Source organism: Eptesicus fuscus, chromosome 7 (genome assembly GCF_027574615.1).
Source record: "Eptesicus fuscus isolate TK198812 chromosome 7, DD_ASM_mEF_20220401, whole genome shotgun sequence".
NCBI lineage: Eukaryota > Metazoa > Chordata > Mammalia > Chiroptera > Vespertilionidae > Eptesicus > Eptesicus fuscus.
Window position 1 is genome coordinate 55,609,247 of NC_072479.1, and position 141,147 is coordinate 55,750,393.

General features: G+C 46.2%; 5 protein-coding genes and 3 non-coding genes across 14 annotated transcripts; 4 read left to right on the forward strand and 4 right to left on the reverse strand.

The window, feature by feature from the left end:
• The first annotated feature begins 3,415 nt into the window (after positions 1-3,415).
• On the forward strand, positions 3,416-5,455 carry GPR84 (G protein-coupled receptor 84). Its single transcript, XM_008140800.3, has 2 exons — positions 3,416-3,550; positions 4,030-5,455. Exon 2 carries the CDS (start codon positions 4,038-4,040, stop codon positions 5,244-5,246), a length of 1,209 nt encoding a protein of 402 aa, XP_008139022.2. The 5' UTR covers positions 3,416-3,550; positions 4,030-4,037; the 3' UTR covers positions 5,247-5,455.
• A 9,532-nt stretch (positions 5,456-14,987) lies between these two features.
• COPZ1 (COPI coat complex subunit zeta 1) lies at positions 14,988-35,766 on the reverse strand. 4 transcript variants are annotated; one of them, XM_008140798.3, is made up of 9 exons: positions 35,696-35,766; positions 24,493-24,561; positions 22,943-23,024; positions 22,241-22,332; positions 20,357-20,412; positions 18,923-19,000; positions 18,657-18,708; positions 17,189-17,227; positions 16,273-16,405 (listed from the first exon to the last, which is right to left on the reverse strand). In XM_008140798.3, exons 1-9 carry the CDS (start codon positions 35,711-35,713, stop codon positions 16,358-16,360), a joined length of 534 nt encoding a protein of 177 aa, XP_008139020.3. In that variant the 5' UTR covers positions 35,714-35,766; the 3' UTR covers positions 16,273-16,357. The 4 variants fall into 4 exon arrangements, with proteins under 4 accessions (XP_054574968.1, XP_008139020.3, XP_054574970.1 ...); XM_054718995.1 differs by lacking the exon at positions 16,273-16,405 and adding an exon at positions 16,493-16,561; XM_054718994.1 differs by lacking the exon at positions 16,273-16,405 and adding an exon at positions 16,568-16,635.
• MIR148 (microRNA mir-148) lies at positions 27,318-27,400 on the reverse strand. Its single transcript, NR_129042.2, has one exon. It is a non-coding gene; the product is annotated as a microRNA mir-148 (primary transcript).
• On the reverse strand, positions 30,026-30,132 carry LOC114231303 (U6 spliceosomal RNA). Its single transcript, XR_003617257.1, has one exon. It is a non-coding gene; the product is annotated as a U6 spliceosomal RNA (small nuclear RNA).
• A 22,476-nt stretch (positions 35,767-58,242) lies between the features above and the next one.
• Positions 58,243-65,176, forward strand: NFE2 (nuclear factor, erythroid 2). The gene is made up of 3 exons (XM_008140796.3): positions 58,243-58,405; positions 62,517-62,686; positions 63,919-65,176. The coding sequence occupies exons 2-3, from the start codon at positions 62,573-62,575 to the stop codon at positions 64,924-64,926; spliced, it is 1,122 nt and encodes a 373-aa protein (XP_008139018.2). The 5' UTR covers positions 58,243-58,405; positions 62,517-62,572; the 3' UTR covers positions 64,927-65,176.
• Positions 65,177-67,709: 2,533 nt separating this feature from the next.
• Positions 67,710-74,161, reverse strand: HNRNPA1 (heterogeneous nuclear ribonucleoprotein A1). 3 transcript variants are annotated; one of them, XR_003617245.2, is made up of 12 exons: positions 74,076-74,161; positions 73,415-73,531; positions 72,977-73,123; positions 72,644-72,854; positions 72,454-72,546; positions 72,283-72,375; positions 71,915-71,989; positions 71,539-71,697; positions 70,814-70,969; positions 70,527-70,592; positions 68,051-68,124; positions 67,710-67,855 (listed from the first exon to the last, which is right to left on the reverse strand). XR_003617245.2 is itself a non-coding variant. In XM_008140794.3 (11 exons), exons 1-10 carry the CDS (start codon positions 74,088-74,090, stop codon positions 70,537-70,539), a joined length of 1,122 nt encoding a protein of 373 aa, XP_008139016.1. In that variant the 5' UTR covers positions 74,091-74,161; the 3' UTR covers positions 69,581-70,291; positions 70,527-70,536. The 3 variants fall into 3 exon arrangements, 2 of the variants coding, with proteins under 2 accessions (XP_008139016.1, XP_008139017.1); XM_008140794.3 differs by lacking the exons at positions 67,710-67,855; positions 68,051-68,124 and adding an exon at positions 69,581-70,291; XM_008140795.3 differs by lacking the exons at positions 67,710-67,855; positions 68,051-68,124; positions 71,539-71,697 and adding an exon at positions 69,581-70,291.
• A 533-nt stretch (positions 74,162-74,694) lies between these two features.
• On the forward strand, positions 74,695-104,688 carry CBX5 (chromobox 5). Of its 2 annotated transcripts, none has more exons than XM_008140790.3 (5): positions 74,695-74,891; positions 93,281-93,459; positions 98,003-98,189; positions 101,634-101,734; positions 104,482-104,688. In XM_008140790.3, the coding sequence occupies exons 2-5, from the start codon at positions 93,323-93,325 to the stop codon at positions 104,630-104,632; spliced, it is 576 nt and encodes a 191-aa protein (XP_008139012.1). In that variant the 5' UTR covers positions 74,695-74,891; positions 93,281-93,322; the 3' UTR covers positions 104,633-104,688. The 2 variants fall into 2 exon arrangements, with proteins under 2 accessions (XP_008139012.1, XP_008139015.1); XM_008140793.3 differs by lacking the exon at positions 74,695-74,891 and adding an exon at positions 91,148-91,156.
• LOC114231320 (small Cajal body-specific RNA 11) lies at positions 92,644-92,779 on the forward strand. The gene has a single exon (XR_003617273.2). It is a non-coding gene; the product is annotated as a small Cajal body-specific RNA 11 (non-coding RNA).
• Positions 104,689-141,147: the final 36,459 nt, after the last annotated feature.

The following is a 141,147-nucleotide window of genomic DNA, read 5'->3' on the forward strand; positions in this document are numbered from 1 at the left end:
AAATAAGCAGGTTTGGGTCTCTTAAAAATTTATTGAGACTTCATGTATCCAAGACCAAAAAACTGGGCTCATGCTATTTACAGATATGCTAGAATGAATACCTTCTCATCTGGTCTCCTAAATGGTCTGTGGGACAGGAAAGCACACTCCTCTCTCATATAACGGGGTTTGGGGGACATAGGTGTCCTATTTCCAGAACCTCCAGAATTCAGTTGAACCACACACTCCCAAGAATAGCTAGTGACTCTGTGACCCCTCCCTCTATCCCTGCTGGGTGAGAAAAAAAGATCAAACCAAAAAAAACCAGACCAGCCATGGCTCAGTTGGTTGGCGTGTCCTCCCATACACAGAAAGGTCATGGGTTTGATTCCTGGTCAGGGCACATACCCAGGCTCAGGTTCGATCCCTGGTCTAGGTCCTACAAAAGGAAGGCAGCAGGTCTTTGTCTCTGTCTCTCCCTCTCCCTTCCTCTCTCTCTGAAATCAGTAAGAACATCTCTTCAGGTGAGGACTAAAAAAAAGGCCATGGGAGAGGTGGGTACAGGGTGGAGGGAGTCAATAGGAAAAAAATGGGAGACATCTGTAATACTTTCAACAATAAAGTTAAGTCTTTTTTTAAAAAGGCCAGACTAGCCCTAGCTGGTTTGGCTCAGTGGGTAGAGCGTCGGCCTGTGGACTGAAGGGTCCTGGGTCGATTCCAGTCAAGGGCATATGCCTGGGTTGTGGGCTTGATCCTCAGTGTTGGGTGTGCAGGAGGCAGCCGATCAATGATTCTCTCTCATCAATCATTGATGTTTCCTTCTCTCTCTCTCCCCCTTCCTTTCTGAAATCAATAAAACAAATTTTAAAATTAAAAAACAACAACAAAAAGCCAGACCAGAACCCAGAATGGCCATGGGGTCCTCCTGAGTTTCATCTTTGCTCATTTCCCTCTTTACCCCCTTTCAGTCTTAGAGAAGAAAAGGAGGGCAGGTGATGGCTCTTAAAGAGAAAGGAAAGGGGAATAGGGGCTTCCTAGATTTGTCAACTGTGAAGTCAGGTTGGAGCTTACCGTGGGTTCAGAAATGGAACCAAAGAAGTACTTTTGGGTTTGCTTGTTTGTGTTAGGTCTTTCTAGCTAAAAATAATCCTACCTAATAAAACAGTAATATGCAAATTGACCGCACCTTCGCTACGCCCAAGCCACGCCCACCCGCCAATCAGACGAGTATGCAAATTACCCAACAAAGATGGCGGTTAATTTGCATACACTGAGGGAGGGAGGAGTGAAGACTGAAGACAACTTAGAAGGAAGAGGGAGGAAAAGCGGAAAGCAAGGTGGCTGCCAGAGGGAAAGCCCAGGCGGGGCGGAGCAGGGAGGGTGGCCGCAGTAGCTGCTTGCAGGATTCTTCCTGCAAATGGGCTACTAGTCTATATAATAAAAGCCTAAGCAACCATTATGGCGGAACGACCAGAACAACCGGTTGATGATGTGCACTGACCACCAGGGGGCAGACGCTCAATGCAGGAGCTGCCCCCTGGTGGTCAGTGTGCTCCCACAGGGGGAGCGCAGCTCAGCCAGAAGCCCAGCTCACCGCTGGAGAGCACAGCAGCGGCGGTGGCAGGAGTCTCTCCCACCTCCACCTCCTCGGCAGCGCTAAGGAGCAACAATCTGAGCGAGGTAAAGAGCCTGCCGCTAAGGAGCAGCGAGCGGAGCATAAGGAGCGAGGGATCCTGGATTGCAAGAGGAATGTCCGTCGAGGGGTCCTGGACTGGGAGAGGGCACAGGCTGGGTTGAGGGACACCCCCCCACCCAACCCGGCCCCAGTGCACGAGTTTCATGCACTGGGCCTCTTGTAATAATAATAATTATAGACAAAGACTGTATATCCAGAAGTCTTGCCCTGTATATCCAGAAAGGCAGGGTCCGGGTCACATGTGGGGAGAGATAGGGGTGCTGGAAGAAATTGGGGTTAGAGGAGTTGGGATACTAGCATCGTCCACAACCACCTCAAACCTAGTCTAAAACTGACTTCATGATTTAACCCTACCCTAAACCTGTCACGCTCCCCACATTCCCTATCTTATTAAGAGCACCACCACCCACCTGGAAAACTGGGACTCATCCTAGTCTTCCTTCTTTTCAACCCTTCATCACTAAGTCACTAAAGGAGTCACTAAATAAGTCCTGTTTGACTTCTCAACAACCTACAGGTCCTGATCACTTCTCTATCCCAACCACTGCCCTACCCAGGACCGGCCACATAATTCGTGGGGTCCAGTGCAAAATAAAAAAAAAAGCAGGACCCCATGTTCAAAAAAGATCTCAAGACAGTGACTGCAGAACATTAAACCAAGCACTGGACCTTGGCCCAGTGCAATGAACAGGTAGCATGCTCATGAAGTTGACTCGGGCCCTAGCTCAGGCCCTGCCTGTCTCTTGTCGGAACTGTAGTGCCTCTACTGCTCTCTCATTTCTGGCCTGCATGCTTCCACTTCTTACTCGCAGCTATCTTAGCGCCAGTCTCTGCATCACCTTTGGATGGTACCCCAGCTGCTGCCCTGACTGGTGTGGCTCAGTTGGTTGAGCATCATCCCATGCACTGAGAGGTTGCCGGTTGGATTCCCAGTCAGGGCACATGCTTAGTTTGCAGGCTCGATGAGGGGCGAGTGGAGGACAGTTGATTGATGTTTCTCTCCTTATCCCTTTCTCTCTAAATTCAAGAAAAATATTAAAAACAACACCACCACCAAAAAAAAGAAAGAAAGAAAGAAAGAAAGAAAGAAAGAAAGAAAGAAAGAAAGAAAGAAAGAAAGAAAGAAAGAAAGGAAGAAAGGAAGAAAGAAAAGAAAACAAAACAAAACACCCAGCTCCTCGGTATGATACATAAGGCCTTTCTTGATCTCAGCCTTGCTCACCTCTCCAGGATCTTCTCTGTTGCTTCTTACCTCACACTTTCGTTCACCTCAACTTAAACCTCTGTGACTCTCTGCACCTGTACCCTTTGTCTCAAATGTCCTACATGTGCTAGGATATCACATGGGACTCTGACTTGAACCATCGCCAAGTCCTGGAGAGAGGGAAGGTAGTACTCCCCAAAAACAAAGTCAAGGCCTCTGGGGTACCCAGAATTGCTCCTGGAACTTGGTCTTGTCTGTTGGCCCCTTGAGAAGTGGCCCCGATGTCCTGGTGCTCTGTCTCCATACCTCAACAATTCTTGGCAATGATCTTTTGGGTTTTCTGCTATGCAAAGAGAGGAAGGAAACAGAGCGTGGGCACCAGAAAGGAGAAAGGAAGGAATTGACATAGCTTTGGGGTAAGTAGCAGGGGAATTTCAACAGAGAAGCCCAGATTTCACTAGCCAAAACAGAACAAGTAGAACCAGCGACGAGGAAGGAAGTGGCTCAGGTTGGGTAAGTGAGGAGTTTCTTATTCTTTCAGTCTAGTATAAGAGGCATGAAAGCAGGGTTCCTCCTGTTTGAAGCCTGACTGCCCACTAGAAAGGACTGCCCTTTGAGGGAGTTTGATTTCTTCTCCCATTGCAGAGAGAATTGAAGGCTGTGAGACTCAGGTGAGTAATTTTGTGGTGGGTGTCCTTTTTTTTCTGTCTCTGCATCTCAGAGGCGGTAAAAACAGAAGAAGAAAAAAACTGAGGCCAGCATGTGTGTGTAGCAAAGCACAGCAGAGAGGACTATGGAAGCATCCTGGATACAGACAAGGGACTCCTGGGTGGTCTTAGAGGAAAGGGAAGGAATTAAAAATGTTGGAGGGCACTGGGGTTACTAAGAGTATGTGGATAGATATGGAATAAGGCCTGGAGTTTGAAGTGTACAGAGATTGAGATATTTAGATAAGAACTTGGGAGAATCGTTGAGAACGGGAAAGGACTAAGAGGGTTGGGAATCTTGAGATGAAGAGGCCTGGGAATGGCTCAGGAGGCTGGTGAGCTCCCAGAGCAGTTCAGGCGTCCAGGGGACCAGAGCAGTTCAAGAGATCTAAATTCAAAGTCAAGCTCTGACTCCCTCTTCCTCTTCCTCTCACTCCCTTCAGCCTCCATCATGTGGAACACCTCTGATGCCAACTTTTCCTGCTACCATGAGTCTGTGGTGGGCTATCGCTATGTGGCAGTTATCTGGGGGGTGGTGGTGGTGGTGACGGGCACCGTGGGCAACGTGCTCACCCTGCTGGCCTTGGCCATCCAGCCCAAGCTCCGTACCCACTTCAACCTGCTCATCGCCAACCTCACGGTGGCCGATCTGCTCTACTGCGCCCTTCTCCAGCCCTTCTCCGTGGACACCTACCTCCACCTGCACTGGAGAACTGGCGCCACCTTCTGCAGGGTGTTTGGGTTCCTCCTCTTTACATCCAACTCCGTCTCCATCCTCACCCTCTGCCTCATCGCCCTGGGACGCTACCTCCTCATTGCCCGCCCTAAGCTCTTTCCCCAAGTGTTCAGTGCCAAGGGGATAGTGCTGGCTCTGGTGGGCACCTGGGTGGTGGGTATGGCCAGCTTTGCCCCGCTCTGGAATGTCTATATCTTGGTGCCCGTAGTCTGCACCTGCAGCTTTGACCGCATCCGAGGCCGACCCTACACCACCATCCTCTTGGGCATCTACTTTGTGCTTGGGCTCAGCAGCGTCGGCATCTTCTATTGCCTCATCCACCGCCAGGTGAAGCGAGCAGCACAGACGCTGGCTCAGTACAAGCTGCACCAGACAAGTGTCCGCTCCCACCATGTGGCTGGGACAGATGAAGCCGTGCCGGGTCGTTTCCAGGAGCTGGACAGCGGGGTGGCATCAGGAAGGCCCAGTGAGGGGAGTTCATCTGAGCCAGCCAGTGCTGTCACCACCCGGACCTTCGAAGGAGACTCGTCAGAAGTGGGGGACCAGAGCAGCAGCAAGGTAGCTCAGCCGATGGCAGAGAAAAGCCCTCCGGAGGCACCTGCCAAGACCAGGCCAACTAAAGGAGCCCAAAAAGCTCAGGACTCTCCATCAGAGTTTGGGAAGGTGACTCGGATGTGTTTTGCTGTGTTCATCTGCTTTACCCTGAGCTACATCCCTTTCTTGTTGCTCAACATCCTGGATGCCAAGGTCCGGGCTCCCCGGGTTGTCCACATGCTTGCTGCCAACTTCACCTGGCTCAATGCTTGCATCAACCCTGTGCTCTATGCGGCCATGAACCGCCAGTTCCGCCAAGCGTATGCCTCTGTCCTACAAGGAGGACCCCAGAGTGTCCGTAGGCTCTGGAGTTTCCGTAAGCTCCGTTAGAACTGTGTTCGGCACCAGAATCTGAGACTGTTGCATCCAGAACTAGAGTGGCCAGCTGGTATGGAGCAGATGAAAGTAAAACCTGAGCGCATTTTCACGGACAACCTCCCCTTGACCCCCAAACCAGACATCTCCATCCCTTGCTCGGTGTTTCAGGCCCAGGCTGCCCAAGGTGCATTATTAATTATTAATAAATGAATTCCATCCTTTTAATGTTCAGATGTGCTCTTTGGGGAAGAAGGAAATAGGCCAATGCTGGTTTGCAGCTGAAACTGAATAGTAATGGAGGGTTTGGGGGGGCCCAGGTCAGAGCAGGAGCAGGAAGCAGCGGGCCTAAGACATGGCTATGTCTTCAGCTGAGGAGTTTCCAGATAAAAAAACATGTGAGTTTGGTTTCAGAGAATTAGCCTGCCTTTTTTTAACTTCTCAGAAATGGCTCCTACCCCTAACTACTGTTGCCAGGATCCCCCCATCCCTGCAAACAGATGTTTTTCAGTTCAAAATAAATTTTTTTAAAATTCAGCTTTGATAACCACTTCAAGTGAGGCTAGCCCCCTGACTCTTGATTTATCCACCGAGACTGGCCATGGGAGAGGACCCTCACTCTGTGGAAATGAGACTGAGCTTAGCAGACGCAATGACAGGCAGTTCTAGGTGCCCTAGCAGGGTCACACTGGTTGGAGCTAATTCACCTGACCCCTCACTGCCCCCAGACTTGCTCTTGTCTGCCTGGGTTATGAAAGCAGAACAGAGACTCTAGTTAAGAGGGCTCAGGGGCCAGGCTGAGGGGAAACCATACCATTCCCTTCCTCCAGACTGCCCAGCATCCTGTCAACCGTCTGCAGGCACACTCTCCACCTTAAAGCACCTGTGACCACCAGGTGACGCTGGTTCTCTGCGTTTTCTTTCTGGCTTCCCTGTGGAGGACAGACGGCGTCAGAGGGACTGGGAGTCCAGAGATACCCGCTCCCCTCTCCGCCAGCAGGGGTGGAGACCCAGGTATCTGCATCCCTCGCTCTTCCTCAAACTTAGGGAGAAAAGCAAAGAATTAATTATACATTTATTATTCGTGAGATGTTTACTGTGTACAGTACTTGGTTAGGGTGGTGGATCAGGGTGGGCATTGGGGATGGAAGGTGAGTCATGTTGACAGCAACACTGCTCTGGCTGCATGCTGTTCCCGCCCTGCCCCCAAGGCCATGGACTGAGAACAAAGTCAAGTCCAGAGAGACTCAGATAGGGGGGTGGACGGATCTGTACTCTCACATTTAACACACTCCAAGGGCCCAGGAATCCTGCCTCCTAATCTGGAACATGTGCTTCTGAAGTATCCTCTTCCACTGAATCAAGTTCAGGCGTTCAAGCTACTGAGGCAGGGGCCCAGGCAAGCCGAGTGAACAATAACAAGGACCAAAAACAACACGTGCCGGGGAGTGTAGAGACCAGGTTCCAGGCCAGGGCCCCTGATAATTAGCTCTGTGACTCTGGGCCCTTGACCATTCTGGACCTCAGGCTTTATTATCTGTACAAAAATGAAGGAGGAGTGCCCTCTTTTATGTGCCCCAGTAATGTCCTAAATCCTGTAAACATATTTTGTGTAATCCCCACAAAATTTACCATAAGGTATCTATTATAATACCTTGTTTACAAATGAAAAATAAAAAGAAACACAATTTGGGTTAAGCAATTTGTCCAAAGTCAAAAGGCTATTAAGTGGTATGACCATGATTTGAGGGCAGAGAGTCTGACCTCAGTCAGTACCAGCCCAGGTATCTAACAGCCTTTCTAAAACTAGACTCACCCTAGCCAGTTTGGCTCAGTGGATAGAACGTCAGACCTCAGACTGAAGGGTCCCAGGTTCCGTGCAGGTCAAGGGCATGCACTTCAGCTGCAGGCTCATGCTCAGCCCTGGTTGGGTGTGTGGGGGAGGCAACCAATCAATGTGTCTCTCTCACATCAATGTTTCTCTCTGTCTCTCCCCAACCCTTCCACTCTCTAAAAATCAATGGAAAAATATCCTCAGGCGAGGATTAAAAAACAACAATAAGCCCTAGCTGGTTTGGCTCAGTGGATAGAATGTCAGCCTGTGGACTGAAGGGTCCCTGGTTTGATTCCTAGTCAGGGCACATGCCTGGGTTTCGGGCTCAATCCCCAGTGTAGGGTGAGCAGGAGGCAGCCAATCAATGATTCTCTTTCATCATTGATGTTTCTATCTCTCTTTTCTTCGCCCTTCCTCTCTGAAATCAATTAAAATATATTTTAAAACAACAAAACAATAAAAGTAAAATCAAGTGACCAATTAACCTCTAAAAGTCCTTCGTGCTTATACCTTCTAAGATTCTGAAAGTTGACAATTCTCTGAAGGCTTGTAAAGTGTTCCGTTTTCATATTCCATGAAAGCAATTTAAAAGTGTTAGTAAGTAGAAATGAACAGCAATAGGGATTGAGGTTAGACCTCAGGAGGGACTTCCCAATTATCAGTCGCTGGGAAAAAATGACTCAAAGGGACACAGAAATGCACCCTGGAGCCTGAGACCTAGAGGACAGATCTTAGCAAGAAAGCAACCCCCTCCTCCCTCACCCTCCACAGTTCATACAACCCCCGCCCCCCAAACCTAATTTCGATTAGAGCTGAGGGAAAGAGACAGTCAAAAGGCTCTCTCTTTTGGGTGTACATTGTGCGCATGAGTCCAGCCTTAAGTCCCTCACGATGCGGAGCCCACGCGTGTCTGGGGGAGTATGTGCATGGAGGGGGGGGGGGGGGACTCCTGAGTGTGAGTCAGTGTCTGTCTCCTCATCTCTTTATCTGTCCGCCTCCCGCCCGAGCCCGAGCTCCATCCCTGACTTCCTGGCGCTGTCTCTCAAGGCTTCTCTTTGTCTCTCTCCATCTGTCCGTCTGTCCTGCAGGCTGTCTTCACCTCTTAGTACCTATGTTATCGCCTTTTTACGCATAAGCTCCTTCGCTCCCTCCTCCCGCTCCACACGCCTTCCCCAGCACTCAGCCCACTCGCGCCCCTCCCCGCCCCCGCCCCCGCCCCCGCCCCCGCCGCTCTCGCTCGCCCGCACACTCTCTCTCCGTCGCTGTCTCTTTCAGGCAGATTTATGGTCAACCCAGGGCCTTTCATTGGCTGAGCGCTGACAGGACTTGATTTAACGCCACCTCTCATTGGCTGAGCTTGACAGGCCGATTTACGAGTCACTCTACCATTGGCCAAACTGCCTCGGCCCTGATTTACGGCTCAGTGACTGCGGGGAAGGGGGGCGCCGCTGGGGAGCGAGGATGCCCCTCCCCTCGCCACCGCTTCCGCCCCCTCTCCCCTTTTTCTCCTTTCTCTCCCTCCCCTCAAGGAACCGCGCTCCCTCTACCTGTGCCTCAAGCCCCCTCCTCCCTTCTCTTTCACCCAGCGGGAGGGGGAAGTGGGGGGGACTGAAGCAGAGGAGGGGGTTGGAGGGGGTACATATGGGCGGAGGAATCTGAGGGGTGGGAGTGGGGGGAGAGAAGAGACGATTGAAGAGGGAGAGAGGATACTGAGCTGAAGAGCTAAGGGGAAACTGAGGAGGCCAAAGGGATGATTTTTTTTTTTTTAAAGGAAGGCTGAGGAGAAAAGACTGAGGGAGTGAAAGAGGAGGTGAGGTGAGGTGAGGAGGAGAAAGGAGGTTGAAAAGAAAGGGCGCGTGGAAGGAGGCAAATGGGCTGAAGCGGGGAGAGGCGGGAACTGAGAGAGACGTCTGAAGCAGCACTATCCAGATTGAATAAGACGGGAAATTTGCTCTTCAGACAATGGCTCTGCAAGGGCGAGCATTAGAGGAGCAAAGACTTAGGGGAAAGCTCAATAGAGAGGTGAGAGAGGAGCAGGGAAGGAGAACTAGAAGGAGGATGAGAACTGATGGAGAAGACAGCGCTAAGGTGGTTTTTATGTGTTTGCGGCGGGGGGGGGGGGTAGTGAGAAAAGTCTAACCCCCAGAGGGACTATTGAGAGAAACAACCATCCCTCCCCTCAGTGAAGACCCGGAGGCGCTGGCCAGAGGACAGTCAGGTGCCTCCTGCAGGAGACGTTCTACTTCCCAAGGTTGCAGTAGGCTCCCCATTCCCCATACACCTCACTCCTCCCCCTTGCCCATCTCCCCAGTCAAATTTATGAGCTCAGGGCTGGCCTTCAGGAATTAGGAATACGTAGTTATGCTTCTTTGAGAGTGAGGTTTGGAAGGTGATAAATAAGGGGCTGAGGGGTGCAGTTGGGAGCCCCTATTTTTAGCCTGGCCACTTTCCCAAGGCCCCCACCCACCATCTCCCTCTCATCCTGAGCCAGAGAAGGGAGCCCTGAGGGAGGTGGAGAATGAGTTTCACATATCAGGCAGGGGCTTGACTCCTGGAGAGCCCCTCGGAGGACCACAGATCTTTGCAGCAGAAAGGATTGGAGGCAGATGGGAGAGGAACTTTCCAAGCATCCGGCATTCACATAGCCCCTGGAGTGCAGTTACAGCATTTCTGCAGGAGATAGAGAGAAATCAGGAGAAACCAGTTTCCCCTCTGCTGCCCTAAGCTCAGTTGCTGAGGAATAGAAAAATTGCCAGGAAATTCAGAGGCAGGTTTCTTTGGCAAGTCACCTCCCTCACAGGGAGAAAGATTTTAAATCTTCCACCCCCACCCCCACACATCACAGCCTGGGTCCCTGGGAAAGGAGGCTAGGAATGTGGGGCTGGGGCATCTCCTAGGAGTCTCAACCCCCAACCAGCCCACCCCCACCGCTGGCGGAGATTTAAAAAACCCTGGCCCTGGGCCTCCAGGAAATGAGGGAGGAAAGAGGATCTGTCCAGGGATCCACATGCCTTCCCCAGCACTCAGCTCCAACAGCCACGTGCTGTGACCCCCAGCCGAGTCAGAGGGCTTGCTCTGGGCTTGGGTAGGTAGTAAACAAAAATGGGGTCCCTGATATAAGGGGAGGGGGGTCTAAAGAGGACAGAGAGAGCTAGGGAAGAGCTCTCCCCGCAAAGCACACACAAGCAAGCCTGTGCGTATGCGGGCACGCACATATACACACCAGACTGTGCTGCTTAGAGAGGGAGAAGGGAAGGAGAAAAGGGTCTAGACTGGCCCTTTAAGAGCCACTTAGGGTCAGAAAGCCTGGGCTACAGAAAGGGGAAGGAGCTGATGTCAGAAGACGGATGGGCAGCAAGATGGGGATTGATGCTAATGGGGGAGTTAAAGCTAAGTACCCAGACACTCAGAGGGCAGAACTGCAGATCTGTCTTCCTTATGCTCACCACCCCCTCCCCAAACCATGGCTGTAAATCTGCCTTCTCAATTGGGGGAAGGGGGAGTGAGGAAAAAATGAGAATCTTTTCTTTTTTCCTATTTTATCCTTTCCCTGCGCCACCCCTCCCCCCAATTCTTTTGTACTCTCTCCCCCCAATTTATAACCCCTTCCCTCTGAAATTTCCAGGTTTTGGCTTTCCGTCAGGACCCGAAGGAATGGTTCCAGCTTGTGAAGCATTTAAAAGGAAATCACAAGTCTCCCCTACCAGACCCGGAGGGGAATGGGTTGGTGGGATTGTGGTGAGACTGGTAGGCTGGAAGCTCTCGGTTACCTCAGTTTATCTTCCCTCCACCCTCTTCTCAGTTGGAGGTAACTCTAGCAACTTCCTCCCAGGACAGGAGGGTGAAGGCAAGAAGCAGGGTATTGGGTGCTAGGAGCTGAAAGGGGTGTGAGAGCTTCAGAGTTGGGTTTGTGGAGGCTTCTGATACACTGAGATGTTGGCGGGGCTGGTGGGCCTCCAAGGCCAGCTAGGAACGCGGCAGGAGCTGTCCACTAAAAGATATATGGTCGGGTTTCTCGGAAACTCCTGGATCATACCGTTCCCTCTCTGAGCACATGCCCTGCCTGCTGAGTAGAGAAAATTTCAGGCCAATCGTCTACTGTAAAGGCAGGGTCCAGCTACTCCTCAGACCTCGTAGGAGGCAGTTGGGGGATCTGGGAAGGAAGGCTGCCTCAGAGGGACTGGAGCTAGTAACCCATTTCTTCCAGGTGAGACCCTATCTCCCATCAATCTGGACCAAGAATCATCTTTTTCTCTCTCTACTGGTAATCAGGGCCTGTTCTTGAGAGAAGTTCCTCTATTTTAGAGTACGTCCCTCTCCATCTCATCTGCTGCAGTGCTAAACCTGAACTCTTTCCTGGTCCTGGAAATAATCGTTGCCTGATTGCTACCTGGTTTCCAAATCCTCCTCAGTATCCATAAGAGAATAACCCTATGACATCAATCTCCTCCAGGTTTTCCTTCAGAGGCCTAAAATCACCTGGAGGCCATCCTCTCTCTGTTTCCTAAGTTTCCAAGGACAAGGAAGAGAACAAGGTTGGAATGGGAAAAGGTGGGGGTTGTTAGCAAGAGCCACTGGAACCCAGGCTTCCAGCCTCCCAGCATCTGGTGAAGCACTCCCTCCCACCCCAGGGAGGTCAGCCATTGCCCTTGCCCTGGTCTCTGGCTGCTTCTCCATCCCGGTGATAAATCCTGTCTTTGTCTCCCCTCCAACCTGGGCCCCAGCCAGCTAGGGGTAAGAGGCTGGGGGGAGGGTCACTGAGGAGGAGGGAGAGATACAAGGAGAGTGGGAGGAGAAGATGGACAGGAGCAGCTGGTGAGCAGGCCTGGGGGTGGGCAGTGAGGGGATGGGGCCTCTTGATTCTATAGATTCTGACTGCACATTCCAGCAGGTCTGCATTCCAAGTGAGAAAGCCAGGATTCCTGAGATGTGGAAATACCTTGGGAATGGCCCCTGGAGCATCAGGAGTACTGGGAAATGAGGGGTTGGTGTGGGGTGCCTCAAGGAGGGAGGCTCCTGAAACAAATGGGAATGAGGACATTGTGGGAATCATCCCTATGCCCACCACCAACCCCTGCACACATGTGCAGTGCGTGCATGCACGTAGATGGACAGACAGACACAAGTGTGTGCACACACACGGATTTATGGCCCATCAGGAGGGAGCGAGCCCAGGAGAGCCAGCCTGACCCATGCCCAGCCCCTCCCCAGCTGCCTTCTCTAGCTGTGACTTTCCTGTCTTTCTCTCTCCATTCTTCTTCTCTGCTCCCACTCTTGCTGCTCTCTTTATGTTTCTCTCACTCTCCCAGCTTGTTATGCTGGCTTTCTGCTAGCTGTTAGCCTCGGCCCCTTTGTCTCCCAGTCACTTTTTCACTCTCACTGTGTTTCTCTGCTGATCTTCCTGTCCTTCTCATACTTCACTGGACTCTCCATCTGTCCTGTCTCTGCCCTCTTGGGCCCAGCCATTCCCCTACCTCACTGCCACCCTAGAGACCTCTGGCCCAGGGGGACAGTCAGATTTCAAGGAGGGATGGGAAAGAGAAAAGAGGCTCTGGATGAGCCCTGCCTTGGTGGGCAGTCTGGGATCATACTGTGTTATGATATGGGATGAAAGTGGTGGGGGGAGGGAGCAGGTGACCAAGATAGCTCAACTAAGCGAGAAGGGGTGAAATGGGAGGGAAGAGAGATTTATAGACATAAAAGAGAGAGGAAAAGGACTAAGAGTTTCCTTAAAGTGTGTGTTTTAGGTCTCGAGAAGAGGAGCTGAGGGGCATCTACTGAGTCATATTGAGACACAGATCCAGAGACAAGATCTGGAAACCAGCCAGAGAAACAAAGGTATTATGTCTACTGGGCAGCCACAATTCTGAGCTCCTTGCCTACCTGGGAAGATCTCTGAGACCTCTTTCTCCTCTGCAGTGTTGGAGTGCTGGTTCCCTCCCCACTCACCTCCTCCTCCCTGACCACCTCCCCTCCCCGCCAGTGAGAATGACATCAGCTCTGGCTGCCACTGTCCTCAGCCCTGCTGATGGACTCTCCCATGGATGAAACAGCGGCCAGTCACCTCCGCCCCACCCATTCATTCTCCAGTCCAGGAGCTGGGGCTTACACAGCCGGGTCCCCAGAGTGGGAGTGGGAGGAGGCAGTACCAGAAAAGCCTCTGCAGGACTTGGTGGAAAAGAGGGGAGGAGCATGGGCACCAGGGGGAGGAAGAGGAACTGGAGGGGGCACTTGAGGAAGAGGGGCTGTAGTACTAAATCACCCTGTGGGGGGGCTCTTTCTGCCTGAGCTCAGTGGGGTGGGGAAAGGATAGACATTTGGGGAGGGGGAAGAGAAGAATGAGGAATCGCCACATCTGGCAGGCAGGTGTCTGGCACTGTTCAGGCTGCAGTCACTTTCCCAGCCAAAGAGGAGGAAGGGGGCGAGGGGAGGAGGGGCTTCCCAGGATACCCTGGGGAAGAGGGAAAGGCTCATAAACACAGACAAGAGGCCCTGAATCAGACAGAAAGGGACCAAAGGAGGGAGATAATCAGACCCTGCTCTCCAGTCTCTGCTTAGTCAGTGCTGGGGATGACTTGCTCATAGTCTTGAAAGAAAATTGTTGGCCAGAGGACTGGGTAAGTCAGGGAACCAGAGTTCCATTCTTAGTGGGAAACAGAAAGCAGGAAAAGTTCAAACCAGGCCAGGCTGGGAAAACAAGCTCTGAAAAATTTCCAATTTGAGAACTGGAGCGAACTCCATTCTCCACACTGTCAATGATCAGCACCTACCAATTCTCACACTGACATGCCTCCTGACAGGGTCAATGCTGAGTGATGAGTAGGAAGATCAGGATGGTGATGTTTGACAGCGCTCTCTTCCCCATTGCAGACAGGCAGACACATACCTAGCCCTCATCCAGCCCCTGTATCCCAATTTTCAATGCAGGGCTGCAGGGATGGCATATCCAAGCACTTTCTATCTGCTGAGGGGGACCCTGAGCATAGGTGCCCCAGAGCTGCTCAGCTTAATCACCAGGTTCTCACGGAAGAGTAGGTAAGACTGGACAACGCTAGGTTTCATGTCTTGAAGCTGGAGAGGCTCATTACATTCTTTCCCTCATCCTTTCCTATCTGAGGTCCTAAATGCAGTTTCCCTTGCCGAATTCTGGAATTGCAGGCCCATTTTATGAGCAGCAGAGGTGACTGAGAAGGAGACCCTTCAAACAGCAGTGCAGAGGAGAGTTCCCCACACTTTCCCCTCCTTAAAATCCTGCAGAGGAAGGGGGAAAGAAAACCAAAGCATTCTCTTGTCGCCGCGGCAACCATAAAACCCCCAGCTAAATCCATCTTGTGAGCTCACTGCCCCATTAAGATGCAGGGCCAGGCTCTGCGCCAGCCCAGCCACATTCATTTGTGAGACTAAAGGTGGAGGAGGGGGAGGGGAGCAGGCTCTGGAGGGAAGGGGAAATGGCGAGAAGAGGTTATTTACACCACCGTCCTGACCTTCTGGAGCAGCACTGGCTCCGATAAATAACCCGCTCAGCGCCATTTCAGAGCAGGAGTGGGAGGTGCAGGAAGGGAGCAGGGTCTGGAGGAGAGCCCCCACGCAGGTGCGCGTCTCCGGGTTACTAATGGCTGAGGCGGGAGCAGGCAGCTGGCTTTGGGGGGGATGGAGGAGAACTCAGTTCCCTGGGACTCCCACTGAGAAAATACCATCCCACCCCACCCCTGGCGCCAATTTCCAGGCAAGGGGACTGAGAGATGCCAAGGAGGCAAACAGGCCAGTAAATTAGGGATGGCAGTGATGGTGGGGGAGAATGCTGGGGAGTCTCTGAGGTAAGAGGGAAGAAATATTATAAGATGGGGAGTGAGGGGGAATGCTAGAGGAATAGGAGCAGCTGCCAAAAAGAGAGGAAGAGGAACAGAAACATCACACAAAGGCAGTTTGGAAAAAGAAGTCTGTTTTATTCCACTTTGCACAGAGCAGTATATGAAGGTGGCTATCCCCTGACTCCAGACATCTCTTACACAAAAATGCCCCCTCAAATATGCCCAGTTGTGCACCCCACTTCAGTCTTGGAGAATTAGCAGTTAGTGGGTGAGGCAGAACCCTAAGTCTCAGGAAGAAGATTTTTTGAGACATTTTCCTGGGAAGTTTTGGGTCAAGAGAAAAGATTAGACTCAAGAGTGGGTATTCCATCCTCCATCTCCCTGGAGAAATCCACATCCTGAAGGTTTTCTGAAGAAAGGTATCTCTCGCAGTGACCTAGAGAGGGAAAGAGCCCAGACCTACTGCCTGGATATAAGGCTGAGGCGGAGAGAGGATAGGGTTAAGCGGCAGAGATTGCAGGCCCAAGGCAGGGGAGTGAAAAGCATGTGGGGGAGCAAACAGGACTGAGAGAGCCCAGAGGCCCAAGCCATAAATTCCACCCCCTCCCTAGTTGCGAGCAGAAACTCTTCCTCCCAAGACTAGAATAGAGTTTTGGTTCAGGGACTGGCTTTCCTCCAGGGTACAGAGAGGACAAGCCAGGCAAACATCCAGGGGAGTGAAGGTAGAGTTAAGGTATGGGACCAAGAAATGGACACTCCCACAGTGAACACACAGACCACAGCAGTTTTGAAGCTATAAGCCAGAATCAGGGTAGAGAATGCAGCTGTGACTGAAATACAGAATTTTATAAGCCCTAGCCAGTAAAATTTAAATAACTTCTTACCCTGCCTTTGAGCTGTTCCAATCTTTTTTCCAAGACTGGAGGATGGGGCAGGAAGAAGGAATGGTAGAAAATGCTGAGGCTAGTAAGGGGGACTGTGGCTGAGACATACCTATCCCAACCCCCCCATTCATTCTATAGAAAAGAATTCTCCCTCTCCCTCCCCTTGCTGGACATATGGACTTTTGGGATGAAGGCTGAATAAAAGTAAAGGGAGAAAAACACTCAGCACATTCCTTCTCCTGCTTTGATCTGACGTGTAGCTGCAGCAAAGGGCACAGAAGTGAAGAAGAAAATATGCGGGGTAGGAGGACATGGGAGCACAATCCAGTCTAGAAAGGAAGAGGTGCTTCCCCTGCCCTGCATCCACATCTCCTGGGAGCTTTATTCCCATAACTGTAAAAAAAAAAAAAAAAAGAGAGAGAAGGAATGGGAAGCGCCTAGGGGTTTGGGGGCAGCAACCACAGACAGGATGGTGATTTAAGGATCCCTTGTGATTCCCGAGATGATCCTGAGAGCATCAGTTGGGGGACTGGATGAGAAGTCACGGCAGACATGTGGATTTTTTGAGGGGGTGAGGAGCCAGGAACAGTGGGGTCTTCACCGAAGAAGTGACCACTTGATCTGTTCTTTGGCTGACTGCAGCACCTGCAGGGACAAGGGCAGCATTGAGGGGCTTGCTGGGAGTAGGGTGAGGATGGGGATGGGGGCTTTCTTTCCCCTCACTTGCCTTCCCTGTCCTTAGAAGAATGGCAAGTAGAAAATCCCCAAAGGTAGAAGAATGGGAAGAAGCTCTCTAAGGCCCTAGAAGATTGTCAATTTGGGAAATTGCAAAAAATTTCAAATCCATTAGGAGGATGAAGAGAGAAGAGGTATACCTGGGAGGAAAGAAAAAAACTGGGGGTTACTGGACATATGTTCAAAGGGTTGTGTGTGTGTTACCACACCCAGATGGACTTCTTAGTGAAAATTCCAAATGGGTAGAAAACAGAATCTCTCCCTTACTCCCCCCGATCAGGTAGACAAATCTATTTGCAAAGTAGCAGGATGGATCTGTAAAACCTGCATATTCTAGAATATGCATTTCCAACTTAGCCCTCATTTGAATAATAAGAGAGAGAGATTGTGTGTGTGTACACACACCGACCATCTGCTTAAGGCAAGCCTCTGCCGAGGAATAAATCACTGAATGAAGCATCAGGCAGTGAGGGTTTGAAGGGTACACGCCAAGGCTAATAGCCACTGCTCACAGGAAACTGGGGTGGAAGTTGGGGTAGGGTAGGAGAATTTGGCTGTATGAATTCCAATTCTCTAGATAAAAGGGAGTCCAGGAAGATGTGCCTTCAATCTTTACTTTCATTCAGACTTTGTGGAATGCTATTCTAGCCTCTTTAGTGATCCAGTCCATTGGAAGAAAGGAAAAAGTCATACCTGAGACACGGTCTGCTCTGTAAGGGGGACATCTTCACCCTACAACACAGAGGAAACAGCATTTAGTGTGAGAGAAAGCTGGAGCAAGACCTGATTGACATTTGGTAGTGGACAAGGAAGAGATGGTCCTTTAAACTGAAGCAAAGGGCAGATATCTTATATTTCTCAGTCCTTCCTAGGGACTAGTATAACCACGATTTTACTTGGCCAGGGGGAATGTGAGCAAAAAATGGTCATTTCATCCATCCTCTATTTTAAGGCAGGAGGACTTCTTAAAAGATTTATTCAATTCCAAGTAATCAGCAGGTTATGTGATCCACAACTTAGGAGGAACTGATTCCCTAATCAGAGAAGACCTTCCCTGAATATCAATATCACTAGGGAAAGGATGAGGGGGAGCCAGGGATAGTTTAATGGATCCTGCAAGGCCCGATGGGTAACGGCAGCATGTTAATTTGAAGAAATAAACTGCTGCAACAGCAGCCTGAGAAGGGGAAGGAGGGAGTTGGGGGGGGGGGGGGACCCTCTCTCTTGCCACATAGAGACATATGTTAGAGGAGAAGATTAAACTATGCAAATGGAGCCCACGGCAGTTAAGGGAAAAGATTTCCCATTACCCAGCACTGTCAGCCTTCACTCTGTGGAGGTCAGAGATGGGACATTCTGTGAATGGGGAGATTTGCTTTGCTCAGACATCTCTGCACCCCCACAATTTCCTGGTGGACTCTCTCTGCACCCATCATTATCTCCCCAGCAGACCTGGAGCCTTCTATGGTTAATTCAGAGACCCCTTTCTGCTATCACTAGCATCAAAGAGGACTGAGGTTCTAGCAAATAAGTACTTCCTGATGAAGAGGTGTTATCCTCATTTTATAAGACCTTAAAAGACAAGGAAGACTTGCCCTAACGGGTTTGGCTCGGTGGATAGAGCGTCGGCCTGCGGACTGAAGGGTCCAGGTTCGATTCCCCGTCAAGGGCATGTACCCTGGTTGTGGGCACATCCCCAGTAGGGGGTGTGCTGGAGGCAGCTGATCGATGTTTCTCTCTCATCGATGTTTCTCTCTATCCCTCTCCCTTCCTCTCTGTAAAAAATCAATAATAAATAAATAAATAAATAAAAAGACAAGGAAGACTCTCTTCAGATGACTGTGATCCACCCCCAAAGGAAGAATAAACCAACTTCAAGTCCTTTATAGTTTCAGGACCAGCAATATTAAAATCTCTTTATTTCATCATTGATTCAATGAATATGTATTAAATGTGCACTCTATGCAAAGACCATTTGAGGTGCTGGTACCAGGTTAGGGGCAGAAATAACATTTCTCTGCTTCCCTCCTTTGGGACAGTGAGAATTTGAAAAAGGAGACGACTATATATATTCTACAAGCCCAGACCCTTAGATACACTCAGCAAATCTGGCCCTGGAAAGTGAGTAGCTGGAGGAATATAGAGGAACACTCCTGCTTACCCTTAATGCCACCCGGTGTACCACTTGCTGGGGATCGCTCTCTAGGATCACCCTACAAAGACAAAAAGACCATCGTTCACTCTCTCCTGAAGGACCAACTCACTGTGGAGATACTTTGGCCACTCAGCCCACTTGCCTTAGGATAGGGCAGTTACCAACCCCCCCCCCCAAACACACACACACACACACACACACACACACACACACACACACACACACACACACACACTAGGTCCAGGGAGGTCCAGGCAAGTCAGAGAACTCACCCTCCATCTACGATTTCATCCACTGCCAAGAAGAGCCCCTCCATGTTCTCCAGCAGAGCTCGCTTCTCTACATTTTTCCTGAGTCCCCAAGAAAAAAGAAAAACGAGCCCATGTGTGAAAGGAATCCTAGGACATTGTCCAAGTTGGGATCCTGCACTAGACCAATAAATGTTTTCACCAACCACACAAAGAAATAAGGTAAATAAGAACTTTTTAGCTAATCCACTCTAAACCCCTTCCTACTTTTTTTTCTGAGAAAGGATCAGGAATGTCAGGAAAGAGATTAAAAAAAAAAAAGTTAATTTCTGACTATTCAAGGGTTGATTATCCAGAGCTATTGTTTCTTTCCTACCTGCCACAATGCTGCTCATGATATTGCTCATAAATGCTGACATCAGTGGGTGGAAAAAAGGAAATAAACAGAGCTAAAACTCAATCTAGTGGTGGCGGGAGGTGGGGAGGGGTTGAGTGCAAACTATTTGCACTCAAGCTCTGACAAACCTTCTAAGCCTCTCTCTACTGCTTTTCCTCTTCCTCCCCCTCCCCCCTCCCCCCGACAGCTCTGCTCAGGTCTTGAAAAGAAGCCCAACAAGGGGCTTGGGAACAGTCAGGGCCGCAGCATCCACCAGCCTCAGATCCGGTGGTTAGTGCTTGTGGCCAGTCACATCCGTCAGTTTGACTCTTTCACTAGATTACCCGAAATGAAGTCTTTCATTCACCTGGCTAAGAAATAAATCATCCCCTTCCTGAGGAAATCTGAGCCATTCACCCTGCTGATTTTGTGAGGCTGAGAATGCCTGCTGTTCTGATCCGGACGGCTGTCTGTGCTGGGTTCACTTGGGAGCCGCTGGGGGAAAGAAATTCAGAGCCCTATATATTTTCAGGAATAGTATCTTACATATACTGCCCATCTACATGGGGAACAGAGGACTGGTGGAGTGATGGAAGGGGAAGAGAGGGTAATTGGTAACATAAGAGAGAGAATGGTAACATTCTTCCTGTTCTACAGAAGGGAAAAAACTAAGGGCTAAAGTGGAAAATTGGGAGCGTTGACTCCATTCCCCAAGTATTGAGATGTTTTATCTGGGACATTTCCCTATGCTTGCCCCTTTCCGATCTCTAATGTAAAGAATGAAGTCCAGGAAAGCATTTTGAGGGTGCTTAGAACTTTGACAGAGCCACTGGGGAATAGAGTAGTCACAGGGGAAGATTCTGCTCCCTTACAATCCCCTTTTTCTTAGGAGAATTATTCCAGAGGGACATACTCTCCAGTCTTCCAGTCTTCCCCAATCAGTGTGAATTACTCTGAAATAATAAGCCCAACTTCTGAAGGTAAATCAGCTCTTTGGAGCCTTTGCTGATTCCCCACAAATCCCTGGGCCTGAAGAATAGTTACTTTCTCTCCCAAACACATGTCAAGAATGGACTGCTCACCTCAGCATCTGGCTCAATGAGTCAAAGAGGCAGTTCAGAACAGCCATGAGCATCAGCTGTTGGGAGACAGAAAAAGCAGAAGGATAAGGTTCGAGACTCTGAAAGCTGCTACTTGAAAATAAAACCCTGAAACTGGTTAAGCATCAACAGACAAAGGCTTTCACAAGGACCAAAAGAATAAGGTGGAAGTGAGAGCAAAACAGAAAGAGGACCTGTGGTTTCTCACAGAAATAAATTCTGCCACATGATCTTACAATTTGATGTCTCTCTTTGACCAGACTGTTCAAACAGAACTTTCCTGTCATAGTCCTCTACATCAAGCATGTCAAACTCGCAGCCCACCGGCTGTGAGTTTGACATGCTTGCTCTACATGTATTTACCAGCTGTATATATTATCTGATATCTTAGAGAAATCATTAACCAGGCAATAGCTGAGATCAGAGAGTTAGTCAAAAGAGCATGGGCTTTGAAGTCAGACAGGTCTGGGATTAAATTCCAGCTGAGCCATTTTCTAGATGTGTAACCCTGGGAAAATTAGGTTGAACCACATGAAACTGCCACTTTTGTAGTTCAACAGTGGTTAAATACTAGTAATTTCATATGGTTCTTCATGTGCAAAACAAGGGCACCAATGCCTACAACTCAAAGTGCTGGAAGGTTTCAATAACAATGTACTTTACAAAGTACTTATAGCAATAAGAGCTCAGTAAGAGTTGGTTCTCTCAAACTTTTAATTTTGCCTCAAATTATGTGGGAGCTTATTTTTACTTATCTATTCTCCTTCCTAGAACTTATTATCTGAGGTAAATCGTTTTACCTGTGCAGAGGAAGCAGGTTAGGACTACACCCAATCTTCTCAAGTGTACAAGTCTCAAGGACTATACCCATTCAGAACGTATAGCTTCAATATGACCCAAAATGTTGGCTAATTGATCCAAACTCAGTCAGGTGTGGAATCTTCATAGGAGGAGCAAGCATCCCCCAACCTTGACCATATCTCAAAAATACATCTTAAAACACATTATCCATTCAGCCCAGCTGGTTTGGTTCAGTGGTTGAGCATCAACCATGAAACAAGAGGTTACTGGTTTGATTCCCGGGTTGCAGGCTTCATCCCCAGTAGGGGGTGTGCGGGAGGCAGCCAATGGTTCTCTCTCATCATTGATGTTTCTATCTCTCTCTCCCTCTCCCTTCCTCTTTGAAATCAATTTTAAAAAAATTATTTTAGCCCTAGCCGGTTTGGCTAAGTGGATAGAGCATTGACTTGCGAACTGAAAGGTCCCAGGTTCGATTCTGGTCAAGGGCACATGCCTGGGTTGTGGGCTCGATCTCCAGTGGAGGACTTGCAGGAGGCAGCCAATCAATGATTCTCTCTCATCATTGATGTTTCTATCTCTCTCTCCCTCTTCCTTCCTCTCTGAAATCAATAAAAATATATTTAAAAAATTATTTAAGGCCCAGGCCTGGTAGCTCAGTTGGTTAGAGCATCGTAACATACGTCAAGATTGCAGGTTCGATCCCCAGTCAGGGCACATAGGAGAATCAACTAATGAATGCATAAATAAGTGGAACAACAAATCCATGTTCCTCCTTTCCTCTCTCTCTAAAAATCAATAAATAAAAAATTTACCAAAAAAATTATTTTAAAAAACCAACACATCTCCTACATGTGTTGGGAAAAAGATCTGGGAAAACTCCTATTCTAGGTTGATTCGTTTGCTAAGCCATTTTTGTGAAGCCAGCAGGAATCTCTAAAAACTTCATTAGCCCAGTCAGAGGCCAGAGGGATGTGGTACTCCTTAAGGCCCAGAAGCAGTAACTATGTCCTGCCTATGGTTTAGGAAGTGGGATCAGAGATAGCAAAGAGGGGTGGGGATTCTCACCTCATTTTCATAGGAGCTGCCAATCACATAGAAATAGAGATCAATACTGCTTTTGTATACTACTGTTAGGCCTTCCAAGAGGGCGATTTCACCTGGGGGGGAAAAGATGGAAACAGTAGGTGGCCTGAGAAAAGAAAGTGGGACAGAAGGAATTACCATGAACTCCTGGTATCCATTTGTTTTGGGCTGAGGTAATGCAGGTCGAATGACCCCCAAAGTTGATCTGCTTTTTATTTATAGGTGGTAGCGGAAGGGAAGTATAAATTTGGGGAAGTCTACCGGTAAATGTATCTTCTCCTCTAACCCCTCCCCCACTACTCTTATTTCCCTCCTTGTACAAGAGACAGGATACTAGTCGATCCTTCGGAGGTGAAAATGCAGAGCGGTCACCTTTACAGACTTCCATTTACCTGCCCTAATGGATGCGGTACAATAAGCAGAGCTGCAGTTAAATTTGTCAAGTGAGGCTCATAAATCCAGGGACTAGACAGGTAGCTAACAGCCAACCTTCCAGCACGGTATTCCCGCGTGAGGTACACTCACCTCCCCATTACATTTCTGAAGAGTTTATTATATGAGGGGAGGAGGAAAAAAGAGAAAAAGGAGGCAGAGTCGTTTTATCCTTTCTCCGCAGTCCCACTGCCACCCGCTTCCTACCATGGTTCCCCCAACACAGGGAGTAGTGAAAGGAAAATGACCTACTGTCAGTCCGATGAGTCTTGTTGAAAATGTTCTTCTCAAAGGCCTTTTGCTCCTTGACACTGGGGTAGGTGTCGTCATAGTACTGGTCAGAGGGAAGGAGAAGGGCTGGGTCATTAGAGCTCAGAGCCCAGAATGATTAGTGACTGTTTTGCCCTGGATCTTGGATTTCTCTCTTTCAAGGCATGGGGTAAGGCAGAAATACTGACATAAAGAAGGAAGAACTGCCCGAGCCGGTTTGGCTCAGTGGATAGAGCTTGTGGACTGAAGGGTCCCAGCTTGACCCCCGGTGGGGATGTGCAGGAGGCAGCTGATCAATGATTCTCTCTCATCATTGATGTTTCTATCTCTTTCTCCCTCTCCCTTCCTCTCTGAAAGCAATAAAAATATATATTAAAAGAAGAAGAAGGAAGAACTACAGAGGCAGCGAATGGGCAGCAAGTAATCAGATACAAAAATAATTTTTTAAGGACCCTGCTCTAAATAACCTCACCTCACATTGCTAAGACTGTAAGGGCAGAGGCCTACGAGTCCTATGATGAGGTTCTGCCCCTGTTTTCTAGGAGAGCAATCCTGAGGCCGCTCTCTTCAAGTGCTTCCCAGGAGCTACCCCAGGTCAGGGAGCAGTGCTAGAGAAGACAAAAGGCCCTAGAAGCACAGAACACTTCCTGCAGACCCTCATTCACTGTATGAAGTTGAGGAATGGGGAAAGGCTACAAAAATCTCCTCTAAAGAAAGGCAAACCCTACCCTATGTGCTCTCATATCTTAGCTTTCTTGTCTGCAAACTGAAAGAAGCAGGAGGCAACCTAGCACATTGCTGAGCCCACTCCCAAGCTCTCGCTGGCAAGGAGGCGGAGATGCAGGCTGCTAAATCGCTCTGCTCTTTAGGGGCTAATCCGTCGCAGTCAGCTGAAGACCTATGACAGGTCTGGCATTTAGTAACTGGATAACTGTTTCAAAAGGTGTCCTGCATAGTTACATCCAATTACAGGGAGGAACAGCTGGTGAATTCTAAACTAATCTCTACCTGCTGATTGATTTATGCTATGCTTGCCCGGAGTTAATACACCAGGGACAGAAAAAATTTCCACAGGAGGGGGAGAATATAGAGGAGAGCGGAGGGGTGTCCTTTCTCTTCTTTTTTAATAGATCCAAAGTTAGAAATATCACAATGGGAAAGCCAGGAGGTAACAAGCTTGGTGGTAACTTCGGGCCTAGGGCTGGAACCCTAGAACTACAAGAAATTTCCCTGATGGGCAGGCTACTTCTCACAGCTGGACAGTGCTTTGTTCAGAAACCAAGGTTCCAAAGTTCTTCACCGCTCTGATGCTGGTAACAAAGGAGGTCAAAGTCTGAGGCTAGCAAGCAGAGAAACAGGGCAACTAAGGGACAGAAGCAGTTTAGGTTTTATCTGGAGTAGACACGGGAAAGATGGAAGAATTTTAAAAATTACAGTATCAAGGAATATCAGTTAATAGGGCCAGTCCCAAGATTCAAATCTCAGAGTAAGTCTTTGTCTTGCTCCTAAACTAATTTGAAAGGGAATCTTACCTTGGCAAAAAGTCGATCTCCATCATTGTCCAGAATCAGGATGGCTTTGACAGTATACAGGGAGGGTTCCTGAAGAGAGAGGAACATACCTTCAGTCTTGAAGGCTCCTGACACCACTGGCAAACCAGATACCTTCTCCTAGTCCCACTGGGTACCGCTGTGTGTCTCCTATCCCAACCTGATTAGATATTGACATTTCCCACTGAGAATGACCAAGTGGTGAATGAAGTGAATTGAGAGAGGGGGCATTTTAACAAAGGACTCCCCAAGCAGCATCAGATAAACAGTTTCTCTGAGCCAGACCTACAGAGTGCTTAATCAAGGTAGGTCATGCTGTTATTTCCAAATATTATGCTAGTTGTTTCCAATTACCCTCCCTCACAGGTGAGTATGGAATGTGACCAGATTAATTAGTAGGCACTGCACAAGGCTATTTGAAAACAGGGCTGAATGCCCTGATGTACTTGGAAGTTTCCGCAGTCCCAATGCAGTAGCAATGCAGAGGCATAAAGCAAGCCTTCCCTAAACCACCCACACACTGAACAGAGGGAAATGTCAGCGCACGAACACACACACACACACACACACACACACACACGCACGCACACACACATCCCAACTCTGAATGCAGCCCGGTGAGACATCCATCTCCCAGTCCTTCCCTTTGATCCCAATTCTTCTACTATACTCGGACCACCACCACTTAACTTGCCAGGACAAAAACCATCTGAATTTGGGGGAAGTTAAGAAGCAATGAGAAGAGGATCTGGAGATAAAGAGCAGGAGGGGGTGTTTCTTCACTACCAATAATCAAACCTGGAGTACACTGGCTCTCATAAAGGAATCACAGCCTCAACCTTAATGGTTACACTAAAACTCAAATAACTGCAAAGCGTGTCACTTTGCAAAAAGCTCCTCTACTCTTGCAACTTCTAGAGAACCTGCTAACCAGGAGAGGAAGAAAGAGAATGGAGGGAAGGCAGTGATATGTGTATAGGTGTTTACAGGCTCACATTCCTTGACTTTCTAATCAATATTACTTAACCACTGAGATCTGTCCCCTGTGCTGTAAGACAAGGCTGTTGCTGTGCTATCTCCCTTTCCTGGCTTACTTAGGGAAACCACAGTCCTCCAGGAGCCAAATATACTCCCCAAGCATGTGTTTAACGAAGACCCAAGAGTGAGGAGGAAAGAATCACTGCCAAGGACCCAGAAACTGCATCTGTAAAGGTAAACTGTCCCATGAGGCTCTAGGAGGTTTATGGTTCCATGCAATGAACCACCACTAGCTCAGGGAGTTGAGAATGAGAGTAAAGGCAACCCAGTCTTTTGACAGCAAGGTGAAGAATGTAAGCTTTCCCCACTTCAATTTTTGAGGACAGGAATTTTTGTGTTTTGTTCGTTGACTTACCCCAAGTGTCTAAAACAATGCCTGACCCATACTAAACTCGCAATATTTTTTGAATGATTAAGACTAAAGTTTCAGAATATGTAAAAATTTTTTGATGTAGTATACATCTAGGGAACCCTCCTATAATTATACTTCCAGAAATTGGTAGCTTACCTAGTGTTGCCATTTTGGGATATATTACTATCAACTTATCTCTCCTCTGATAAATACTCCTTAAAGATGCCCACCCTATATAGATTACTCAGGAAAATGAGGCATGAAGAACTCCTCTGTCAACCAAAGGAACTCTATGTTTAGCAGAGGGAAGAGTCAAGATTCTCATTTAATAGGTCAGAAATAAAAGCAGTTTTCCTAATTCCCCACAGAAAGATCTTCCCAAAAAGCAGGCTCAGTTCTATAGCAACTTGGATCTTTAATTCACCAAAAGAAAGACACCATTGGGAATCAGTTTCCTTAAGAGAGGAAAAGAAGTCCACAGAGAGGGAAATTTAGAAGAAACATTTTTCCCTATAATCTTTCCCTGGAAAATCTTTGGCTCTGATCCTCTATCTGCATTCACAGCAACCCTAGAGTACTTCCTAATGGTCTAAACTGGGCATTGAGCTGGCATAGGTAACCAGTTTTTGCAGCCATAGAGTCTGGCATCCCTAGAAAGAATGGGATCCCAAAGAAAAGAAAAACCCTTATGGCCACCTGCCAACTAGGAGAGTCAGACCATGTCCTGTGTGGCCAACGAAGTGTGAGTGCCTAAAACAGCTTGCAGAAAAGAGAAACAGATTTCTGGCTCTTTTCATGCGTTTTTTAGAAGATGCTATCAAGGAAACCCCCCAAATAAAAATACTGGATCTTCCTGGGAAAGATAAAACACAGGCAAAGGAAGTCAAGGAGAAGATCAGATAGGACTTATTTTACTGCTCTGAAAGGGGTAAGAAGGCAGGAGAAGAGGCTGGTCATTTCAAACTTCCAAAGGAATAGCAACACTAAATCAGGCTAAGAATTTAGGCAAGAGCTTAAATGCTGCTTTAATTCTCTATTCTGCTCCAGCTGGAGCCAGCAGCCTCTCCTTTACTTCTCCTGCCACCTCCTGACTGCAGCTGGTTACACTTCAGCCGGGGGCCTTTACATCTCAGGAGTGGGGAGGGCCAGGAATTCCTCTCACACCATAAACCAGCCAGTTTAAAGGCCCCAGAAGCCATTACTGATAATGTAATTTCATTTTTAAGTTTTAGCAAAGGGCAAGTTTATAAATAACTCCCAGCTATTGAGAAATGGGCTTCCTCAACAATGGACTAGGCTTGACCTTGTAACACATTAAATGCTGATTATTGAGAAAGACCCTACAAGCTTAGGACCATGTTCAAGGGATTTAAAAGGTCTATTCTTCCCTCCCACGCCCAAATGGGTAGCTGCTAGAAAGCTTTCGAGACAAAGTTCTGTGATGCACTGACTTTCAGAGAGCCACAGCCTAAGTGTATAACAGAACTTCACCTCAAATGCTAATGGTGCCTGGAAATGATGTGTAGGCAGATTAATTTGTAGGAGGTTGGGTGGCTCAGATAGATTTTTATGTTGCTTTTTATTACCAAGAAAAACCGAGACTGGATTCCTCAGGAGAGCTAAAACAACACTGAGCAAGCAAACAGCCTGGTGCAAAGGAGTCTCGGATCTCAAGGAGGGGATTCTGAAGCCGGGTGGGGGGAAAAATCAACCTCTCCCAGTTTCCCCTCTCTAAGCACAAAGGACTAGAGGGGAAGAGTCATTCCTAGTGCTGCCCCCTGTGGGCATTCCGATGACCTGCAGCTTCCTAAGGATGATAATCATTAGCAAAAGTATTTTAAAAAGGCAGCTCTGGATAAAAGCTATTTGTGTGTCTTGTAAGCCAAACTAGGAGAGATGGGCTCTGGAAAAAGCACTAAATTGGCCTGGCCAGAGTTGCTCAGTGGTTGAGCTTCAACCCATGAACCAGGAGATCACGGTTCAATTCCCCGTCAGGGCATATGCCTGGATTTCGGGCTTGATCGCCAGTGTGGGGCGTGCAAGAGGCAGCCAATTAATGATTCTTTCTCATCATTGATGTTTGCGTCTCTCCCTCTCTCTCCCTCTCTCTTCCTCTCTCTGAAATCAATAAAACATATAAAAATACATTTATTGTGTTCTTTATTTTTAAAAACGCACTAAATTGTGTTCACAATGTATATAGTAAAAGAACACTTTGGGGTAAGATCAGAGCTATGCCATCAGAAGATGACTGGGGAGTGTTTGGAGCAGGCAGACAGGATATTTGGGGGCTCTAATTACTTTGACTCATTTGGAGGAGGGGGACCAAGAAGCCTTTGAGAAGTCAGAGGATGCTATTCACAGAGCTGAAAGGGCACAAGCAAGAATCTGGTTGAGATTCCTAGAAAGTTCTTCATGCCCCACTTATAAAGAAATCTTTATGGTCATGCCAAAAAGTAGTACTCTGGCGTGGTAACAGATCTTTATCAACTAGAAACAAAATGCTCTTCCTTCAATCCTATTTATAAAGTAAAGCCAAGACAGTAAAAACTAGAAGGAGAAATTCCTAGATACCAATCCCAGCTCTACATGGCCTAAGCAGGTATTTGTTCCCTGACTCTGTGCCGACTTCTTGAAAATGAAAAGCTCCCCTGGGATTGAGGGCTCCAATTTGCCAGCCACAAACCTAGGGACTTCAAATGAAAAGAATTAGGTAAATGCTTTGACAGGGAAGAGCAGTTTTCATATACTACCCAAGGGTTCCTTAGATTCAAGAAGCACAGCTCAGGAAAGAATGCTCAGGAGCCACAGGTACCACGGAACTGGATGACACAAGACCAAACATTGGTTATACAGAGGAAACTGAACATGTCATGGGAAGGCAGAACTGACAGCAGAAGAGATACCCAAAAAGAATCTTCCTGTCTGAAAATAGATACAAAGCGTGAATGCAGTTACCAAGAATTCTGACACTACAGGAGAAAATGTCTCTCAACTCCAAAGAAATCCTTGTATTATAGTCTGGATCAGCCATCCATTACGTCAAGTTCTACGTTTCTCTAGGACTCAGCTTCCTCACTGGAGAAATGAGAGGCCTGAGCTAGATCAGTTCATGTTAATACCTTTTTTGAAGTAGAGCAGACCCCTTTGATAAGCTTATGAAATTTTTGGACCTTGTTACCAGAAAAATACACATTCACAAATTGTTATGATTTGAAGGAGTTCATAGACCTAAGTTTAGAATTAAATGAGATTCTTTTTGAATAAGAAGGTGTGGGGAGGGAATGAAAAAAGAGGGAAATGAGTGATACTTTGATAAATCACCCCCTTTCCTCTGCCTGGCACCAATTAATGACTTCAATAAACACGTGTGTGGCTGCCTGGCTGATGTGGCTCAGTGGTTGAGCATCTACCTATGTGTCAGGTTCGATTCGAAGTCAGGGCACATGCCCGGGTTACTGGCTTGATCCACAGTAGGGGGTGTGCAGGAGGCAGACAACCAATGATTCTCTCTCATCATTGATGTTTCTATTTCTCTCACCCTCTCTGAAATCAATAAAAATATATATTTTTAAAAAACACGAAAAAATGTGTGTGGCCTTCATAAATTAATAAAAATGATTGATAAAACTAACACAGCCAGCAAGGGGAGCAAAGGTCAGCACCACACCCCTACAGCTTTTGAAGACTAAATGTGGTGGCTCTGAGACAGGCAGGACAAGGATAACCAAGCTGTTCCTGTATTAAAATTCAGAAAGCCAGTCTGCTAGAGAATTTTATGCCCAGAGGTCACACATTCCCTAATTCTTACACTATTATGGCAGTGAAACAATTACAGAAATGTGGGACAAAGCAAGCAGTACTTACTAGGAAGAGAAATGAATTGAACAAGCAGAAATCAGAGCACTCTCCACCTGAGGCTTGGGGGCAACATTAGAACATTCTGCTTTCCCAGTTTGGTAATTCAGGAGCCCTCATTTAAATATCACTCAGCAAAGGGAAAAATCAAATGGGGATAGATCCATTTCTGATGAGTCCTTGATCATGATCGGTATCCTAATTTATTCCCAACTCTCCCCTCCCTTCCATCTGCTCCTGAAAACAAAAAGCTAGTCTTTTTTTTTTTTTAATATGGAGTACTTCACAAATTTGCGTGTCATCCTTCTGCAGGGGCCATGCAAGTAATCTCTGTATCATTCCAATTTTAGTATATGGGCTGTTGAAGTGAGCACCAAAAAGCTAGTCTTAAAAAGACTGAATTGATAGCCTTTGTGTTCATCTTTCAATCTATTTGCTCCTTCAAATAACCCCTGAGGCAGAATTGCTAGCCTCTCTCCTAGTTTCAGTCTTCTAAAAACTATACAAGAGAAAAGGAGGGAGAAAATTGGTAGACAGAGCTTTCCAGGCCATAAATGGGAATTATCTGCCTTGACAATGGGAAAGTTAAAAAGTCAAATAAGGCCCAGCCTTGGTGGCTCAGTGGTTGAGCATCGACCTATGAACCAGGAGGTCACGATTCGATTCCTGGTCAGGGCACATGCCCGGGTTGTGGGCTCGATTCCCAGTGAGATGTGTGCAGGAGGCAGCTGATCAATGATTCTCCCTCATCATTGATGTTTTTTTCTACCTCTCCATCTCCCTTCCTCTCTGAAATCAAGAAAAAAAATATATTTTTTAAAAAACAGTCAAAGAAGAAGACCTAGGCTTCATCTGCAGCACACAAGATTCAGGTTACACAACAGGAAAGATTTCCTGAAGAGATGTGGTCAAACACCAGAAGAGGTGACCAGGCTAGGGAATCTAAGGACAGGGGAACTCTGATCTGGGAGAAAGCCTATTCTGTGCAGAATCGGGAGAGGCAGAATGTGGGTGGGCCCTTGCCAGTAGGGGCATCTTAAAATGTTCATGGACTTAACCTCCCAATCCATCTTCATGGGCTGCCCATGGGCACTCTGCCTTTGTCTTTCTAATTACTCTAACATAAATGGGTAGTTAGGCACTGGTTCTTTATTCCTGTTCTATCCTTTATTTGCTTCTTTAGTTCCCTTTTCCATAACTAGTTTACTTGTCAATATCCTGTCTAAGCAAGTCATGCTGATGGAGCAAAGTAAAAAACAGTAGCAAGTATCTATATGAGAAAGACTTTAAATCTGCCATTATGCTCCTTCAAATATTTGGATAATTGCATTCATCCTCTACCTCCCAGGGAAGATCGGGCTTCTCAAGGGTCTGGCTCTCTTCATGTGGAGACCCCTCCTCCTCTTTTGACCGTGACAGCTCCCCTAGACCTTTGATGTAATTTATACCTTGCCAGGGACCAACTCTTTCCCACCACTGTGAAGGAGAGGGAAAAAAATATATATAAATACGTCGGAAATCTATAACGAGGTCTTCTTGGAGGGCAAGACATGGGGAGAGTTAGAAGCAGCGTCAATTGCTCTTTAGGGGTTTTAGTTCAAGCCGAGGTCTGCTTCCAGCAATCAACCATTAAAACAAGCCGGCCAGAGTAACAGCACAGTTTATTCTGATCATTTAATTTGAAGTGTCAATAAATTAAACTTCAATCAATTAAACTAGGTGTGCAATAACCCAGATGGACACCCCGACACCAACATAATCACAATAAAAATTTTTATGGCTGCCAGGGACCTCACCGGGGGCAGTGCTGGCACTGTTCGCGCCCTCGCTGAGAAATATATCTCCACAGTGCAGGAACGAGGAGATTGTTCTCCTAACGAAATGGAGGGGCCAGGCACCAGCAAGGACACAGCTGGGAGAGGGGCACAGGGGACTGCCAGGAAGGAGATGGGAGTGCTTTGGGGGCTTAATGTAATTGATACCTTTGCCCAGAGCAGGAGGAGGGGACATTTAGGCCAAGTACCTCTACTGTTAGTGCCAAAGGAATTTAACAAAAGCCCCATTAAGATGATTCAGGGAGCGAAGGCCACAGAGCAATATCAACCTTTAAGACTCACTGATGTATTCTGCATAGTTTCCTCCTCCATATATGCATACTCTTGTGCACTTTGGATGCCCTGATGTTTGAATGAGGTTTACAATTCGGGATTTGGTAAATTTTTTTTTGGATAAAAATGTTATTAAGGGGAGAGAAAAAAATACAAACAAGAAGTCTGGTCCATAAAGCACTGGAAAAGCACTCTGAAAGTGAACCCAAAGAGGACTGAGAAATGAAATATATGAAGGAAGATTTAAGGATTTAGTCTGCTAGAATAATTCAGTTTTGAGAAAAAAGGTAAACCAAAGGAGGAAGGGGATAAGCCTTTACCTTTAAGATTCCATACGTTATTAAAGGAGAATGGTGACCTGAAGGGATCCCTTTCCATTCACAAGGAAGGGATAACCAGGAGAAAACAGCAGGAGAGAGAAAGCCAAGTCCACAGATGCAGGCTGGGAGCATCATTATAAGTACTGGGAACAGAAGATGAAATGTTGTTTCCTTAGAGACTACAAGAAGACCTGAGAAAGATTAGATTAATGTGCTTGAGAGCTAGGGCTGGATTATTTAATTAAAGAAAGGAATGTGCCCTGGCCAGTTTGGCTCAGTGGATAGAGCGTCGGCCTGCAGACCAAGGGATCCCAGGTTCGATTCCCGGCAAGGGCACGTGCTTTGGTTACAAGCTCCTCCACGGCCCGGGCCCTGGTCGGGGCTCATGCAGGAGGCAACCAATCGATGTGTTTCTCCCACATCAACGTCTCTCTCTGTCTCTCCCTCTCTCTTCCACTCTCTCTAAAAGATCAATGGAAAAATATCCTCTGGGGAGGATTAACAAACAAAAAAAATTAAAACAAAACAAAAAGAAATGTGACCCATTGTAAAATCCTTAAATGAAGAGAACCTAGTGATATTTAGATATACACATAATCAGATCAAATTTCAATTGATGGTTCTTCTTGATCTCTTGCTTACCCTTCCTTTCTTCTCAATATTCTACAGCTATGTGGTTGCAGAGGTGAGGATAGAATATGCTTTGATCAGATTTCTGAAGAGGTTCAGCCAAACCAGGTAATAAAAATGTGAATAACATGGCTCAGTGATTGAGCATTGACCTATGGACCAGGAGAGGAGTTCAGTGTTTGATTCCTGGTTGGGGCACATGCCTGGGTTGTGGGCTCGATCCCCAGTAAGGGGCATGCAGGAAACAGCCTAATGAAACTTCTCTCTCACATTGATGTCTCTCTCTCTAAAAATCAATAAAAAATAATAATTTTTTAAGTGAAAGGAGAAAGCGTAAAGGAACTTGAGAAGTTGTCTCCCTTTCTAAGGAGTGGCTGGTTAAATACTATGCAGTTACAGTAAACTCTTTAGTTCAGAAGAAAGCTAAGTTCAGATCCAAGGATTCTTCATATTTTTCACAATGAAGATGGTGAACTAAGAATCAGGAGATACTGCTGAGTAGACAGAAGAGGGGAGGAGAATAAAAGGAGCAATGAGGAAGGGTGATTCTGAATCAGATGGAGCTAAATTTTGTGGGCCAGTGTGTGAGGGTAGTGAGAAGAGAATGAAAAACTTAGGAAATATCACCTAAATCCCAACAAGGGCTCCTCATCTGAACCACTGAATGCTGAAAATTATTTCCATGACTATTTTCTCACTTCTCTGAAGCCTGTTACAGAACTAGTGCCATTGTGATAAAGAGAAGTTGATTCATTACATACAATGCCTCAGGTCATTAGGGCTTTTATTTTCTCCTGGAACTCCAATTGTGAAGAGCTAGAATGATGAGAAGGATATATAAATTCTTCATTGGGAGCCCAAAATATATTGAAATTATAAAGAGGCAAAAAAAAAAAAAAATTGTAAAGAGCTGACACAGATGAAGGAAAATACTAGTTTAATATTCTAAGAACTCTGGAGATCAGCACAAGAATTGATACCAGTTGGTACTTTATATAACTGATGGTCAAAGTACAATTTTGTATATTGAAGAGGTGGAAGCTGATGATGAGGTTATGTTAGAGAAGTAGTCTGGGATTGGGAATCAAAATCTAATCTAGTTTTGACAATGTACTTATTTGAGCAAGCCCTTTTCCCTACACCTTGGTTTCTCCTAACCCCACTATATAGGTTCATCATGACAAAGAATCAGCATGGGTTTTGTTTTATAGTTTTATTGATTTCAGAGAGGAAGGGAGAGGGAGAGATAGAAACATCAATGATGAGACTCACTGATTGGCTGCCTCCTGCATGCCCCCTACTGGGAATGCAGTGGCAACCCTGGCATGTGATGTGCCCTGACTGGGAATCGAACTGTGACTTCCTGGTTCATAGGTGGACACTCAACCACTAAGCCACACCAGCTGGGCAAAATCAGTGCCGTTTCTAAAGCAAAGTTCAGGGGTGGAGTACGTGACCAGGTTATCAGGGATCTGTGAATGTGGCATCTTAGGTACAGATTAAAATGAATATAAGAAAGAAGCACGTTGAAATATACTTCACTAAGGAAACAGAAACAGAGAACAGAGGTAAGTGAAAATGTAAGAGATTTTACATATAAGTCCTTCAAGTGACTATTACACACAGCTCCCCAAGTATCATCTCCCTCACTCATTTACCTGTAAACAGGCTCCCTTCTAAACGGATGTAGGAAAGTCTAAAAATTTCTAAGAACTTCCAAAGAAACCAATTCCCTAGAACCTACCCCACATCCGTTAACTGATTAATAGTGATTAACTGCTTGGGACAGAAAATATCTCATTAAAAACTACTCAAAATGAAGAGAACCTAGTGATATTTAGATATACGCATAATCTAAATTTTAAAAAACTACTCAAATTTTAAACTTTTTACCTAGACTTGACCAATTATCTCTATCTTTGCTACTTTGAAAAAGGTAACTGAAACTGTTATTCTCTTTTACCTGGTGAAGATCTGAGTGTGTACATGTATTAGAGCTGAAGGAAAGAAAAAGATAAGAAAAAGGCCTAGAGTTCAACTTCAATTAAGAAAGGAGCTGGGGGCTAAATTCCCACACACACCTCCAAACTGCGAAACAGATGGGGCACTTTTGAGAGAAATTCTCTGGTCCAATTTTAAAAGAGGTAATAGTGTTTCATTTGTTAGAACAAGCATAAAAGATCATATGGACATACACCCCTTTAACCACCAAAATTCTCCTATAGCCTAAGAGAGAGTTAGCATCCCAGGTCCTACAGGAATAATTCCTAAAGTTTAAATGGGTAGGAAAAAGGAGAGCAGAATAAGGGGTCAGGAAAAATGTTCCACAAGCCATGCTAACTCTACCAGGAATTCCAGGACTTTGATGGAAGACTGATTCTTTATCATGACAGATCTACATAAAGTGGATTAACAGGAAACCGAAGTAAAAAGAAAACAGTTTTCTGAAGGAATGTGAAAGGCAATTATCCAAGGAGTGTCAAGTTGTGACAACTCACAGAAGAAACCTACACTCGATTCTTACAATTTGGGGCGAGTTTGGAGATTTGGGGAAACTCAAACCAGGATATCATCCACAAGGCTCAGAATCGGGGAAACCTGAAAGATCCCAATTCAGTTCGCTCACGAACCTTTGCGTCCTAAGGACTCCCTGTGCTCCCTTCAACTTTCCACCAACTCTACCTTCTCCCCGGCAGAGCTTCCTACTTTAAACCGAGGCTTTAGCTCCTGCTCTAGGCCACACGCTATTCAGGGGCTGGCCGAACCTTCGGCCCCCGAGGGTTACCCGGAACTCCCCTTTCTAACCCTTCCCAATCAGGCTGAACCCCGACTCCCGGCCCCTCTGGACACCGCAGCATCTCAGCTGCCCCGGCTCCTACCAAGATCAGCGCCTCCATCTTGCCCCGCAGCTGGTGCCGACGTGGAGCCGCAAAAACAACGCCGCCGCTGATTGGCCCGACGCCCTCATTAGACCCCGCCTAGCATGGGGATTATTGGACGGCCGGGTGCCAGTTACTGCTTTATTGACCAATAAGTGTACTAGTTTGCTTAGCGAAAGCAAGGTGTCCAGCCGTAAGGCGCAGGTATTTGATTGTCAGCTTAAACACTCAATAAAATGCCAAAACCTCATAACTGAATGAGGCGGGAGGTCCATGGGGCGGGGTTGTTTCCATGGGGAACAGAGGAAGCGAATAGTAATTTTCAATTGGCAGGGCGAAGAGCACGTGATATCGTCCTCCGATTTAGCAGCTTTAATACGCACTTCCTTCAGGGGGCGCTATGTCTCCTTAGCCCTTAAAACTGGCAGCTCCCATCAGAATCCTACCCCAATCCCTATTCCAAGAACTCCCTTAAGTCGCTGATAGCCACGGTTGCTTTGGCGAACACTGCTGCTCTTCCCTCAGATTCGCTCAGATCACTTAAACATCCTCACAAAAAGGCTGCACAACCATAGAATAAAGCCAAGGGTTGCCCAAAGTGTTAACTACATAAACCGAAGTCTCCAGAAAGTTGATTGCTACAGTAATAATCTCCCCAAAGTGGAGTGCCAGGCTGTGCTAGACCCAGGGAAGGACCCAGAGAGTTTGTAAAAGCAAATTTTATTTTATTAGCGCTTTGGAGAAGCAGAGAGGAGAGTGTAGGAGGGACAGAGGGGTAAAGGGTCCAGGATAAAGAAGGCTATAGGGAGTAGGGTCTGCGGTTCTCCACTGGGGACGAGCCGTTGCAAAATGAGAAAAGAGAAGTTTACTGAATGCAGGGATTTCACAATAGGGAAGGATTTTGAGATCAACCAAAGAACTTACATGCATATATGCATAGCCCATGGACACAGACAATAGTGCGGTGAAGGATGGGGGCGGACAGGAGTGGGAAGGAGGGAGGTCAATGGGGAAAAAAGGGGGACATCTGTAATACTTTACCCAATAAAGATACATTTTTTAAAAAGTTTAACTTTTGCCCAGCCAGCATGTCTCAGTGGTTGAGCATCGACCCAGGAACCAAGAGGTCGTGTGTTCGATTCCCCATCAGGGCACTTGCCCAGGTTCGATCCCCTGTGTGGGGTGTGCAGGAGGCAGCCGATGAATGATGTTTCTCTTTCATCGGTGTTGCTATCTCTCTATCCCTCTCCCTTCCTCTCTCTCTAAAAATCAATTTTTAAAAAAGATAAAGTAAATAAAAATCAATAAAAACATATTTTTAAAAAACGTTTGACTTTCCCCTACCCCTCTGTTCCTTTGTCCCTGACACACACACACCTTCCCCCATCCTCCTATATCCCCAGAGCTATCTGCCCATCTCTGATATTACGTCTTTAAGAGTTCCCCTAAGAAGAGCATCCAAACCTACCCAGGAGTTTTTATAATAATTTCAGAATGGAGTCAGAGGGCCTAAGAGTGAAGTATAGAACAATACAAAACAAATTACAGAATTAGCATTTGCTATGAATGAGTGTATGTGATGTTCTGGTAAAATTCCAGGTGACGAGCCTTATATCTGGAAGAAGCAAGGACTTAGCCTTTATCTATTCCCATTGGGGAGTTATTCAAACTTTTAGCATTGTGCCTGGCATCACAAGGTTATCCTTGGCTTGGCAGCCTAATGATAATACTAACATTTATTGACCACTTATTATGGGTCCTGCACATGATAAATCTTAATATATTATTTAATGCTTTTTAAAACCCTTACTAAGTACATGAGAATGGTGGAGCTGGGAGCAGTTAAATAATTTAATTAAGGCCATACAAGTATTAATTGGCAGCCATACATACATTTGAGCAGAAGGAGTCTGGTTCTAAAACCATGTTCTTACCCACAATTCATTTCTCTGATTGTGGTATAGGCTGTTCTGGTCCTATCTTAAGTGCCCTACACCAGTTCCAGATGATCTATAGAGACCATGAAGAGGAAAAGTGTGTGATGTAGGTTGGTTGGGGAGGAGATTGGCTCCTCTTTCTTTGATTGTGAAATAACTTGACAAATTTTTTTTTCTTTTCTTTTAACTTGACAAATTTTAATAGACATTGTTTTAGTAGATGGCTGATTCTTAGCTCTACAGCCTATTGGGTAACTGTGTAGTAGGGGGAAGACCACTAACTGGATGGGAGACATTAATTCTTGCCATGACTTTGCCTTAATAAGTGGGAGAGCCCTAGCCAGCTTGGCTCAGTGGATAGAGCGTCAGCCTGCGGACTGAAGGGTCCCAGGTTCGATTCCAGCCAAGGGCACAAGCCTGGGTTGCGGGCACGATCCCCAGTAGGGGGTGTGCGGGAGGCAGCCGATCAATGATTCTCTCTCATCATTGATGCTTCTATCTCTCTCTCCTTCTCCCTTCCTCTCTGAAATCAATAAAGAAATATATATATAAAAAATAAGTGGGAGAATTCTGGCAAGTCCTTGTACCCTCTCTGGATTACAGCTGCCACTTCTGGAAAATGGGAACCTAGCATTAAAATTCTATGATCATTCTTGTTCCTTTTGCTTCCATCCCCCCTCCAAATGGAAAACCTTTAAGAAACAATCAAAGCCGAAACCGGTTTGGCTCAGTGGATAGAGCGTCGGCCTGCGGACTCAAGGGTCCCAGGTTCGATTTCGGTCAAGGGCATGTACCATGGTTGCGGGCACATCCCCAGTAGGGGGTGTGCAAGAGGCAGCTGATCGATGTTTCTCTCTCGTCGATGTTTCTAACTCTCTATCCCTCTCTCTTCCTCTCTGTAAAAAATCAATAGAAAATATTTAAAAAAAAGAAACAATCAAATGGAAAATGCATATGTCTCCCCACCATATATATATAATATACATATACTGTATACACACAGTTGACTCTGAAACAGACTGGGTTTGAAGTGCACAGTTCCATTTTTGTGTGTGTGTTTTACAATAAATACTGGAAATGTATTTTATTTTTCTTATGATTTTCTTAATAACATTTTCTTTTCTCTAGCTTATTTATTATAAGATTATATATATAATACATAGAAAAAATAGGTCAATCAACTGTTTTTGTTATTGGTAAGGCTTCTGGTCAACATTAAGTTTGGGGGAGTCAAGAATTTCACCTGGATTTCTGACTGCACAGGGTGTCAGCACCTCTAACCACTGCATTGTTCAAGGGTCAACTGTAAATGTATATATTAAAAGCATGTATATATGGTTACAAACAATTTACTGAAAATGTGTAGAGGAAAAGACAGACTGGAAAGAAATATACCAAAAAGGAACCAATGGCTGTTTTAAAGTGCTAGGACTTTTTTCAATGTTTCCATATTTTCTAGGTGTTCTAAAATGTCTGGGTGTGCCCTAGCCGGTTTGGCTCAGTGGACAGAGCGTCGGCCTGCGAACTGAAAGGTCCCAGGTTCGATTCCGGTCAAGGGCACAGACCCAGGTTGTGGGCTCGATCCCCAGTGGGGGGCTTGCAGGAGGCAGCCAATCAATGATTCTCTTTCATCATTGATGTTTCTATCTCTCTCCCCCCCTCTTCCTTCCCCTCTGAAATCAATAAAAATATAAAAATAAAATAAAATGTCTGGGTGCTATTTTAAAAGGAGAAAAATCAGCTTTTTAAAAAAAGACAAAAATTAGCATCTTCTCTGGTGGAACTGGACACTTCTCCTTGCTGCCATCATTGACTCAGATCATAGCCATGTTTTAACACATCACTCTAACTCACCAGACTTGCCATCTGAGACATGCTTTCTCCCATTCATTTTATTTCCTTAGCACCCAGCCCTCAAATGGTAAACACTCAGTGTTTACTGAATAGAATGAATGTTTATGAAAATGCAAGATACAAAGACAAATGAGCAGTGTTAAAGCGCAATTTAGGATTAAATGCCAAATAAGGAGCACAGATATTGAGAAGAGAGTGAGCCCTGGGGATTTGGGGGGGCAGGAGGGTCAAGGTCCAGGAGAAGAGATGATGTTAAATTAGGTTTTGATTCATTCATGCATTGATGAAATGGCTAGTAGTGTTTGGAGTATTTGGTATGAATACATGTATGGAGGCTGGGATGCATAAGCAAATTTTTTTTTTAATTTTTATACATAGCATAAAATTTACAATTTTTAAGTGTACAGTTCAGTAGCATTAAGCATATTCATATATATTATGTAACCATCACCACTATTGATCTCCAGAACTTTTTCATTATCCCCAACTGAAACTCTGTACCCATTAAACAATAACTTCCCATTCTCCCTAGAATTTGGGTAACCACTATTCTAATACCTCATATAAGAGGGATCATATAATATTTGTCCTTTTGTGTTTGGCTCATTTCACTTAATTTTATGCCTTCAGGGTTGTGTAAGAAATCTTTGAAAGATTGATTTCATGGAACAGAAGATTCAACTAGGGGAGAGAATGGAGATCAAACTGGAAAGATACTGCGTTAGTCAGTTTGGCTCAGTGGATAGAGCATTGGCCTGCAGACTGAAGGGTCCCACGTTCAATTCCAGTCAAGGGCATGCACCTCAGTTGCAGGCTCAGTCCCCAGCCCTGGTCGTGGCATGTGTGGGAGGTAACCAATCAATGTGTTTCTCTCACATCAATGTTTCTTTCTGTCTCTCCCTGTCCCTTCCACTCTCTCTAAAAATCAATGGAAAAAATATCCTTGGGTGAGGATTAACAACAACAACAAAGAAACTGGAAAGGTACTTTGTGGCCAGATGGTGAAATACCTTTAATACAAATCTAGGTAACTGCTATAATGAGACCAGATGATTGTTGAAACTGTTACATTCTTTTGAAGTATTATGGTAATATTCTGTAAAATTAAACATGGGACAGCCCTAGTCGGTTTGGCTCAGTGGATAGAACGTCAGTCTTCGGACTGAAGGGTCCTGGGTTTGATCTCAGTCAAGGGCATGTGGCCAGGTTTCCGGCTCAAACCCCAGTAGGGGGCATGCAGGAAGCAGCTGATCAGTGATCCTCTCTCATCATTGATGTTTCTATCTCTCTCCCCATCCCTTCCTCACTGAAATCAATAAAAATATATTAAAAAGGAAAAAAAAAACAACACATGGGTACATCCTCTCCTAATGAATTACAAATACAAAGTACATATATAAGAATGCTCATGCAACATTGTTTATAATGGCAAAAATAACATTATTGTGCCCAGCCTGAGTTGCTCAGTGATTGCATGTCAACCTATGAACCAGAAGGTCATGGTTCAATTCTGGGTCAGAGCACTTGCCCAGGTTGCAGGCTCAATCCCAAGTAGGGGGTATGCAGGAGGCAGCAAATCGATGATTCTCTCTCATCATTGATGTTTCTATCTCTCTCTCCCTCTCCCTTTCTCTGAAATAAATTTAAAAAAACACACATATTTTAAAAATGAGATTATTGCTTATCAATAGGAGAATAGTTGAATAAATTATAGTACATCCAGAGTGTGGATTCATATGCAATTAATAAAAATATATGTTATGTCCTGGTTGGTGTGGCTTGGTTGGCTGGCTGTTGTCCTGTGCACTGAGAGGTTGCTGGTTCGATTCTGGTCAAGGGCACATGCCAGGATTTTGGCTTGATCCCCAGTGAGGGACGTGCAGGAGGCAGTCAACTGATGTGCTCTTGAATCAATGTTTCTCTCTCTCTCTCTTCCTTCCTCTTTCTCTAGAAATCAATAACTATTTAAAAGAAAAAGAAAAATGTATGTTAGAGCTATATGCATCAACTTGGAGAAATGGTAATGAAATGTTAAATGACAAAAGTTAAAGAGGAATTTATGGGGTATAATTTTTTTTCATTAAAAAATGTAAGGCTAATTATGAATAACTATGTTTGAAATGTTTCTATTTTATTCTATTCACTCATGCATTCAATAAATATTTATTGAATGCCAGCCATGGGCCAGCCACTCACTCTAGGCACTCAGTATATAAAAACAGTGAACAGCCCAGCCAGCGTGGCTCATTGATTAATTGTCTACCTTTGAACCAGGAGGTCACGGTTCTATTCCTGATCAGGTCACATGCCCAGGTTGCAAGCTCTATCCCCAGTGTGGGGCATTCAGGAGGCAGCTGATCAATGGTTCTTTCTTATCATTGATGTTTCTCTCTCTCCCTCTCCCTTCCTCTCTGAAATCAATAAAAATATATTTTTTAAAAAAAACAGTGATCAATATAGACAAATGTCATTGTCCTCCTGGAATCTTTGCATTATGGTTGGGGAGCATGAGCAGACAATAACCAAACAAATAAGGAAATGTTTCGGAGGTTAGGTGGTGATAAGTGTCATGGAAAAAAGGAGGCTAGGAACAATCACACTATGTTGCACAATTTAGAGTGGTATCATATACTTTGTGGAGAAGTGAGGGACAGCGAGGAAGTTCAGTATGGTGGTCAAGACCTTACTAAGAAGGGGACATTTGATTAAAAACCTGAAAGGAGGTTTGAACTCATAGGGCAGGAGAAATAGGCAGGAACCCTGAGGTTTAAAATATATGGATGGAGAGGTTAAAAATGGCGGCAGAATAAGTAGATACTGCCCGGACATGCTCACAGGTACAGGTTGGAATTACAACTAAAATACAGAAAAACTTCCTGAATAATCAACGGGAGACTGGCAGGAGAGAACCCTGATACCTGAGGACCGAAAGTGGAGACCACATAGAGATTGGTAAGAGGGGTGGAGGAGTGCAAGAGCTGGCCAGGGGCCCACAGACAGCAACTGAAGTTCCAGAGAGATATCTCAGCTGTGGAAGGTTGCTACTGAAAACTCTGGGGTCTAAACCCCAAGCTGGGCCCCCCAGCAGAGAGCACCACAACTGAGAAGGGTACCCACATAACAACTGGCTGTGAAAAGCAGTCGGGTGGTGTGTGCCAGGGAGTGACGGCTGAAATTCAGGCATCCTCTTAAAGGGCCAATGCACAAAATTCCCTGTGGAACCACCCACCTTGTGCTCCAGCAGAGGGAGGGTGAAGTGAACTGGAGCTGTGAGAGCAGAAGCCAGGACTGGGTACTTGGGGGTTAGAGCTCAGGAGGCAGACACCCCCATTTTCCTGTGATGAGTCATTCCCTCACACAGGGGAGGACTTCTTTCCCACACAGACATTTATCTTGTCTGGGGCAGGGGTGGGAGGGGGGGGAGACAGTCAACACACCTTATTGGAAAACACCTTGCCCTGAGGCTATTTAAGAAACTAAAAATAACAATTAGCCTCCAGGCAGAAGCAACCACCCCATCCTGTTGAAAAAAAACTCTCACCACACCTGAGGACGATTGCCTGGGGACAATTCAAGTCGGAATCCTATCAGTCTGTAGACTGAGGCGGTCTCTGGAGGCTTTGAGTCTTTGCCTGATTTAATTAATCAGAAAGTCTTTGACACTGTCCTACACTAGATTTGAGAGGCATAGAGGATCTACCTAAAACATAGTCACAAACCCAAACAGACATCTCAAATGAGGAGACAAAGAAATAACCCCCAAATGAAAGAACAAGAGAATTCTCCAGAAGAGATAAATGAAGCAGAGATAAGAAATTTATCTAAAACAAAGTTCAGCCCTAGCTGGTTTGGCTCAGTGAATAGAGCGTCAGCCTTCGGACTGAAGGGTCCTGGGTTCGATTCCGGTCAAGGGCACATGCCAGGGTTGCTGGCTCGATCCCCAGTGGGAGGCATACAGGAGGCGACCCACAGGTTGAGAACCGATAGCAGGGTCGCCTAAGACCATAGGAAAACACAGATATTTACATTACGATTCATAACAGTAGCAAAATTATACTTATGAAGTAGCAACAAAAATAATTTTATGGTTGGGGGTCACCACAACATGAGGAACTGTATTAAAGGGTCGAGGCATTAGAAAGGTTGAGAACCACTGCCCTAGAGGATGAGATGGAAAGAGTAGGTTACTAAATAATTTTTCTTTATATATGTTGGTATTGTTTGATTTTGTTACAACAGCATTTGTTTATAATTTTCTTTTCTTTTTTTAATCCTCACCTGAGGACATGCTTAGAGAGAGGAAGGGAGAGAGAGAAACATCCATGTGAGGGAGAAATATCTATTAGCCTCCCATAAGCACCCTGACCAGGTATCAAACCTGCAACCCAGATATGTGCCCTGACTAAAATTGAATGGGCAACCTTTCAATGCATGGGACAATGCTCAACCAACAGAGCCACTCCAGCTGAGCTATAATTTTAAACTTAAAAAAAAAAAAGTGAATATCAAAATGGGGATAAAGTTGTGAGAAATAAATGATATAACCAGTGGAAAATATGTGTAAACTGCCCAGCCGAATGTGGCTCAGCTGTTGAGTCAACCCAGGAACCAAGAGGTCACTGGTTTGATTCCTGGTGGGGGCATGCCCGGGTTGTGGGCTCGATCCCCAGTGTGGGGCGTGCAGGGGGTAGCCAATCAATGATTTTCTCTCATCATTAATGTTTCTATCTCTCTATCCCTCTCCCTTCCTCTCTGAAATCAATAAAAAAATATTTTTTTAAAAAGAGCAACTGGACTTAAAAGAAAATTCTTTAAAAAGTAAAATATGTGTACACTGTTAAAAGCTCTACTTTTTAAAATATATATATATATATATTTAATTTATTTCGGAGAGGAAGGGAGAGGAAGTGAGAGATAGAAACATCAAGCCATTGCAATTCTTCAGGTTGCAGAGAAAATCATTGATTGGCTGCCTCCTGCTCACCCTACACTGGGGATTGAGCCCACAAACCAGGCATGTGCCCTGACTGGGAATCGAACCGTGAGCTCCTGGCTCATAGGTCAATGCTCAACCACTGAGCCATAACGGCCGGGAAAAAGCTCTACTATTGTTATTTATTATCTTACAAATAATTGAACACCAGTGAACACTTCTGAGCAGATGCTTAAGATTATGGAAGCCTTCTTTTGAATTGAAGCCAAATTAATATAACATAATTTAACCATGTTAAAGTGTACAACTCAGTGGCAGTAAGTACATTCACAATGATGTGCAACCAACATCTCTAGTTCCAAAACTTTTTCATCACCCCCAAAGAAATCCTGGTGCCCAGAAAGCAGCTGCTACTATTTTCCCTTCTTCCAAGACCCTGGCAACCAACAATTTGCTTTCTGTATCTATGAAAAGTTCAAATAAATAAAACCATACCATATTTTATCTTTTGCATCTGACTTCTTTCACTTAGCATAATGTTTTCAAGGTGCATGTATCATTATTTCATTTCCTTCATAGCCCTATAATGTTCTATTGCTCAATAAATCCTGTTTTGTTTATACATTTAATTGATGGACATTTGGGGTGTTTCCATCTTCTGGCTATTGTGACTAGTGCTACTATGAATATTGGTATAACAAATATTTGAGTACCAATTTTCAATTTTTTTGGTTCTATAACTTGGAGTTAAATTGGTAGATCATATGGTAGTTTTATGTTTAACTTTTTGAGGAATCACCAAACTATTTCCCACAGCAACTGTACCATTTAACAGTCCAAGGTATGAGAGTTCTAATTGCTCCACAGCCTCACTAACACTTATTTTCCTATTTTTAAAAAGGTTATCCTAGTTGGTGTGAAGTGGTGTTTCATTATGATTTTTACTTGCATTTATCTAATAACTAATGATTTCAGCATCATTTCATGTGCTTTTTGGCCACTTGTATATGTTCCTTGGAGAAATATCTTCTCAAGTCATTTATCCTTTTTTTTTTTTTTTTAAGTTGGTTTGCTTGTATTTTTGAGAGTTCTTTACATATACTGGATAGTAGAACCTTTCAGATACCTGAGTTGCAAGTATTTTCTCCTATTTTGTAGATTGTATGGAAGAAAATTTAAGATGATTAGTGTGACAACTGTGTGCAAGAAGGATTAGAGGAGCTCAGCCGGCGTGGCTCAGTGGTTGAGTGTCGACCTATGAACCAGGAGGCCACGGTTCGATTCCTGGTCAGGGCACATGCCCAGGTTTCGGGCTTGATCCCCAGTGGGGGTTGTTCAGGAGGCAGCTAATCAATGATTTGCTCTCATCATTGATGTTTCTATCTCTCTCTCCCTCACCCTTCCTCTCTGAAATCAATAATATATATATATATATATATATATATTTATATTTTTTATTTATTTATTTTTTTTTTTTTTTTAAGGAGGATTAGAGGGGAGATAAAGGCAGAAAGACCAATTGGGAAACCATTGCAATTCTTCAGGTTGCATCGAACACAAAATAGTAACAGTAGGAAAATACACCCAAAAGATTGTGTACAAGTGAAATTAGAAAAAGTCACAGTGTAATGGGTGAGATCAGCCATATGTGAAAGTAGTAAATGACCTGGTGTAGTTTCAGGAAAGCATAATTCTATCAATACAGTATATCTAAAGCTCTAGTAGCCTAATCATCGAAAGTAAAATGGCTGGAGCCCTAACACAATCAAACTCTAATCCAATCAATTAAAATAAAATGGCTGGAGTGAATATAAACAGAATCAATTATATTAACTTGGAGCTGAAACTGGAGCTGAAACCCAATCAGTTGAATTGTACCTTGCCTTCATAGAAGGGGGAGATTGTCTGCATAGAATTCCCCCTCCAATCAAAAAACTTTTTTCTAGTGACATTTATAGAAAGAAGATTCCTTGTTTGGCCAACCCAAGTGAATATCCTATATAATAAAAGGCTAATATGCAAATAGACCAATGACCAAACAACCGGTAGCTATGACGTGCACTGACCACTGTGGGGGAGGGAGGGCAGAACATGGCAGGCGTCAGCTGCAGCGGCATAGTGGAGCAGGTGAGTGGGGGCACCAGACCAAGGCAGGGCGCTGGTACTGTCATCGGGGCAAGCCTCTAGTGGTTACTACAAATTCTTTGCTCCCACCTGTTGTCAGTGCCAGTGCCTGGCGCTGTCAGCATGTGCAAGTGGTGGCTGCCAGCCCCAATCGCCCCTGAGGGCTTCTCCACCTCCCCCTGCTCCTGAGGGGCGATTGGGGCAGCAGCCACCACTCGCACCCGCTGCTGGCACTGGCCCCAATTGCTCTGCGCCCTCAGCGGGTGCGAATGGGACCAGAGCCATCAGCATGTGGGAGTGGTGGCGGCAGGAGCAGGGCTGCTGGCAGACAGAGGACCGGGGACTGTGGCGGGAGGGGCCAGGTGGGGGCATGGAGGATGGGTCAAGGCCCGCCCCTGTGCCCACCACAGCCTCAAGGCCCACAGTTCCTTTCAACATGCACGAATTTGTGCACTGGGCCCCTAGTCTTATCTACACTAATAAAAGAAAAACATGCAAATTTACCATACCTCCGCTACGCCCACCAGCCAGTCAGGGCAAGTATGCAAATTAACCCAACAAAGATGGCGGCGACCTTGGAGCTGGAGGCTTGGGTTGCCCCTGGTGATGGAGGAAGCCAAGCTTCCCGCCTGCCCTGGCCAGCCCTGGCCTCAGCTCAAGGCTACAAAGTTTCAATTATAAAAGATAAATAAATCCCAGATACCTGCTTCCAGCTGGCACTGGCCTCCGCTCAAGGAGGCGCTGGAAAAAAAAAAAAGGAGGGGCTGGAAGCCATCAGCCTCTTACCCAGGCTGGCCAGGCACCCCAGCAGGGACTCCCACCCTGAAGGGGGTGTGGCTAGCCTGAAAATGGCCCTCAGCCCCTCACCCAGGCTGGCCAGGCACCCCAGCAGGACCCCTCCACCCTGAAGGAGCTGTGACCAGCCTGCAAATAGCCCTCAGCCCCTCACCCAGGCTGGCCACACCCCCCCAGTGGGGACCCTCACCCCATAGGGGCGTGGCCGGCCTGCAAACCACCACAGGCCCCTTGCCCAGGCCGCCCCACACCCTAAAGGAACCCCCACCCTAATCAGGGACACCCTTCAGGGCAAACCAGCTGGCCCCCACCCGTGTACCAGGCCTCTATCTATACTAATAAAAGGGTAATATGCTAGTTAGACTGGGAGACCTTCCAGGAGACCTTCTGGACGTTCTTTTGGACAAAGCCATGGTGGCAGGGCCGAGGTAGAGGTGGTTAGAGGCCAAGAGGGGAGGGCAGTTGTGGGTGATCAGGCCAGGATGGGACGGCAGTTGTGAGTGATCAGGCTGGTGGGGGGCAGGGCCGTTGCAGGTAAGCAGACCAGCAGGGGGGCCAGTTGGGGGCGAGCAGGACGTCAGTGGGTGTTCGTTGGAGGTGATCAGGACGGGGGGGGGCACAGTTTGGAGTGAGCAGGCCAGCAGGGGGGCAGTTGGGGGTGAGCAGGCCGGCAGGCAGAGTGGTTAGGGGCAATCAGGCAGACAGGCAGGCAGGTGAATGGTTAGGAGCCAGCAGTCCCAGGTTGCAAGAGGGATGTCCGACTGCCAGTTTAGGCCCGATCCCTGTAAACTGGCAGTAGGACATCCTTCGAGGGGTCCCAGATTGGAGAGGGTGCAGGCCGGGCTGAGGGACACCCCCCCATGCATGAATTTTGTGCACCGGGCCACTAGTATATTTATAAAATATGTGGATGCAATTTTATTAGCCATTAAAAGTATCCAACTAGCCCTAGCTGATTTGGCTCAGTGGATAGAGCATCAACCTGCAGACCGAAGGGTCCCGGGTTCGACCCCAGTCAAGAGCACATGTCTGGGTTGTGGGCTCGATCCTCAGTATGGGGGCATGCAGGAGGCAGTCGATCAATGATTCTGGCTCATCATTGATGTCTCTCTCTTTCTCTCTGTCTCTCCCTCTCTGAAATAAAATATATATATATATTTAAAAAAAAAGCAAAGCTAAGCCCTAACCTGTTTGGCTCAGTGGATAGAGCGTTGGTCTGCAGACTGAAGGGTCCAAGGTTCGATTACAGTCAAGGGCATATACCTTGGTTGCGGACACATCCCCAGTGGGAGGTGTGCAGGAGGTAGCTGATCAATGTTTCTAACTCTCTATCCCTATCATTTTCTCTCTGTAAAAAATCAATAAAATATGTTTTAAAAAAAAAAAAAAAGCAAAGTTAAGTTTAAAATAAAATAAAATCAATGAAAAAATATCCTCGGTGAGGATTAAAAAAAAAATCCAACTAATTCCTATTGTTCACTGAGCAATCTTTTAATTATTATATTTGACTTTCAAAATGATCAAATATTTTTAAAATATTTTTCTTTATTGATTAAGGTATTACATATATGTCCTTATCCCCCTATTGCCCCCCCCACCCACCCCCCACTCATGCCCTCACCCACCTAGTGTCTGTGTCCATTGGTTATGCTTATATGCATGCATACAAGTCCTTTGGTTGATCTCTCCCCCTTCCCCCCACCCTCCCCTGCCTTCCCTCTGAGGTTTGATGGTCTGATAGACAATCCTATTGGCTGATCAAAATATTTGACCAAGCCGAAACCGGTTTGGCTCAGTGGATAGAGCTTCCGCCTGAGAACTGAGAGGTCCCAGGTTCGATTCCGGTCAAGGGCATGTACCTTGGTTGCAGGCACATCCCCAGGAGGGGGTGCACAGAAGGCAGCTGATCGATGTTTCTCTCTCATTGATGTTTCTAACTCTCTATCCCTCTCCCTTCCTCTCTGTAAAAAATCAATAAAATATATTTTTATCAGCCAATAGGATTGTCTAGGCCACTGTAAGTTTTATGTAAATCAACCATATGCTCTTTCAAGTTTGGTCAGCATAAATGAGTTCTCACAAGATAAATTATTTGACCAAATCAACTTCTGAGCATTCAAGCTGAGAGTCAGATCTTAAAGAAGAAAAATCAGAAATGGTGGCAGATTAAGTGGAAACTACAGAATCTAAAGAACAAAGTAAACCGATGAGCAAAATAGATCCAGAAACACAGAAACATGGAACAGACTGTAGAATCTCAGAGGGAAGGTGGGGGTATGTGAATGAGTTGGAGGGTGGGAAGAGATTAACCAAAGAATTTATATGCATATATACATAACCCATGGACACAGACAATAAATAGTGTGGTGAAGGCCTGGCCGGTGGGGGGGGAGGGGGTGGGGCGCAGTGCAAGCTAGAAGGGGTCAATGGAGAAAAAAGGGGGACATCTGTAATACTTTCAACAATTAAAGATTTTTTTAAAAAAGAAGAAAAATCAACGTTTCTATCTCTGGTCACCTTAACCCTAACATTAACCCATCAACCCATCAGCCCAGGTGTAGAAGGAGCCTTATTTCATATGTACCCAGAGAGATAGTGAGGGAGGTTTTCGTTGTTTTGTTTTTCCACTTTAGGGTGAAACCAGACACTCAGAAGTGATTCAAGTTGCCTAGGGCCCCATATAGTTCACCTAGATTAGGTGCTAACCACTCAACCTAACCCTGACCCCTCCCGCTGCTTGCTCTGCCTCTTGCTAAAGCAATCATAGATTACTGAATGGAAAACAGCACAAAAAGTGGTAATCACAGACAGCAGAATGTTGGCACCTGCAGCTGTTGGCCTGGAGATGTGGGCACATGTCCTCCACGAGACTATTGGGGAGGACATCTCCAGTCTTGGGTGTTCAGGAAGGCAGTCGCTAACAGTGAAATAGGACTTCAGGAGAAAACAGAAGAAGGTAGCATCTTTCTGACCTAGCAGCAATCTGCCTTTATCTCTGAGGTATTGAAGTGTCTCCCCAACATACGACTGCAATGAAACTTAAGACCACAAAGAGGAAGCTTCCTAAGGTTATACAGCTGCTGCTTCCCTCCGAGGGAATGGGTGGGAGTTCTACCTGGATGAACTCTTAAGACTGCACCTTGCGATTCAGTCCTACCTCTGAATAATTTTCTCACTCTTCCTCAGCACTGAACCCACATAGTCAGCTGTATAGAGAGCAGCCTTGCTGTGGTGTGGAGTTGAATGTTAGCTATGCACTCAGAGGAATCTAATTTTCTCACCTCTTTACAGAGCTAAAAGGATTTGGCCTTACTCAGGAATAGGGATACTTTTAAAATTTCATGTATATATTTTTATTGATTTCAGAGAGGAAGGGAAAAAGAGACAGGAACATCAATGATGAGAGAGAATCATAATCAGCTGCCTCCTGCACAGTTGATCTCACACTGGGGATTGAGCCCGCAACCTGGGCATGTGCCTTGACGAGGAATCGAACCTCTAACCTCCTAGTTCATAGGTCAATGCCCAACCACTGAGCCATGCCAGCTGGGCTTGGGGATACTTCTTTCATCTTGATTAGGTAGAAGGCCAAGCATATGGGAATAGATGCAAGTAAGCTGATGGATTTGGTATTCAATAAGGCAGTCTCATCTAATTGCATCTATTTTATCAATGAAATATGAGACAAGGTCATCTGCTGAGAGAGAAGTGGAGGAGGTGTTAAAATTTTTAGAAGAGAGAAGGTGTGAAATAGTTATTGAGCAGAATAGAAAAGAGAATTTGCCAGGAAAATGTAAAATTACTTGGCAATGTTGAGTTTTGGTGGCATAAATTGAAAAGTGATACTAGTCAGCAAGATTCTGAGATTTTTCTCCATCAATATTTAGCTGCCCAGGTATAGATGTGGAGAAACTAAATTTTTGGATTTAACATAAATTGTTTTGTGTGGGGTTTTTTCCTAAGAAAATTCAATGGAGGAGGAGGCAAGTAAGTTAACAATTTTTGCAAGTTTGTAGTTCTGGATATGAAGGGAAGTAGATGGGTTATTTAAAAAATAAAATTAAGCCCTAGCTGGTCTGGCTCAGTCGATAAAGCATCAACCTGAAGACTGAAGGGTCCTGGGTTCGATTCCGGTCAAGGGAACATGCCCGGGTTTCTGGCTGGGTCCCCAGTGCGGGGCGTGCAGGAGGCAGCCAATCAATGATTCTCTCTCATCATTGATATTTCTATCTCTCCCTCTCCCTTCCTCTCTGAAATCAATTTAAAAAATATATAAATGTCACAGTTCGATTCAGGTCAGGGAGCATATCCAAGTTGTGGGGTTTTAAAAAATATATATTTTTATTGATTTCAGAGAGGAAGGGAGAGGGAAGTGAGATAGAAACATCAATGATGAGAGAAGATCATTGATTGGCTGCCTCCTGCATGTTCCATACTGAGGATCAAGCCCATAACCCGGGCATGTGCTCTTAATTGGAATTGAAGTTGCGACCCTTCAGTCTGCAGGCTGACGCTCAATCCACTGAGACAAACCAGCTAGGGCCCAACTTGTGGGTTTGATCTCCGTTAGGGGCAAGTATGAGAGGCAGCCACTGATGTTTCTCTCTCACATCAATGTTTCTCTCTCTCTTTCTCTCCCTTCCTCTTTATCTAAAATAAATAAATTAAAAAATAATAATAGCCTGGCTGGCGTGGCTCAGTGGTTGAACATTGACCAATGAACCAATAGGTTACCGGTTTGATTCCAGTCAGGGCACATGCCTGGGTTGTGGGCTCCATCCCCAGCACGGTGTGTGCAGGAAGCAGCCAATCAATGATTCTCTCTCATCATTGATGTTTCCCTTCCTCTCTGCAATCAATAAAAAATATATATTTTTAAAGTTTATTAAACAATTTAATTTAACATATTTTCTATTTCTTTAATTATTTAATAGCAAGGTACCATATACAGGGAGGGGCAAAAGTAGGTTTACAGTTGAGAGGATGCAAAACACAGCTTATTCTTTTTAAATAAATATATATATATATATATATATATATAAAAAAATATTTTTATTGATTTCAGAAAGGGAGAGGGAGAGAGAGATAGAAACATTAATGATGAGAGAGAACCTTGATCAGCCGCCTCCTGCACATCCCACACTGGGGATTGAGCCCACAACCCAGGCATGTGCCCTTGACTGGAATTGAACCTGGGACCCTTCAGTCTGCAGGCTGATGCTCTATCCACTGAGCCAAACCAGCCAGGGCTAAAAAATATATTTTTATTCATTTCAGAGAAGAAGGGAGAGGGAGAGAGAGATAGAAACATCAATGATGAGAATCACTGATCAGCTGCCTCCTGCTTGCCCCCTACTGGAGATTGACCCTGCAACTCAGGAATTGAACCTGGGACTCTTCAGTCCACAGGCCAACGCTCTATCCACTGAGCCAAACTGGCTAGGGCCACAGAGTTTATTCTTGTATTATTATTTATTAATTATTATATTATTTTTTATACAAACAAATAACTGTAAACCTACTTTTGCCCCACCCTATCTGTGCCATTTAACAATGCTTACTATATCCAAGGCCCTGAATCACTGAATTAAACATACAAACCCAGTTTTTAACTTGTTTACTTCTCACAATAACATGAAAGATAAGTATTATTATTATTATTATTATCACCAAATTACAGATGGGTAAAAATAAGTTCTGAGATATTAAAGAACTTGACATCTCAAAGTGACCAAGATTTAAGTTCAGGCCTTTCTGACTGTAAAACTCATGCTCTTAACCATTATACTCTGGTATTTGAGACAAATTTTGTACAATACAGTTTATACTATCACTATTACAAGATGATAAAATAAGACACAATATGGTTCAATTAGAAAAGAAAATATTTAAATGAGGTCATTAATTATCTGATACCTATAATAATTACAAAAGAAATTAGATGAGAGAAATATGTGTATGGCCTGAGGTAGCCAGTAAAAGTGCTGCAAAGATAAACTTGAACTGAATTGGGCCTTGGAGAGTGGATCAGAGGAAGGGAATCAACATGAGTATACTTCTTGAATAAGCACAGTATGTACTTTGTCTCATCTGATCCCTCACAGGAACCTGTGATGGAAACGAAGGGGAAACTGAGGCTCAAAGAGGTTAAACAATTTGCCCAAGTCCACACTGCTAAGTGTAGAGCTGAGACTCAAACCCAGACCTCTCTTCCACTCCATATGACCTCAGGTTGGTAGATAGGGCCAAGGAGAGTATTCTGGTGGGGGGAGCAGCAGGAGCAAAGATAGGCTGGAATAAATAGGATGCCTTGAAAAGGAGGAAATAAATAGGCTCAAGCCTTCTATGCTCTATGGAGCAGAGGGCGGGACTTCCTAGGCAGCTCTGCCCACTGCAGAGGATTGCAACAGGATAGGGTGAGGGTAGGGGTTCTGGGCTTCCTGGAAGATGACTGAAGCCCATAAGGCTGGCACTGTGCCTGTTGTGTGGCTAAAACCGGCCCTGCCCAATATTGCTGGGGTGGGAGAACCATGGCCTGAGGGCTGGTTCCTGGAAGTCTTGCGACTGTCCTTACCCCATGGCCCCCCAACACTGTTGCATTCTGGTTCTCTCCCAGAATTGGCTGCCCACTGGCTTTAGTTCTGTCCCAAGCATGTTTCTATCAGAATCTGGCTTCCAGATAGACTGTTCTGAGTTCCTCAAGCCCCTGAGGCACTAAATCATAACAGAGTCACTTTCTTTTAAAAATATATATTTTTTTATTGATTTCAGAGAGGGAGAGGGAGAGAGAGATAGAAACATCAATGATGAGAGAGAATCACTGATCGGCTGCCTCCTGCATGTCCCATACTGGGGATCAAGCCCACAACCCAGGCATGTGCCCTGACCAGGAATCAAACTGGTAACCTCCTGGTTCATAGGTTGATGCTCAACCACTGAGCAACACCGGCCAGGTTAGAGTCACTTTCTTATTGATTTCATTTTATCTTTGCAACAACTCCACTAAATTGGTATTAACATCATGATCTCCATTTTTCAGGTGAGGAAACAACTCAGTAAGGTTGGGTTGCTCAAAGCCACATAGCTGATAAATGCAAAGATTATTCAAATTCAGGTCTTAAGATTCAAGATCTGGTCCTCTCTCATTCTGCTATATACCAGGCAACCTACTTCTCTCTCCAGATTTAGAATTAAGGGGTTATTTCTTCTGGGTTATTCTGGACTCATCTATCAGCCTTCATCTATTTTAGGTTCAGTGCTTGGCCCTGCTAGCAGGCCATAACTCTAAATACCAGGTGTGGGAACCTCAATCCTACAACTCCCTGGACTCTTGACAACAGCAAGCTGTTTTGGTCTGAGAGCGGGGCTCAGTGTCCCCTCAACTCCTGAGTCAATCCTCTAAGAATTCTTATCTGTGGAAAGGAACTTCCTCAATGACTTTTCTATCTTATCCTTACCCAACTAGAACAACAAGGGAAAAACAATGGATGGCTTAGGAGGTCTGACCTTACCATCTGGGCCTCAGTTCATATCCCCTCTTTCCCCCGCCACTTACTTCATTAAGAGGGGCCTCACTATTCCCTGGTCCCAGACCCCCTCCACTACCTACTCCCATCCGGGGTAACCGCCAGGCTCTGCTGCCTAGGATAACACCCACCCCTCCCCTTGCCCTCTGTGGCTGCCTCCCCTTTCCGTCTGTTGAGAGAGGAAGCCAGGGGGTGGCGGGTGCAACACTGCAGGGCACTGATAAAGGGACAGCCCTGCCCCCGCCTCCTGGGGCCACTGCGGTCAGACCAGCAGGCAAGCAGGCAAGACAGCCAGCTCCTTCTGGGACCCAAGGCCCTGCCCTGGTTCCACCTCTACCCGCCCTACCCTACCCTACCCGGGAAGCTGGTTGCATAACCCCTTGGGGTGTTTGGCAACATTGCTTGTGGCTTGACCTGATGCTGGTGGTGGTGTGCACACGCTTTTGGGTGAAGGGCGGGGGGGGGGGGGGGGGAGTGGATGGAGCAGGGGTATGACAAGAAGTCAGTCTTTTGAGGGTGGGTGAGCAGCAGGGATGGGGAATGGTATAATAGTAAAGATATGTGGCCACGTTTTTCTCCATGTTCTGTCTCTGCTACCTTTGCTGAAGAGGGGGAATCTTGGGGGATAAGAAAATCTTAGGTATCGTACCTTGCCAAGCCACAGGCACTATCCAACCCATTCAGGCTCCCCATCCCCTGTTAATCTTACATTAAGCAAAGGAGACTTAAGGTAGAAGGGGGTTGACTCTGGACATGAGAAATCTGAGAGGAGGGAGCTAAAGGAGCTATCCTCACCCCAAGGGCTGTAAAGGGTGTTTGGAGGCAGTGCACAGCCTGGGAACCGCAGTAACGGCCTCTTTTTACAGGAGGGGAGTGAGGGGAAGGTGGGAGAGACACCTCCGCCTGTCTGGTTGCCTGAGTGAAGGCTGCCTATTCACTTAGCTCAGCCTAAATGACCATGTCTGTCCCCCTAATAAGTAGTAAACTGCTTCAAATGCTTCTACACCTCCCTAGCTTGACTTTCCAGATACTTTACAATCTAGCCCCAGTCAAACTTCCCAGGCTTATCTTCTACTACATCTTACCCCTACACCCCTCCCAAAGTACCACGCTGTGTTTCATGCCTCTGTGCCCTCACACCTTTGCTTGGAATAACCTTCTCCCCTTCTCTGCCTGGTGAAGCCCTAGTCACTCTCCACAGCTCAGCTTAATTTTCACCCCTTCTGTGATGTCTTCTCTGAATTTCACAAAGCAGAAATTCAGCCCCATAGTACTTTATATAGAACTTTATTTATTTTTAAAAAAATATTTATTTTATTGATTTCAGAGAGGAAGGGAGAGGGAGAGAGAGCTAGAAACATCAATGATGAGAAAGAATTATTGATCAGTTGCCTCCTGCACTCCCCACACTGGGGTTCAAGCCTGCAACCCGGGCATGTTCCCTGACTGGAACGGAACCTGGGACCCTTCAGTCCGCAGGCCGACGCTCTATCCACTGAGCCAAACCAGCTAGAGCTATAGAACTTTATTAGTGTAATTCCCTGGCTAGACTATGAATGAGGACATGGACTGTCTTATTCATCTTTGTGTTCCTGGAGTGCGACCCATAGTAGACAGTCAATAAATATTTGTTGAATGAATGAATAAATGAATAGTTTTGTGTGTCCATAGTTGTATCTACAATGCCACAATATCCTGACTGGTAGTTTTCATTCAATAAATGTTTGTTGACTAGCTATAACCTGATATCATTATTTAATCAGCCACAAGTGTGACTATCACCACTCCTAATCCCCTGTGAGGTGCCCAAATAAGTATGCAAGTGAGAGAGCTATAGCTGAAAGTGCAAGTTTGTGACCCAGATTCATGTCCAAGTCATCAAGAGATTCTGAACCCACACGTAACATGCAATGAAGCCATGGGTCACCTCCTGTCCTACATAGATCATACATGTAGAATCATGATCTCCTGGGATAGGGATGGAATTCAAAACATTTAACCATAGGTTTGGCATGAGCATTGATAAATTCCACACACACAGGCTGCAGGGAGGCTGAAAGGAGGTGGTATTGCATTGCCTCTTGAATTGCTTAGTTGTATTGCTGGGTTGTGGGGGGTCCTGAGAGAGAACTGGGGTGGCTGATGTGGTGGTGGGGAATATTTGGAGGGTTCCCAGCAGCTATTCTTTATCAAATGGGACAGAACATTTTCATTGTTTTAACAGTGAACACAATCCTATCAGAGAATACTGGCTGAATGCCAGACCTGCTTTGGGATGGCATCTGTCTGCCTCCCCAGTCTTTACCTGTTTCCAATTTAACTTGAGAACCATTCGAAAAAAATTAGAGAAAAAGGGTAAGTTGCAGCTGTAAGGACTGAAGCTAGACATAGGAAGGACTTTCCTTAGAGCTGAAAGCCACTAAAAGCTAGGAGGATGCAAGATTTTTTTCTCCTAGTCTGGAGAGAGATGTTTGGCCTGGGATTGGGTTGCAAGTTGAAGGCAAAGGGATGAATGAGTGACTTCTAGGGGTACTTTCTGACCTGACACAGCTGATATCCTACATAAATGTCTTGGCCTGCCCAGGGTATGTAGCTGCCTTCTGGTTGGGGTGCCTTGCCTGGGAGGAAGGAGGACAGAGGGCACCTGGGGTCCCCTTTAAGGGAGGTGAATAATGTCACACACACACACACACACACACACACACACACCAATTCCCCTCACACTGACAACAAACCTGGCCAAGAAAGAGGCCTTTGTCCTAGGACATCTGAGGCTGTAGGGGGAGGGGAGAAGGCTACAGGTGAAAGGACACATCAAAGCGGCCGCTGCCTCTCCCCAAAACAGCTCCCCTACCCCTTTCCCAGAACCCAGGCGTTTCTTAAATAAAAGCAGAGCCCTAAATGCCCACCTGCCTAAACAGCTGGAACACGGGAGACCTGGCCCTTTTCTTCAGCACCCTTCCACCTTGCTATGACTCAGTTTCCCTGTCCCTAAGAGAGTCAAGCGAGCAGAGGGAAGGAGGTTACAACTTGTATAAAGTTTAGAGGTCACTTTGGAGTGGAACATCCGCTTGGGACTCATTATATGCATGGGAGAAACACAGACCTGGCTGGACTCCTGGGCTCAAAAGGAGGGCTGGGAGAGGCTTGAAGCCATGTGTGCCCCTGCTGGCCGGGATCAGAGTGGGGGTGGGGTGTGGGCAGAAACCACACCGGGCTCAAGTTTCCTCTCTTGGCCAGAAGGGGCAGGAGAAGAGGAGGGCCACAGGGAAAGGGGAGGGTTGGAGGAAGGACGGAGAACTCCAGCCGAGGGCTTCATAGAGGAGGCCGGTGCACCGCCCAGAAGCTTCCCCTGCTCAGTGCTCAGTGTGAGCCTACAGCCTCAGCGCTCAGCAATGGCCAGGGGGCGGGGCACAGACCTCGCAGGTTCTCAGAGGTAGCAGGGATCCTCGCGAAGGAGGTGTCAGCCCAGGCCCAGCCTCCCCACAGACAGCACCTGGAGCCTCATCTCTCTCTGCACCCAGCTTGGAGCCTGCCACAGGTGCCTGTGGGGTGGGGTGGGAGGGGGATTCTAGTGGGATCCAGGGACAGGCTGGGGGGCCGGAGGAGGGAGAGGGAGGAAATACCCAACTTTTGGCATGTTCTTAAGAGATCTCAGACCTTCCCAAGCTGCCGCTGGTTTGGGAATTTGACATCTTTGGGAACTCCTCTGGGAGAAGACCTAGATGGCTTCTGGAGTGTTCTGGGATTCTTGGGGTGAACAGCTGTGGATGGGGACCAGGCAGTGGTCCACTGAGGCACCCCTGAGGGGCTGGAGAATGACCCTGAGTAACCCTCCAGCGGGCTAGTTGCCCTGGAGAAGACAGTAGACTACCAGGAGAAAGTAAGTACCCTTCTTTCTCCTCTCCATTTCATCCTGCTGCCCTGTGCAGCCGGCTGGGAAGGTTTGGTGGAGGCTGAGGAATTGGAGACACTGGAAGTGTTGTTGCAGCGAGATGCGGTGGTGGGAGTGTGGGAGGCTAGTTCTTGCCTTCCGTTGCCCTCTCTTCTCTGGGCAATAGAGATCAGCTTGAACTGGAAGGGAGGGGAGACATCCCATCCCCAGTGTAGTTCCCTGCAACTGGAAGTCTTGGCAGCAGAAAGAGGGTGGGCAGGGAAGCAGTGGAAGGGAAGAGGGGCTGGGGCTGGGACTTTAGTCATTGGTCCCCAAAGGACTGCAGTTTGGGGTCTAGGGACCATGTGACAGAATGGCAGACACTTGTCCCTCTCCCCTTGTTCCCGTTCACCTGTTTGGGTTATGTAGGTCCCCAGGAGATTGCATCTCATTCTGGTCAACTCCATCTCCTTTTCCTCCATTCCCTTTGTTTCTCCCTCATCTATGTGTCCCTCTCCCTCTTCGGGGATTCTTCCTAATCTCTCTAAGTAGGTTGCTCACTGGCTACTCCACACCCCGAGTTTCACTGATCTCTCTTCATTCTTTCACTGCTTCTGTTGACACCTGGAAAGGTAGAGTGGCCTAATAAGCCTCAGAAGAGGGTCCCTGAGGCAAGTGCCCCCTCTGCCTTGTCAAGGCGGTTAGAGCTCTGGGCAGCAGTTGAGGCCAAATGTCTTCCTCTCCCCAGCATCCCTCCCTAAGTGGTCCTCCTCCTGTATCCCTAAGCCAACAGCCCCATGCCGTTCTGTGAGTACTCAGGGACTGTGATGAGATCTTTCTTGGTACGACCATCAGGACCATCAGGACCATCAGGATGAGAATAAAGAGGGTGGATTATAGTCCCTGGAGATGGCTCCAGTTCTACCTGATATACAATGTTGGGGAGTAAGATGGCTGTGTGACCGCTAAACTGGGAAGTGGAAACTGATTATTGTAAAAGAAAAGGGACACGGGGAGTCCCGCTCCACTTTCCCGTATCTCTCTAGTTTCTGCACCCTCTGTGATGTTCGTGTGTGTGTGTGTGTGTGTGTGTGTGTGTGTGTGTTGTTCTTTTGGATCCAATTCTCACTATACCCTCCTCCCCGATTTATATCACTGGCTGCCAACACCCTGGCTGATCCTCAGGAGGGTAGGCTCCCAAGACTGAAGGGGCCTAAGCTTGGTATATAGACCACCACCCATCACTGAGTGTCTGTCTAGGGAAAAACATACGCCTCCCCTTTGGCCTGGTGCAAACTTGGCACTGTATCAGAAAGCTGATTCCGAGGTTCTCTCAACTCCCCCTTCCCCAACTTCTTGCTTCTCCCCGCTCCCCTTCTGGATTCTCATTTCCCTGTCCTAGGGTGAGGTGGAGATTGAGCTCCTGGTCTTCCTGAGAAGAGGCTGATATCTAGTCTCAGCTCTCAGGGCAGCCAGAACCCAGTGTTGCCAGGGCCAAAGACTGGAAGCTAGGAGAAGCCTGGACCACTTGCCGGGCTCCTTTCTGGCTTTGTGTTTTTCCTCTAAGTCCGTATGGTTGGACTAGTTTAGTATGTCTCAGAAACACCAGGGCACTTGTCAAAATGCTGATCGCTGGGTACCCGCACCGATGAATTCAATTCAGTAGGTCTGGGGTGGCTTTCAGGATTGTTTTGACAAGTACCCCAGGTGAATGTGGTGCGCAATACAGTTTGTGACTGCCTGAGCCGGAAATAACCTACTGCCCCTCACAGCAAGGAGGCTCTTCATCCTGTTTCTGTTAAATGGAAGAGACTGAATGAGAAGCAATTTGCCCCAGGTCATGTATCTGGAACCTTTCTCCTGCCTCCTAGGGCAGGATCCTTGTATTGCACCTAAGCGTCAGATCTAGGAAGATATAAGGAGGGACAAAGGGTGGGGGTAGGTGGGCGTGTGAAGGACTGTGAGGCAAGAGCCAATGTCCCTGCCCCATAAACCCCTTCTCCATTCACTTTGCCTTTGGGCAATTTCCTTCAGAACCTGGGTGGGGGAGGGTGGATTTCCGGTGTTGAAATGGCATCCTGGACAGACATAAACACCCCACCCACTCTGCCCAAGGGCCAGGGGCCTGTGCCCATACCAACTCTCAGCCCTGGGGATGGCAATAGAACCAGGGGGTAGGGGCAGGGGCTGGAGGAGGTCCTCTTTCAAAAGAATAATTTGCAGCTCTCACTAATTGTGTTGTGAGATTCAAAGAGTGGACTCCATAACTAGCTATGATAGGCCATCCTTGTGGTGATCTAAGGTCATGCAATTTGAGGTCATTCTGTCTCATCCTCTGTTCTTCTATGTTTCCCCTACCCCTAGACTGACTGCTTCTACTTATATGACAGGAGTAGGGTGTGGTGTCCGGCCCCAAGAGGTCAGGAGGTCCCTGCCAAATTTACTTGGAATTTCTTGCCCAAGGCAGGGAGAACAGATGCAGGGAAAACGGGTGTCAGGGAATAGGGAGGTAGGGTGAGGAGAAGACTGGCAGAAGGTGAAGGCAGAGGTGAGGGTTTGCTGAGAAAGTTTGGCTGTCCAAGCAGAAAGGGTCCTCCAAGTTCACTTGTCCAACACCCTAGTTTTACAAATGAGGAAACAGGCTCAGAGAAGTGCGATGACTTACCCAACATCCCACGGCTACTTTGTGGCAGACCTGCAGCTAGAGCCCAGATCAAAAGAAAAGGGGCTGGAGGGGAATATGTATTCAAGGCTCTAAAGAGATATTCCCTAAAAGAGGAAAAAAGAGACTGAGTTCCCACAGAAAGAATCGATGATGTAGACCACTATTAAAGGCTTGGGGTATGGAGACAGAGGATGGGAAGGCACCTAGAAGGCGATATAGGCTATTAGACTAGCTGCGAGTAGACTCAGTCAGTAGCGATTCCAGACCTGACTCTGCTATTTACCAGCTTGGGTTTCAATTTCTGAATGGACCTTATAGGATCTTTGTGAAAATCAATCTCATAAACGAATGCTTGTAAAACACTGGTACAGTTCTTGACAAATGCTTAATACATCTTTGTTACCTTAGAAGAGGAAAGGTCCCTGGCTGTGGGTTGGGGTATGGACAAGATGACCCTGCAGGGACACAGGGCAGAGGTCCAGTGACTCCAGAGACCATTCCTCCTCTGCTGTTTGCAGCTGATAAACCTCTTATCTGGCCCAGGCAGGGGAGTCCAGGGCCAGCCTAGGAGGAGAGGGCAGGGCTGCTATCAGGCACCAGGCCTGGGCCATATCTCAGAGAAGGGGAGGGACTGTCTGCATGGTTCTTCCCACAACACACTCCTTGGGGATCCCCAAGCACTCGCTCTCATCTTGGGAAGAAAAGACTGAGATCCTAAAACTGAGAACAGAGGAGGAAAGGAGGAGTGATCCCTGATGTTGCCTCAAAAAATGGGGAGGAAAAATCCAGAAGACGTGACTTCTGCGCCAGCCAGTGATACAGTTTTGGGGAGAAAGAAATAGGGTAAAGAGAGGCATCTTGTCTGAAAAAAAAGGTAAAGACCTAATGTGCTCCCAAAGGAACTGACTACCGCCACAGCAGGTGAGGTGGAGATCACGCTGCAGAAAAAGACATCCTAGCTTTGAGGAGTTGGTTGATGAGTCTAGCGTGAGGGGGAGGCGGGGAGGCCTCTCCTCTCAGGTACATTGGAAGGAGCCTCTCTCTGGAGGCAGGCAGGATAAAATTGCTGACCCCTAGTAGGAGAGCCCTAACCCCATTTCTCCTTTGATACAGGTTGCTGGGGCCATTTGGGCTTTGGGGGACCCTGGACCAGGCCCTGGCCCAGTAGGATGCCCCCGTGTCCTCCCCAGCAGAGCAGGAACAGGGTGACACAGCTGCCCACTCCGGAGCTGGGCGAGATGGAACTGACTTGGCAAGAGATCATGTCCATCACTGAGCTTCAGGTGAGTGGAGTTGCGGGGGCAGGGGAAGGGAAGAGTAGAGAAGCAGAGAGTCTAGCTGGGCCTGAGGCAGGGGGCTGGAACAAGGAGGGCTCAGAGTCTCAAGCTGGAAATGTTCCAGGCCCTGGAAAAGGAAGGGCTGAAGTAGAAGGGAGATCTGGATGTTAGACCAGAACATTAAGGGGAAGGGGTGTGGAAGAGCAGGGGACCGGAGTGGTGGGGAAGGAAGGATTTGATTGGGGAATGTATGCTCTCTCAGCAGCCACTCTGCACACATCTCTCTACCCCATCTCTAGCCCCGCCTTCCCTTTCTCATCTTCTTTTATTCTGACCTCCCTTTCCTCCAATCCTGCTCATCTTCTCCCTTCATTTTCTCCCCCTGCCCTCAGCAGCTGGGCCTCTTTCTCCCAGGTAGCTGAGCAGTAGTTCAAGGGCCTCCGGAAGGGGGGTCAGTCTATGCCAGGGTCCTCTCCTCCTGCTAGTTGGACAAAGGGGTGTCTGTTGGCCTAACAATAATGTCTTTGTCCCCAGCTGGGCTAGAGCAAGGTGTCTCCCCAACGTGGTTTGGGGGCCCTGTTTCGAGCATGTTCTCTCCTCCTCTCTGCACCTGGGCAGGGACAGAGGGACTGAAAAGTGGAGGGTAGAGCTGGCGCGAGCTCCCCAAGGTGCCTCTTAGCCCCCAGGGTGACACAGCTGCCCACTCTGGAGCTGGGCGAGATGGAACTGGCTCTGCGCCTGACCCTTTCTCTCCCCTACCACTATGCATGGGCCCCCAGAATCTGCCCTCAGCCCTGCTCCCACACAGCAGCTCCCTCTGCTGGGCACCCAGGGCATGGCCAGGACCTGAACTTGACCCTTTGACCCTAGATAACCATAGCAGGAAAGGGTTCTGAGGGGTCATCTTGGATAACAACTCCTTGTCTTCCTGAAAGAAATAAAGAAACATGAGCCATTTCAACCCAGTAAGAGTTCCTGAGGAGGAGATTCCATAATAGTTGTAATGCTAGTCCTTTCTGAAGGCCGACCTCAGAGACATCCATTCCTGTTTAAACTGCTTTCTTCTTGGAAGACTTGCATTGCAACTTTACAAGACGCTTTCAATGGTTTTTAGCGCCTTTTTGTTCCGTTGTTGTTATCTCACCGGCTCTTTCAGGAGGACCAAGCTTGGTCCTGAGAGAGAGCTGGTTCTCTTCCTCAGCCTGTCTCCAAGTCTCTTTTTATGTCTTTTCTTGCAGGGCCTCAATGCTCCAAGTGAGCCGTCGTTTGAGCCTCCAGCCCCAGCCCCATACCCTGGGCCCCCACCACTCCCAGCTTACTGTCCTTGCTCAGTCCACCCAGATGCTGGCTTCGCCCTTCCTCCACCACCTTATGAGCTCCCAGTATCCTCAGCTCATGTCCCAGACCCCCCATATTCTTATGGCAACATGGCCATCCCAGTCTCCAAGCCACTGACCCTCTCAGGCCTGCTCAGTGAACCCCTCCCAGACCCCTTAGCCCTCCTGGATATGGGGCTGCCGGCGGGGCCACCCAAGCCTCAAGAAGACCCAGAATCTGACTCAGGATTATCCCTCAACTATAGTGACGCCGAATCTCTTGAGCTGGAGGGGACAGAGGCCGGTCGGCGGCGTAGCGAGTATGTAGAGATGTATCCGGTGGAGTACCCCTACTCACTTATGCCCAACTCCTTGGCCCACCCCAATTATGCCTTGCCACCTGCTGAGACCCCCTTAGCCTTAGAGCCCTCTTCAGGCCCTGTGCGAGCCAAGCCCACTGCACGGGGGGAGGCAGGGAGTCGGGATGAGCGTCGGGCCCTGGCCATGAAGATCCCCTTCCCTACGGACAAGATTGTCAACTTGCCGGTAGATGACTTTAATGAGCTGTTGGCACAGTACCCGCTGACAGAAAGCCAGCTGGCACTAGTCCGGGACATTCGACGGCGGGGCAAGAATAAGGTGGCTGCCCAGAACTGTCGCAAGAGAAAGCTGGAAACCATCGTGCAGCTGGAGCGGGAGCTGGAGCGGCTGGGCAGTGAGCGGGAGCGGCTGCTCAGGGCCCGTGGGGAGGCCGACAGGACCCTAGAGGTGATGCGCCAACAGCTGGCCGAGCTGTACCGTGACATTTTCCAGCACCTTCGGGATGAAGCTGGCAACAACTACTCCCCTGAAGAGTATGCGTTGCAACAGGCTGCTGATGGGGCCATATTCCTGGTGCCCCGGGGAAGCAAGATGGAAGCCTCAGACTGAGCTGGCCCAGCTGGGCGGACCGGTGATGGAGATCCCTTCATTCCCTTCTGATAAAGGAACTCCCCGACCCTGAGGCCCAGAAGAGGCCCACAGTGAAAAACCTGACATGTTAGGTCCAAGGTGTGTTCAATGAGGCTTGCTGTGAGACAAGTATGTGAGTGGAAGGCTGGAATCTTTCTGTGATTCAGCTCCCCAGGTCTCCAACCGCCACCTCTTGTTTGAGCTTTGGTTTATAAAGCACTCTACAGAAATAGTTTTCCATGGTGTCTTCCTTCTCCAGGGAGGTGATGAAGCTGAACTCTTCTCGGAGCTCATTTCTTGGTTTTGGTGGGGAGGCAATGCTGCCAAGCGCATTTCTTTCCCCTACAGCTCTGCATAAGAGTGGCACACACAATTTTGGCTCTAGCAGTATGCAATCTACCACCTTCATCCTCCTTTTTAGAGCCAGGGGCCATGAATGATCTGAGGAATTCCACCCTCCCTGGTGGCCCCCTATTTACAGAGCTGAGATTGCTGCCAAAGCTGGCTAGACCTTCTGTGCAAGGTCCCTGAGGTTTATTTAGGCTTTTCCTTTCTCAGTCTTTGGAACACAGAAGAGCCTAGAATACCCACAGGTCTTTTTTTCTATTTCCCTCCTCCTGCCTACTTCCATAGGACTCCCTCAGCCTGGTGGGGGAATATTCCTAGCTCCCTAAGAAAACCGAGAGAATTTGATTGGATGTTTTAAGTTTTAGGGGATTTCACACCCAAGTCTGAGTAAAACCTGCTCCACAGTGGAGCACCATATGCATTTTGGTGAACTTTTAACATTTTTATTGATTGATTTTAGAAAGGAAGGGAAACATTGATCCACCATTCCACCAACCCATGCATTTATTGGTTGATTCCTGCGTGTGCCCTGACTGGGAATTGAACCCCCAACCGAGCTACCCAGCCTGGGAGGGTCTGTGAAATTTTCTATCTCCCTAGTTATGTTAGACCAGTGATGGCGAACCTATGACACGCGTGTCAGCACTGACACGCGTAGCCATTTCTGATGACACGCGGCCGCTGAGGGGGCCGCATGCCGAGGATGAAACATTTGCAAAATAATGTTTTTTCCTCAAAGTGACACACTACCGAGTTATGCTCAGTTTTTTGAAGTTGGACACACCAAGCTCAAAAGGTTGCCCATCACTGTGTTAAGACACTTTCTTGTTCCCCACCCTTTTCTAGATCCTTGGAGACCAAGGGCCTTTCATTAGTGTATACACACTTTTTTTTTCAACATAATTTTCAGATGTTACGAAAGTCCTCCCTGACACACTTCCATCTCCTTGGTTGGGTGGTTCCCAATCTTCTCAGGCACTGAATTACACAAACTTATTTTGGTATTTTGCTTCTATTTATAATTCTATTCAACTTTACTAGCTCCATTCCAATGGGGAAACCTTACTTCTGGATGCTAGTAAGACACTACAGTTGAGACAAAAGCACAACAGTGGTCAAAGATGTGGAAAGTGCATACCTACATTCTGAAAAACATGCCCAGGTTTAGGGAATTGAAAGTAACGTAGCGCTTCCTATTCCTAATAGATCTGAAGACAGTCCACACTTCAACTATTTTCTCAAAAAAATGAACATGTGGGACCAAGTTGTTGAGGACAGGGCCTGGGTTAACTGTTCAAACTTAGTCCCCCTAAGGCAGCAGTTGCCAACCTTTCAGACCACTGGTTGGTGACTCCAGGCTGCTCTAAGGGACATCACACTGTTTACATTCTAATCCAGCTCATAAAGGGAATTCAGTCAACCATTTACTGAGCATCTAAGCTCTGGTTCAAAGAATGAGACATAGTGAAGAGGACAATGCCATGCTTATGTACACATTGCCACGAAGACCATCATATACATTGTTATGTGCCTAAAGCAGATGGAAGTGAGTCAGTTTCTAAGAACTAGCACAGGGCAATTATCTTCCTTGAGTCTATTTCCTCTAACTTCTATCTGTAAAGCATCCATCAAAGTAGATGGAATGTAATACAATTGTTTTTACTTTTAGAGAGGGAGAGAAATGTCAATGAGAGTATAACATTGATTGGGTGCCTCCACATGCCCCCAACCTGAGACTGGGAGTGCAACCCAGATGTGTACCCTGACTGGGAATGGAATCTAACCACGTTTTGGTGTATGAGACAATGGCCACCCAAGCCACACCACAGTTAAGTTTTTCAACAAGAATGCTTTTCACTATTAACCAGCCATTCCAGGAAATTAAAAAATAGGACCTCCTAAAGATGGGAGAAATGTTAAGCCTTTGCTAAAATTGCCTAAGATATCTGGCCAATACATACTTATTAAAACATGACACCCCTCCAGAATTTAACAGATAAACATAGCTCTCATAAGAGACTGAAGTGGGGCAGCTCTGGCTTTTACAACTTGCGGGAGAGCTAGGAAAAAAACGTATGTTCAAGTGGAGCAATAGTTAACAGCTTACTTCTAACAGGGCCAACATTTAGCCCTGCAGTGAGCCCAGCTTCTCAGATTTCAGTCCCCACAACCCAATCCTTCCTTGTTCATCTGAATGCCAACCTGTGATTTAAAACATGTACCTTAACTGCTAGGTTCAAAATGCAATGACTTTACACAAGGCCCTGCTCCTTTAGATTGATCCTGCTAGTAAGTTTTCTGGTTTAGCAGACATCTGGTATATCATTATCTCCTGTATCTCCCATTCTCAAACTTGAGGGGTACAGTATAAAGTTTACCCTAAGTATCATGAAAAAGAGAAAATGAAAGTAAGAAACAAGGTTAAAAGCATTTTATTTAAAAAGCCCATTCATAAAACTGAATGATTAATTCAAGCTGCAACACAGCCAACGAAAACTGCACGGCAGTGAAAATGAAGTACACATTGGCTCAGATAAAGGTCGTCCTCATAAGGATGTTCCTGCAAAAATAAAAAAAAGTTATGAAGCACTTCCACAAGCAGATGAAAGATGCCCATTGTCTTTACTAGGAACCCAGTTGCTTTATTAACGTATTTCTATTAGATCAGATTAGCAAGTCTTTTTGGTTCTGAGGCAGATTCTCTTTATTTGGGCAATACCAATCACTTGCTTACCATTACTTTATAAAAATTTACCTTTTAGCCATGAGCTTGGACAGATGAGTTTCTGTTTAAGACATGTTGATAAGCCTGTAGTACCAGACTCCTCCCTAGAAAAGCAAACAACCTTTAGAACTAGCTTTCCTGAGATCAAGTCCCATCTCAGGCTAATGCCCCCACCCCCCAATTAATGGTCCACCCACCCTCCCACCATTACTTTGGGGAAGAGTCTAATGCATTACTTTGAGCCATTGTTTTAAGGAAATGGGTCAAAGAAGTAGGCGATAAATATTAAGGGGCAAAAATTTATTATTCATAGTAGAGACAGTTAAAGCACTCATTTCCTTCAATTGTTATCCAGCAAGACTAGGGTGTCAATTTAAAACAATCCATCTCCAGAAAAACCAAGTTCAGCTTAACTGGACTAGTTTTGGCTCAATATATTAAGGAAAATATAATAGAAAACTGGATTTTACATAACTATATGGATGTAAGTAAAATCTGTTCTTACCTACCAGCATAGCAATAAAACCTTTCCTCCTGGTTCTGACTGCTAGTCCTAAGAGTCAGGTGTGCCTTACTTTTTTGTCTGCCTCCTTCCTTGCGATGGTCACTGAAAATTCACTCCCTCCTAGCTTTCATGGAGCGTGCCGTGGCCTGCCCCTGGCTTATCTGTACTCCACATACCACAAGTGTCTACTCTCAGCTGTAGAGTGTCTGAGCTCGGAGCCATTCGCGCTATACTTGCTAGCAGTTCCTAGTAGCTGAACATCTCTCCTGGATCTTTAAAGGCATTGTCAGGAATCCTGAGGTATCTGCAAACTCCCTCAATAGTTAAGGTTCCACCTGCCATTGCAAACTCAGCCAATATCAAACCCATGGAACTGTATCATCCATCCATGCTTTCCCACCCACCTCCACCTCCCACCCATCACCACCCCACCCCCAAACTTCCAAGTAACACACCATGGGATGAAATACAGTTCTAGTGATAAACAAATCTCTATGCTACTAGGTAAGTACAATGGCACTGAAATTGAAAGTATCAAAGGGGAGGGCTCAAAAGAACCTATATACAAATAACAAAGACTGGATAGTATGTAACTTAAAAGATTTAGAAATCATTTTCCATACAATTAACATTTTAGGATGGTTGTGTGATCTTGTGCCATGTTTAAAGGAAAACTGCAGTTAGCATGTTTGTAAGCAATGTGGTTCCTAAACATGTCCATAATTTTTGTTTCCAATAGGCAACTAGTGTGGTTAAAATCTAAAAATCTCTATAAAGGCCCACCCAACCAGAACAAAGGGAACTGCAGTTTTCCTTTAATGTAAGCCTATTTTGTGTAGGAATATGAATTTCTTACTGGTGCTGGCCAATTTTAAAAAATGTCTCCCAAATACTCTAAATCTGTGTGGACTTTTGGGGTGGCATTAGCCAGCAGCTGGTTTCTATTCTCTGGCAAAGCTTTGAACTTGAATTGTGATAGAAGTATTCAACATTATCAGGGGAGGTGGGTAGGGAAAGTCCAAAGCTCTGCCAGTCCCAAATCCATACAGTTGTCATTCAAGAGGATAGTAAATCGTTTATTGATTACACATGATAATGGATGATACACAAGCTTCATATCCATCTATAATTTTATCTGGTACCATAATTCAATTTAGATATATTGCATAGGATGTGCCAACAATCATTAATAACCAAATGAACTCCATGACTCTGCTTGGGTGACCCTTTTAATGGTGAACTCCAGGTCACAACACAGTAACTGTCAATTCAACTATACCAAAGTTTCTGAGGACAATGGCTTCTGTGCCCAAGCAGGTTGTAAGTAAATTTCAAATGGAACCTGGCATCACCCTGAAGGAATTCTAGCTTCACACTGTTGGGGTAATTCACCAAGATGGCTTCAGAGCAAACTAACTTTACACAGCACATTTAAAAAAAAGACACATTTATTCAGCGTCATGATCAGACTATTACATTTAGCAATCAACAGCATGGGTGCAAAAAAAAAAAATCTACATTAAAACCCTTGGTTGGAATGCTTTACACTTTCCACAGAACAGAAACTAAAATAACCTGTTATACAATTAGTCACAAATACAGTCCTCGAGTTTTTTTGCCCATTCACATGAGTATTGTCTAACACATGTCTTCTTTGTAGCAGCTAGGCCCTGCCACCACTGTGCTTGGCTGAGTTCACAAATCTGTTGTAACCTGTAGCTTCCCTGTCACTTCTCTGGCTCTCCTCTCCTGCTAAGCTTTGTTTCCTGTTGAACAATATGGAATAAAGTTGTTAATCTAAACATATTAAGACTTAAAGGCTACAATCCAATATCAAGTTTTGTTTCCCACAAATTTTGCTGATCTGAATATTAGCTTAATATCCACAATTTTACTGAAGTTATAATGTTAACTATGTTGCACTGCTTAGCTACATTAGGGTTACTGGGTTCATTATCAATTATGAAAATTAAGCCAAAATACAAAAAGGGGTTTACTTACCTGGCAGTAATTAAAACCTTCTGCCACTGCCATAGCTACTGCTGCTGCTGGAACCGCCATAGCCACCTAAGAAGAAGGTTTGTTCCTTTAAACTTCTGGAAATATCAATAGTAATGCCTTTATATTTGAAGCAAGTGAAAAATCTGAGTTTAAGCTCAGATATTTTTAATTTGATTGCAATTACAAAGCCCTTCAGTATTCCGAAGGCTTTTAATTGTCAGCTTTTTATAACCAGTGCCAGTTATAAATACACTTAGCCCTCTAATACTACATATACATGTACCTACCTTGGTTTCGTGGTTTGGCAAAGTATTGACCTCCACCACCATAAGGGCCAGAGCTTCTGCCTCCAAAGTTTCCTCCTTTCATAGGCCCAAAATTTGAAGACTGGTTGTTGTAATTGCCAAAATCATTGTAGCTTCCACCACCTCCAAAATTGCTTCCTGAGAATGGAAAGAGGGCCTTTATTTGTTACTTAGGAAAGGTGATCGTCCTGAATCTATTTAGTGTTCAGAGTGGGGAAAAAAGATTGCATGACCTGCCTGCCTTTCTTTCTCCCAAACTTGGATGGCTTCAACGTTTATCTTTGTTTGCATCTCATATTTTCTGGACAAGGCATTCAGTTGAATAATCCAGTACTTAAAAAAAAATGTACCCAACTCACCATGACAACAGAGCATATTCTCTAGCCTTGAAGGCTTATCCATCCAGGGGCACTGCAAACACATGCTGGATACATCAACTAAGTGCCTATGGTCCCAAAGAAGTTAAAACACTAAATCCTACGACAGCTAACCTGGTTCCAGTTGAACACGCCACTATCCACTTATTCAACTAGTTGGGAGTGAGGCGGCCCCAGCTTAAAGCTGGGAGGCAGCATAGTAAGCCCATTAAAAAGTACCATGCAGTGTACCACATAATGCTTTTAAGAGCATCTAATCCCCACATGGGCATAAACTCTACAAAACTAATCTAGCTACTGCACCAAGTACCTGGGTCACTGGATACCTACCACTACCACCGCCAAAGCCGCCTCCGCCTCCTCCGTTGTTATAGCTGTCATAGCTGCCACTCCCGCCATAGCCACTGCCCTGGTTTCCATAACCCTGTCCACCACTTCCATAGCCTCTGCTTCCTCCAGAGTAACCAGGGCCGCCTCCTCCATAACCACCTACAAGAATACAATTCTTCTCAATAAGACAAAAGTATTCAACAATCAAAATCTGTTTAAGGCTAATGGGAAACAGCCAGCTTTGAATCATGCTGTTATGGTCAGAGCTTAGCTTGTCATGCACTAGATGCACTCAAGTTTTAGTTTCTACCCATCTATTCTGTAGATAGCCAAAAAACCTTTTCACCTGTTTCTTCCTAAAACAAACAAAACTTACCATCATTACCAAATCCATTATAGCCATCCCCACTGCCACCATATCCACCGCCACCACGGCTGCCACCAAAGCCACCTGTAAGAGAGCAAAAATTTAAAGCAGGTTTGAAGTATATAAATTGCATTCAAATAACAGCATTGTAAGTATAAACTTTAGGAAGTAGTTCCTGCACTACAAAAATGATTTCCATACCAGAGACTTTAACTTCTGGCTAGTGAGAAGCCAGAACTACATTAGGATAAAATGTAACTTTGGAAGTGTTGACCAGTAGTTACAATACTGCCACAGATTACATAAGGGACAAGTTATCTGTGTTAAATTACAAGCTTACTATTATTAATTGGTAACAGTGGAATATAATCAAATACCTCGACCACTGAAGTTTCCTCCGCGACCAAAGTTGTCATTTCCACCAAAACCACCTCCACGACCACCTCCGAAGTTTCCAGAACCACTTCGACCTTAACAAGTGAAGTTTTAAGTGTTGAAGCATACGAATTAGAATGGGACTTTAAGGTTTAATAAAACAACCAACTCACCTCTTTGGCTGGACGAAGCACTAGCCATCTCTTGCTTAGATAGGGCTTTCCTTACTTCACAGTTGTGGCCATTCACAGTATGGTATTTCTGAACTAAATTTGAAAATAAAAAGAACACAGTATCTCAGGGTTTAGAACACAACCCAGACAGACTTCAGAACCCTTAGCAAATATGTCACCTGATACTTACTGACAATCTTGTCTACAGAGTCATGGTCATCAAAGGTTACAAAAGCAAAGCCCCTCTTTTTGCCACTGCCTCGGTCGGTCATGATTTCAATCACTTCTATTTTCCCATACTGTTCAAAATAATCTCGTAGGTGATGTTCTTCAGTGTCTTCTTTAATACCACCGACAAAAATCTTTTTCACAGTTAAGTGGGCACCAGGTCTTTGAGAATCCTAAGAGGGAAGAAACCCCAAGTTATAGCAGAATCTATCCCAAAATTAAGATCCATGTTTCTTATCACCCCTAATGTACTGAATGGCACCCTTCAAAGTGGAAAGAAAAAAGCATCACTTACTTCTCTTGAGACAGCCCTCTTTGGTTCCACAACTCTCCCGTCCACCTTGTGTGGCCTTGCATTCATGGCTGCATCCACCTCCTCCACAGTGGCATAGGTGACAAACCCAAAGCCTCTGGAGCGCTTGGTGTTTGGATCTCTCATCACCTGAGATGTAATTCATTTAATACACAGTAAGATCCCCAAAGCCCCTGACATTTCCACCTTGAATAAGGTAACAGGAAACTTGATACTTGCCCTTTATACAAAGCCCTCCAGCTCCCATTACCCATAAATCTAGGAATAAGCTTTTTAATCACTTAAACCCACACCTTCCCGCCCAAGTTATTTGCGAGCGTAATCCTGTTAATTTTCATAAGCATTCAGACAGAGCTAGAGCACGACAAGCCAAGGAAATCGACTAGTTCTACTGCCCTTTTGTCTCCTCCCAAGTCTTACCACACAGTCCGTGAGCGTTCCCCATTGCTCAAAATGGCTCCTCAGACTCTCATCGGTTGTTTCAAAGCTCAAACCTCCGATAAAGAGCTTCCGCAGCTGCTCCGGCTCTTTGGGAGACTAGGAGGGGGGGGAGGGGAGAGGGAGCGTTAACTGGGCGTATAACGCAAAACACCTTTCACTTAAGCAAAACTGGATAGCAACGTGGTAGCACTCATATTGTTCCTTCTGGTCGCAACAAGCCACGTGCTTCTCCCCATTGGGGAGACCTTATGTTGGGGCTGGGGAACCGGGGGCGCATGCGTCCCTCCTTTCCGACGCACGCGCAACAAAAGGACTAGGCAGGAGGGATCCATTGCCAGTAAGAGATTACAACTGCTTTTAAGAAATTCGCCCGAGACAAAGCCAAAAAATAATAATCGACTTAATGTGCCTAAGAGCCTTACTGGGAGGAACGAGCGGCGTGATAACTAAGGGTTGCAGGACGACGGCCTCATGGCCACGAAGAGGACAAAATGGCGACCTGAACTTCGGGAGGGGTAGGCCCTGGGCGCGACCCAAGAACTGCCGAATGGGCTGGAGAAGCAGTCAATCCAGACTGCATCCCATAGAACTCAGGAAGGGACGAGGGAGAAAGTTAAGCAGTAGAGAGGGTCTTACCCACCTCAGACTTAGACATGATGACTGCAACAGGGGAAATTCCAACGATGCTTACTCCGCGGCGTTCACCAGCAGAAAGGAGTGATCTAAGGAACGTATCTGCCAGCCTACCTTCGGCCTCGCTTTTTTATCCCGCCTCCTCCCTTGCGGCATTGGTAGACTCCGCCCCTTGGTAGCTCTGATAGGATAGTTGAAATAGCTTCCTGCTCCTATTGGTCTGTGGTGCCGCGTTGCTGAAACGTCATCCGTTTGGGCGTTCTACGCAGGGTCCACCCCTCGGAGACTATTGGTTCCCGAGTAATATTATTCTTAACTAGTCTGATTGGCTACCCAACCAATCATTCATATTTAAATATACCTAGGGCATTTAAATACAACTTTAATCCTCCACGCTGCAAATGTTACATTCTACTCAGTTGTCAGAGCATGATTAATACTATGTATCAAAAAGTAGAATGTGACAATTTCATTTTTTTTTTGCGACAACCGCCTGCAGAACGCATGTGTAGTAAAATGGCGAGTTCACGCAGGCGCATTAAGAAGTTCCGCCTGGCTCAAGAAACACGTGAAATGGCGGGCGGGAGATGGTGGCGAACCTACAGCGCCTGCGTAATGGCGGGAGTTGTGCCTCGTTTTGCGCAGGCGTAATGGGCGGAGAAAAGGTCTGGTCCCAGGATTGGTAGCGCAGGCGCAGGGAAGGATCCGTTTTGGCGGGCGGTTGGCGTTGCGCAGAAGACGGCGGCAGCGGTGGCTTGTGGTCCGGCTCTCATCACAGAGGAACAGAGAAGACATTAGCGTGAGAGATCGGTCTCGATCCCGGGTAAGTGGCGGACAGTCTTGCCTACCGATGGGAAGTCTCCATCCGATTCCAATTGAGCCCGTTATTGTGTGAAATGAATGGATCGTGGGGTGGGGGCTAGTGAAGGGGGAGCGGTGGATCCGGCCAACCAATGGAAGGACAGGGGCGGATGTTTTACCCCCGGCAGGTTCTGTGGAGCTTTGCCCACGAAGAATTTGACTGGCATGTGTATAGACCAATTGAGTCTGTCTGTCGCTGCAGACTGATCGGTCCTTAGGCCATCGGAATGTGGGAGGCGGGTTTTCTCCTCTTGAGCAGCATTTTACTGGGCCAATGAGCACTAAGCGCGCGGTAGGTTGGGCTCTTCCCAGAGGCAGCGGTTTGACTCCAATGGGGAATGAGGGAGTCGGGCGCTTAAATGGATGGACCACATCTGGAGCCAGTAAAATATCCTATGGAGAGCGCTCGGCGAGTCGTCCAATCAGCGCTCCAAAAGACAGAGGTCTTAGATTTGGGGTGGTGAGGAAGGGTACTCGATGCCTGTGATGGCGCGTCGGGGGTGGATATTTTGTCCACAATGACTTCTCTAACGAAGCCTTTAGGCCTCCATACTATAAACCTCCCTGGTAGGGAAACTACGTTTGCTCCTGGATACCTTGAGTTTGCCATTTTCTCCCACTGTACTTCCCACCATCCACCATAGGTTTTGGGGGGAGCAAGGGAGGTCTTTTGACTTTGAGAACTAGCTCCATTAGGAAGACTGCCTTGAAGTTTTAGAATGAATGGGATAAATCTCTATGTATTGTGGAAAGGCATCCGAAAAAAATCTACATGATGCATATTTCCACGGGCAACTCAATATTTGTAAAAACATAGAGAAAATTTTGGAAAGCTTCATAATACAGTGGGATCGAGGCAAGTTGGATCTCTAATGTTTAAATCTTTGCAGGGATTATAAGAATTTGTGATTAAAATTAAGCTAAAAAGTCAACTTTTTTGTGTTTCCATTGATAATCACGTACTTCTCACCACCTTTCTCCTTTACACCGCGAAAGAGTGCTGTTTTCCCCTTAGGAACTAAGGCGATTCTCGGTCTAAAATATATAAATAAAAAATTAACTTTCTGAGTACTTAGTATCTGCTAGGCATCATGCTAAGTGCTTTACAAGAAATACTCATCTTTCCCAGTGCCTTTTTAGAGCCTTTTCTTTGAGGAACTTTTCCCACCACATTTGTCTCTTTCTTTACACCATTAAAGAGTTTCTAATCCTCTCTTTTTGCTGCTTCTCCGAGATTGTCTGAATTTGGAAGATGCTTGAAGAGGGTGATATTTAGGTGTTGGAGGCAGAGGAGGACTCACTCATTACCTGGATTATTGTCTTTTGATTATATTTCCTTCAAAGTGTTTACTTGTAGACCATCTCCTGTTGGTAATGCCCATTTTGCTTATTCTAAGATTTTTAGCAAAGTATAGAAATTTTCATTACATTTTGGCTATATCAGAATATATACTTCTCTAGTCACTGATTTATTTAGGGTCAAGGGAAAAATGTTTAAATACTGTAACAAGTTCAGCTACCTATGAAGTACCCTTATGATTAGAGACCTTTCTAACATAAAAGATGATTTTAGTTGAGCTTATAGTGAACAGAGGAGGGATTTTCATGTTTTCTGGCACTTGCAAAAGGACAAACCTATTTCATACTTGGTTATGAACTATTTGTAGGTATGCTAATAATACAGCTGCTTAGTTTGTAAAAACTAAATATCTTGCCGTGATTTCTTTAGGTTTGAAAAGATAACAGTCTTGGTCTAGAGAGGGTTTCTCAACCTCAGTACTGTTGACATTTCTGGTAGGAGGAATGCATCTCACCTCACCCCCTTTTGTGTCCATCAAAATGTCTCCAGACGTTGCCAGATGTCTTGGGGGGTATGGAGCAAAGTCTCCACCAGTTGAAAACTATTGATCTAAAATGACAAATGCTAGCCCTGCCGGGCTCAGTTGGTTGAGCATCCTCCCTCCCTCGCACGATTCCAGGTCAGGGCACATACACAGGTTGCAGGTTTGATCCCTGGTCCAGTTGTGTATGGGAGGCAAAGGATCGATGTTTCTCTCTCACATCGATGTTTCCCTCTCTTTAAAATCAATAAAAACATATCCTCAGGCGATTAAAAAATAAAATGGCAGATGCTAGAGTTGATTTTCTTGTCAAAATCTTTTACCAATTAGAAATTGAGGGAGAAGATGGGTGAAGTATTTAGGAAGTGGTCTTTGGTAAATGGATCACTAAGTCCTAGTGATTATCTCTTCAGATCTAGAGTGATCATTGTTCCACTGGATAAAAGGAAAATTTCATGAAATTTTTTTTTTATCATTGATTGCATCTTATGTTTGCCTTCCAAAAATAATGGCAAATATGTTTTCTAAGAAGGTAGACTTGCTTTAGATGCTTCTTGCATTTCACGTGAGTTAAGCCTCTGACCTGGGATTCTTTTGGGTCAATCTCAAACTTTTTTTACCTTGATCCTCAATAAGAAACACATTTTATTCTGACCCTGTGCACACAATGAAACAAGTTTCACTGTACAAATACATGAGCAAACACTCTGATATTTTTTGCATCTACAGTACACTATTTCATTTTCTTAAAAACATAGGTCATTTTCTACTGAATTGATTTCACAGCTGTGGACTGACCTATAGTTAAAACAACTGATCTATAGAATAGGTAACCAAATTATGCCACCTTAAATTACTCTCTGAGTGAATTCCTTCCATCTCTAACCCGAGTTACTTAGATTTAGTAACAAAATAATCAGTGAGCCCTTATTTGATGTTTTTTATCTATTTTAATTTGAAAGATTTCAGGATTCAAATAGGAATTTTTGGTTTACTTCGGTGTGCAAGTAAAAATTGCTTGTTTTGTTGAGAATTCTCTTACAATGCCATTGTTACTATGTCTGATGAACATTTCTCTGGTGGGGAAATTTTAGTGGGTAATTTTTAAAAAAAATTATTTTTATTGATTTAAGAGAGGGAGAGGGAGAGAGAGATAGAAACATCAATTATGAGAGAAAAATCATTTGATCAGCTGCTTCCTGCATGCCGCCCACGGGGATCAAGCCGGCAACCTGGGCATGTGCCCTTGACCAGAATCAAACCCGGGACCCTTCAGTCCGCAGGCCGACGCTCTATCCACTGAGCCAAACCGTCTAGGGCAGTGGGTAATTTTTCATTGACGTTCTGAGAGCATCACATTGAAAATTCTAACTTTAGGCCTTTTTTTTTTTCCCCTTGCCTTCAAAATTTATTTATTTTAGAGAGAGAGGAAGGGGGAGAGAAGAAAATCTAGTTGTTTTTTTCACTTATTTATTATGCATTTATCAGTTGATGCTTGTATATGCCCTGACCGGAGATCAAACCCTAAAACATTGGCGTATGGGGAGGATGCTCTAACCCAGTGGTTCCCAGTGTGGGGCACATGCCCCACAGGGGGGCAATTTGATTTTTAAGGGGGGCAGTTCGAGAATGAGTTATTAACAGTGAAATTTGTGCATTTCTTATGGTTCTAGAAGCCTCATATACAGTATGTAAATATATATTGTGACCTATTTATGCATTTCTGTTATGTTTTGAAACTTTATTTGCTATTTTTTCATATCACTTCATAATATTATTTTTTAAAACAATTTCTTAGTGATTTCTTCCTCAGTACTTCACTGTCCTTTCGTTCTTTTATGTTTCTCTTTCATGGATGCCATGTTCTTTGGAAGCTTGTTTAGACCAAGTTAATGACCTTTTAGGCTTCCTCCACGTGAATAGGAGCTCACTTTTTGAATAGTAAGAATTATATGTCATGGAGTGGGGGGGCTCAGGATTTTAGAGATGCTTAGGTGGGGCATGGCCATAAAAAGGTGAACCACTGCTCTAACCAATTTAAGCTACCCGGCCAGAGCTTTTTTTCTTGCCTTTGGAGTACCTGGCTTAGTTGTTAACAAGACAAAAGTTGAGCCTATGTTACAAAAATTAAATTTCAAGCACTGTGCTCAGTCCTTAGAGGCATACTATTGCAGCCAAACCTAAAAGGGAAAATAACACATCTTTACTGGAAACCCATCAATAGGTGAGCAGAATGATGGTTGAGGGGAAAGAAATTACATAACCTCTGATTGGATTTTTATATGTGCAGCAAAGTTCTGGTGGTTTACAGAGCCCTGATAGTAGCTCTAGAAAAGAGAGAAAGGTGTCCAGGATACAAAGACTTCTGAGGAAGACAAGTACTCTTTGCCTTTATTGAGGTACAGTATTTTATTGAAACACATAGCATGATTTATTTATCTTATTGGAATAGCCCATTTCATAACTCCTGGTAAGGCATTGCTTTCCTTTTTTGTTCTTTTACTTGCTCTATTTTTATTTCCATTCACCTTATCTGAAATTAGACCTAAAGCTGTGATTTTAAAAAGTAATAAATTATAGTGTGAAATATCACTTGTAACTGACTCTGTCACTATGGCTGCTATTTACATATTGTTGTTCATGAACTTGGACTCTGGGCTATTTATTATCTTTTTCTCCTGATGTAAACTTTGATTTTCCTTTGCTCCTTATAGAGGATGGCTTTAGCTGATCCTTGTACTAATTGGAAGGAGTCCAGGTCATCCTGAGAAGAGTTGGCTTGTGCCGAGTCCAAGATGCAGATTTGTTGGATTTCTGCAAGCCACTTGAAGCCACATATTCATTTCTGATGACAACTTTACACTTCTGTTGGCAGAACACCCGCAGGGACAACTGTTGCCTATGTTTAGTCTGTCCAGGAGCTCTACCAGCTCGCATGTTGAGGGGAAACACACTGTTTCTCTTAGCAGCTATGTAAATATTAAACCTTTCTGGTTTTGTCTACTCAGATTCTGCCAATATTTTGGGGTAAATTGCACCCTGTGATTGCCTCAATTTACCCTTTGAAATGAGGGATTAGAGGTTTTAGGCAATCTTTGGGTCACTTGAAGCACACTTTTGTATCAGTAATTGGTTTTATATATATTCAGTTTATGATTTTAAATTTTTTTTAATTTTCCCTGTGTTCGTTTCATTTAGTTTCTCCTCCTTCTTCTTCTTCTTCTTCTTCTTCTTCTTCTTCTTCTTCTTCTTCTTCTTCTTCTTCTTCTTCTTCTTCTTCTTCTTCTTTTTTTTTTTTGTTTTTTGTCTCCCTGTGTGTTAGTTTCTGTAGTTGCTCTAACAAATTACCACACATTTGGTGGCTTCAAATAACAGGAACTTATTCTGGAGGCCAGAAATCTGTACTTAAGGTGTTGAGCCCCCTCTGGAGGCTCTAGGGGAGAGTCCCTTTCCTTTTTCAGCTTCTGGTGATTTTCAGCCTCATCCTCTGGTCTCATCTCTCTTTGCTCTGTCTTAACATTTTCTTCTGCCTCTTTTATACGGATACATGTGACTGCGTGTAAGGCCCACCTGTGTAATCCAAGAGAAATTCTCCTTTCCCATCTTTTAATCACATATAAGGTAATATTCACAGGTTCTAGGGATTAGGACATGGATATCTTTTTTTGGAGTCATTCAGATCAGTACACTCTGGGTCTCTAACTCCTATCCAAATAAGTTTTACCTAATTCAAGAAAAAAAAGGTTACTATAAAGCAAAAGAGAGAGGCAAATGGGGAAAAAAGGCTCCGAAACCTGGGTTCTTATTTCTGCCATTAAGTATTGATATAGTAACCTTGGGTGAGCTATTTGTCCTCTTTTGTCCTTAGTTTCTTTATCTTATATGGAAGAATTTGGGTAGGTGATAGCTACTAACCTTCTAGGTCTAACACTTCCATGAAGTGACTCCTAAAATGTCTAGGAGTTTGTTTTTGAAGTCAATAATTTTAAATAAAAAACTCATCCAGTATTTTGGGTCAATGTAGTTTTGTGGTGTGGTCTTGCCTAGGATTTGAGAGACAGAAGATTGAGTTGTTGGCTGGTTATCAACTCCCTGGGGTATTATTAACACAGGATAACAAACCTGTACTTATTAATTGTGTGTGATTTTCTAAAAAGAGAATAATGGACTAGCTGGGCTGTGGACTTCGTAGTCTGGATTTCCTTTCTAGTAAGAGTAGTTTGTCAAAATTAAACACTGACAGATTTTTCTACCTAAAACTAGGTCATGGGCCTAGTTTTAGAATTTTTCAAATGTAGTCTGATTCTTCAAACTCACTCAGTTCCTGTTGCATTGTGCTTCATTGCTAGGAAGGACACTGGAAATCATGGAATTATTTGCCGAAAGGACTATTTCAAGATCAAGTTTTATAACACATTCATCTATTTCTTCATGGAGAGGAGGAACCAAATTCAAGTATTTTTCTGATTATAATCTACATTTCTTAGAATAAAGCAAATTTGTATCTGAGCCAGCAGGCATAATTTAATTATGTTGGAATAAAATGCCCTGTGCTAAAGAGGTCAACCAACAGGTTGGGAACTCGATCTTAAGTTTGGTTTCTGAGGCAAATACTTGAACTTCATGTGCCTTGTTCCTCATCAGGGCGCATGGAGTAAATCAGTAAGACTCACCTCAGATGGAGTTGTGGAGTGTAATATACTGCTAATTTGTTCAGTACTTTACAGCAATAAATTATATCAAAGGATCTGATAAAACATAAGCAAACCTCATTTATATGAATTGTTGGAGACAAGCATAGATAAAACTTACAGATAGTTCAGAAAATTCATTAAAGTTATTTTTAACTTCCTCTATCATCAAACATTTTACCTTCTGTTTCCTGTATATTTTCCAAAGTGTTTTCTTGTTCTTTTTCCATAACAGCATGAGGTAAGTAAGGGAAATAGCTAACACTAGGTTAGATAATAAAAGGATCAATTCATCAAGAGGACACAACAATCCTAAATTTTGTACAACTAATAATAAAGCTTCAAAATATCCTATATAATAAAAGCCTAATAAATAAGCTAAGTGTCTGACTGTTCGACCAGTTGCTATGGCGCGCACTGACAACCAGGGGGCAGATGCTCTGACTGATAGGTTAGCTTGCTGCTGGGGTCCCGCCGATCGGGACTGGGTGAGATGGGCCGGACATGCCCTGGAGTTCTCCTGCGGTCCCTCCACAATCCTGATTGTGCACCAGTGGGGTCCCTCAGCCTGGCCTGCACCCTCTCGCAATCTGGGACCCCTCAGGGGATGTCAGAGAGAAGGTTTCTGCCCGATCCCCACAGGCCAGGCCGAGGGACCCCACCAGTGCATGAATCCGTGCACCGGACCTCTAGTATGAAAGAAAAAACTAAAACTGAAATATGTATATCTGCAATTACACACTTCTAAGTAACCCATGGGTCAAAGAAGAGATTACAGAGAAAATTAGAAAATATTTTGAACTGAATAAAAAATGATAACATCAAAATTTGTGAGATGTAACTAAGACAGTGCTTAGAAATTTATAGTATTAAGTGTTTCAATTAAAGCAAAAAGGTCACCCTAGCCAGTTTGGTCAGTGGATAGAGCCTCAGCCGGTGGACTGAAGGGTTTTGGGTTCGATTCCAGTCAAGGTCAAGTACCTCTGTTGTAGGCTCCTTCCTGACTCGGGCCCTTCTCAGGGTGCAGGGCAGGAGGCAACCAATCGATGTGTTTCTCTCACATTGATGTTTCTCTCTGTCTTTCCCTCTCTCTTCCACTCTCTAAAAATCAATGGGAAAATATCCTTAGGTGAGGATTAAAAAAAAAAGCAAAAAGGTCTAAAGTTAGTGACCTATTTTTCCGTCTTAAGAACCTAGAAAAAGAAGAGCAAATTGAAATAGTAAGGAGTTGAAGTATAAAACAAAAACAGTAGAGAAAGTGGGTATTTTGAGAAGGTCAATAAAGTTAATAGACCAAGTCTGATCAGGAAAAAAAAAGGTACAAATTACTAGTATTAGGAATAAGAGAAGACAATATCATTACTGATCCTTCAGACATTAAAACAGTAAGGGAATATTATGAACAACTATGTCAGTACATTCAGTGTCTGAGATGAAATGAATCACCTCCTTGAAAGACAAACTACTAAAGCTTACTGCAGAATACAGAATTTCACTAGCCCTATATCTGTAAAGGAAATAGAATTTGTAGTTAAACACATTCCCACAGAGAAAGTGCAGGTCCAGATGGCTTTACTGGTGAATTTTAAGAGACACGGAAGAAATATCAATTCTACACAACGTCTTCAGGAAAATGTAAGAGGAGGGAACACTTACCAAAGCATTTGTTATTTTTAACTTCATCTGTTATCAGACATTTAAATTCTTTTGCTTTACTTTTATTTTTTTCTTTACATTTTTAAAGTGTTTTCTAGTTTTATTTTTCTCACAAAGCAGATCTATGAGGTAAGTAGGGCAAATAACTAATACCCTTAAGGTTAAGTGAACTGTCCAGTTCAACCTTTCAATGATTTAATTGGAATAGGACCCACATCTTATTCCTAGTCCTGATATTTAAAAAAATATATGTTTTTTATTGATTTTAGAGAGAAAGGAAAGGAAAGGGAGAGAGAAAGATACATACAGACTGACCTGGAGTCAAGCAGGCGGCGACTTTTTGGTGCACAGGATGACTTTCAACCAAGTGAGCCACAACAGCCAGGGTTAATCTTACCATTGTTAACAAGTTACCCCTTTAGTAGTTTTTCAATAACAGCCTTTGAAGACAGGGCTAACCACTGACTTAACCAAGGGTAAACTATTAGAATCCTCAGCCATTGACTTGAAGACTGGGCTAGACCCTTAATAAGCCCTCAATAAATATCCCTTAACCAAGCAAACAATAATAGAGCAAGGATCAGAATTATTATATTAATCATCCCTTTAGGATTTGAATCAGGATTGTAGTTGGAAGCTGGACAAAAAGAGTTAGGAACATCTTATTTGTCTTAAGTAACACATCAGAATGCTCAGTGGACGAGCTGGGTGGTCTGAGATTGGCCATCCCTGTAGTCGTTTATCTGATGGTGGCCTGCCTTTGCATTTAACTATCAATATATCTGAAGTGTAGAGCACACTTTTATGATATTGTGGCATAGTAACTCATACTTAAATGTCAATATAGATACTTGCAAAGACCTACAAGGTTCAATAATTTCTGGTGTGGGTTTGTTTCTCCTGTCATCACCCATTATGTATTTTTTTACAGCTTTTAAATTGCCACAGAGAGAAATTGGTCAAGATCATAATAGATGGCCAAGGAGCTGCCAAGGATTCTATTGTATGGGATGGGGAAAAGTTCAATACTGATTTTATTTATCTAAATTGTAGGCTATGACTTCAATATATTTTATGTTGCAAATATACCAAGGTAATGGCAAAGCACAAAATTATGCCATATGTTGAGTGAGTGCTCTCTTTTACTCCCTGAAATTTTATAGTCTGACATATCTTTCTTATTCCAATTATATAAAATCTCCCTTTTTTGTTAGCATGTATTAATCAGATTTTAGCATATTGATTTAAATTCTCATACCATCTCAGCAGTTAAAATAGAGGTATTTTAGAAATTTTAGTTATGGTTATACAAATTAATTTTTATATCTCTTGAATGTCTTCACTAAACTTACATTATGAGAGAATGTAAATTGTCTGGCATAGTAGAAACTATTCCTTAAAATGAGGATTTGTTTAAAATGACCCAAAAGGGTCTTTTTACCCTTAAGCTGCTGAATTCTAATATCTATACAAACGAGCGAGGTAAGCACCAAGCCTTAGTTTTATGGCTGTTTGAAAAATGCTTTATGACCATAATTTTTATTTGGGGGTGGACTCTTTAGTTCTCTTTTAACCCTTCCATATTTTGTGAACATGTTCTGCTATAAGATTCATGGCAGTGTACTCAAACATGGCTATTACTCATTTTTCTTAAGATTTGTTTATAATGAAATCTCCAGGTTCTTTACGAAAGATAACAGGATCTAGTTCATGCATCATCACATTTAATTAAGAGAGGGTAGGTGTGAGATTTAACACCCACCTGAGGCCATAGTGCTGTGAGATGAGTTCAGTACATTCCAAGGATAGAGTTGTTGGAAAGTACCATCTGGAAGACATTTGCCCAGAGTGCTGCTGAATTCTACCTTCTCATAAATCTTGTATCTAACCTCTTGCTTTGTGATGGTTTAAGTGCACCCTAACTGAATTTAACAAAGACTGACACTCGAGAGAAGAAATTCAGTAGATTTTAATAAAGGAAAGAAACAAATCCCATATAAAATTTTTATTTTGTGGGAATGTGATCTGGTAATGAGATATCAAGAATTTGTGTGCTACTGCTAAATATACCAGTGAACCAGACTTACAACTCAAACAGTTTTGACATTGCTGTAGTACATATTCATTTATATATATATATATTTAAAGTATATTTTATTGATTTTTTACAGAGAGGAAGGGAGAGGGATAGAGAGTTAGAAACATCAATGAGAGGGAAACATTGATCAGCTGCCTCCTGCACACCCCCTACTGGGGATGTGCCCGCAACCAAGGTACATGCCCTTGACCGGAATAGAACCTGGGACCCTTCAGTCCGAAGGCCGACGCTCTATCCACTGAGCCAAACCGGTTAGGGAAATTTTATATTTATTTAATGATGCTCAGATTTTGGAGGACAGTGCAGCCAAATAGAATTTATAAGGCAGCCTTTATTTCCATTTTTGATGTATATGTTTTTGTTTTTTAAAAAAATATATTTTATTGATTTTTTACAGAGAGGAAGGGAAAGGGATAGAGAGCTAGAAACATCGATGAGAGAGAAACATCGATCAGCTGCCTCCTGCACACCCCCCACTGGGGATGTGCCCGCAACCAAGGTACATGCCCTTGACCGGAATCGAACCTGGGACCCTTGAGTCTGCAGGCCGACGCTCTATCCACTGAGCCAAACCGATTTCGGCTTGTATATGTTTTAATCTAAAAGAAAAAGGCCCTTTATTCCCTTGTTCAGTGGAACACGATGCTTGGATAATCAACAAGCAGAACGCTTGGCCTCAGAATCATTCTGTGACTTGTTGAAGCAGTGCCTTGGCCTGATTTTAAAGGATCGCAAACTGGACCTGTGCTAGCCAAAGGGAGAACATTTCCTCCTACACTCTCTATTAATAAAGTTTGTGTTGTCTATATGTGACTTGTTAATGATAGGGGTGTTAATGACGACAGTTAATCTTTTCTCAACTCTTTTCTAATCCAGTCTCTTAAAAAGCTTTTAACTCCTTTTGAATTGGGAACTCATGGGCTTTTGGTGGAGGTGGAATGGTAGTTATCAGCCCATTTAACAAAACCTGAGATCGCCGGGACAGCTGTAATGTGCATCTCTACGCTGTGTTTTTGTCAAAATGCCACATGGCTGATACTTTGGAAATCATAAATCTAGTGGAAGGAAACATCTTTATAGAGGGTATTTTAGTTTTATGCAGTATGCGTTACAAACCTAAAACCACTTGTACTTATAGATCCTAAATAGCAAAGAACATAACCTGATTAAAATACTTTTATAAATTTGGTTTCTTTTCATCTGTTTTGTCACAATAAGGCTGGATAGAGGACGCTTTGAAGACAGTGTTGTAGCTGACAATATAATCTTTTCCTAAGCCACTAGCCTTCCCCAAGGGCCTTAGCGGAGAAATGGCAATTTCTTAAGGCTGGGCCTAGTAGAGTCACCCATCAGTGGCATATTTAATTAATACATATGGTAGGGAGCTTTGCATATGCCCTCAACCTACCCTACTCTTTATAATGGCTTTTTTTTCCTGGAGGATTTTGCCTTCTTGTTAGACTTAGAGAATTTATATTGAACTCTAAAATGAAGAGAGAGCGCTCAATGATTATGCATTTTAACATTTGATCTGACTACCACCTTCAAATAGTTAAGTGAGTAGTTCAGTGAGGCAACTTATCAGTGCTTTTTCTTTTTTTCTTCTAATTTTTTTTAAAAAAAATATTTTTTCATTGATTTCAGAGAGGAAGGGAGAGGGGGAGAGAGAGAGAGAAATATCAATAAGAGAGAATCATTGATCAGCTGCCTCCTGCATACCTGCTACTGGGGATTGAGCCCACAAGCCAGGCATGTGCCCTTGACCGGAATCAAACCTGGGACACTTCAGTCCGCAGGCCGATGCTGTATCCACTGAGCCAAACTGGCTAGGGCACCAGTTATTTTTCATAACTTTTTAAATAATACACAAAAAGCCTAGAGAAAGCTTTAGGATTGTGATATATACATACATACATACTATATGTGTGTGTGTGTGTGTGTGTGTGTGTGTATACAGTTCCTTTGATTGTAAGTAGTGTTGAAAATAAAATTTGCTACACCAAGCTCTAAGAAAAGCCGCCAAAACAGGTAGTGTTGAAGAGGGACTAGAGGAGAGCCTGAACTATACAGAGCAGACCCATATCAGACCCAATGTGGGTGGTTCTGTGGTTTCAGGATTGATTGGTTAATGCAAATGTTAACCATCATCTGTTCCGGATTTCCCTAGCTTTCCTCTTTAATTTCTGGGGGTTGGCAGTTTTAACACATTTTTTCTTTTATCCTTGTAATGTGTGGGGTTTTTTTGTTCCTCTCTTTTTGCCTCACCTCCTCACTCCCCACCCCACGTGACCCCCTTTTTTCCCCTGGAAGATTTATCTGTTAAAGATGTCCTCTGTTATCAACGTGGAATGTGGATTCTGACTGTGCCTGACTTTAGTGCTCTTTGATGTTTTTCCAAGGCTGACTCTCACTAGATCCCTGGTTTAGGTGTCTTTTTCCCTGACACCGAGAGGCTTGTAAGGTGAATTTGCCTTGTATCATTGATATAAGGGGTTGGTGGGGCCTGCTCTTTTCTTGTATCCTTAAGTGCAGTTAAGTTGCCGGAGTCTATCTGTGGATGTTGATATCTTTAACAGAGAGTTCCTGCATATATTCAAGAAAGGGGTGAGAACTGTTATGCCTGGAAGACTAGAAATTTGAGAAGCTACTCACCCCTTCCCATGGAGATTTCCACAAGGATAAGGTTGCATTCAGAGGCTTATCCTCTTCCTCCTGCATAGTATTGGGGTTCTACCATAATCACTCCATCATCCTGCCAGCCATGTCTCATTTCTCATACTGGATCGCTCCCTCCTCCCAAGCTCAGCTTGCACCACCAGTCCTGATGCTTTATCTGGTCCAGGCTCTAGCCCTTAAATTGTCTGTCTGGCTTTGTGTTTCATTTGACCCTAATACACTGGGTCGCACTGTCTAAAAAGAGAATTATGTCCCCTCCGATGTCTGGGTGCATTTCTCATTTCTTACTGCTGCTCCTGAGCAGATCTGTAACTTCAAGGTTAAGATAAGACACATTCCATCAGAACTATGTCGTCATCCTTGCCAGCTTCTGATCTGTGACTGTCCAGGAGATTTACAAGACAATTGCATGCCATTCTTTACAGAATATTATGGTTGGACTCTGACTCCTGGCATCAGGCCCAATTTGATTTGTCAGCTGTTACAAAACCCATTTCCCAAAGAATAAGGGACTTCAGCCGTGTGCCCTTTAGGCAGGTCTTAAGAGTGGGAAGGAGGAAATTGATCTGGCTCTATTCCTTGCTATTTTAGGGAGAAGGGTGGACTACAGAATATTTTTGCCCCTTTCCTCCTTGAATTCACTCCCCCCCCCCCCGCCCAAAGGATAGTGTTGCTAAAGTGTTAATCTTCTTTCCTGTCCTTTATCCCTTCACAAAATTACTATTAGTCTTTTCATTCTGCCATCTCCTATGCTTTTCTGAGTTTTAAAGCATAAGAATAAGTATTTTATCCTTGAGAGAGAACATACCTGCCTATTCTCGGAAGGTTTATTAGTTTACCATTGCCTAATTAGCAGGGACACTGTTCCTCCTTTCTTGCTGTCTAACATGTTGAACTGCAGGAGTTACTGCATATGTGATATGGTTTAATGGCTTAGGAATTTGGAAGGTCATATTTCCTGCTGCTGTTGTATTCGGCCCTATAATATTTTTACAAAAGCTTCTCTTTAGGGGACTGAACAGCTCTTTGGTTTCAACATAAACTCACTCTTTCCCTAGGAGGTAGGCGGTGGGGATTTATTTGGCCCATTTTAGTGATTCTGGGATTAGATTGAAAATTTATTTACTCAAGATCACACTTGGCAAGTTAATCACAGAATCAGAACACTGATCTAATTCCTTGGCATTTATTTTCATATACCAGTTAAACAAAAAAATTTTAGTTTCCACTAAAGCAAGTCTTTTTTTTTAAGGGGTTTATCAGGCCATTGCTAGCAAAAAAAAAAAAAAAAAAGACCGGTCTTGGCATGGAGTCTAAACCACCAGCAGCATGGCTAGGTAGGAGAGACAACATGTCTGTTGTCCTGGAGTTTTGCAAGCGTTTTTATATATCAGGGAGGAGAAAGATGTAATTGTTCTGAAAGGGTTTACGTGAGCTATAGACAAAGGGGATGGGAGAAGGTGAAACAGGACTGGATCTGGGCTGGGCACAGTAGAGTCCTTAAGGAAGAAATGTCTCCTCTTGTGATTAGCTGTGGGCAGTAGATTGGAAACTTCGTGTGTAAGTAAGATGCGAAGGTTCCTGGGATTCTGTTGCACCTGGCTTTTCCCTTTTGGATAATCACAGAAATAGCCACCTGGAAATTAACACTAAATTCCAACGGATACATAGGAAATGTGAGAAGTTTTTTCTCAGACTTGGTCCACAGCTATAATGTTCTCTTTCTCTAACTCTGGTTGCCGTAATTTTAATTTAGAACATCTTGGAATATTTTTCTTGTCATCCCTTAGCTGCGAAGTTAAAAAAGTTAGGAAAAGTTAAAAAAGGCAACTTTTACTCAGATATCATGATGGGTTCATTCAAAGTTGAGAAAATCTGTAGTTGAAAACTTGTCTGCTTTGCTGTCATAGCCTATAGTTTCTTCTGTTTGATAACCAAAATAATCACCATTCTCTGCTTTTTCCTCAGGTTGACTTTTTTTTTTTTTATTGTCCCTTCTTTATTACTGTCCTTCGGCAGCCACTTCTGGCTCTAAAGACAAGTATCTATAAAGCAGAGCAGGGTTTTGGAGCTCTCTAAAATGTTCTTTAGGACCAGGAGAAATGCAAATTTATGGGACTGCAGGTTTCTAAGTATTTTTTACTTTGTCTCAGTCCTTTTCTCAAGTATAGGGATTATTGATATCTGTGTAATTTTTAGTTACATATATTTTGGATGGGCAGTAATTATTTTAAAATTTGCTATATAACATTACAAGAACAACGAATGAGAAGCGGTTTTAACAGTAATGACTGGAGTTGGACTGCTCTCCCCTACGCTTTTTTAAAAGTACTTAAGGATTAAGTATTTTTTCTATCTATAATTTCAGTTGAAAAGTTCTTCGGTAGTGCTTCAAGGCTCTGGGTTCTGTTTCTGTATCTAGTAATCTATCAAAGGACAGTTATATAGTATCCCAAATACTCTCCTTCCAATTTTTGTGTTATCTACCCCCCCCCCCCCCCCCTCCCCAAGCAATTTTAATTAACTGTTCAGTGACAGATGGTAGAAGAGGCCCTGTGTAAAGTGCTTCTGGTGGGCTGGATTCGGGGATGGGTGGTTTGCACTGATTCTGTTGTAGAGGAACCTAGCCTTTCCCTTCCCCCTTCCAGTTGAGCTATAATCCTGTTAGATGATCTTAAAATGCTATTGATTAATTCCCAGTGGTTTTAGGAATAAGCACAAGTTTTGGATTTAAAACCCAAGAACCAGTTCCCTTGAGCTCTTGAGGCCAAGGTAGGTACCTTCCAATTTCTTCGCCCAGTCTTCACTGAAAAGGAAAGTTAAGGCTTTTAACTTTTCAGTTTGCCTCTCCCCCTCTTAGTCTAGTACTGCTGCCAGTTGCCATGGCAACGGACTGGGACAGCTGCGCAGTGGCGCCCAGGCAGCTGGGTGGGGGCGGGGGAGCTGCCAGCCCGCCAAGCCCCAGATCTGGGAGGGGAGGCCCTCCTGTTAGCCCAGAGGGAAAGAAAGAAGTGGGGCGATCCGGTAGGTAAAGGAGAGAACCCCCTTTCATCTGCTCCCTTTGGGGAGCCCCTTCTGCATGAATTTATAAAGGGAGATTTTCCCCTTTTCTCCCTCAAACTGAAGAACACATATGTAAATCCTTGTTTTTCCTCGTGAGGCTGGGGAGGCCATGGCCACAATGCTTAACTGCATGCATCTAACCCAGGGCTGGTTTTAACCCCAGCGCTCTGAACTAAACTGCTCAGCTCCCGGAAATTCCAAGGTGAGTGGGGGTGGGGTGGGGTACTCTCCCTGGAATATGACATTTCCTGTCTCTGGTGAGGTCGGAGGCTATTTTAATTTTAAATAAATCAAATCAGATTTTTTTTTTTCTTGAAGCTGAAAAATTATTTTGAAGCCCCATACTTACATTCTCCCGTCCACCTCCTCTCCCAAATAAAGTATTTCAATGAAAACTTAGTTTTATTACAGGACAGTAATGGGTACAGACAGTTTTTTTTTTGGTGGGCAGACCTATTGCTAGCAAGTTCTGAAGATACTGTGTCCAACTGTTTACTCTTGGAATAATTCCTTAAGTTTTGCTATTTGAAGTAAATTAAATGCAACTTTTTATGCTACTTGGCCTGAACAAAATTCAGAGATTAGTAGTGACCTTCCCTAATTCTGGGAATGGTCTGATCAAGATGGAAATATTTTTATAGAGATTGCTGAAAAAAAATCTTTAAAGATAAATATGGAGTTCAGCTAAGAAAACAATTCCTGCTAATTTATAATCCAGACTGTAGGCACCATTTAACATGGTTAAAGAAGTATTCTTAAAAATGATTATGGTAACAACGTGGGAATTTAAAAAAAACTAGGTTCTCTGCTGAGTACCCCCTGGTTGTGCATATTTCTGAGCTTAACTCAATTTCCATTTGTGTTGCCTTCAGCTTTCCTTGGGCCAATGAATGGTTCCTCTGTGTTTTGAGGCTTCTTGTTGATGTGAGTCTGGGGCCAGACTTCTCTTTCCTCCTCCTCTTTCTTTGGCCTGAAGCCAACTCAAGAGGAGCGGTACCTCCTTAACTATTTGTATTAGTGGAGCGTTGAGAATTACTGAGCAATCCAAAGACTAATTTTGATTTTAAGGATTAAAACATTTTTTCTCCTCCCTGCCTCCCTCCCATCCCCAAATGAAAAAGGAGGCGTAGTGTGTTTGAGATGTCAGTCTTGCTATTGTGAGCTGATGGATGCCCTGAAGAGACAAGCTCAATTTGTTTAAGGGAAATGTACCGAGTCACTGAAAATGTGGTGAAAGATGCCTGCGCAGGCCCTTTTTTGTGCTGCTAAGAGACTGACCAGTCAAGATGCTCAGAGCAGAAAGTTACATTTTGGTGGCTTTTCTTTTTTCAGTTTTATAAAGAACCTTATTTACTATAGAGGGAAAGGTTCTAGCTATCATGATTCTTTTAACTGCAGGTTTTCCACATTTCTATTTTAGTTTCTGGCTTGTAAACAATTACAGAAGTAGCCAGGAGAGACATACCACACTACTTGTCTTTTGGAATCTGAAATTAGAGGAGTTAGACAGTTGTACCATCTACTTTTGGTCCTGTAGGTTGAAGAGAAAGTTGTGGTTGGGAAAATGGGGATAGGACCCATTTTTTATTGAATTCTTAGGATTGATATGTAGAATGCTTCAAGGCCCGAGAGAAGGGTAACTGGCAGTTGTGTTATAACCTTTGTATCTCATCAAGAAGAGACAGAAACTTGTCCCGGCCTAAGCTTTCTCTGCTCCCCTGTGCTCAGTTGTAATGGGAGTCTAGCATAACGCACAGCAGTTCTCTCTCTGTTTAGGAGGGCCTCCCTGAGGATAGGGCTGGCTTTTAAAGGATGAGAAACCTGGCTGGGTGGCTCAGTAGCTTGGAGCATTGTCCTATGCACCAAAAATATTTCAGGCTCGATTCCCTGTCAGGGCACATTATCTAGGTTGTGGTTTGATTCCCGGGGAGGGTATAGGACACAATTGAATGTTGATGTTTTGGTTTTTTAAAATGTTTTTATTGATTTCAGAGAGAGGAGGGGAGAAGAAGAGTGAGATAGAAACATCAATGATGAGAGAATCATTGATCAGCTCTTCCTGCAGGCCCCCTATTGGGGATCGAGCCTGCAACCCCGGGCATGTGTCCTAATGGAGAATTGAACCGTGACCTCCTGGTTCATGGGTCGATGCTCAACAACAGAGCCACACTGGCCTGGCAAGTAGCTGATGTTTCTTTCTCTCTCTCACCCCTTTCCCCTCTCTCTAAAATCAATAAACATATCCTCAGGTGAGGATTTTAAAAAAGAAGAGACAAGTTTTAACTCCTCACATGGATTCTGACCATTATGTCCTTCCCATTTGCAGGAACCTAGTGGCCTTAGTCCTTCAGGTGGAACAGCGTGCGACATGGGAAAGAAAACCAAGCGAACAGCTGACAGTTCTTCTTCAGAGGATGAGGAGGAATACGTCGTGGAGAAGGTGCTAGATAGGCGTGTGGTTAAGGGGCAAGTGGAATATCTACTGAAGTGGAAAGGCTTTTCTGAGTAAGTGCCTTCTCTTAGGCCTTAGGAGTCTGCAGAGATAGACACCTTTGGTTTATTTCCCCATGAACAGCCACCATTTTGTCTTTTTCTTTCCCCACCCCACCTGCACTCCTTTCCTAAGAGTCAGAAGACGCAGCAATAAACTAAATAAAGTCTTCCCCTTCTTTGGAGCTGGTATTCTAATGATAATGCTTTTGAGAGGCAGTATAGTGAATTGGTTAGGAACGTAGACTTGGGAGCCAGGATGCCTGGGTTCAAATTCTTATGCCACCACTTACGATGTTATGAGCTGGGTGACCTTGGTTAAATTCCTTAATTTTTTTTTTCCTTCTCAATAAAATAGGGATAAGAAATAATACTTGTAATAGAGATGTTGGGTAGATATACAGAGCCTGACACATAAGCTCAGTCTAAGTAGAAACTGTTGCTGACACTATTCTTTTGGATATAGCTAAGCTAAAATACATACGTTAAAGAAATAGTCATCGTCATGGATCCTATAGCCCATAGCTTTCCAAAATGATCCCTGGATCTCAGAACTGTCCTAGGATGAAGCACTTATCTTTCTTTTTTATTTTTTTAATGTTCCTTCCAGTTCTACTGTTACTTGATTTTTAAAAAATTGATTTTAGAGAGAGAAGGGGGGGCACCAATTTGTTATTCTACTTATTTATGCATTCATTGGTTGACTTTTGTATGTGCCCTAACTGGGGATTACACCTATAACCTTGGCATATTGGGATGATGCTCTAACCAACTGAGTTAAAGCACTTATCACAATGATACTTAAATATGAGGTCACAGGCCCATGTGTTGGCCCCTCACCACACCCCCGCCCCCAAGTATTTATTTTTGAAAATTTCAGACGTACAGTGAGTTCAAAGAAATTGAGTGAACACTCAGATACATAACATCTAATTTCTATAATTAACATTTTTTTATAAAGTTTAAAAAAATTTTTATTTCAGAGAGGAAGTGAGAGGGAGAGAGAGATAGAAACATCAATGATGAAATAGAATCATTGATCGGCTGCCTCCTGCACACCCCCCACTGGGGATCGAGCCGCAACCTGGGCATGTGCCCCTGACCAAAATAAAACCTGGGACTCTTCAGTCCACAGGCCGACGCTCTGAGCCAAACCAGTCAGGGCAAATACAATAAACATTTTAATGTAACCTATCCATCTATTCCTTTACCTATCATTCTAATTTTTAAAAATGCCCATATGCCCAGCTGGCGTGGCTCAGTGGTTGAGTGCCAACCTATGAACCAGAAGGTCATGGTTTGGGGCACATGCCCAGGTTGCAGGCTCAATCCCCAATGGGAGGCGTGCAGAGGCAGCCTGTTGATGGTTCTTCTCACATTGATGTTTCTATCTCTCCCTTTCCCTTCCTCTCTGAAATCAATAAAAATATATTTTAAAAAAGAAAAATACCCAGTTAGAAACCTTCTTTTTAAGTCAGCTTTAAGGATGATACTAAAGTGATGGCCAGAATGCCTGTTAGGCAGTAACTGGTTTTATGCTGAAGTACTAAAGTAGGTTTATTCTTTTCTTTGGAATAAATAGAACTAAATACATTGAAGCATAGAAGTAGTAGCTTGAAAGGTGAAATGTGTGAAGCTATGTAATCATTAGGCATTTTGCCTCAATTGCTGGTTAATTCTTTTCTCAGGATGCCTGATAACAAAGAATAGATTTCTCAGAACTCCAGTGAACTGATAGGAAATGGTTTAGGCTCCCTAGGGTGGTAATATCCAGTAGAAATATAATGCAAGCCACATGTGTAATTTTAAATATTTTGGTGGCCACATAAAAGAAAAGTGAAATTAATTTTAACAATATATTTTATTTAATACAATATAACAAAATGCTCTTTCAATAATAATTTTAAAATTGAGATGTTTTACATTATTTTTTCATATGAATTCTTCAAAAGCTGATGTATATTTTACATTTTATAGTACATAGTTCAGATTAGTCACGTTTCAAGTGGTCAGTAGTCACATGTGACTAGTAGCTACCATATTGAACATCACAGCTTTAAAGTGTAAGACTTAAATATACTAAAAGATTCAATGTTTTCACGCACCTTTGGACAAAGCTGTGAATCAGGAGCCTTTGGAACATAAGGTTATTACATGAATCAAAGTTTCCTATCCTGAGCACTGTTTTAAGTGGGATAGTTTGTGCATTATAGGATGCTTAGCATCTCTATCACATAGAGCGCTATAAAGGTAGGTAACACAACAATCAGAATATACCCTTCATATTTCTAAAGAAAGATAGAAAAGGAAAAGACAAGGCTTGGGTTAGACAGATTAAGCATTTGTCCTTTGTCAGAAATGCCCAGGATTTTATTAAAGACTGGAATTTTGCCCCTTTAGCATTGTCTACAACTAAATGCCTACTGCTTGCGAGGCAGTGGTCAGAGTCTTCCTTGGTTGATGTAGAAACAGCATTATCAATATGGTAGGAAGAGGGATAATCATTATAGGACTGGCCTTTCATGCCGTGAATAGACTCTCCTACCCCTACATCAAGTGTTGGCATGCCTCTTGATTTTGCTACCTTAGTTTTCTTCTGGGATAGTACACGATATGGTGTATGGATATGGGGAAGGCTATTGTGTACAGAATCTTTTTTGGATGGGAAGGGGCTATGAATGAGTGCCTTTTCTAGTTTTAGCTTAAATGATTTAAAAGTAAATTTTGTCTTGTTTTTTTAATTAGAAATACTCATGACTTTGTCATTAATAGCAGCCACAGATATTTCTGTGTTATGTTAAAGTTGTTGCAAATGTCTTTTTTAAAATATATTTTTAAAATTTATTTCAGAGAGAAGGGAGGAGAGAGCGATAGAAAGATCAATGATGAGAAAGAATCATTGATTGGCTACCTCCTACACACCCCACACTGGGGATCAAGCCCACAATCTAGGCATGTGCCCTGACCAAGAATTTAAACATGACCTCTTGGTTCATAGGTCGACACTCAACTACTGAGCCACATCACTGCAAAAAGTTGTTTTAAGTCTAGAGAAATATCTCAGATTTTTTCATCATTCTGCTTCTTACCTGAGTCAAGTTATGTCATGTGTTCAAACCATTCCTACCTAAAATTACCTTATTTTAAAAACAATAGAATATCTAAAATGGATAGTACATAAAATAAAAATGTTCCCAAGTCAATGAAGGTATTGTAGGAACTGCTTCTCTGATATATTTACAGATATATCTTAATATAAACTAGTCCTTTCTATATAACCCAATAGGACTCCCTTGCTCCAAGTTTAATTAGACCCAATTATTTAGTTTGGGTTTGTTTATTTTGCTTATTAATATAATAATATATATATTTTTTATTGATTTCAGAGAGTAAGGAAGAGGGAGAGAGAGATAGAAATATCCATGATGAGAGAAAATCATGGATCGGCTGCCTCCTGCAAGTCCCCCACTGGGGATCAAGCCCACAACCCAGGCATGTGCCCTTGACCGGAATCGAACCCGGGACCTTTCAGTTCGCAGGCTGACGCTCTGTCCACTGAGCCAAACCAGCTAGGGATATAATAATGTATTTTTGACTGACTAGTAACAGTAGACTTGAATCCAGACCATTGAATTAATGCACTCCAATTCCTACTTCTGAGTCTTCTTATGGTTTGTCTATATTCTAATGATTGAAACTGCCTTTTTTCTGAATAACGATTTCCAATCCTTCAATAATTTTGTTGACATTTCTTCAAGATATAAGTAACATTTAAACGGGGGGGGGGGGTTTGTGATTTATTAGATTGTCCTCTCACAATTTGCATAGATGATTGTATGTGTGAAATCACATTATTTTGCTACTTATAGAGCTCATATTTGAGTTTTTAACACCTTTATTGAGGTATCATTTACAGTCTATAAAAGTCATTCATTGAAAATGTATGATTCATGAATTTTTTATTTAGCAAATTTATAGAGTTGTGTAACCATCCCCACACTCCAATTTTAGAAAATTTTCATAACCTCTCCAAATTTCCTTGAGCCCATATCTAGTTAATCCCAAGACCCAGACGCCAGCATCAGGGAACCACTGATCTGCTTTCTTTCAAATGTCTCTCAAGTTGTCCTAGACATTTCATACAAATGGAATCAGACAATATATAGTCTTTTGCATCTGGTTTCTTTCACTTAGATGATGTTTTTGATGTTTTGTTCTTCCATGTTGTAGCGTGTATTAATTAGTATTGTGTTCCTTTTGCTGTTGGATAGAAGTCCATTGTATAGATATACCAGATTTTTTTTATCCATTCACCATTTCATAGACATTTGAATTGTCTTTAACTTTTGGCAATTAAAATGCTGTTATAAATAATTGTGTATAATTTTTTTTTGTGGATATATAATTTTTTCATTTTTCTTAGATAGATTCCTAGGATTAAATTTGTTCCTTTAATGGTCTCTCTCCCTTTTGTCTACTTGTCCTTTTTAAACTAAATAAAGCATTAGATTCTCCCCCTGGTCCCGCCCCCCTAATTCTTTTCTCTGTTCTTGCCCAGGGAGCACAATACTTGGGAACCTGAGAAAAATTTGGATTGCCCTGAGCTAATTTCTGAGTTTATGAAAAAGTATAAGAAGATGAAGGAGGGTGAAAATAACAAACCCAGGGAGAAGTCAGAAACTAACAAGAGGAAATCCAGTTTCTCGAACAGTACTGATGATATCAAATCCAAAAAAAAGAGAGAGGTAAGTTTTCTTTCCCCCTTTTCCCACAAACTATTCTTTTGCCACCCCCGTGATCCCCCACCCCCCAAATGAGCCTTATTTTGTTTATTTCTGTTCTAAGGATGGCCTTGAAAGTAAAATTGTTGAACAAAAGAGCTTCCAGGGAGGTATGTTGATTAACTACAGTGCCCCCTCCTGGCTGAATGAGAAATGTAATACATGTACACTGAATTATATTAAGGTGGCAAAATTAAATCCCTATAAAACATTCAGCCACACTGTCTTCTCCAAAGAAAGCTAATCTCTCTTAGAGAGGAAGGGTTTTTGGTGAATTTTAAGGCTAGAAAAGGGCTTTAAAACATTTAATGCTCTACTTCCTTTTTTCTTTTGTTCCAAAGATAGCCCCTTATTTTCAATCCTTTATATTCTTTCATTTTTTTCATTGAGATGAAATTCATATATATACAATTAACCATTTTAAAGTGTATAGTTCATTGACATGTATATTCTCTTTTAATCTTATTTTTATGTACTTTACATAAATTAATTTCATATTTTTTTAAATTCTTGCTCACTCAAGGACATGTTCTTTTTTTTTTTTTTTTTTTAGAGAGAGAGAGGAGAAGGGGGGAGGGGGGAGAGAGAGACATCAATATGAGAGAGAAACATTGATTGGCTGCACCTCGACTTGGGCCAGGGATCAAACCCGCAACGTAGGTATGTGCCCCAACCGGGAACTGAACCCACGACCTTTTGGTGCACAAGATGATGCTCCAGCCATTGAGCCACACTGTCCAGGGCTTCATCTCTTTTTGAAATATTTTTATTGTTCAGTTTGAGAAGTCTGTTTATAAAATTTTGGTTTTATTCAGCTGCTTTAGATCTCAAGTTACCAGCATGAGCAGTGTTATTGCCTCTTTTTTTCATCTATATCTTTTCCATCAGTGCACACACATACACATATATATACCCCCTTCAAGTTTCCACTCCTTTCCTTTATTTCAAGGTCGTGAAGCGTTTTGTGGTGAAGGATGTATCATACCCTTAAAGTTTAATAAAATAAAAGCATAAGTCTGCTTCTGAATCTTCTAGCATCACTGTCATAAGCATCCCTATTTATCTTCATTCTACTTGTATTCTTGTCTTTCTAGAGCATTAGTTCTCAGCTCTGGCTGTACATTAGGACCATGGGGGTGTGGGGAGTGTGCTTTTAAAAACCTCCAGAGCCAAAAATGTACCCCAGACCAGTTAAATTCAATTTCTATGGGTTGGGTCTGGTCTCCATAGGAGAGAAAATGGGAGACCAGCTTTTCCCAAAAGAATTGTTAGAAGAGTGAAAGATTGGAGGCTGCAAGTGAAAAAGGACTCTGGGTTTGTGTCTGTCTCCTTATTTGTTTCCCTCATTGATTTTATTTTTACCTTATTTTTAAAACTGCTCTATTCTGGTGAGGTGTGTATATCATTATGATAAACTATATCATTATAATAAACTGCTGATAAAGAATTTGAGAATGCCTTTCCTTCTCTAAGGAGCTAAGATTTGGTCCTTTCTTTTTTCTTTTCTTTTTTAAATTTATTGGGGTAACATTGATTAATATATACATTTCAGGTGTACACTTATAATACCTTTCTTTTTTTATTAATCCTTTGTATTCTGGCTTTTGTCATTTGACTAATTCTCCAGCTAAGTAAAGAGACCAAAAAATAACACAGCGTAAGACTTCTGACTAGCCATTTGTGACATATAGTGTTTATATCCTCAACCTAAGGTTTCTTTCTTTTTAAAAAGGAACAATCTGGCTTAGAGCTACTGGCCACAGCAGAGTTTTGTTCCTAGGCCAGGTTCTGATGCTGCTGACCTTGAAAACAATCCCCACTCATCCCTTATATTGTAATGTTCATCTGGGGCCCCGACAGCATTCTCAACAGTGCTGGTGGCTGTCATCTAGGCAGCTAGCAAAATAGGTGATTGTAAGTTTTAAAGGTACAGGAGGGGGTTGCCTTTCTTTCTTTAGACTACTGCAGAAAAAATTTGTTAGTCGGCATTATGCCTGATTTAAGATTACTGCCTGTGTGGTGATTTTTGCATTTTCCTCGCCTCGTCACCTATTCAGCAGCTTGAACATTTTTCTTCCCCGCCCCCTCCCTATATGGCAAACTGTTTTCAGTTGCCAGCTATGATTTACGACTCAGTTCATGTGCCAGCATTCCAGCTGTGAGCATCTGTGTGCACATCTGGGAACCTCCTCCCCTTAAGAGCTCCCCAAAAAGGCTTTGTTTTTGAGTCAATGTCTCCCTTGATCCATGCATGGAATTTCCTTCCCAGTGTGGGTTCTGGTATCTTTGGGGACCACCTGGCCCCTGGATGTTTGTATGTCTCAGAAGAGAGCAAGGGAGGTGAATGTCGGATCAAAGAGATTTTATGAAAATCAGACATCAGATGTGAGTTCATTTGTGCAGTCTTTATCTTCCATAGTAAGGTTTTTTAAATCACCTGCTTTGTGCCCTGTCGGTGTGGTTTAGTTGTTTGGAACATCATTTTGCACACCAAAAAGTGTCAGGTTCGATTCCCAGTCAGGGCACATACCCAGGTTTTGGGTTTGATCCCAGCCGGGATGCATGCAGGAGGCAACCAATTGATGTTTCTCCCTCTACCCCTTCTTCTTTATGAAACAACAAAATTAAAAATTACCTGCTTTGCATAAAATTTTGCCATTTTGTTCTCACCAGTGCCATCAAACCCTGTACTCCTTACCTAGATTGCATTCTGGCCAAATTTGAATACTCTCCTAGAGAATAATCAGTCTGCTCGTTTTTAATCACTGTCCAGTTCTGTTCTCTAATGCTGATGACTCATCCACATCAGGAGCGGATAGGCACAGACCAGGGCCTCTTCTCCAAGAGCATGGGTAATGCAGTGTGTGAACTCTGAAAGAAATTTGTTGTTTTATGGTGCTTCCTTGACTCATTTGTACCTCTGTTCTTTCATAAATACGGATGATTTTGTGAAAAGAAGTATTAAAAATATTGGTCAGTGTTAAAGTAAACAAAGTCTGAAAAAGTAAAGATTGAGAGATGAAGTATACTTGAAGTTTATAATACAAAAAAGGGTTTAGTTTGGGTAAACATGGACTTGTTTATCATCTCAGAAGCAATTGTATCATTAAGAAGATTGCATTAGAGGAGTTCGCAGATGATGACTCCAGGATGTTTTAAGGGATATTAAAGAGTTTTAGGGGCCACTCCTAACCTTGAAGGAATACTGGAGGGACAACAGCATCTTCTTGCAAAAATACCTTTTGGCATCACTGTCACTAGGTGACCCAGTATTGTATTTCTTAAATTTTAAGAATTTTATTACAAAAATGGTATCTGGTTATATTAAATTAGGTGGTGCTTTGCTAAGCTGAGAAATAGGTTTTAACTTTTTCCCAGCTGTAACTTTTCTTCATCTTCTATTTATAGCAAAGCAATGATATTGCTCGGGGCTTTGAGAGAGGACTGGAACCAGAAAAGATCATTGGGGCGACAGATTCCTGTGGCGATTTAATGTTCCTAATGAAATGGTGAGAGCAATTGGATATTACTCTACAATTGTGGGGTTTCTTTTGCCCATAAGTTGAGTTTGTATGGAAGATAGAGTGGGAAGACTGAGTATTTCCCAACCAAGAATTTTGATTGTCAAGGACCTTTAATTGACACCAACTATCTGTATTAAATGAGAATTATGGTTTGGAATGAATTAAAGAATTCAAGACATTCTCAAGTTTTGGTATTAAGCCAAATTATATTAGCCCACGTACCAGAAAAGCGTAGATTTGAGGTAGGAAACATATAAACATGACCTAACCACTGTTTTTTTACACAGTTCTGAATCATTTACCGTTAGACCATGAGCCTGTGGCCATGGGATAGGAGTGAATGGGCTTTCTGCCATCACTGAGGACCAAGACCACTGAATAATGTCTAAAAGAGAAAAATAATCTGAACAAAAAGCATTAAGGATAATACTGGCCAAAGCCCAAGTTATTTCATCCGGTGGAGGGAATGGCTCTTAGAGAAAAGTGTAGTTACTTCCCCTCAGTTTGGTTTCTAAAAGACAGGGTGTTTTATGGTCTGGCCCCCACTGCCTCCTGTATCCAAGTGCGCTGAGTTTATGATTTAGGCTTGCTCTCTAAACAGAGGGTTCATTCTCTGGTGCCACTTAGGAAGCTAATTACCTTAAAAATTGTATAATCAAAAGGTGTAACATTTTATTTGGTCCTGGGGTGGGGCCAGCCTGCCTGCCAGGGGTGATCCCCTACGAAGTTCCTGGGTTCTTCTTTTCTCTAAGCAGCAATTTGGCCTTTTTGTTGTGGTTGTTCTTAATCCTCACCCGAGGATATTTTCTTCATTGATTTTTAGAAGGGAGGGAGAGAGACAGAGAGAGAAAAACGTCCATGTGAGAGAGACCTATTGATTGGTTGCCTCCTGCTCTTGCCCCAAACAGTGCTGGGGATCAAGCCTGCCCTTGACCAGAATTGAACCCGTGACCTTTCAGTCTGAGGGCCAACGCTCTAACCACTGAGAAAAACCAGCTATTTGATCAAAATTTTGCTGGTTAATTACCCCAAAGCTTATTTTTTGAAGAGTCACTATACTCTTTCAGAAGTAAGGAGCTGTGTTGTCTGCTTTTCCACTGCATCATATGTGCTACTTATGATTTATAGTCACATATTAACTAGCTCTTTGCACCACAGTCCAAATTTGAGTATTTTCTCTAAGCCCTGTGTTTTCCCCTCCTCTTCTCACTCATTACCTCTGTGATATAAACATTTCTGTTTTCTAGACAAGGACATAGTTCTCTTTACTCACGTCTCAGTGGAATTTTGATTTAAAGATTTTTTTTCTTCATTTGGAATCCTGGTTAAGGAACTTGCTATATTTTTTGTTATATATTGTAGTAGAGCCTGTGTAACTTGGATAATTGAACTTTGCAGTTAATTCCTACATTTCATTTTAGTACTAGATTTTACATTTTTCCTACTCTCCCTTTTATAAATACTGTTGCTGACTTAAATTTCTGTTCTCTTATTGTTCCAATCCGCAGTTATGGCTGAAAGGATAAAGAATGTTTAAAAGGACACCAGATGAAGAGGGTTTAGGATGCTTTCACTTAGACGATCCAGAAACTGGATTGATCACTTTAAGCATAATCAGTAGGAGTGAATGTAGGTTTGATTGTGTGTTCGCGCACATGCTCACACATACAAATAAAAATTATGGGAACAGAATTTATATAATTTTAGGATTTTGATTAAACCTGCTATTTCCCAACTAAATTCTAGCTGTGAAGATTTCTGTTTTTGTCTGATGTAGTAGTTAAATGATACTAATGCAATAGTTAGTAATACAGTCAACCTCCCTTATCTGTGGTGGATACATTCCAACCTATCCCCCTTCTGGCCCACTGGATGCCTGAAAACTGCTGATAGTATGGAACCCTATATGTACTATATATTTTTTCTGTACATACATACCTATGATAGAGTTAAATTTATAAATTAGGCACAAGAAGAGGTTAACAACAATAACAATGATAAAATAGAACAGTATACTGTAATAAAATTTATGTGGTCTCTCTCTCTCTCAAGCTATTTTTATTGATTTCAGAGAGGAAGGGAGAAGGAGAGAGAGAGTTAGAAACGATGATGATGAGAGAGAATCATTGATTGGCTGCCTCCTGCACACATCCCCTCTCCACCCCCCCAACTGGGAACTGAGCCCGGAACCTGGGCATATGCCCTGACCGTGAATCGAACCATGACCTCCTGGTTCATAGGTCGATGCTCAATCACTTAACCACACTGGCCGGGCTCAAGATATCTTTATGTATAGCGTGGATACACTGGACAAAGGGATGATTTTAAATCCCAGGCAGGCCGGCACAAAATTTCATCATGCTACTTAGAATGGCACACAATTTAAAACTTGGGAATTATTTATTTCTTAAATTTTCCATTTAATATTTGTGGACCACTGTTGACCTTGGGTAACCAACTGCAGAAAGTGAAACCACAAATAAGAGGGGGACTACCATCATTTAATTAATTTATTTAAATTTCTTCTTGAAAATATTAAATTAGACCCCAATAAATTTAATAAACATTTTAAAAAGAAAATGTTGAACTGGTAGGGTTCTTCTCACTTTGAAATCAGGATGAAGAGGAAATCAAGTTAATTAAATCCAGCAAATGACAGGAACCTATATTTGGACAGACTCTCAATCTTACTTCCTCTTCTCTTAAGTCTCCTTCCTGTTCTTTCTCCCCAGGAAAGACACAGATGAAGCAGACCTGGTTCTTGCAAAAGAAGCTAATGTAAAATGTCCACAGATTGTGATAGCATTTTATGAAGAGAGACTGACGTGGCATGCATATCCTGAGGATGCGGAAAACAAAGAGAAAGAAACAGCAAAGAGCTAAAGAAGGGGGTGGTCTCTGTCATTTCTCTTTGTACATAATACATTCACTTCCCTGCCTCCTCTCCCTCCTACCTACCCCCTTCTATCCTAAACACATTCATGCAAAAATGTGCTTATCACTGTGCTCCACGGGAGAAATGTTGGTATTGGTTTTCTTGTAACATAACGGATGGTCTGACTCATGATTAGTGTCTCTCTGTGAAGACCAGGCATTTGCATACTGTGTGTAAAATTCCCACAATTTTTTCCTTTGCCCTGATCTCTTTCTTCTGCTCCCCTGTGACCTCAAGATGAATTTTAACTTTTTAATCACCTGAGAGTCTTGATCTTTTCAGGGTTGGTCACTTTTAGATTGGGGGATTTTGTTACAATGGTGGTGAAATTTGGTTCTTCAAACATGTTGATGACCAGCTAGCCTTTGCTTGAGATCTTGGGGTGGAAAAGATGTTGCCCGTCTTTTTTAAAAAGCCAATAGCAACTGCCTACCTGTTGGGGCTTTCCCAACCTCATTCAGCTCTACCCAGGAGAATACAGGGTTCCTGGTGTGGTCTTCTGGGCCACCCTCTGTTGTTCATCCGCACCCAGCCTCCCAGACTAGCTCCGTCCTCGGAGGACTTGAAATTTTACATTCAGATTTGGCAAGGCACTCCTTTTAGCTCCAGGACGTGTGGCTTTGTTTCTTAGCAATCCCGGATTCTGCTTCTGCAAGGTGGCGTAGTCTGCACAAAGTGACAAGATTAATAACTGGAGCTTTTTAGCTGTTAGGACATGAAGATGATGGGGTAGGATACAGTTGTCTTTATTATTACATATGGCATATATGTATTGTTTCCTTCCATCCCTCACATTTGGACTATGTATTTATGTAGGTGTGAGTGACTGCCTGGTGCTTGCTTGTGCCAAGGTGCTAGGCACCCTCCAACCCTGCCAACTTCTGTGGCCTCCCAAAGCATTCCTGTTAACCAAAGAGGCTTCACACCTGATCCTCACTTCTCAGTGGACACCAGTTTCCCCTCTATGCCATTATTTTCAGTGAGGAATTCTTGGAGGGGAGCCATCGGCAACACTATCAGTTTTAAATATTCATAGTGTTTCTAGTCATAAATGTCCTGCTTTGTTGACTCCTGGATTTGCCAAGAGTCCCCAGTGCTCTTCCCTTTTCCACCCTAAAACTCTGTATCTTCTTTTTAAAAATGTGTTTCCATGGCAGACTGTCACCTCAGAGGATGACAGGCCTGGCATTAGCATGTTGGCACACCGGTTTCCTTTTAGCTTCCTCCTGTTTTGCCATTATATTGAGAGTTTATTTTTCTGATAACCTGTCTGTCTGCTAAGAAATGCCCTACTTCTCTTTATTCTTTTTTTCTTTTGGGGGGAGGGGGTGGCTAAAAGTAAGGAAATAGCAGGGTTTTGAGCATCCTTGTCCTAGCCCAAAGCCGAGGGAATAAGAATAAATGCTTGAAATAGCCTTAACTCGAGTTCACCAGTCATCAAGGTTGTTTTGTTGTTGCTCTGATTTTTAAAACATAGCTGGCAGGAGTATTCAACCATTTCTAGATTATTTTGAATAATGAGGGGAATTAATAGATTGTTCTAGTCCACAAATGAACTGAGCTGAATAATATGCAAATCATATTCCCATTCATAGCATTTGTTAACATTGCTTCCCTGCTTAGCTGCTGATTGAATTCTGTGTGCTTCTATAAATTATGTCAAAAATTATACTGCACAGTTGAAAAGACAGCTGTTGATGCAGTGACATGACAGTCTGGAACAATGAAGATTTTAGTTTAAGTCATCCAGGAAAACCCTTCTGAATGGTAATGTGATTAGGTAAGAACCCAACCCATATCTCAAGTAGGTAGGAGTTTTATCTCCATTTTCCTTTACTCTTAAGGAATTAAAGGCCTAGATCAAGTGCTAGGTAATTGACAGTTACTACTAATCTGAAGGGCATTCACAAGAAAGGGTGGTCAGGAAATTGATTTGTCATACAGATAATTAAGGATATCAATTAAGGTAGATAAGCATAGGAGTAGAGTGGGCCAGAGCCCCTGAGGAAGTGATCTGGGTCTCAGTTTGCAGGTGGAGAAAATGACCGCTTAACCATGTAGCCATTTATCAAAATCTGATTTTCTTTTTCTTTTTTTTAAATATGCATTTTATTGTTGTTTTTTTACAGAGAGGGAGGGAGAAGGATAGAGAGTTAGAAACATCGATGAGAGAGAAACATCGATCAGCCGCCTCCTGCACACCCCCTACTGGGGATGTGCCCACAACCAAGGTACATACCTTGACCGGAATCGAACCTGGGACCCTTCAGTCTGCAGGCCGACGCTCTATCCACTTGCCAAACTGGTTAGGGCAAAATCTGATTTTCTTATAACAACCCCAGTATTATACATTCATTACCTTTTCGCTCATCTTTTTCTGTCCACAGTTTATTGAATCAAGGTCTTGTGCTGAGTACCACCAAAACTACTTTTGTTCTCTCCCTCTCCTGCCTGTCCACAGCTACTTCTATAGAATGTAGGGAGCCAGAAGCCAGTACTGCTTTCAGCCCTCAGCAGAAAGGAAACCAGATGCCTCCCTAGGCCTTAAGCTTTTCTTTTTTTTTAAATGGTAGACACTTCTTTTAATATATATATATATATTATTTATTTCAGAGAGGAAGGGAGAGGGAAAGAGGGATAGAAACAGCAATGATGAGAGAGAATCATTGGCTGCCTCCTGCATGCCCCCTACTGGGGATCAAGCCTGCAACCCAGGCATGTGCCCTTGGCTGGAATCGAACCTGGGACCCTTGAGTCCATAGGCCATGCTCTATCCACTGAGCCAAACCGGCTAGGGCCCTCAAGCTTTTCTTAATGTTGAGAAGCTATCCTGGCACTTGGAGAATTGCAACCTCAAACAGAAACTTGTTTTCGTGGGGTTTTCTCTTAGAAGAGTTAATAGCCATGGGCTAAGCACTCTTAACATCTAGGTCTTGGATGCTCAGTATGTTTTTGCTGTGTTGAGTTCTTTCAAAACATCTTTCTAATAATTTCTTTAGTAATCAGCATTCAAGGATCTCCCTTTCACAGAATGTAGTAAAGCTTTGCCCAGCAGAGTCTACCAAGGTCAGTGTAGCCACTTTTCTGAGCTCTGGGCGGGACTGATACCCTCACATTAAGAACAACTGTTAGAAACATCAGCCCTGATGGAAGCACCCATTTTTAACCTGGAGAGAGCCAGGCAGTTTTTGTCTGCTCAAGGGAGCATTTGGACCTATGGTGCTCTCTGACGCTCAAAAGTCTGGATGGTCCTTGGCTGTCCCCCAGCCAAATCTGTGTGTTACTTTTTGTTTCTTCATGAAAGGTTGGTCTGTTCCCATAGCCTGGGCAGTTATTCTTAACTTTTTCTTCCTGTTCTGTAGCCACCCTGCCATCCATTTACTATTACTTTAGATCACTTCATAGGGCCTTGGAGGAGGTGCTTGGGATTTTCTTCTGTGATTTTGTTGGATCTGTGTTTAGGCCAGCTCACCTAACATGCGGAGGGGATCTGTTTTGGGTTGGAGAGTGATTGTCTTTGCCCTTAGGGTTTGAAATCACAGGCCTAAAATACTACTTTGCAATGACATGAGAACCCCAGGATGTAGAAATTGTTTCTCACAAATCAGGTCAGAGGAAAAGCCTATTTTGCCCCCATGACTCCATTCTTTTGGTTTAGATTTTTAGACTAAAAATTCTAGTGTTGAGGTCTGTACCTGTGTAATCAGCCCACCAAGCAAGCATACCTGTAGCAAAGCAGAAGAAGGAAAGGTCTGGACCCAGTGTGTTCCAATTTCATGTTGGCTTTACCACTAGTTGTAAAAGTTATGTTTTCGAAAACAGACTTTATCAGCCATGAATCCAAGAGCATATGCTAGGAATTGGGTACCTCTACTCAATTAATAGTGGCAGATTTGTATTCAGCCACCCATATCCAGCTACACTAGTGGATATCAATATTCATTCAACATTTTTTGGCCCAGGGGATACAAAGTTAAAAAAGATGCACTTCCTGACTTCAAAGAACTGTCATGCTGGTATGGGGTAAACTGACTATTAATAGTTCAGTGTAATAAATGCTTTTAAGTGGATACACATTTCTGATTTGGGAGCAGAGACAACTGTTTATCAGTTTGTGGCCCTAAAGTAGGAGGCTAACAGTTGGTTGACATGTGGAAAAGACCTGTAACCTTGGATGAACTGAGTTAACTGGTCATAGATAGACCACAACAAGGGCTTGTTTTATTCCAGAAAATAAAAAGAACTGAAGGTTAGTTAGAAATGCTGCTATTACTGAGAGAGAACCACAGGTGAGTGGGGTTTGAGAACCCCAGATTTTGATCCCTAATTTAGGCTCTTTGCCAAAGTAATTAATGGTATAGTTAATCCTTATTGTGAAGAATATTAACTGTGTTGCAGATCCAGTTATGTGTTGCTATGTTACTGTGGGTTCTGTAACATTTATTCCTCATGGACATTTTATCGGTTTCTCACACCTTTTTCATTTTCTCCTTTCTTTTGGAGGAATTAACATGAGGCTGGCTTTAAGCCTAAAACAGGGACATATTTGACAATGACAGGAGATTTGCTAAAAAGAAGGCTTGGGGCACATCTGTTAACACCTGGGCATCTACTCTGGGTGGTGTAGTTTTACTCAACACTGCAAGATGGTGATTTCTAAGCAGAGACTTGTCTAAATTATGTGGAAACCCAGGAACATACATATTCTGGAATTTTCTATTTAACCAGTTTGGGTGAGGCCTAGCCTTACTGAGTAACAGTCTGACCTTGAGAAATTGTTTAGTTCTGACCACAAGAAAAAGATACTTTTTTCTGCCTGGACATTGAGAATTGGCTACTATTTAGAAGTCAGAATTCCCAAGAATTAGAATACCTCCTGGAAAATTAAAGTGTGAAGGTTTTTGGGATAGCTTCATAAAAACAATTCTAGTTTCTTTTTGCTTGTGCTGGATTTCTTAAATTTTAAACTACCTCATCTTGTCTTTTTAGAGTTACTTCAACTTGTCATTGCCTCTAACATACTTGACTTTGGCTGTTTTTAAGATGGGATTTTTTCCTATTCATTGGCATCATGTTCTCTCGCCTTTTTATCCCAATCCTCATTTCACTTAACATATTGCTTCTCAGAGAAATGTTTTAAAATCTTGGTTTATGGGAAGAAAGCAATTCTCCAAATGCTATTTGACTCAGATCAGTAGGAGAAGGAGTTAAAATAAGGAGGGGGCCTAGGGGAGGCGGGACAGAACTGCACTGGAGGCAGTCTACAAGGGAAGAGTCATTAATTAAGACAATTTCAAAGTCAACTGATAGTGATCATTAATGTCACAATAGATCAAAACCTAATTATCACAGCCTAGGTAAGAGCCATCAGTATTAATCAGAAAGTCTAATAGGAAACTATTATCAAGAAATTAGGTCAAATTGAATGCAATGAACTTTTTATCTTGCCATTCTGTGTTTTTTGTGTGTATGATGTCCCCTGGCATTGGCAGGTGTGACCCTCACAGTTGATCCAGGCCGCTTGGCCAGTTTGTTACACTCTGAGGAGTTCCAAACACAGACTGAATCTGAACTGTCATTGCCACTGTAATCGGTCTTGAACTTTATCATTTGGACTTGTTTGGTGTGATCAGCAATCAATGAAAAAAGGTTTATAATTAGGCCTTGGAATGGTTAATCCTTCCCGGAAGTAGAGTATCTCTGTTGAACATATACTGTGTGTGTTGATAAATCATTCTTTGAGCTTCTGATGTATGTAGAGTCTTGCCGCTCTGGCTGCTGCAAGGAGGTATGGGTTTAGTATTTGATTCTAAGCCAAGGCAGGCTGTGGATTTAGTCTAACGCTCCACTCCTCACTAGTTTTAGGAAGAGGGTCATAATGATTTCTACCAGAATCCACTGTAAATCCAACAGAGCAGGGGAAAGTGTTTTTTGCTTTTTTGTTAAAGTGTTACTGGCAGGAGGAAAGAATATTATAAGAGTCTTATGACTAGTTATAGAGAATACTTTATCCCCCCTCCCTGAAATGAAAATTATCCTTAATCTTGAGCTGTTCATGAAGATGCCGCAACTCCAGAAGTTGAGCCGAGTCTAGAAAGGTTGGTAAGATTCTGTCTTCTAGGATTGTCTTCTAGAAGCTGCAAGAGGGAGGTTGGTGCTGGGATTCCTATGCTCCTAGTTTAGCCTGTAGAGGATGGTGGATGCTGTCACCATTATTGTTACCCTTTCCCCACCAACCTTGCAGCTCAGAGCTCTACCAAGACCACTGCTGGGGGAATGGTTCTAATCTTCCTGGTTGAGTGTGGTCTTGTTTTATTCTGGATTTTAGGAATTTGGATTACTCAGTGCAGAACTTTGGGAAATCAGTGTGACTTAGACCTTCACCTTACTATTTTAAATGTAATTTTATTTTCAAAACATCTATTAACATATGGCTTTCAGAAGCAGTTTTTTTCTCCAAGGTTCCTCACATATGCTAGATACATAATAGCCCTCAGTTAATACATGTGGGTTGCTTGAGTTGACCTAGTTTGCAGAGCAATGTGTACTTAACCGGCTTCCTTTTGCTCCCCAGTGCACTCTAAGAAATCAGATGCTCAGGGGAGTGGAATAAGAATTGAGTGGATGCTGACTATGTGTGCCAACCTCCTCGACTGATTCATAATGGCTGACCTTGGGCAAGTCACTCCTTTCAATGCCTCAGTTCCCCATCTGTCAAATGGGGGTAATAATACTGACCTACCTCACAGGGGTGTTGTGAGGCATTGTAAATCAAAGTTGATAGAATACTTTAGGGTCCTCAATGGAGGATGCTTTGAGCCTAAGTCCAGGCCTGACATAGGCTTTAGTCCTCACCGAGTTGTCCCAAGGTTGGAGCTCAGAAAGTTTTCTGTCCCCCACCCCTCATCAAAGCTGCTAGTTCAGATGTTGACGGTGTTTTTGTGAATGTTGGAGTCTTAATAGTCCAAACTTAGGATGTTTGGGGGGAAGGCACTTAGTATTTTCTGTATCTCGCATCCACAGAGAGGCTGTTTCAGACCCAAGAGCATTGGATTCGGGGATCACCAGGCAGGGGAGCTATTGCTTGTTTCTCTCTGCAGGTTGGGAATTAAGGTCCCATGCCCCAGGGACTTGGAACAGACTCGAGCTGTCTCAGAAGCAAAGTAAAGACATTGGGTTTGATTTATATTGTTGCTTATCACTCCCCGAACTGACCCCCAGACACCTGTGCAGCCCTTCATGGTACGTGTACCCAAGCCTCCACCTCCCCACAGAAACCACCTGGTTTGAAAAACATAACCACTTCCTCCAGTCCTCACCAAAAAAGAGCCACATTGGGAAATTTTTTCTAGAGGCATGTTTAATACTCGGAATTGGGCATTGATATGCTTTAAAGCTTCATCCAGTCCACTGCGTTCAGCATCACAGTGTCCACAGTGAACCCGACTGACTTTTTCCTGTAGTTTGGGAGAATTTTGGATACTTTGTATTTGCCCAGGTGTGGGCTCAAGAGCCTTACTCTCCATCTCAGTTTAGGGGCTCACCCAGCTCCTCTTCCCAATAGGGCTCTTTCTCCTTTCCCCCTCCATGGCCCTAGATGTGTAACCCATGAAAAAGCACAAGGTCCTGGCCTCCTGCTGCAGTCACCTTCCGGTTCTCCGTGTTTTGTGGACTCTGCTCCTCTGTTCGCCCAGCACTGGTGGCAGATGTTCGGTGGCGTTCTGGAGGACGGAGAGCATGTCTGACATCCTGCCGAGTAGCCAGGAGTTGACTCGCCCATGGCCCACAGTCTTCCCACAGATGGGATCTAAGAGAAGAGGCTGGGTTTCTCAGCACTATACCATCCTGAGTAGCAAAACAAATCATACTTTGTAGCCAGATTTCTGAATGGAAAATGGGAAATTGAATTCTCTATGGACTTTTTGGTTTGTGGGGGAGTATTGGTTGTGTTTCTTGGTTTTATTTCAGCCAAACATGTCTGCTTTTGATTTTTAATTTTTTTTAGAATAAGTGAGATATATATATATATATATATATATGTTCACCTTTTAAATGTAAATGTTCCAAAGTAGGCAATTTATGTGTTTCCACAACTGACATCCAATGCAGACCTCATTCTCTCCCCCTCTTCTACCCTCCTGTTTTCCCTCTTTTCATACTCTTGTATTGATTCTAATAAAATGGTTGCTTTTCAAATATGGATCCCGAGTGGTGGTTTGAAGATCTGGGTCTTACACACTTTCCGTAATTTGGGTCCTGCAATGTCAGCCAGTAGTCACACTTGTATTTCTGAAAGAGCAATGAGTTTTGGAGAACAAGGGCTTTTTTCTAAGGATTGTTGGTCTCTGACTTTCTGCAAATAGCCACAGGGTGGCGCAAGTTGAGGGAATAAAAATGTATCCTGTACCTTACTCTATTCCCGGAACCAGTTCAGGTTGTATGCCTTCCAGGTGTCCTTGCTTGTCTCTGCTCCCAATGGCTCAAAGAATAAACATTACCCTTCAGGAATCCAGGGACTCCTAAAAGAGTCAGCTCCTGGTTAGAATTTGTGGGAAACCATATTGACAATCTAAATCAGGTTTGAAAATCCCAGAACGTGTATTTGTAAGTATAACTTTTATTATCTTTCTGATTTACTTCATAAATAACAAACTCTTCTCTGAGGACCAAGTGATTGTAGATCAGGAGTATGGTGGGGGGTGGGAGCAAGTGGAAGTTGGATTAGAGGGGGAAAGAATATGTAAATAATCAAGAATTTCCTGGGTAATATAAGCCTGGTGCAGGTGTGACTAATGGAGATGGGCAGGAACTTGCAGAAGACAAAAGTGAGGAAGACAGGGGTCTCAGAACCCAGACGTCCTCCCCCTGAGATGTGACTCCGAAGGGCTGAGCCCTCTTGTTTCCACCATCTCTTATCTAATTCTCCCTTCTTGCTGCTGAGTTATAGGGTCTCCTCGGTCTAATCTCGTAAAGTCTTATGAAGACATCTGTAGACTGGCTGGTTTAATGGTCCATGAACCCATAAACATGGGCTAGGAGAGCCATTTGGTCCACTTGAGAGCCAGACCTTCTGGACATTATTTATTCCCTAACTCTGAAGCCTGGGACTGCTTGCCCCCTTCCCTTTCAATCTCTTTCCCGTTCTCTCACGCCACTGTGTCTCTGTCTAGGGCCCATCCAAGACGCCAGGGTTTTGACACCCGCACTGCCGCTCCTAAACAGCGCTGGCTTGGTTTCTGTTTCCCTCCAGTATGTCAGGGGTCTGCCTGCATGGCACTCACTCAGATGAGCTCTTCATCACTCATAACTCTTCTCCCAGGAATCTTCCCACTCGGAGCTCCGGAGAAGCCCAGAGCTGCCTCCCCTTTTGTCTCCACCAAAGGGCTGCAGAGCCAGTGAAATCGACGCAGCACTGACAGCTGGGGAAAATGGACGCTCACTGTGCGGGAGCCTGTGCTTAGCTGGATCACTGAGCACACAGCTTGGAATCGCCCTGTTAGAGCAAGCAGCCCCCAGGCAGCCTCTGCCTTTGTGCGGAAGCGTGAGCTGGGGGGAGAACCTAGTGTTGGCTGCTGCGCGGGAGCGTGTGCAGAGGGCGCATTTCAGCCTGTGGACATGCCAAGCTGCTGTTCAAACCTTGAGTGTGACCTGGGGCAGAGGAGGGGGGCAGACAAGGCAAAAGCTGGAGCCAGCTGGTGTGTGAGCATGCCACGCAGACACGGGCTCTGTTACTCGAGCAGAGGGGAAGGGAAGAAGTCTGCAACCAGAGTGAGAAACCGTGAACTCACCTGCTTAAAGTCATGGACAGCTGGCACAGGAAGGGAAGGGTCTGCCCTCAGGTCCTTGGCTCCTTTGCCTTTGTTTCCTCCTCCCACTCTGCTCTTCTGCTTCCCCTCCCCCCTCTGCTGCTGGAACATCTTGCTTTCCAGGTGCTGGCTCCCTCCTCTCAGCTTCTGTATTTGTGCATCTGTATTTTTTTTTAATGGTTTCTCCCCTTCGTCTACTATATTATGTATGTTTTTCTCTTTCTTTGTCTTTTTCCTTCTCATTTCTGGTCTCTCCACCCCATGTTCTCTCTACCCCCTCACCGCCCCCCCCCCCCCCGTTAAATTCCACAAACAGCCTCAATTTGGATATTTAATTTCAAATTATTGTCTTTTTGCAACAATCTGGGACTCTTTATGAGCTCTTTCTACCCCATGCTACCTCTGGAAACAGGTGCATCTCTTTCTGTATATAATGTGATGCCCCCTCCCAGACGGAGAGAAGCAATGCTGGCCCAATAGCCTCATGCCTCTTCTCAGCAAAGCCTTGTGTGATCATTTGGTTATGAGCCAGGAAGAGAGGAAGAGATGCTGAGAATTGAGGGGCTGCTGAGATGAGAAGGTTTGGGGTTATTGCACCCTCTGCTCTTTCTCTCCCCCTTCCTGTTGCTGCTGTCCTCTGGGGAAGGAAGCTGGTGGGGAGCTGTGGTGTTGGCCATGGCCACTGCAGCTTATGAAAGTCCGCATCTACATCTGCAGCACGGGTGGGGGTGGGGCCAAGTGAGATCTGCAGCTGGGGGAGGAGGGCAGGTAAGCCAAAGCTGTGCCCTGTAAGAATGGGATGGACCATTCCTTCATGCTTTTTCCAATAGCAAGCAGCACCTCCCTGTGCAGCCGGGTTCGCTGCTTTATGTCTCAGTGATTCCTGACACGAGCCAGGGAGTCCAGCTCCCAGAGAACTGGGCCTGGCTGTGCTCCTTTGTCCTCTGTCACATACCCCCTTTCTCTCTGGTTCCTGCTTCACCATTCCTATTGTGTCTGCAAGGAGCCAGAGGTAGAAGGGACGGAGCTGCCGCGGTGCTACCTGGGGAGTGCAGGCGCATCTCTCCCAGGACACAGAGGATGCCCCCTCTTTCTATGTTTTCTCTACCCTTTTTTTTTTTTTTTTTGAATCCTCACCCGAGGATATTGTTTAGAGAGAGTGGAAGGGAGGGAGGAGGGAGAGAAAGAGAAACATAGATGGAAGAAAGATACATACTAATAGATCAGCTGCCTCCTGCCCAAACCCTGAATGGGGCGGTACTTGCCCTTGCCCGGGAATTGAACCCACCATTACTTTGGTCTGTGGACTGAAGCTCTAACCACTGAGAAAACCGGCCAGGGCTCTTTACCCTTCTATTTTTTTTTAAACTTGCAACTTTTTTAAAAAAAATTTTATTGATATAAATGAAGGGAGAGGGAGCGATAGAAACATCAATGATGAGAGAGAATCATTGGTGGGCTATCTCCTGCACAACCCCCTACTGGGGATTGAGCCCGCAACCCAGGCATGTGCCCCCACCCGGAATCAAACCTGGGACCCCTCAGTCCGCAGGCCGATGCTCCATCTACTAAGCCAAACCGGCCAGGACTTTACCCTTCTTTTTGCTTGCCTCCCTTTTTCTCTTGTTCATAGTCCTTTCTCAGTTACCATTTTCCCCTCTAAATGATTTTCTCAGTTTCTTTTACCTTCCCCCACCACCCAGCCTCTGTCTTTTATTTCCATGTTTTAGGAGTAGACAGCTAATAAGAGGGCTTGAGGGAAGGAGCTGAGAGGGAAAGAAAAGTTTCGATTATTTTTCCTCTTTCCCTCTGGGAACAGGAATATTGCTGTCTTTCTTTTCCTGGAGATTGGAGCATCTCTCCATTCTTAGATCTGATTCTCTCAGCAGGGAGGTCTAAAACAAGGACTTAATCTTGAAAACCAGCTTCTATTTTTATTGATTCTTTTGTATGTGAGAGATCCTTGGCATCCCCACAACAAACAAAGTCAGTTCTCTGTGTGGTGTTTTTCTGTTAAAAATTAAAAATTTTTTAATTTTAATATTTTTATTTATTTTTATTGGTTTCAGAGCGGAAGGGAGAGGAAGAAAGAGATAGAAACATCAATGATGAGAATCATTGATTGGCTGCCTTCTGCACGCCCCCTACTGGGGATCGAGCCAGAAACCCAGGACCCTTCAGTCCTCAGGCCAACACTCTATCCATTGAGCCAAACAAGCTAGGGCTCTTTTTAAATTTTTATTGATCTCAGAGAGGAAGGGAAAGGGAGAGAGAAAGAAACATCAATGATGAGAAAGAAACAGCTGCCTACTGCAAGCAACCTACTGGGGATCGAGCTCACAACCTGGGCACATGCCCTGGCCCAGATTGGAACTGTGGCCTCCTGGTTCATAGTGTTACAGAATTTACCAGGTGACCGAAAAATACACAGGAGTACTCGGAGATACAGGAAAAACCCATTTGTTTCCAGATGTACTAGTACCATTGTCAGGTCCAGCCTGACGATTGAACCGGGCTGAGGTAGGGAGGTGGGAATTGAGAAATAAAAGAATAAGAGAAGCCCTAGCCGGTTTGGCTCAGTGGATAGAGCGTCGGCCTACGGACTGAAGGGTCCCAGGTTCGATTCCGGTCAAAGGCATGTACCTTGGTTGCGGGCACATCCCCAGTAGGGGGTGTGCAGGAGGCAGCTGATCGATGTTTCTCTCTCGTCAATGTTTCTAACTCTCTATCCCTCTCCCTTCCTCTCTGTAAAAAATCAATAAAATACATTTAAAAAAAAAAAAAAAAAAAAAAAAGAATAAGAGAAATAAAAGAATAAGAGAAATAAAAGCAAGAGAAACAACAGCGGGGTCAGGAGGTCCAGAACTCTCGAGAAGCTCTGGCAACTTTTATTAGTAATACAGTGCTTTTTATACATAAGACACTAAGCAGGGAATCACAAGGAAAACATTCTTTGTTTCTCTAAAATCACTACTGGAGGGATAAGTTGAAGGACAGGTTTCTTGTTATAATAAATCTCACTAGTTGGATACATATTTCTTGGTAAGCCATGAAAGTAGCTCTTATCCTATTGATAGCAGTCATATAAACAAACCCTGGGAAAGCTCTGTAGGCAGGGGTTGCTCTCGTTATACTGATTAGTTGCCATCCAAACAGGCCTGGGAAATCTGTGTGGGTAGGGTGCCAGCCTTGCTAGCCCCTACAGGTGCAAGGACCGTGTCATCTTACAGCCCGTTCCCCACATACCATGACTCAGGGGAGCCTTCTTCCAAATCCTGAGCAAGCCAATATGGAGGAAGCTTTCTCTCTATACCCGTTGGTTTCTTTGTCCCCCAGATATGGATGGGACTTCCAGACCTTTCGCGGGCTTTGCAAAAAGCCCCATGTGTTAGGATGGGGGCTGTGAGACCACACCTAAAGGCCTGGCCTGGCGCCAGCACTGATAATTCCTTCTGGGGGTTGTGTATTGTCCATGGTTTATGGCCTCTGTAAAATGTGAGTATTTAGGTAAACAGGTCTTGCAAGACCAGATAATTAAGGAAGGGGCAGTGACTTGATTATAGGCTAACATGAATGTGCATTAGGGATACTGATTAACTAGGTACAGAGTCAGGCTGCTATCCCCCGCCCCCAAATGTCTTATTTTCCTCATCAATACGTTGATGCTCAACCACCGCGCCACACTGGCCAGGCTCTGTTAAAAATTTTTAAGATAACTTGAGAATTTTATAACCCTTCTTGAAATGACTGGAGTCATTTGGGGTGTTGTAAGAAGACTGTAAATCACTGTTCTTTAGTGTCCAGCTAAACCAATTAGATCCTTATTTCTGTCCAAATTTTTTGCTACCTTTCAGCATGGGAGTAACAACTTCCCTCTCTGAGGGTTTCCTGTGGCCCCACTCATTAGCATAAGGGATCATGGGCAGGTAGAAACCATTTCCCTGATTTCCTCACCATCCCTGCGTTTAACGGGAGGTGAGAAGTGGTGATTGGCTCTCATGTCCACCCTTTACTCCACTCAAAGCAGAGAGATTGGTTTCTGTTTTGGTTTAAGGAGCTGGGACAAGGGTGGTGGGGGTTGAAGTTGCAAACTTGGATACAGGAGGTGAAGGAGAGGAGGAGGCACAAGGTTGTCTCTGAAAAACTGGGAGACTGGAATAAAATGAGAGAGAATGGGAGATAAGAGCCTTGGAAAAAACAAATGTGCAGGGTGTGTGTGTGTGTGTGTGTGTGTGTGTGTGTGTAGGGTGTGTGCGTGTGCACGGGTGTGTGCGTGTGCACGGGTGTGCACTCACACACACGTGCCAAAACACAGATGCAGATGCGAGGAATGGAATGTGGAAGCTCACAGGGGCCCGTGAGGCCTGAGGCTGCATTCCCTGCCTCCAGGCAGAATGTCTTCTTCACCCAGGGCCTGATGGCTGGGACTTCACTTCTGAAGAGCTCTGGGCGATGAATCAACTTAGCGCTTGCCTTCATGTGTTTTGAGTTAGAATAGTCTTTGCCCTGGACTGGATGACTGCCCTGAAAATCTAAAAAATACTTTTGATTACTTCAGGAGGCCCTTCTGCATCCTGAATGACTTCAATTTCCACACTGGTGGGGGGTGGGGAGCCTGGAATCCTCATGTTTTCTTCTCTTGATCCCCAGGCCTGCTTCAGGTGGTCCCAGGAAGGGCATGAGAAGGGAATGTGTACAGGGGAACAGATTGAGGGGTGGGCAGTGCAGGTGTCACTGGTTGCAGATGGGGGTACCCGAATGCGCATTAGAGATTTCTCAGAACTGAATAGCTATTGCTACCTCCAATGAAGACACAGGGCAAACAGCTGCCCTCCTCCCCGCATCGAAGTGACCAGTTTGTCTGTGTATGAGAGTTGGAAGGATGTATTGATTTGAATATAACTCTCTGAATATATGTTTGTGCTCATTTGAATATATTAAATTCCATTGAGTCCAGGTTGAGTTACTCTAATAGAGGGGAAGCAATGGCCTAAGCCAGCGGTCGCCAACCGGTGGTCCACGGACCACTGGTGGTCCATGAGATCTGAGAGGTTGGCGACTGCTGGCCTAGGCAATTCAAGGCAGCAGATAATCCCCAAATCATTCTGAGTATGACTGAACGGTGCTTTGGGTTGCACTCAGGACGGGCTTCAGAAGGTGCCTGTGGGCTTCTCTGCGTCAGGAGGAAGGAGTCATTAATGGAGGCAAAGGAAACCTGCTCTTAGCTCTGCACCCAGACAGCCATACTGACCAGAAGCAGGAAACCGCAGGCAATGTGTCTCTTCAGGTGGAAAGGCAGGGAGGCCAGAGGGCCTCAGAGGCAGCCTGCTATCGGAAGGCCAAGGGCATAAAGTGGCAGGGTGACGTTTGGACAGAGAGGTTAGGCAGCAATATTCGTGCTCAACTGACCTCACTCCCAAATTAGCCACAGCACCAGCCGAGAACAACTGGGCCCTGGGAAAGTAACTGGCCCTCCAACTCAGCCTCGTACCTTCGAAACAGTGGTGGTTCCGTGTTTCACTCCCAGCTCTTGTTTTCATCCCAGTTTCCTTCTTCCGAGATAGCTCATCCACTCTCAAAACTTCACCCACTGCCTACAATAAGGCTCATGAACCCCAAACCTGTTCTCTGTATCCACTGGCCTTCTGCTGCCTCCTCCTGAGTATCCTGGAGACGTCTCCAGGCACAGAGCTTGACCAAAGGAGTTACATATCATCCCTGCCTTCTGGAGCTCACCGTCTGAGACATAGTTGGTGTTGGGGGATGGTCATTACAGACAGATGGGCAGTGAACAAGGATGTGAACATACTAGTAATTTAAAGATCGACATGACGTTGGGGGAGGCTGGATTTGCCTCCATCGTCACCAACAAGTGTGAAACTCACCAAGAACACCAACAACTGTTAGCGAGGTCTTCACCGCCCCCACTGTCCGGCCCCTGCTGGCCCCAGCCATACAGACCTCCCTCCTGCCCTCCTGCTTTCTGCATGGCACTGGCTTGGTCTCAATGCCCGTGTCAGCGAGGCTGTCCCAGCGGTGAGGTTGCACATTATGTCCCTTGAAGCCCCAGAGGTGATGGTTTCTGACTTTGAGATCTCCAAAAGGTGGGTCATACATCATTAGGGCCCTGGAGGTGTCTCAGGTCCGGGATGGGACAGAAAGGGGAGTTGAAGGGAGATGATGGGAAGCACCCTTAGGCGAGCAGGGGAAGCATTTGGGATGGAGAGAGGATAGGGTTTCTAGACTCTAGAGGATAGAAGGATGGCAGGAAACTAAGTCCCAGCAGAATGAGGAGAGAGGAGATGGAAGTGGAAAGGGTAGGTGTATACAAGGAGAGGGAAAGAAAAGAGAATACTCCCAGGCAGGCTGGCTCAGTTGGTTGAACGTCGTTCTGTGCACCAAAAGTTTAATGGTTTTATTCCCGTTTGGGGTGCAGGCAGAGGGCAGCCAATTGATGTTTCTTTCTCACATTGATGTTTCTCTCTCTCTCTCTCTCTCTCCCCCTTCCTCTCTCTAAACATGTCCTCAGGTGAGGGTTAAAAAAAAAGAGGGAAAGAGAGAATAAAAAGGAAGGTGAGAAGGAGGTATGGTAGGGAGTGAGGGAGGGGCACCTGAGTTGTGCCCCCGCACCTCCTGTGCGCCATCACCATGAAAGAAGGTGATGAGAGTCTGGGCAGGGACACCTTCAAGTCCTGTCTGTGGGCTGAGGGGAGAGGGACTTCCAATGGTGCCCAGCCTCTTAAACGCCATCACCCCTGACACACACAGCCCAGCCTCCCATAAGGTAATGACTTGCTAGTTGTCTCACCCAGAAAAGATGCCGGTGGGGCTCCATAAGTAAGAGTGCTGGAACCCTATGGTGTTCCCTCCGTGTTGGCTCCAAGCCCTGTGTGGTGTGAAGCTGGGTCCAGACTGCGTCTCTTGGTGGGACAGGACTCGGCGTGCATATCCAAGGGGATGTTAGGGTTAAGGATGATGGGTCTTGGCATCAGTGCAAAGAAGTTGAGTAGACAGAAAATAGGGCAGGTATGAGGAGGCTCTGGCCTAAGCAAGGGTAGGGTGACTCCTGGGCAGAGTCAGAGAAATCCCTGAATAAAACAAGCATAGAGCAAAGTGGAGCTTCCCAGGTAGTGAATGCATTTATTTGCTCAACGTGTCACAGCTGATTGGAACCCAGGTCTATCTTCCCCAGAATTCCCCGCTATATTCTGTTTCCAGAGATTTTTGGCTATGCCCCTCCCATTCCTGGGATGCCTATGTAAGGCAAGATTGGTCATAATCAAGGGCAGGCTGGGCAATTAGGGGGCCTGGGAGCCTGCTGTAAGTCGGCTAAGGGAGCACAAAGCCACCAGAAAAGACAGGAGACATGGGAAAGTGGCAGAGAGGAATGGGACACCAAGACCTGCCCGGGAGGGGATAGCAAAAACAGGGGAGGGGAAGCAGGGACCAGGACTCAGCTCTCAGGATGGCTCAGAAGGCTCTCCTGCCTCTAGCCCTCAGGCAGCCGGAGGCGATTTGGGAGTTTGTGCTGCCCCCTGGCAGCCATTGAGGGAACAGCAGTGAAAACCATTCTCTGCGAACAAGCAGTCCTGGGACCTGCACCCTAGGGAGGGGTGACTTGCTGTCCCACATGCTCTTGCAGAATGCATATCGGTGAAATTTGAGGCTCTAGAGACCTCAATCCCTCAAGCTGCTTGGCTTAGATTGTTAGTGGAGGTACTTTCCTCTCCAGGGGAAAGGGGCAAATGGATCCACACATCTGCCTGGAATCTCAAAGAATCCAACACTTTTTGACACATAGCAAGCATTTCGTGAACTATTTCATTCAATCGTTGTGAAGTCCCAGGTAAGAAGTCAATATTATTGCCATGTTACAGTTGAGGAAACAGCCTGAGAGAGAGGAAGTGAGTATTTTTCCAAGGTCATGCCGCAGTAGAGTTTGAACCCAAAAGGAAGGAGGAGGAGGAGCTCTCCTATGGGCTCACACCGAGGGTCTTCTGTGTGTGTGTCATCTTCCAGATGCCCGGGGAAATCGCAGCTTCATCTATTCCTTCATGCTTTCAGCATTTCTGAGCAACTCCTGGTGCCAGACTGTGTGTCTGGGGACTAGGACACAACAACAAACAGACATGGTCCCTGTCTTAACTGAGCAAGCTCCACAATCTGGTGGGTGCAACTTACCAATCCTTTATGCAGGAAGTGCTAATAGATATCACTGCCAATTGCCAGAGGTGAGAGAAAGTAGGGAGATCTCCACAGAGGGAGGGAATGTTTCAGCACTGATTTAAAAAATGTGTTTGCCATCCTAGCCGGTTTGGCTCAGTGGACAGATAGATGGAGCGGCCTGCGGACCGAAGGGCCCTGGGTGTGATTCCAGTTAAGGGGCAGACAAGTGGGAGGGACAGTCCAGGTGGAAACAAGGTGAAGGTAAAGGCCAGGCAGCGGGAGAGAGCTTATTGGGAATTTAATGAATGTCCTGCAATTGTGTGTAACTGAAGCACAGGCTGTGGTGTGCCCAGGTCTGGCTACGATGCTGGAGATAAGTCTAAAGATCAAGAAAAGGCCCTAGCTGGTTTGGCTCAGTGGATAGAGCCTTCGGACTGAAGGGTCCCAGGTTCGATTCCAGTCAAGGGCACATGCCCCAGTTGCAGGATCGATCCCCAGTAGGGGGTGTGCAGGAGGCAGCCGACCAATGATTCTCATCATTGATATTTCCATCTCCCTCTCCCTCTCCCTTCCTGTCTGAAATCAATATATATATATAAAGATCAAGAAAAGAAGGATGCCGGCAGGATGTGAGGGGCTTTCCTTGGCGGGAGTAAACAATATAAGCTTTATTCTCATGCCTAAGAAGACCACAGTGTTTTAAGCTGTTGACCATGATTAGACCTATTTGTTTTTTAAAAATCTTCACCCCGAATCGGATCGAACCTGCACGTGCCCTTGACCGGGAATCGAACCTGCGACTCTGGTTTATAAGCCGACGCTCTAACCACTGAGCAACCGGCCAAGGTGAGAACTGTTTTTTTTTAGCAAAATACCCTGGGAGGCAGGACTGCCACCTTAGGGGCTACGCACTAGTCTTGGCAGGAAACTCCGACCGGAAACCTGGTCCGAGGCGTCAGGGAAAGGTGAATACATTTATGGGACACTGACCAAGTGGAGCCCAAGAGTGACAGAGGAAAGAGGAAATGGGGTTTCAGGTAGGGCCTGCGGCTGAGCGAGGTAGACAGATGCCGGGAAGGTGGCGCGAACCGGGGGAGGCGGGGCAGGCAGGGCAGGCAGGCAGGCAGCGCCGGAGGCTGCTCAGGGAGGCGTGAGAACCCGCCGGCAGGGGGGGCGCGAACCAGCGCGGCGGCGCGGGAGGGGGCGTCCACCCAGCGTGTGGCCCCGGCGCCCGCAGCCGCCCGCCACGAATTTATGGCCCAAAGCCGGATGCAGCTGTGCGCAGCTGGGTATGCAAATATATGCAAATTTGCGTTGCCTCGGCCCTGGCTCAGTCGCTAGCTGTGTGAAAGGGTGGGGGGATGGGCGCAGCATTGTTAGTGCTCTTCCGTTCCCCCAAAGATGTTCAGACTGGAGAGTGTGGGGTGCCTCTTTCCTGCCCTGACGGTCTCGCCTTGGGACCATGACAGTCTATCATGAGGAACGTGGGGTCCCCTCCCTATTCCCAAGGACCTGTACACCCCACCCCCAGCCCACCTAAGGTGTGGGCAGAGGGACGGCTCCAGGCGCCGACTCTACCGGAGCTCCCGCTGCTGGTGAGAGCTTCTTTCCGGCACCTTGACCGGAAAAGAGCCCCAGGGCAGGGTCTGATCCTCCCACACGCGCCCCAGCCCCAGAGAATCCTCTCTCCCCACCGCCCCGGAAGGGGAGGGTCGGAAGGCCTGTCTTCTTTTACCCCTTCATGGCCACCCGTCCTCCTGCTTCCCATCCGCTTCTAAAGAAGTCCTTCCAGAAGTCTAACCATAGTCACACTTGCTGTTTGTTTTATTTTTCCTTGTGGTTTGGCGAGAAGACTCTATCCCCGAAGTTCTTGTTGTTGGGTTTTGAGGGTATGGGAATGGGGTGAAGGATTTCTGGGCACGGCTAGCCACCAAAGCCCCCTAGGGGGAAAGTCCCTACCCCCAGGCTAGACCTAGAAGGCAGTCTGCGCTGGGGACGGTGCTCTCCCTTTCTGGATCCCTCCCCTTGCCGGCTCTTCCCACAACAGCCACAAGGGGTCTGCCTTGCGCTAGGAATGGGAAGTCCTGCGTCAGGCTCCAGCGCTGGGAGGCGGGGGCGCCTGGCGCAGTGTCCTCTCTGCGGCCCGGGCGCACCCAGACCCGCCCTACCCCGGTGGCTTCACCCAGTGGCGGACGACCTTCAGCTCTCGGACCCAGAGCTCCGGACTGGAGATCGGCACTCCTCGATCGCCCGCTCCTTCCTCTAAAGCTAGGAAGCGGCCAGATGGCTGGGAGCGGAGAGGAACTAACTGGGAGCTGACACCTAGTAGGCGCTCAGAAACATGTTTTTGAGATGAATGAAAGAATGTGGCAGTGTCCTGTTCTGAAGCTGGGGGAAGGACGAGATGACCTAGACACGGTGGAGCGGGACCCCCACCCCCCAAAAGGAGGGCGCCACAGGGGCGGTGTGTGTGTGCAAGTCTCCACCGGGGAAACTGAGGCCATCTGTGGGCCCAGGCGCATGGGATTTGGGTATCGGTACAGCTGGAGAGGTCGGTAGTAACCAGGGAAATTGGACAATCTTGAATTACCTTTACCACAAAGCGGGAGAAAGGAAAGATGGGGACCCCTGAAGGCAGGTCTTGTCAGGATGGAGAAATGGGATATCCGCATGGAGGTTTAGATTATTTAGCTAAAAGAAGGAAAGGTAAAGCAACCACTTTCTCCCGTGAGAACAGAACTTGTTAGGGTTAGCTGAAGCTGCAGCAGGAAAAATGGTGGTCAGACACCAGAAAGGACTTACTCATTGGAGTCAGATCTGGGGTGGGGGCAGGGGGAATGATGATGTTGTTCCCGGGAGCTGGAGGCGGGTTACCTGAAACCCCCTTACCCTGAGCCCCCGTCAGGGGTGGTGGGCGCGGGAGAGACACTGCAGTGGAGGGTTAGACAGCTGCTGGGAGCGTAGGCAGAGGCGGCAGCCCTTCCTCCGCGGAAGCGCCTGCGGGGTCTGAGGAGTAGGCGGCCCCGGACCAGGTGCTCGCGCTCTGGCCGCCCAGCCGGCAGACACCTGGGTGGCCCCTAGACACCTCCCCCCCCCCCCCCCCGACAGGGCTTGCGGGGGGTGGGGGTAAGGGCTCTGCCCAGCCGGATGGGGCGAGCTGTGTCCGGATGCGTCCGAGTCCCTGACCGCACGCTGGTGGCACAGATCTCCTCGAAGATCCTACATGGGCTACCGCAGCACGTCGCCAGCTCGCCCCCCACTTTGGAGAATCCGGGGCACTTCCTGAAATGTCTTCCCTCTACCCTTGCGGAAGCTCGCTCGCTCGCTCGCTCGCTCGCGGCAGCCGGGTCGGAGTCCTCTCCCTCCTCTATTAGTTTCCCCGGTGACCCTTCATCTGAGAATAGGGACCACAGCGTGATCAGCACACAGTAGGGGCATCAATACAGCCTTATGGTGGAGGCCTGGGTTTAAGGTTTGCATTCACTAACCATAAGACCCAGGTTTGAAGCCTCCATTTCCCCATCTGTGAAATGGGGATGTACTCGTGTCTCGTTCGGCACGAAGTAATGGATGTAAAAGCGTTTTGTTTTATGCAAATTTGAGCTACGGGAGTTCGAGCCACGCAGACACCCGCGTGCGCAGGCAGAGGTACGCTCACAGATATGTTCAGGCTCTTGGAGGGGCCAAGTCCTGATCCCTGGAGGCCGATCAAGCAAAAGCTGGAGAGCTACTAGAGAGGGAGCCCAAGAATGCGATGGGTGACCCCAGAACTGGCTCTGCCAGACCTAGGATGCAGTTCTCCAGGCGGGACTTTCGTTTCCTGCGGGACTCCAGAAACCCGGAATGGGGACCCCACGGTGGGAGCCGCGAGTCCGGCCTTGCGGGGCGGACCTCCAGCAGAGGGCGCCCAGGCTAGCGTAGCCACCTCGCCGCAGCCCTAGCCAAGGCCCTCTCCAGGCCGGCCCGCCTTCCGCGCGCCCTCTGCTGGCCACCTGGGGCACCGCCGCCCGGCTCCCTCCCCAGTGGCCACCGCTGTGGGCCGGTTTCTGTTCTGACCACGCCCCGGTGCGGAAGCCGGGCTGATCCCAGACGTCCAGTCCTCCTGCCAGGACTGGCTCCAACTCTCCCTACCCCTCAGTTCTGTGGAGTAGGGTTCAGCTCCTCCCCACCCCTCAGAAGTGTGGTGGATCAAAGTCCCAGGTTTCCTAACCATCTCCGCACCCACGGTGGATGGTGGGGTGGTGGGCGGTGAGGAAAATCTCAGCCGCCGCCTGTGTAGAGTCTCTGTCCCCACTTATGGAGGATTGAAAGGCAACCTGCCTGTTCCCAGCCTTCTGGCCACCGTCAGGTGCCAACCTTAATCCTTCAGGATCCTCAGCTCAGGCTCCAGCCTCCTACCTGGACTCCCTACCTACTGTCTCTCCTCTGCTGAGTCTCTTTCTAAATCGCAGGTCGCTGGCCTACTTAAATCTCTAGTAGCTCCCCATTGCCCACGGGAAAAAGTCCAGATTCAGGCTCAGGCTACCTCCATCCTTTATGATCTGGCCTCCTGTCTCATCAAGTTGCCTCCCTGCCTCCCTACTCACAGTTCTCCAGACTCATCCTGCTCTTCATGGCTTTACTTGTCAAACTCCTATGCGTTCCTCAAGGTCCAGTTCAAATGGCCCCTCTCTGGGATTATTTCCTCCTGGCATCCCCCTGGGCAGGCTGCTTCTGTGCTCCGGGGACTGTATACACACACCTATTTTGTGGCACGTAGGCCGGGGCATTAACTATTTACAAGTCTGTTCTCGCCCCACAAGGACGTGAGTTCCCTTAGGGCATTTGTCCTTGCACATCCTGGCAGTCTCATGGCTGACCAACTGGTACCTTAGCCCCAGACAGGGAGAACCAGTTTCTTGTGTCTGCCTCTGGGCCTGGAACACGGCAGAGATGCCCTGCCTGTTTAAAGACTGACTGGACATGCCAGTCACCTCCTTTGCTCTCCGCTGGGGCAGGCCTCTGCCGCCCCTGCCCCTAGGGCCTAGGGGATCAGCTGTCCCCTCTTTCTCCCTGCTTTTCGCTCCCCTCCTTACGGGGAGGAGGTGCTGCAGACTTCTAGGTTCTGGAGACCCAAATCGAACTCCAGTGAGAGCTTTATTTCTCAAGAGCCCAGAAACAGATGGTAGGGGAGACTTCTCCGCCCTGCAGGGTCCTGGAGACACCGCACTGGTTCTTGGACCCCACCCCGAGTCTGCCCACCCCCACACCAGAACTCTCCCCGTCCTGGTCCTTGCTTGTCTAGCCTGAGGCTTGGGGGCAGAACCATAAATTTGGGAGACAAGAGGTGAGATAAAGATCATTTGTTGAAAATAGTGTAATCAATCATTGGCTAGAGAGAACACATCCATGAATTCCCCAAACATGGGGGTGCTCAGCGACCCCCAAGCCCTCTGTTATGCTCCCCCCAACCCCCACCCAGGCCTCCCTGGTCAGCTCCTTCCTATCTTGTCCTCAGGCCCTCAGGCCCTCTCCTCTCCTCTCCTCTCCTACCTGGCCAGGGTCTCAGGACGGAGAAGTCCCATCCCCCACCCTCCCCTGCCCACATTAACGAGCACATCTTTGAAAGAGCCTGAAGGGGAGATCCCCAAATTCCTAGTTGCAGAGTTTCAGGCTGAGGATGAGCAGATAAATAATGGCTTGCCAAATTAATTAATTATTTTATTAGCCTGAGTAATTATTAATCAGGTCATTAATCACCCAGCTGTGCACTATGAATAGTAATGGAGTGGTGGTGGTGGGGAGCAGGGTGAAGCAGGTTATGGCTCCCAGGTTTGGCAGCATCTGGACCTTCTCCTGGTCCCATCTCTCCTCCCACCCCCCGCCATGCTTAGGGATTAGGCACAGAACGGGGTCCACCTGAGCCCTTTGGAAGGGCAAGCACCAATTTCATCCTTTTCTTCCTGACTTTCAGAGTTCAGACGGACGCAGGATGTGGAGGCCAGGCATGTACACAGAGGTGAGAGGAAAACGGAGGGAACGTTTACTGGGGAGTGCGTGCGTGCGTGCGTGTGTGCGTGTGTGCGTGTGTGTGTGCGTGTGTGTGTGTGTGTGTGCAGGGTGAGGACAGTGGGGACCCCATGGGGAGAGACAAAGGCAGAGCCGGATGTCCGGGTGTCCCCCCAGTGTCAGTCTGACCCATCCGCTGATGTGTAAGAGCAATGCTGGGATGGACTCAGAGTTTTGCCTTTGAACCTGATGCTTGGGGACTGTGCAGGTGCCACGGAGAGGAGGAGAGCGAGAGGAGGTAGAAGCCAGAGGAGGCGGAGGGGAAGGGGGAAGTGAGGGCGGAGGGAAGGATGGGCGTGACTCTTCACCTTTGGATTTGGGGCCCTGCCAGCTCCAGGGTTTTGTGTTGTTGTCCTGCTGGGATGTCTGATGACTCCCTCCGTGCCCTCTTTTCCATACATTCCACGCCACTCAGGCCCTCCTCTCCTCTGAGGTGTGGAGTGGGCCTCAGCTTCTGAGTCTTTCCCCTCGGCTCCCCCTTGGGAATCTGCCCACTGCCCTGTGGGGCTGGCGGGAGGGGCGCTATGAGCATCAAAGGAAAAGGTGAAGTGATGGCAGATTACACTTGTCCTTGACACTAGGAAGTCATTCTGGAAGTCTCGCCTCCATCCCTTTTGCTGACGGAGATCCCATCAACTCACATCCTCGTGTGGTGTCCCTTCCGGCGGCAGCAAGCTCCTGGCCCGGATGTGGCCCCTGTCCCCAGGCCTTCCTATCTCTGGGCCAGGTGCTCCCAGTCCCCTGCCCTTCCCTGCTCCCTTGGGGAGGGTCCCGTGATCACGTTGACCACCCTGGTCCCTCTGTTACAGCCTTTTCCACCGTCTGTTTACAGTGACTTTCACTCTTTATTTACAATAGGTCCTGCTTTGTTTATGACCTGCTGGGGGTCAGTTTCATGTGGTATCTCCGGTCCCTCTCTCACGCACCCTGTGTTTATGTCTCCTCTTGGCAGGCCCTTCCCCAAGACCCCACTCTGCGGGGGCACAGGGCAGGGAAGGCGTGGGTCTGAGAAGCGGAGCCCTGCAGCTTGAGGAGACGTGGGGCTGGGAGGGGCCTTGGCCTGGGGAGGCTGACTCCCGGGTCCCCACCTAGAGAGCGGGAGGAGGTGGAGGAGGCCCCTGCACCCTGAGGAGGACTTTGAGGAGAAGAGGCCTCCCATGCCCAGGCGCTGAGAATATGGACACCCACACTGAGCCCTGGCCTCCGCAGGCCTGTCCACTGGGCATCCCTGTTCAGTGTATCCTCTCGGCGGAGCTCTGGGGGCAGGGCTGGGGGTCAGGCGCAGGGGCAGCTTCTGACAAGACAGAGCCTGTCATGAGATAAACACACAAACACGGGGCCTGGAACCCAGCCTCTTGTTTGGAATTCTTGACTGAGGGAGGGGGGCTGCGGAGGGGGCAGTTGGTGGGAAAGGGAAGGGGTGGTGGGGAGGGGGGAGAGCAGACCTACTACAGGGCCTAAGGGTGCAGAAAGAGGGGACCACAGCCCTTCAGCCCTTGACGTTGCTCTAGGACTTGCTGCCGATGACTTTGAGGAAAGGTCTAGCATGTAAAGCCCCTGAGATTGACCTACCTGCTTATGAATCACTCAGCAGTGGCCATGGGTAGGGGAGCAGAGGCGGGGGGATCTGGGGAGGTCAGCGGGGGGATGCAGCCCGTCTCGGGCATGGTCATCAGTTCTTCCTCTTGGCTGACTTGCTCTCTTTGTAAGGGACCGAGGGAGTGGGGAGGCAGGGGGGAGCGGAGGAGGCCGGGATCTCCCCGGAGTTGTTCATCTTCAGCCGGGTTCTGAACGTTTTCAGGAAGACGCCCCAGGGGACCCGCTCCAGCCCTGCCAGAGCCTTATCTGCCTGAAGACAGACTCAATGCACCTCTTCCCATCCTCGGGGCGTGTGGGGGCATCCTCCCTCATCCCCAGGGGCCCCCCTTTCCGTGTGTCTCTGGGGCATCACAGGTGTTCCTCCTTCTCCTCCACCCCGCCCCCAGTCTTTGCCAGGCTGGGGCCTCTCCGGAAAGAAAGGAGGCATCTTTATTTCGTGTAGCTCCCTTCCCCTGACCTCTCTGTCTGCCTCACTGGGAAGCCTTCTTCAAGGTCTCCCTGCATCCGTCCTCTTCCAATCAGTTCATCTGCCCAAACTTCTTAGAACACGGGTGGTCCAGTCCCTGATTCCCACTCCCAGCCCGCTCTGGCCCTATGGCTCTTGGTCCCTTTATGGGTTCCATAGAGCTTTCCCCAGATTCTAGGAGCACCTCCCGCCTTCCTGGGTCCCCTCTCCTCCAGGCTCAGACTTCTAGCCCCCAGCGGGCAGAGGAGGATGCAGTGCTTCCCACGGACAGCAGAGGGCAACACACACAAGCCCAGGCAGAAGAGTGCGGAGGCTGAGGGGTCTGGGGTGACGGGTGAGAGGTGGAACAGAAGCAGCCTGTAGCACAGGTAGTGATTTGGGGGAAGAATCTGTGGAACATTCCAGGACCACTAAATGGGGGTGGGAATCTCTGGTTCTTTGCCTTATTTACACACGCTAAGGTAGCTAATGATAACAGCTACATTTGGGGCCGACACTTTATATACAATATGTCAAACTCTCAAAATAACCACGAGGTACTTTTATTTTCACTTTACGGAAGGGTAAACTGAGACTGGGGAAGGTTACATCACGTTGAGTCCCGTGCCCAAGGTCACGCAGCAAGGACTGCGGCGTGGAGTTCAGTGGTCACTATGGGGTGGCCGTGCCTGGGCGTCTGCCTCTTTCTCCCAGACACTCAGTGCGGAGCCTGGAAGGGGCCGCTCTGCGCCCACCCAGCCCCCTCCTTCCGCAGTCCAGCAGGGTTCAAAGAAGGGGTTGGGAGGCTGGGGGGGGGAAACCCCTGCCCCCACAAGCCTCCCTTCGCCTGGCCAGATGCCTTTGGGGCCTGGAGACAAGGGCTGGAGAATGGGGCTGCCATAAACAGTGTCCGGCTGCACCACAAGGCTGTAAAACCAGCCGAGCAGAGGCTGGAATGTGGAGGGATCCAGGAAGGATTTTCCGGCAGGGTCTGGCCTGATAGCATCTTTGGGGCCCTGGGGTCAAAGGGGAGCCCGCCTCCCTCCCCTCCCTCTCCTGGCCATCCTGCTGCTCTCTCTTTCCCCTTCCCTGCCCCCTCTTCTCCCAAGTTTCTGTAGTTGTGTCCATGTGTCTCGACCTCTACTGGATCCCTCTCAGCCCCTTCCTCTCTGAGGGGTGGCACAGCCCCCTGTGAGCCTGTTGGCTGTAACTTCGGGATTTCTTTGCTTTGCTCCTCTCACCTGTAAGGTGGGGAATCATGCTAGTATCTATCTCAAAGGCTGGATGAGGTAATATTTGGAAAGCACTTAGGACAGTGTCTGGCTCACATAAAGTGCTATTTAATTGTCTGTTGATATAATAAATATCAGTGTATTTGTTTATTCCTGTTTCTTCTCTCTGCTGAGGGATCCGGGTTAGTCATGGGCCTTATTCCCCCAATTTCTTCTCACAATCTTCATCTGGATCCTGGAGGGGAAGTGGCCGATGGGGAGGATGGGTCTAAGGACAGAGCCCGTGCAGAATACCCACCAGTGCAGGCTCCTAGACCTGGCTCTGCAGACCAGGCAGCCATCCCTCCTCTGGCCAGCAGGGGGCAGCAGATGCCTGGGCTGTGATGCGCAGGAGAGGGTGTGCCCCAGCTCACCTGGCCCTGCTGAGAAGGCACTAAGGACTAGGAGGAGCAGCCAGTGGCTGTGTCTCTGTGGTCAGGCCAGGCTGATTCCCGGGCGCCTTTCTCCTGCCCCCGTGTCTCTGTGTGTGTGAGGGGGTGTCCTGCCCTGTGGTTACCCATGTTGTGACATGTACAGGGCAGGTGACTGTTTTAGAAGGTACCAGAACCACCAGAGTGCATGTTAGAGCCAGAAGAGACTCAGAAATGGTCTAACGGCCTGATTTTCTTCATACGCGGAGGCTGAGGCCCAGAGAGGGCAAGCCGCTTGTTCAGGTTTGCACAGCGAGGTTGCTGCGGAGCTTTCGGGCTCCTATTCTGTGGCTCTTCCAAGTGCGTGTCTGTGTGCAGCATGATCCAGGTGTGTGTGCGCTGCTCCGCGCGGGAGCTCGGGCTTCCAAAGAAGTGCCTGCTCAGGGCCCGGCCACTGGGCTGCCCCGGAAGTGGTCCTGTCTTCCCCTTCAATGTTCAGCTGTGCCTGGCTCTGCGCTGGCCTCTTCCTCATGGCCCAGCTGCAGAAAGGAGATTGCCTTCTTCCCTAGATTCTAGGTCTCTGGAGATCAGGGCTCTCATAATAACAACAGTAGAAACATGTGTCGAAGGGTTATTGCCACATGGATCAGATCCCTTAATGACTTAATCCTTCAACAACCTCACCAGGAAGGCACTCTGACTATTCTTAATCTACACACGAGGAAATGGAGGCACAGAGAGGTCAAGGACCTTGCCCAGGATCACACAGCCAGCAGGTAACCAGGCTGTCCCGAGGAAGCTCCAAGCACTAAGCATAGTGGACCATGCAACGGTGCGGCTCTACCCCAGCAGCCACTCGGACTGCTTACCGAGTGCTCACCCCGGGCCACACCCTGTGCCACACACTTCTTATCCCCACGGGCGCTGCTCCTCAGGATCGCCTGTGAGGGGGGTTTGGTCGTCACTTTGCCGACGAGGGAGTGGAAGCTCAGTAAGCAGAGGAACCAGGCTCCGTGTAACACCCACACATGTAACCATCTGGCTTGCTGCTCTCAAGCTTGACATCCCCGGGGATCTTGTTAAAATGCAGGTTCTGGCCCAGTAGGTCTGGCAGGGCCTGAGATGCTGCATTTCCGTAAGTGACTTCCGGTGGTGCCGATGCTGCTGGGGCACAGATCATACGTGGAACCCTGAGGGTCTGGGGCTCCTTCCAGTGCTGGCATGAAGGGCTGTCTCTGGGCCGCAGTGTCCCCATCTGTAAAAGGAGAGGATCCCTAGAGTCCAGATTCTCAGTTCAGGCTCTTTCCACCCCCCACCACTGCCTGATACCATCTCTAAGCACTGGGCTTCATGCTCTCCTGGAGTGGAGAACGGAAAGAAGGTCTTAAGGACCTCCTGCTGTGCCCCCTGTTTTTTTTTTTTTTTAAATATATTTTATTGATTTTTTACAGAGAGGAAGAGAGGGATAGAGACATCGATGAGAGAGAAACATCGACCAGCTGCCTCTTGCACACTCCCTACTGGGGATGTGCCCACAACCAAGGTACATGCCCTTGACCGGAATCGAACCTGGGACCTTTCAGTCCGCAGGCCGACGCTCTATCCACTGAGCCAAACCGGTTTCGGCATGTCCCCTGTTTTTTAACAGCTGGGAAAACTCAGACTCTGGTGGCGGTGGGTCCCGTCTCAGAATCACAAAGCACATTTGTGGCAGATACGAAACTGGAGCCCATGTTCCCGGCTTCCAGGCAGGTGCCCGAGGCTCGTTCTGAAGGGCCTGGGGTGCTCTCGGAATCCACAGGGAGGCAGGCCTGGGCAGTGAGGGCTGCGGCTCCGCATAAGAGGCTGCGTGATGCAGTCCTTGCTGGGAGCCATCGCCCTCCCTGCGTTGGCGCCATCCTGTCTGCCTCGGTTTCTCTCTCCTCCCCTCCCTTCTTTGTTTCTTGCTGTCCCTCCTCTCTCTGCCCTGGCATCTCACCCATCCCTGTTCCGATTTGGCTGACTCTCTCCTACTTCCCAGCCTGCCAGCATCCAGTCGCAGGTGTGACTTTGGATGGCACGGGCCAATCTGCATGGACAGCTCCACTCCCTTTCTCCCGCTCAATCTGATCTTCCCAGCTCTGGGCCCTTCTGGCCTTCGGCAGAGAACTTTGGGGTGGGTGGGTAAACCTCCCCAGGCTGACAGTGGGGGGCCTGCCCGTCTGGGAGGCCCTAGAGCAGGAAGGTGGGTCTCAGACAGGCTGACCGGAGCCCCCCAGAACCTCACCCTGAATCCAGCAGCAGCATTTAAGGTGATCTCTCTCCTGGCCTTCCGCTGGGGGTGCAGTGGTGCACCTACGACCTTTGGTCTTTTCATGCCACTGACACGGCCCTACCTCCCAAGGAGTCTGCTGACCTCACGTGCTTACCTGGAAAATGAGTAAACCAGCAGCTCGCCAAGGAAGCCCATCGGGCGGGCGGGCAGGGCAAGGACTGGGGCCAAGGCTTCTGGGTCCAGCTCTCTACAGGACTCACACTGGAGGGAACAGGAGCAAGCAGCCCTCTTCCTCGCCTTTCCCCAGGGACTCTAGGCAAGTCCCTGCCCCCCCCTGGAGCCACTCATTCTACTTGCACACTTCCCATAAGTTCGGGGCTGGGATGGACATCCGATGCTTAGGCCCAACTCAGGTCCTGGTGAAGAAAGAGGAGGGTCCTTACCTGGGCCGGCGAGTGGGAGGGAGGCCTCCGCCACATCAGAACCAACCGGGAGGTGAGGCCGGGAGGACCTTTCCTGGAGCCGGGTGCTGAGGAGACCTGGAGAAGTGAGAAGCCCTCTCTGCTTGCACACGGGGGAGGGGCGCGGGGGCGGGGTGGTGTGCAGATGGAGACCTGGGCAGGTGGCTCAGCTCCTCTGGGCCTAATTTCCCTCCCCTGGAAAATGACAGCATGGTTCGCAGGTGCTGACCCAGGATCACTTGGGGGCTTAAGAGTCAGCTTCCTGGGCCCCTCTGATCCCGGAGCTCCGGGGTCAGGGCCTGGCTGCGCTTCTCTAGGCCTCCGTGGTTCTGAAGGACAGCCGGGTGAGGGGTGGTGGTGCCGGAGGACCGGAGGGTCTCCGAGGGTCCCTCCTGCCTCCTACTCCAACTCCTTGTCCACTGCTACTGGGAGGAAGCCACTGTGCTTGACGTTCATCTGTGCCAGGCACGGAGCCGCATTCATTTAGACCCCAGACGGGCACTGTCCCTCCATCGTGGGAAGGACACCGAGGCCCAGAGCTATTGTGTGGAACGATCTTTTCTATTACAGATGCCTCCCCCCCCTTCCGGTCCGTGGCTTCCCCCCCACTCTCTCTGCGTTGGCTTCTCTTCTCTTTGCGGATATGACACTTCCCTTTTTATCTCCTGCCGTCTCCCCTTCCTCTCTCTTCCTGTCATCTCCAGTTTCTAATAATCTAGCGTGTCTTCGGAGAACGGCCTCCTCAACCCTTGGAGGGGAAGTCCTCCCAGGATCTGCCGTGTCCCTCCTCCACGGGGAGTGCCTTGTCCCTGTTCCTTCCTCAGAGGTGGCGAGGAGAGAGGGCTGTAAACACCACCTTTCTGACTGACACCTGCCTTACCGGACTCCCCCTTGCCTCTGGCTCCCTCCCTCTCATCTATTGCCAATGTTTGCTTCTCCTTCTTTATCTTCATGTGTCAGAATTATTTGTTTGGCTTATAACAGGGGCAAAACGCCAGAGTAATCTCAGGGGGAAATCCTCTCCAAATCCCAGCAGGAAGGATTGAGGCTAGATGCCTGGGAGAACTTCCAAATAGCCAAAGAGAGCAGTCCTGAGAGGAGGCTGTGGGCCCAGGCTTAGGATCCTCTTCCTTCCTCCTCTTCACACAGCCACGCCCTGCCCTCTGACCTCTTCATGGATGCTGGGGCAGGGGTCGGTGGGCCCCACTGATGCTGAAGGATGGGCTGGGGCACCCTGCCACTCTGGCCTTGCCCTTTGTCTCTGCTCTGGCACCCATGCCCTCGCTATCTACTCCAACTGTTCCTCCCCTTTTCAGGCCCTGCTGGTCTCTGTCCCCACCCTGTCCATGGGGTCCGCTGAGCTCTGGGCTGCGGGTTGGGCCTCTGTCTGAAGGTGGGGCGCCAGGGGCTGCCTTCCCTGGGCCAGGCTCTGACCGCTGGGGCCGGGGAGGCAGAGCTGCCTGTCCTGCCGCCGTGTGGCCACAAGGGGGCTCCGGGACCAGGTTTTTCTCCTTTCCGCAGGAGCCGCAAGAATTCCCAGCAGCCCCAGAACGCCCAGCTTTTCTGGAAGCGCAGGCCATCCTCCCGCAGCTGCCAGGGAGGGGTCTCTGCCAGGCTGGGAGGCCGCCGGGCGGGGGATGCAGCCTTTGCCTATCCCGATCCTATTCCAGAAGTATCTCCCTTCTCTGTCGGGAAGTCCTTCCAGCTGTCTACCCTCCGTTTCTATTGCTACTGGAGGGAAGAGACCAGGCTGAGTGAGCCACTCTTCTTCTTTTCCTTTTTTTGCACGAATACTCCCCCCACTTCCCCTAGGCTTGAACTGAAGTACTTATTCTCTTGGGCATCCCCTGGCCTTTAGAGCTCAGACTTTGCTCTACCATCACAGCGGAGGATTGGATAGGCAGCAGCAGGAAAAATGTAAGCTAGACATTAAGAGGGACTTCCTGACAGAGAGGGACATGACTGCGGGGCTTGGTCTCTGAGGGAGGCTGAACACAGGGAGGGGACCTGTTCCTCTGGGCTCTGGTTCTGTGAGCTGGGGAGAGTCCTCGGTGATGCACAGCCACCGCCTGTACTTCCCTCGTGGGTGTCAGACAGGAGGGCTGGGCACAGGTCCTGGCCATGGTGCATCTCCAAGCCTCAGAGGACCGTGGATGTTGCCGAATCCTTGGGCTTCAGATGGGAAGAGATCTGTGTGGGGCCTTTCAAAGGCAGACACCTGCGCACTCCCTCCCCTGCCGGTGACCACTGGCAGAGGGAAGGACAGGACACGATGACAGAGCAGTTTCTGCATCCACTTAAATGTCTCTTCGGAGCCCCTGTTAAGTCATTAGATTCTTAGTTTGAATATCATCAACTTACTAGGCAGAGACTACGTTGTGCTGGGGGCACTTCCTGGGATGGGAGAGGACACCACGACTTCACAGTCCTCCACCGGGCGTGCAGGTGATCGGTCCCCTCTGCCCTCCACCCCTCGACTTCCTCAGTGGGATGTGGAATGTCAGCTGCCTCTCGTTCTGGGCTGTCTTCCATGCTGAGAGGCCCTGGGTTGTGGGGAGAGAGGGGTTTTGGAGTCAGACCCCACCTCATGGAGGCAAATGGCAGACCTCTCTGCCTCAGCCTCTACATCTGTAGGGTGGGAATAATAACTCCTACCTCTCAGGCGAGCTTTGTGAAACAGTGTGTGTGAAAGGGCCCCCAGGCACTTAGCAGGGCAGGTGCTTCCACCCTCCACGCCCCTCCCCAGTCTCTCTTGTTCTTGGAGAAGGGGAGCTGTGCCCATTTCCCAGACAGGAAAATGGAGGCAGGGATGATACTAAGGCCCAAAGCTGGGGTCTCTGCTGGACATGCTTGAAGATCAACAGCTCGGGTTCCCTCCTTCTCTTTGCTTCCCTCCCTCTTCCTTCATTGCCCTTCTGACTTTTCTCCCTTCTGCCCCTCACCCCACCCTTTTTCTTCCTTCTTCTGCTTCTCCCCATTATTCTGTTCCTCTGTCTTCCTCCATCCATTCATTCAGCATTAAGCTAGGTAAAAGGGATTCCTTAAAACATCGAGAAATGCACATCCTGCACCCCCGGCCTCTCTCCTGGGACTTCCCTTGCACGTTGCCCCAACTTCCGCTCTTCCTTCTGGACCTTCCCAGTAGGCTGATGCCATTGTCCCATGGACCCGGGTTGGGGAAGGAAGGTGGTAATGGAATCTGGTCCAACTGAACAACATGTGCTCTGAAGAGACAGCTGAATAGGACATGACGGTTCTTGCCCTTGAATGACTTGTGGTGAAGGAGGGAGGCTGGGCTGCCAGCGGCCGTGTGACAGTGCTGGGGAGCCTGGGAGGACATCAGGGAAGACTTCACCCGAGGAGGTGAGAGTTGAGCTGGGTTCTGAGGAACGAGCTGGAGTATTCCCCCTGCATAACGGCGTGGGAAGAAAGGCAGTCCTGTCGGAAGGACCACCGGGGCAAATGTATGCTGCTAAGGAAAGGCAAGGAGAATTCCGGAGCGGCCAGTAGTTCTGTGTGGCCGGAGCCCAGGGAACTTGTGGGAGACTAAAACCCCAATCCAGAAAAAGCTAAACAACAGTGTCTAGTGCTTAGCTCACTGGCCAGACAAGAGGGTCCAGAGCAGCGCGTTGCTCTTGGCCAAATGAATGACAAGGAGAGGGTAGGGCTGGGGACATTAGGAGGCGTGCCCTGGGCTCCCATTTCCTCTGTCTTGTTGTCTATACTGTCCCGGGAAACTCACTTGAGTGATCCTGGGCCTCAGTTGTTTCATCTACAAAATGGGGATAGTGTTGCGTCATCTCCCTGAAGACAGGGTAAGACAAACAGTGTGGTTTCTTGAGGTGCCTTCCAGTATTGAGAAGTGTAGTTTTATGGTCATTCTGGGATGTATGACCAAGGGAGTCTTCCTGGAAGAAGAGGGTTTGGTGCCTGGCCTTAAACTATGGTAACGTTGAGCTAAACAGAGAGGGGTGGGGACAAAGGTCAGAGGCAGGACAGTGGAAGTCACGTCTGGAGGACAGTGTGTAGCTGGCACACGGCGGCGTTGGGGGCTGGCTTAGGGCAGGAGATGAGGCGGCTGTGGCAGGGCAGGGATGTGACTCGTGCTGGCAGGAGGTGTGGGAGGAAAACTCATGGCCACCAGTGTGTGAACTCCGACCTCACTCCTCCCCACCCTCTGTCCCTGCCCCCAACCCCAACCTCCCTAGGGGCCAGACTGAGCTAGGAGAGAGCCTGGAGTTGGAAAGGGCTGACTGGGAATCAGGGGCATGCAAACGAGATGCAAATGACATGTAAATTAGCCACTCCCTGCTGGACCCACAGCTTGAGGTCTGTTTTGTCTGAAGTTGAGCCACAGGAGGGTGGGCAGAGGGTCCTTTCACCTCCCCTGCTGGGGCTCCTCCTGCCTCATTGGCCGAGCCTCACCAGACCTGGGGACACAGTCCCAACTGCTCTTTCCTTTCCTTTCCGCAGGCGCGAGCTGTCCCCTGAGCTGGAGCCCTTGTCCCTCCTGTTCATCCCTGGAGGACTGGCCCAGTTCCTGTGGTAGCCCCCCAAGGCCCACAGGAAGAGCCTGCGTCTCCCTGAGAGGGAGCCTGAAGGCAGGGCAGAAAGATGCCTGTGACAGAAAGAGCAGCTGGGATGGGACAGTCAGGGAGATTGACGGGGAAGGGACAGGGTATGGAGAACAAAAACACCCAGGGAAATGGATATGCAGACACAGTGAGCAAGCAGCCCCCGAGATTCCAGCAGAGACCCTGACTGACTGACGGAGACAGACAGGGCCCTTCTCACGTTGCCCAGCCTGGGACGCGCAGACCAGTGCCGCTCTGTCGGTTTCTTCCCGCTTGTCTGCCTGTCCCCGGCTGATGGTCCCTTTGTCTGTCTAGCTCTTTGTTTGTTTGTCTCTTTGTTTGCCCGTCTCTCTCCCAGCTCCCTCCCCTCTCCTGCTGTTTGTTGTCTCTTGGTCCAGACCTCTGTATCCGTGGCTGCCCTCTGCCTTGGCCATCTCTCCATGGAGAGAAAACTGCCCATGGGAATTGTGGTATCCATGGGTCTTTCCCTCCTGATCTTAGACAGGCTCTTGCCTTTCCTCCTCCTGAATCTGGGTCTCAATTTCCTCTTTTTTGGGGTGGCCCCACCCTCTGCCTCCTATCATATTGATAAGACTCAGGAGTATGGGCAGGTGACTATATTTATAATTGCTCAGGCATTGGAACAAAGGATTTAATTCATTTGAGGGCCAATACTGCATTTCAATCTTCTAAAGGCAAAGCAAGAAGAAAATAATGACTGCAGCATGAGGCACACTGGTTAGACATCCAGGGGGACTTCCCAAAAGGGAGGTGTGGAAAATATTACAATAGGTCAGGTAAAAGAGATTAAGCAACCGCCTTCATAATCTCCTGGGGAGGAGACCCAGGGGAAGGAGTAAGGGGGCAGATGGGCAACATGACAAGAAAAGGCCTTTTGATGTGAGGCGGCGGGGATGTGCGTGAGAAGGCTAGGGTACCACCTCCTGCCAGCGCCTACCCGAGGGTCCCACCGGCCCAGCCTCCCAGGTGGCTGGGGAGAGGGCCCAGGGGAAAGGGTGTGGAGGAAGTGCTGTCTCCCCACCTCCACCTTGTTTCCCCACCATCTTCCCAAGCTCAGGACCACCCCGCCCCCCGACAATCCATGAGAGATGGCTGCTGGGGACGGAGTGATGTATGTAATGCAGATAAAATGTCAGCAATTCTAAATGGGTCCGGAGATGCAGCCGTGGGGGGGTTGGGGGAGGGAGAGAGGGCGGAGCAGGGGGGAGAGAGGAAGGGAAAATGAGATGTGGGTCCTCACCGGGACCGCAGCAGGGGCAGACGCCCCCTCCCCCAGCAAAGGCCAGAGGAGGGGTGGGCCCAGGCGGCGGGAGCCCAAATGAGATTTTGAAGAGGGAGCTGGAGGGTGGGGGGTGGAGGAGAGGAGGAGGCGGGCGGGGGCAGCGGGGCCGGAGCTGCTGATGTATAGCGGTTTCATAACTTCCTCAGTATTAAAGGCAGGTTCATG

Excerpts from the sequence above, each read along its gene's own strand:
- NFE2 (XM_008140796.3), top strand. The coding sequence starts at position 62,573 with ATGCCCCCGTGTCCTCCCCAGCAGAGCAGGAACAGGGTGACACAGCTG. Across the intron at positions 62,687-63,918 it reads TGTCCATCACTGAGCTTCAG|GGCCTCAATGCTCCAAGTGA; the intron begins GTGAGTGGAGTT and ends CTTTTCTTGCAG.
- COPZ1 (XM_054718993.1), bottom strand. Across the intron at positions 22,333-22,942 it reads CAAGACTCATCGGACTGACA|GTGAAATCGCCCTCTTGGAA; the intron begins GTAGGTCATTTT and ends TTTCCCCCCCAG. Across the intron at positions 17,228-18,922 it reads GATGAAATCGTAGATGGAGG|GGTGAAGATGTCCCCCTTAC; the intron begins GTGAGTTCTCTG and ends TCTGTGTTGTAG.
- GPR84 (XM_008140800.3), top strand. The coding sequence starts at position 4,038 with ATGTGGAACACCTCTGATGCCAACTTTTCCTGCTACCATGAGTCTGTG.
- HNRNPA1 (XM_008140794.3), bottom strand. Across the intron at positions 73,124-73,414 it reads GAACGCTCACGGACTGTGTG|GTGATGAGAGATCCAAACAC; the intron begins GTAAGACTTGGG and ends ATTACATCTCAG. Across the intron at positions 70,970-71,538 it reads CGGCTTTGGCGGTGGTAGTG|GAAGCAATTTTGGAGGTGGT; the intron begins GTAGGTATCCAG and ends TTCCATTCTCAG.
- CBX5 (XM_008140790.3), top strand. The coding sequence starts at position 93,323 with ATGGGAAAGAAAACCAAGCGAACAGCTGACAGTTCTTCTTCAGAGGAT. Across the intron at positions 98,190-101,633 it reads AATCCAAAAAAAAGAGAGAG|CAAAGCAATGATATTGCTCG; the intron begins GTAAGTTTTCTT and ends TTCTATTTATAG. Across the intron at positions 101,735-104,481 it reads TTAATGTTCCTAATGAAATG|GAAAGACACAGATGAAGCAG; the intron begins GTGAGAGCAATT and ends CTTTCTCCCCAG.